Genomic DNA, 144179 nt, shown 5'->3' with positions numbered 1-144179 from the left:
GTATCCTGAAGTTTTCTGCCAAATTGTGACCCTGGAGCTGCTGAGCAAGTTGTAAAAGCCAATCTGTTGGTTATTTGGTATTCCCGTACCAGACTGACAATAATTCTTGTTTGGCCTTCTCATTTTTGAATGCTGTTATTTCTAAAGTCATTTGGAGTGTGGGGGCAGGGGGGAAATATCAAACAACTAGCTTCTCTAGTGTCGTGGAAAAACCCAATGAAAAAAACAAGAGACAGCAACATAAAGCAATACTTCTTACTTTAAGATACAGAGGTTAATTTGTTGTTGTTAGCTGCAAAGTCGTGTCTGACCCATCGCGACCCTATGGACAACGTTCCTCCAGGCCTTCCTGTCCTCTACCATCTTTTGGAGTCCATTTAAGCTCACGCCTACTGCTTCAGTGACTCCATTCAGCCACCTCATTCTCTGTCGTCCCTTTCTTCTCTTGCCCTCAACCTTTCCCAGCATTAGGCTCTTCTCCAGTGAGTCCTTCCTTCTCATTAGGTGGCCAAAGTATTTGAGTTTTAGCTTCAGGATCTGGCCTTCTAAAGAGCAGTCAGGATTGATCTCCTCTAGGACTGACCGGTTTGATCGCCTTGCAGTCCAAGGGACTCGCAGGAGTCTTCTCCAGCACCACAGTTCAAAGGCCTCAATTCTTTGGCGCTCAGCCTTTTTTATGGTCCAACTTTCACTGCCATACATTGCAACTGGGAAGACCATAGCCTTGACTATGCGCACTTTTGTTGACAGCCTACGGGATAGAACGCTTCAGCAGAGACTCTTTGCTAGGCCAAATTTAATGTTTTCTGAAGCACAAGATGAGGTGATGGCTGACGAAGCTGCCGGGGGCGCCATTCAAATAGTGCAGCCCACCAAATTGACAAAGTTTGAAGAAACGGTCCACCGTGAGGACGCCAAATGCACCGAAGAATTCTCCGAGGAGGAAGAACCTGAAATCAATCGATTCCAAAAGCAGCCCAACATGCAACACCGAAACAGCCAGTAGCGAGAGGACAATTACAAGGCAGTTCTCTTACCGAGATGTAAGGGGTGCAGTGGCAACCATTTTTGCGCCAACTGCAGATTTTGATCAGCCACGTGCAGTGCTTGCAGAACGACAGGCCACATCACAGTGGTTTGCAGAGCCCGCCAGAGAGACTGGCCACCCAAACACCAGTCGGAAGAACTGACTAGGAGAGGGTTCAGTTAGTGTGAGGTTTTTTCAGAAGCCATAGAAGCGTATGCTACGCCGGTGCTCGATGCCTCCTTAAACCCAAACTTAAGCTCATGATAGAGCTACAAGGAGTTCCATGTAAGATGGAATTGGACTCTGGCTCTGCAGTCTCAATTAGTTCTCAAGACACTTTTAACTTCATGTGTAGGCGCAGTAACAATTGGGCCAAACTAAGACCCTCAGATATAATCCTAACAGATTTTCGAAATGCTCACATTAAAGTTATGGGAGAAGCCACTTTGTTGGTAAACTTTAAAGGGTTTTGGGGGCACCTGGATGTAATAGTAGTAGTGGGCCAGAGAACGAGTCTCACTGGACTTGATTGGTTTGATGCCTTAGGTATTCAGATTACTGGCATAAACCGGATACAAATTGCAGACCTCGCGTCAGTATGCGAGGAATATGCAGATGTTTTTGATTCAACCCTAGGCACATACACAGGCCAGCCTATCTCATTTAAGCAGGCCTCAAATTAAAAAAGAACAAGTGTAGTATTGGGGTTTCTTCAACAGAATTCCTGGGTTTCTGAATTGATGCTAACGGCATTCTCCCTGCTGATTCTAACGTGAAGGCCATTAAAATGGCTCCTAGGCCCAAATCAAAAGGAGAGCTACAAGCATTCTTGGGCCTCCTAAACTTCTATCACACATTTCTACCTCATAAGGCAGCAATAGCAGAGCCCCTCCACAGGCTTCTAGATAAGAAAGCTCCATGGAAATGGACTAACTTACATGAAAAAAGTTTCCAGGACTTAAAAGCACTATTGTCAGAAAAGTCCACTGTAACTCACTACAAAGAATCTAAACCTGTATGTCTTACATGTGATGCATCTCCCTATGGGGTGGGGGCAGTTTTAAGTCACATAGAAAAAAATGGGAAACAGGTTCCTATAGCATTTTACTCAAGGACATTGTCCTCTGCTGAGCGCAACTATGCTCAGATTGACAAAGAGGCCCTGGCCATCGTTGCTGGAATAAAAAAATTCCATGACTACCATATTTTCCAGCGTATAAGACGACTGGGCGTATAAGATGACCCCCGACTTTTGAGAAGATTTTCAAGATTTTTCGTCTTATACGCCGGAAAATACTTACATGCCAGTTGCCAAGTGTCCGACACAAGCCCGATTCAGACCTCTCTGATGCAGATGGTACAAAGCCCTGCCGGTTCCCGCCTGATGCCGGATGGCTCCGCCAGTGCCACCTCGAGAGGGAAGAGTGTGAGGCACCTGCCACGGCTCCCCGAGGACTCCTTAGCAGCCGGGGAGCGTGCGCGTGCGCAGGACTGCCCTGCCGGCTCCCGCCCGACGCCAGCCTGCCCTGCTTCCTCCACAGTGAGAGGGGAGGGCATGCCTTCCCGGGCTCGTCGACTTTCAGCCACACCAGAGCCGAAAGGGGCCCTTTCAGGGACAGCTCTTCCTTATAGTAGTGGATAGCCACTCAAAATGACTGGAAGTAATTCCAGTTCCTAACATGACTACTGCTAGGACCATCCAGGTGCTGAGAAAACTCTTTGCCACACATGGGTTGTCAGATGTCTTAGTTTGAGACAATGGGGCCCAATTCACTGCTGCTGAATTTCAGGCCTTCCTTAAAGCTAATCTCATGAGACATGCAACGTCTGTGCCTTTTCATCCATCTTCTAATGGTCAAGCTGAATGCATGGTGAGGACAACAAAGGAAGCACTCAAGCGCATTGTCACAGGTGACTGGCATCACAGATTGGCAGATTTTTTACTCTGCCAGCATTCTACACCCTGCACTACTACAGGCAAAAGTCCTGCAGAACTACATTGGGAGAGGCGTTTGATTACTAAACTGGACAGGTTGCATCCAGATAGAGTGGCAGCAGAAGCCTCTCGACCAAAACCCCCAAGGGGGCTGCAAATGGGCGATTGGGTTTGGGCCAGGAACTATGGTCATGGGAATCTGTGGGTTCCTGGTCAAATTACCAAGGCATCCGGACCCCTATCTTATGAAGTGGGGTTGGAGGGAAGGCAAGTTGTCAGACGACACATTGATCAGCTCAGGAAACGGTTTCCAGAACGGCCACTAAGTGAGGACTGTGTCATAAGTCCCTCCCAAGGTTTTCAAACTTGCAGCCAAGCCAGTCCTCATATGGACTATCAGGACTTTTCCTTCTTAACTGAGGCAGAACCAGAGAGAGAACTGGGGAGCCCTGGAGTGCAACATGGGTCCCCTGAAGGAGCAAGCCAACCGAACTTCAGCAACCGCTGTGCCTACTCTCCCAAACAGTCTGACTCTGGGTTGGGCCAACCTGGAGAGGCCAACCAGAGTGCATTGAATCCCCTTGACTCAGGAGCACAAAGGGACACAAGTCTACCCAGCCCACTGGGTAAGCTGGTAGACCACAAAGTGATGGGAACTCCAAGACGTTCCTCTAGAGCACACAAGCCTCCTTCATATCTTGCAGATTATGTTGTAAAATAAAGAGTTATATATTGTTGTAATTCCTGTTGCCACTACACTACAGAAACTAGTGCTATGATGTAACTGTCTAAAAGTGCCATTTTTGAAGCCTATTCATTGAGACGTTGTTTAATAACATTGTAACCTACATTGTTTTTTTACTTTTTTATTATTATTATCACTTTTATTTTAGTGTGTTTGGATAACAAGTCTTGACAATTGTTGAGACTAATTGGTGTTATTATGGTCTGGTCTAAGAGGGGAGGGGTGTTATGTACTGGGCTCTTAAAGTATACCATGTGGGTTGCTGGAGCAGCTAACGGCTCTCCAGCAACCCAGACTACAAGTCTCCTGTGCTGCAATTGGCTATCTCCAGGCAGCAATGGTTGATTCAAAACCTATTGGCTGCCGTGTAGTGCAATATTTTGAGGATCAGTATCACCTGGCCCCTTTTATTTCGGAGCTACAGTTCTTGGTTAATGTTCAGCATGCTTCTTGTTATGTACTGGGTTTTGGTGATACACCATGTGGGTTGCTGGAGCAGCTAATGGCTCTCCAGCAATCCAGACTGTCTCCTGTCCTGCAATTGGCTAGCCCCAGGCGGCAAGAGTTGGTTCAAACCTATTGGCTGCCGCCTAGGAGCTAGACTATATATTGCGGCTAGTTGCAGCCTTTTCCCCAGTACAGTTTCTGCACAAAATAAACCATGAGTTACCTTGTACTCAGCTTCACGTCTTCATTCCTGCACCAAAGAACCCGCTATTTAACAGTCAGCAAACATTTTCTGCTGACTTTCTGCTGTCTTCCTGCTGACTCTCTGAGTCAGAACATAACTGTCTACATACTCGTGTACTTTGGAACCCGCATCTATCAGCTACTTTCAGTTCCTTATTTCTTACTGTTCTAGTCCTTATGTTCTAAATATATATGAAACAAGCAAGCTTAGCAAAATCATATTAAGTAAAGTACAATTGCAAACTGCAAAATTAAGCATAGCACAGACTTTGGTTCAATACTTTTCCCATGAGACCTGATTTAGTTCACCTGGGCCTAAACCTTGCATAGAAGAATAATAGCCAATATTTTCATTTTCCACATGACAGAAAAAAATTAAACAGAGTTTCAAGTAAACATCCTATAGAATTGTTGCTATAAAATTTTGCAAGAAATCACAAGGAATTGAGTTACAAAATGTATAGAACTTATTGCACATTAAATATGGCACAGAAATACTTCTTTCATGTTAAATTCTCAGGGGACTGGGAGGAACAGAAATAATAAGTTAAAAATTTTTAGAGCACTGGTGATTATGCAAACTAACGATGACTAACTCATTTTCTCATAAACTGTCAGAACTGGAGTGTTATAAGTAATATTGCTAAAGAATAATTATGTTATTAAGAATCACCAAAAACAGAGATTTTCCAATGATTTCAAATAGTCTTGGATGAGGTATTTGTTTGTAATATTTCCAGCTGACTGTTGGCAAACTGAATGATAATATAACCCCGAGCTTATGAGCTATGCTCTGAAAATAAAAGCTTAAAAAGAAAGGCATTTTTACAATTAAAACTTTAAAACATATTTGAATATATTGTTTTATTCATGAGGTTATAAGAGTAACAAGATAAATTATCAGCACAATAGGTTAACTTGTATTAATTGAACTACCTGCAATGTACGTAAGTCATAATTATTATATACTATATGATCTATTATCAGCTACAAAATACACAAAACTGGATTGCTGTCTGATTGTGTGAAACTTTATTTAGAATAAGTTCCAAAGACTTTGGTGGAGCATCATTTTCAGCTATAACTATGGTTGGGACCTTATGACAAAGTCCTAGGCAGATTACTCATAGTAAAGTCTTCCTAAATTCTGCACTATTTAGAGCTCTGCTAGATGGGATACAGTTTCATCAGTATTCTTCCCATCCTCTTATTTCTAATTTTATGCTACTGTACAGATAGTTCTTACAACGGTTCATTTAGTGACCATTCAAAGTTACAATGGCACTGGATAAAGTGACTTATGACCATTTTTCACAGTTGCAACCTTTTGCAGCATCTCTATAGTCATGTGATTAAAATTCAGATGTAGGGCATCTGGTTCATATTTATGACAGTTGCTGTGTCCCAGGTCATGTGATCACCTTTTGCAAACTTCTGACAAACAAAGTCAACGGGGAAGCCAGATTCATTTAACAACCAGGTTACTAACTTAACAACTTCAAGTGTTAAGTCCTTACATGGCATGGGTCCGGAATACCTCGGGGATCACCTGCTGCCGGCGTCAACTCCCCTCCGCCCTGTGCGTTCCCACAGAGAGGGCCTCCTCAGGGTGCCTCCGGTCAGAGAATGCCAGCTGGTGGCCCCCAGGGGGAGGGCCTTCTCTGTGGGCGCCCCGGCTTTGTGGAATCAACTGCCGGTTGAGCTCCGGATGGCACCGGATCTCCGCTCCTTCCGGCGCGGGTTAAAGACCCACCTATTTGAACAAGCTGGCCTGGCCTGATGGGGAGTTAATTTGGGTTTTAAATATGTATATTTTATTGTTTTATTTTGGGCATTGATTTAATTCTATTTTAACTTTTGTATTTTTGTATTTTTATTATATGCCCTGTTCACCGCCCTGAGTCCTTCGGGAGAAGGGCGGTATAAAAATTTAATTTAAAAAAAAAAAAGTGATTTAGTTAAAAATGTGATAGGAAAGGTTGTAAAATGAGGCAAAACTCACTTAACAAATGCCTCATTTAACAACAGAAATTTTGGGCTCAATTGTGGTCGTAGGTTGAGGAATACATGTAATTGTACTGGTTTTGTGTGACCATGTCATATTTTTCCTACCATATAATTGAAGCAAGAAGAATGACACACCTAAGAATGGCACAGGGAAAGGTATGTGTGTATGTGTGTTCATGCACATGTGTGTGCATGTGCTTCTCTTCATCATTGCTGAATCTATACGTCCATCCAAAACATGCTTTATGATGGTGGCATCAGTAACAAGTCAGAGCGACATCAAAATGACAATAAGTGCATTATGTTGTTATGCAACATTCTTGCATCACAAGGGGTGATACATGGATGCAAATTGTGGCATCATGCACGTCTTATATAAAAATAACAGAATACATGTTATGTATATTTGCAAAAAGATTCCCTGAGAATTATATAATATAGAAACTTGATAGGTATTTAGAGGAAGCTGCTGAAATAAACAGGATGTAAAATCACACAGAATGAAGTTACAGTCTGCTTATTGATGTTTGGAGATTCTTTGTAGCAGCTCTGTTTTCAGACTTGCTTCCGAAGGATGAGTAGCTTCTTCCAGCCTTTGAAATATTTTCTCTTCTGCTGTTTCTCAGTGAAAGAGAAACATGTTTTTTTTAAAAAAAAACACCACCAACAACAAAACCATTGGTCAGACAGACTTTTGTCTTCAGCTCCAATTTCAGTGGGCAGGCAGAACTCTACAAGAAACAATAATAAATAAGTTTTGAAACTGATTAATAATTCTTTTCATCTGTTACAAAGATGTTCTGCGTCAATCTGAATTTAATATTGGGGACCCTGAGATAGGAAAGATGATACATAATGACAATGCTCCAGGAAGAGTAAAATTCTAATCTGTTTGAATTGAGTAGATGTGATTTTGTGGTCAGGTTTACCACTTTCTTATAATGAGAAGCCAGAAAGCATTCAAGCATTTTGCAAACTGTTTAAAAAAGAGAACTGATCACATGATGTTTCTGTCAATATCTCTGTAATTTATGTAAATTACTGTTTTCCAAAATTCTGAGGCTTTGATGTTTGGTTTTCCTGGCAATGATAACTGCTTTAATAAGTATTTCTTATTCTCTTCTTTGACCATGATTATTTTGGAGAGGCTTCAAAAAGAGCTGACATTTAAAAAGTAAAATAAATTGTTGGTGGTGGGGGGAATGGCTCATACTAGATCTAACCAAATTGGAGTGGAGGTAGTGAACAACTATTTATCATTAAACTCAAAGGGGAGCTCTAATTTAGACACTTGCAATATTTTTTTTGTTTAACTTAACTCTTTGGAATCTATAGATCTTCCTTTTTGGCCTCTTCACTCATTTGCTATTGTATTTATGAGCTATGATGGTTTGTATTTGTATATGCTGATCTAATGAAGTCTTACTACTTACTGCTTCCATTTTGGGGGGCTTCTTTGCATAGATAATTTTTCCATATTGAGACCTGAGAGTTATTTTAAGGTTTGTTTTTTTCTTCATAGTGTAATGTTCAAATAAAGTGAGTATTTGGTCAAATTGATTGCATATGGATATAACTAGGCTAGGCATATCAAATCTGCAGCCACATGCAGCCCTGGATACTTAATACTGCAGCCCCACAAGATCATAATAAAAATATTTTTAAAATGTAGGAAGTTTGTTATTTAACTATAATATATATATTATATGTGCCCCAAGATTATTCATCTTCACTCAGTGCAGCTCAGGCAAATCAAATGGTTGGACACCACCTGATCTAGACAGCTTTGTGAGCTAAAAGGGATGTTTTTTCCAGGTTGTCCTTAAGATGCCATGGAGCCTGGTGAGTTCGGCGGCAGGAAGGCAGGGGGTGCCGTGAATTGTACCCCACGGTCGGAGATGATACGTCGTGGCACCCCGTGGAGACGGTAAATGTGTTGGACAAACAGCCAGGCCAGCCGACGGGCTGAAGGCAACCCCTTGCAGGGGATAAAGTGGGCTTGTTTCGAGAATAAGTCTACTACTGTTTAAATGGACTCCAGAAGATGGTAGAGGACAGGAAGGCCTGGAGGAATGTTGTTCATGGGGGTCACAGTGGGTCAGACACGACTTCGCAGCTAACAACAACAACAACATATATATATATATATATATATATATATATATATATATATATATATATATATATATATATTCAGAAAATTAGTCATATTTATTCATATACTTAGGGACACAAGTATGTCAGAGCTTTGACATATTGGCTTGTGTTTTTCTTATTTCATTAGCATATCACTAGGCAAAGAGGATCAAGCATCAAGAAAATTGATCAAATTCTGTGACCTCACTGTACATTTTAGCTAAAAGAACAAATGGACCAAATTCTTTTGCATTTTCAATCTGTATAACTTGGTTTTGACTTAACCTTTTATTTACCCTGGCTTTGTTATGTATGACCTAATGGAAGATACAGGGAGTAAGACTATTCTAACAGTCTGACCATCAGTTCATACTGGATGAATGAAGATAGGATGATTCTTAAACACTCTTGTGACACCATCAGTAGTTGCACGATTCAGGTAAGCAAAGTGATAGTCTTCTATCACATTGGATTATGCATGAATGATATTGCCCATGGTAAAAATGTAGAATACCTGAGTAATAATAAAATATAGCTAGAATCTTGTCATTGATTGGTCCCTGCATCACTGGCTATAATATCATGGCATTCTTGTGAAAGAGTTAAAACATTTCCCTAAATAATATTTAAACAAAATGCAATCAGTTCATAGGAGCATATGAAATAATAAAGCACAGAATTTATATTTTCAGATGGATGCCCTAGCCTAGATCAACATCACTCACCCATGAAAAGTCTTTAAGTCTTTAAAAAAGAAACTCTACACAACAGGAGTGCAGACATCCTATACAAACCATAGTGACATCATGTGCACCATGCCACCATTGCACAAACGATGAGAATTATGTGACCAATGCAAATTACATCATTTGCATAATAATATCATCATGAACAGAAAGTCACTTGCTCCCATTGGTCTCTGGACCCCAGGTACGTCCATAAGCAGGAGTTCTGAACTTCCTTATCCATTGTTCCTCAAGAAAAGAGTTAAGCTGTAGATATGTTTTTTATATATTCATGTTATGGAAAAGTCATTTCAATTACAATATTTTGAAACAAACAAACAAATCTCTATATGGTACACCAAGGGTGTCAAACTGGCAGCCCACGGGCCAGATGCATCACGTGCAGGCCACACCCACCCCAGCTCCGCAAAGGCAAAAAACATCATGATATATCATATGTCACATGACATGATCGGGTTTGACACCTGTGATGTACACTGATTGCATATTTTATAAAAATCAATCAATATTACTTAAGAAAATCTATGTTGATAACATACAATGGTCTGAGTGGGACATATCAATGGAATTTAAAAGTTGGGTTCTAGCCTAACATCAGAAAGCCTCCATTTAGCACGTTCTTTCCAATGAGATTTCCAAAGCGAACAATAGAAATTATCATTGAAATGTCTCTCCTTGACAGTTTTCCACTGTAGTTCAGATGGCAGAAAAACATGGAGAAGAATCTCTCATGAAGATCTTAAAACATGGGTAGACTCATAAGAGGAAAGCTACAATATGAAGGTACAACATATCTCATCTGCATTTGATTTAACAACATATGCTTTCTCTTGATGCTCCCTCAGACATAATATATGTGGTGAACTATAGAAATTTTTCCAATTAGAAATTTAAATTGCGAAGTTTTTCCTTGAAGAAACAAATGTATATTTTACTATCTGATGCTTAAACAGAAATCTAAAAACAAGACTTGTGTATTTGATTTGCAAATATATTTTTATTATCGATATCTGCAAGCTTTCCAGCATAATCCACAGTTTTGCTTGTTATTATTCATATTATGTTAGTACCACAGGGTGAGAGTTAGCTAAAATCCTTCCACAAGTACAACTGAAGTATAGAAAAGCCCAGGATATCAGTATCAAGGAATTAATAAAATCAATTAATATTATAAAGCTCATTAAAAATGTAACTCTCATTATTTTTCTTAAGTTTTTTTAAATTCTTGTAAACATGTTTATAAGAACCTTTCGTGGTAATGTTCAACAAAACAAAAATGCAACTTTTTTTACATTTGGGTGGATATAATTAATTTGTCAATTTCTCAAAAACCTATTTCAGTGTTTTGAGATTATAAAAAGTTGCTACCTATCTCTTATTTTTTAAAAAAAGTGTTTTAGAGACAGCTGTTCTTAGTTGAAACTCTCAGCAAGACCTGCCAGAATGGCCCTTAGTTGGCAATATAGGAAGTCATGGTTGCAGATTATACAAGGGGGATCAGGTTGGAGAAACCTATCTTAATGGTTTTGCAGCACCAGTTGTACTTGGATGCCAAGAGGATGGAGAGACAAGCTGTTAAGGAAATTCAGACATGTAACATGATAAAGGTACATAGAATTCCAGAAAGTATCTATGGGAATCCCATATCGTAATCCTTCTATTTTTTTTTTATATTCATTCTCACCAGCTTGCCAGCCTGGACTGAGGGTTTTTGGGTTAAGGTTTTAATTTTTAATTATTTAATTTAATTTAATTTAATTATTTAATTTAATTTTATTTTAACCTGTATATATATTGTATTGTTTTAATTTGCCCTGTAAACCACCCTGAGTCCCCCGGGAAAAAGGTGGTACGGTATGTAAGTCGAAATAAATTAAATTAAATTAAAATTACTAACTGATTAGATAAGATTGGTGAAATATCAGGCCCATCAGACCTTAGAAGTTGCCACAATTTCAGAATCTGTTGGTGGCCACATACAGAAATAAGACACCTGTTTTTCCAAAATTAAAAACATAATTATTAAGAGCAAGTAACTGGAACTTAATCAAATATTATGGTTTATCACTAGAATCTTTTTGATTACCTTAAAGTCTGACTAAATTTTGAATGTCTAAATACAGTATATGGTGGTCTTGCTTCTAGTTTTCTAGACATAGAAACTAGTCTACAATTTGCCTACCGTGCAAAGTTTGTTTACATTGACTTACATATGATTATTTAACCCACCTTAAAGCAGAAGCTTGCACTCTGTGTTTGTGCTTGGTATGCATATTTCTTTTTCAAGTAATGAAGGCCAGCATAAATGTAAAATAGTGAATGACATCCTAGCGTTACCTTCAAAGGCAAAAATATAATAATGAATAGGTATGTGAAGTGCCTTTTCATCATTTGCCTCTAATTGAGGGTTCATTGTATGTCAGATATAGCATAATCGTGAGAAGAAAAACCATGCAGAATTTGAGGTGGGGTAGGGAAGACTTAGCATTTCACTTGGTAAGCATACATAGATATAGCATATCATGCAATTGTTCAGCTGAGCGAGAAGAATTACTTCTGTCAGCAAAAGAGGCAGAACAACTCTTACAGTATATTGTACAGGCGTACAAATTCTTTGTAAATCTTCGTTGGATGATCCCCCAACATCTCAAGACAGAAGCAGGAAGCTGCAAATTGAGGGGCAATAACTCAGATGCAATTGTAAAAGCAATTCTATTACTGGAAAATGGAAGATCCCACTAAGATGTTAGGAGCAGGGCTTTTTTTGTCATAGAACACTCAGATGGAGTTCCGGCACCTTTTTTGGATGGAACTTTGTAGGGTAGGCAAGGCGGGTTGTATGACATGTGTGAGTTCCGGCACCTTTTTCTTTTACAAAAAAAGCACTGGTTAGGAGAAAAGAATAAAATGGAGGAACCTATACTTTATGAGCCGTGGTGGCACAGTGGTTAGAATGCAGTACTGTAGGCTATTTCTGTTAACAGCTGACAGCCTGCAGTTTGGCAGTTCGATTCCCACCGGCTCAAGGTTGACTCAGTCTTTCATCCTTCCAAGGTCAGTAAAACGAGGACCTAGATTGTTGGGGGCAATATGCTGACTCTGTAAACCGCTTAGCGAGGGCTATAAAGCACTGTAAAGCGGTATAGAAGTCTAAGTGCTATTGCTATTAATAGATGGTCACATTTCTGTCTCTAAGCCCACAGCAACAACACAACTGTGTACAACATTTTCCTGATATTTATTTATTTTTAAAAAAAGAATTATGCTTGGGAGAATTCAGAGAACTTAATTCTCAACAAGTATCAAAACAACTTAATGAATTCTTCATTCAAGAGGAAGCTCATCCTAAAATTTCTAACCAAGGAGGATTTTGATAATAAACCTATCCCACATTCTGACCCCTCCTTTGATTGATGAATTGCAGACTCCATTAGACCAGTTCCACTACTAATCACCACAAAGTAACATTTCCTTTCTCAGCATGCATTACAGCTGCTTTGTGCAAATTTGATTAAAACTGTGTTCATTCTGAGGGCCTAGCTTCATTTAACCTCCATAGCAGTTTGAAATTCTTCTTATTCAGAAAACACGAAGGGCATTCATGTTTAATCCATGGGATTAAAAAAAATTACATAGCCACTTCCTTGCTAATGACACCTAGCACAAAGGGTAGTCACGCTTATGAGGTTCTTAACATAACATAATTATTTCCTTTAGATTGTTTCTTCTCCTATTTCTTTCAAATCATTAAGCCCTGGCTATTGAAATATCTGCTTGAATTCAGCCATGTTCAGAGAACATCAGGAATCTAACTGTTACCCTCAAAAAAGTCTGGCAGAGTTTTGATTGTACCATTTTGGCCACCATCTTGATATTCTTGATCACCCACTGCAGACTGTCTCACTGCTATTAGGATTGTAGAAAAGCAGTGCCTTCAGCAGTACTAACAAACGCAATGTGGAAGAAATTATTTGTCGTCCAAGACACTAGTGAGGAGCTACAGTTCTTTTCTATTTAGATAATGTATTTGAAGTGTTCTGGTATGTCTGGGACATGTATTGATTTTATGTTATGTGTTTTAGAAATGTACGAAGCTTATTTCATGTATGGACTGGTCCTAAACTAACAAGAATCTCTAATTTTGCTGCATTTTTTCTACTGGAAACAACTTCTGTAAAACAGTACTAACTGTGAGCTCTGTTTATGGACTAAAGGTCTGCTCTGAATGCCACCCAAGAAGGAAGTCTAGGTACAATAACTAGAGCTACAGTCTTATCAGTTATGACACCAACAGTGGAATTCCTTCCCCTTTGAGATAACTTCATCTTCTTTGGCTGCTTTTAAAAAAAGTTGAAAATCACTTTTATAAACTATAAACAAGAAACAAAATTCTTCATTTATATTAACTCTACTTGATGGACACTTACCAATAGCACTTGCTAAATATGTGGTTTTATTAATTATTATTATCTTCTTTGGCTGCTTTTTAAAAAAGTTGACAATCACTTTTATAAACTATAAACAAGAAACAAAATTCTTCATTTATATTAACTCTACTTGATGGACACTTACCAATAGCACTTGCTAAATATGTGGTTTTATTGTTAATTATTATAAGTGGTATTGTAGGCACCTGATATAAAACCAAGAACTGAATGACACCCACAGTCAGTACAACAATGGACTTTCAGTGCCCCCTTTGTGCTATATTCTGTACTTCCAGACTGGGACTGCAGAGCTATCTTGGTGTCCAAAGATGAACTGCAGAACAGCATGTCTCCTTCAAACCTGGGTCTAGCATATATTGTAAATAGTTTTATATCATTTTATCAATTGTTTATTTTTAAATTTGTCATGTGTGGTAAGCTATTGCAGCTTGCCAGAAATGTGCATGTAGAATTGTGACACTGTCAATTGTTGTTTCTTTTTCTTTTTACGACTCTATAATCCCTTTATTCGGGGTGGGTAGAGGTGACTGAATCGAGCTGAGCGTTTATTGGTTGGATGCCCTTCCTGAAGCCTCTGCAGTGGTTGCATCTTGTGACACTCTGTCAATAAAGTATAGAGATACTATAAGAACCATGAAGTAAAATTATATGTTTTCTAGACCTGTACTTTAAAAATATGTGCAACTAACTCCAGGGGTACATTACTGTCAAGAGGAAGAGAATATATTGCCTAAAAACAAACTTTGGACTGAGAACTTCTGTAATGGCACCTCAGTTATTGGTGCTGGGAAACATGATGACTGTGTAATAAAATTCTGCACACATTATTTCAACAGGACGTGTATCACAACTTTTGATATGCAACTAGGATACCTCAAGGGTTCCATAAAATATTTGAATACCACTGTAAAATTGAAAACTATACTTCATTTTTGAAGACATTGCTGAAAGTATCTGGAACACGAATACATCAGACTTCCTTTGTTTGAACCTACAGGAGATAAGAAGTAATCCAGAATGTATTTTATTCTCTGTTATTTACTAAGGGTTTTCTTTGGCCTTCAATAGATTCAATGAACAAAGTATGTCATTTACTTCAATAATATTTTTGGTTTAGCTATTAAATTTTGTAATACTAAATTGTAAATTGATTAATTTGAACTTTTCACTTTTTGTGCAAAGGATTCATGAGCTGGTTTCAGGAGCAAAATTTCAAACTTAAACTTTTAGGATTCAGTGATGTCACAGGAAACTGGCTGTGCCATGAACAGATAATTAACTTCCCAGCTACCATTTTCACCAGATAACTGTCTTCTTCCTTTATGTAAATATAATTGGACTTGACTTGAAGAAAAAAAATATCTACAAATACTATACATTCCTTTGTTGTTAAAGGAGACTTTTGTTAGTTGATGTAGAAATTCTTAACTTACTTAAACAATTTTGTAGCGTGCAATAGGAAAGAATGCTTTTATCAACAGCTTTTATTATGTTATTCCAAATTATTGCGCACATGAGTCAATATTAAAAACACACATAAGAATGGGAATTATTCTCAATCAGGTGCTCTCCAGGTGTTCTGAAACTGCAGGCTTTGGAATGTTGGGAATTCACTGCACAAACTTTCCAAACAAACATCATAGCCAAACACTGACCAATTATGCAGGCAGTAAAAAGGAGAGGATTTTTGCAATTTGTACATTTAAAGCCATCATCCTTGCTGGAAAAATTGTTCACTTGATTAGAAAGTTGAAGATGAGTTTGTTCTAAGTATTCCTCATTTTTCCCCCTAATATGCTAAGTTTAGAATTATTCCAAAGTAGAGTATTTTTAACTGCTGTCTTATACACAGCTGGGTAAGAATGGACCTAAGGTTACAGATGATCCTTTAATCGTACTTGATGGCACTGAGAACACCAATTTTAGAGGTCATAAATGTATAGATGGCTAATTCCACAACGTGTGTACTATTCTTTGTTCTAGCCACTTCATGTAGACCTTGTGTTAATCCCAGACTATGGGATTTCCTGGGAATTTGGACAGAGATCACTCTTTGGAAAGGAGCCAAAATCTTATGCTTCAGCCAGCTTCACTAGGTAAGAAAGGTTTTAATTATTTTTACCAGATTTTAATTGCTTGTGAAATTTTGATTAGGCAGTCTGAATGCCCTGTGGCTAAGATATATATTTTCCAAATAAAACATTGCACATTCCCATGTAACTTTGTTACTGAATAAGCACCCATTCTCAGCTACTATTCCTAAATTATGTAATTAATATCCATGTTCTTATTTAATGGCATATTTATAGCTATTAAGAAACTGAAAATCCTATTATTGTAGTTATCTTAATTTTTTAAATTTATGTTCTATGTTGTGAAGTCCTCTGGGTATATACCATACAAATTGATACATGTATATGCAATTTATCTATATTACTAAATATTTCCAAATAAAACTTGCTATTAAAACCCTTTTTCTAAAAAGGCTACCAAATGATGTAAATCTTTCCTTTCAACTGATCATAGTTGCTATGTTCCACAAATACAATGGAATTTTTCAATAACTTTTGATTGGGGGGAGGGTAAACTACAATCTTCTAAAACTGGCAATATTATTACTCCATGTCAAGTCTGTGATTGTTTATTTGCAATTAGAAACACTGCTGGTGGTCAAAAGGACAAGTCAGCAAAATCAGCGTAGCAAGGAAATAGTTTAACCCCATGAAATGAGAATTCCTTAAATATCTCACCAAATTCATATTTATTAGATTTGCTTTATAGATTTTTGGACATTTTAAATACACTGTGGTTATTTTCTTTTCTTTCCAACAGCATTAGGAAGTAGGCTTCTAGAGTTTTATTTTGAAATAACAGTTTCTTTATCAACAATAAATTGACCCATATAAGAGATTTTCTTTAAAAAAATCAGCAGTTTCCAGAAAAAAAATACAATACTTAATTTTACTATGTAAACACATTTTCATAGTGGTATATACAGACTTGAAAGTGAAAACATCAAGAAAGGTTTTTGGCCCAATATACTGATTATATGGTATACATTTGGCCTTTGATAAAAGAGAAAAAATGCACTTTCAATTAACTTGCAGTATAATTTTCCCCATGTAGATAATAACAAAAAGTGTTAATAAAAGAGATAATAAGTATTGTTTACATTTTGCATACATGCATGATGCATCAAAAACAAACAAATAAATAAGGGAGCAATCAGTAATAGGAGAGCCAGAGCAATGCTCATATAAATATTTTATATGCTGAAGGCTGTCTCCCAAAAATATATAGGTGCAGGAAAAACAAAGTAGCAATGTTATCCCAAAAGTAAATGTATTTAATTAAAATTAAATTAAAATGAATTAAATGAAGTTTGTATGTATGTGTGTGTGTGTTTATTTCTCTCTGATGTTATGTTAAAAATCTAATTTTGTAGCAACTTTTGGAGACTCTCTTGATTATTCTTTTGATTCTGCACATTTTAAACATAATTTCATTGATTTGCTTTTTTTTATTGAAAAGTTTTAAAATACAGTTTTCCTTTAAAAAACCCCCTTCCCCCTCCCTACTCCCCCCCCTACCTCCCCCCAACCTCCCCCCCTCCCCCCCTCCCTCCACCCCCCCCTCCCCCCCGACTTCCCAGAGCTAAATACAATTGCGTCAAATTAATCCAATCGCTTATTCCTACTAATGCAGCAGCTTCATAATATAATTTAAAATTAGGCAATTTAAGGCCACCTCTCTCACGAGTATCCTGCATAATCTTAAGTTTAACTCGTGGCTTTTTCCCTACCCACACAAATTTATTGATACCACGCTGCCATTCCTCCAAATTAGAATCTTTCTTAAGAATCGGTATCATTTGAAATAAAAATAAAAATTTGGGCAGGACATTCATTTTCACTGCTGCAATCCGTCCCAACAAAGACAATTGCAATTTTTGCCAACTCTCCAATTCTTTTTGAATTTTCCCCCATAGTTTTTCATAATTATTTTTATATAGCTTTGTATTAGAGGGCAACAAAATCACCCCCAAATATTTAACCCTTTTAACAATCTCAAATCCAGTTAATCCTTCTAAGAGAGCCTTCTGTGAAACTGTCATATTTCTAGCCAAAATTTTAGTTTTCTGTGTATTTACTTTAAATCCAGAAACCTTCCCATATTGTGTTATTATCTCCATCAGGTCCACAACAGAGTTCTCTGGCTGGGTCACTGTAACAACCAGATCATCTGCAAATGCTCTCAATCTATAGTCCTGATCTCCAACTTGTATCCCCTTAATTTTTTCCGAGTTCCGAATCTTAACCAATAGTATCTCTAATGTTAACACAAATAACAAGGGCGATAACGGACACCCTTGCCTTGTGCCCTTCTCAATATTACATGCTGCTGTCAGGCTATTGTTAACTATGATTCGGGCAGTTTGTTTTTGATATAATGCCCTAATTGGTTGTAAAATTTTTTCCCCAAAATCCATTTTATCTAAAACTTTCAACAAAAATTGCCAATTCAATTGATCAAAGGCCTTTTCAGCATCTAAAAAGATTAGCGCTGCAGAGATCTGGTTGTGCCTTTCCAAAAACTCTAACACATCAACTATATGTCTCACATTATTTTTCATTTGCCTACCACTAATAAACCCCGTTTGATCCCCATGGATCACCTGTTGCAGAACCCTCATCAGTCTATTAGCCAAAACCTTAGCAAATATCTTATAATCTGTATTTAAAAGCGATATCGGTCTGTAATTTTTAACTTGAGTAGCATCCTGGTCTTCCTTCGGAATCAAAGAGATAAAAGCTGTTCTCCAAGACGGTGGCACCTTTCCCCCCCTCTGAATTGTCTGAAACAGTTCCTTTAACGGCTTTATCATCTCTAATTGTAGATTTTTATAATAGGCCGCAGTCAAGCCATCCATGCCTGGCGCTTTATCCACCTTCAGTTCCTTAATTGCTGTAAAAATTTCTTCTTCTGTAATCAATTGATTAATCCCCTCTTTTTGTACTTGCGTAAGAACCGGGATGCTAGCATTCTCCAAGTATATATCAATATCTTTTACATTAATTTCATTGATTTGCTTTAATTTGATTTAAATCCATCATATTCTTCAGCATTTCAAGGAAACCCTAAATTCTGGGCTCAAATGTGGTTGTAAATTGAGGGCTACCTATACAAGGATATTGCTGAGAGAATCTGTTATATCTTCGGTTCTTTAGGCATTAAGCGAGATGAAGTGTTGAAACAGCAAACTAGTTTATTAACTCAGAACAGAAGCAGCCCTAATGGCTGCTGCACAGCTATTTATACGGTTAGCCTCTAGGCAGCGACCAATAGGTTTAAAATAACAGTTTCCCGCCCAGAACCTAATTATCAGCCTGGAGACAGCTAGTCTGGCTTTTAGTAACAGCAACCATTACATAACACAGAAATCTAGGTCAGACATTAAGCAAGTGAACAGACATTAAGCAAGTGATTTAAAACAATTGCGACCAATACATTACAGAATAAATATTGGAAAATGAACAGATGAATGAACCTTTGATGTTGTGGCTGACATTATTAGGTTCTACCAAACATTTGTAATTATGTTGCCTAAATAGATTTGAGGACAAAATTGTTATGTGCTTCATCGCGCCTCTATTATATAGCTTGCAATGGCTGCTGTTAAATGGAAGAGGAGAATCAGTATAATAATATGAAATAATGATGTCTGTGAAGAAGGGAGGACTATTAAAGAACAGTGCCATTATCTTCTGAGATTAATTGCCACTTTAGAATCCACAGAAAATTTACAAAGTCTTAATCCCAATGCTGCTCAATAAAGGCTGTATCTTTTCTCAAAAACTTAAGTACTGACTAAATGAACTAAGACATAATTAGCATATATTGCCAATGTCTTCATAAGAGCTGCTGGGGATTTGAAGGTTGTCTCCAAGTCCAAAGTCTCGGAATTTGACTAAATCCACCACACCCAAAGCATTCCTAGCCAATTAGCTCATATAAGAAGTTAGAATGAGAATGTTGTGAGGAAGGATATACAAGACTCCTATTATAAATCAGTTCATACATTAAAAGGGCCAGTGTAGAAATGGTGTAGTGACTCCTCTTTAAGATGATATGTAAAATGATATGCCCTGCCTTATGCTTAATTGCTTTTGAGGGCAATGTGACTCAAAGCAAAGTGGTGAATTGCATAGGGGAAATGAATCCTAGCCAGTGAAAGTGAGACTCAGATTCATGCCATCCTTTCTTCTAGCATCCTCCTAATTGTCCTTTATTAGAAACACATGAGGACAGGCAAGGCATTCCTAAAACACAATCTGTTCTGAATTTTAACATGACATTGGGCAGAATTAGTAATGGGAATATTATGGCAGGGTTAATAGTTGGGTAGCTGTTTCTAAACACTGCCCTGAGCTATATACTTCATTCAAAGCAAAATTAAAAGCATGGAGGTTGGCACCACCATCCATATTTGAATCTAGAGGCTATTTTCTAAATCTCAAGTCAAGGGAGCTTTAATAACATGGCACAAGAGCCTGACTGGACATGCTGGTAAGTAGGAAAATGGACAGTAGCCTATTGGCCTAAAGACAATCTAGCATTAATTACAGTAAGTCACCTCCACATTTATTCTTTTTTTTAAAAAAAAATGTTTCTTTCCACTGAAACATGATTCTCAAAACAATGGCATCATGAAACAAATCTGAAAAGACCATATAATTTGAGAAATAAGTAAAACAGGATGAATAATGAAAGGTACTTTGTTGAGCCTACCAATACAAATGTGCAACATTCATCATGAAGATGTGCTGGGACTAGATACTAGTTTAAGTTGCAATGCCACTGTATTTGATTTTATTTTTTTTGAAAAAAAAAAAGACGCCACTGTTAGGTAGCATCCAAAACACTTTTTGTCAGAAGCTCCAACTTATATCAATTTTATCTGGGAAGAGAACATGGAACGTACAGAATAATAATAATAATACCTTGTGAACAGGTATTTAAGATATAAATGTCTCTCTGACCAAAATGTTCCACAGCCTTGATGACAAAGGAAAAACACCGTGCTTAAGATGTAAAATATATTAAAGCATTTTTGACTGACCTTGTAGCCCAGGATTTGTTAATTTGGTTCCAGAGATTCCACCTAAATCTTTGGGGGCAACGGAGTAGGGGCAATGAGGTGGAACTGCTAAGGTAACAATGCAAAGTATGGGAGGGCATATCACATATACTGTATATATTACTTTCCCTTTTTTCCAGTTGATGAAAGGTAGTGTAGTTCTTTCCAGTCCTTGTAGGAATGTTAAGAAGCAAATTATTGTTATTTTTTAATTTAATAGCTAACGAGAATTTGTTTTACTCTTTTCAGATGAATCCATATAAATGGCCGCTTCTTTCTTGCTTCTTTCTACTTTTTCAATTATACTTTGGGGAAATTAATCTTTTCTCGCTCAGCTATGTTTATATGTAAAAGCATCAAAGCATTATAAAATTATATAGGTATTATGATAGTGGCAATTCTAGAACTAACTATGTAAATAAAAACTGTTTTGAGTTATGTTTTATCTGGATTGTTTTTAAAATATTTTTTTTTTGCTACCCACATTCAATAGGTTATGTTTCTGAGCCCAATTTGTTATCACCATTGATGATGAGCAAAAGCCTAGACCTGGTGCATATTACTGAAACTGGCTAGGTAATTGGGAGGGGAATCCTCCCACCCCGTTGAGTAAAGATCAGACATACTACTCAAAGCACATAATACAAAAGTTCTGCCAAAAGGACCAAGATTATTTATATAATGATCCTGTTTACACACAAAAAAGCAGTAGCATCTTTTGGCCATGGACACCACCCTAAACCATATTCATAGGACCCCAGTATATTTAGTCTTTGGTTTGTTTAGTCAGCAAGTGAGTACTGTAATAGTCAAGGGCTAGTAGGTGCCTAGTAGTTGCAGAGGATTTACAGAGGGCATTTGGAGAATATCCTGATGATTTGACAGAAAGTTCCATTTTATAGAAGAGAATATATGCAGATCAGTGTTGCAAAAGATGTCTAGAATAATGATAGCTAAAAAACAGAACTGCACCAAACACTGGTAAGAGCTCATATTTCAGACCACAGTGATGATGAATGTTGGATATCTATCTACAGATTCCTGCCTGGTGGCACTATTCAGAATAACTTGGGCTTTTTGGAGAAAAGATGGGAGAAGGTATCATCAAAATGATGATGTGATATGCTTCTAGAGACACTGCTATCCTGGGGCTAGTTGTAAATGCTGTGGAAAACATGAAATATTGCCTATTTCTATGAGATTCTGAGGATCAGATTAAATTCTACCAGAATTAAATCCTAGATCAGGGGTGTCAAACTCAATTTCATTGAGGGCCACATCAGCATTGCGGTTGCCCTCAGGGGGGCCAGGTGGGTGTGGCCTGGGTGGGCATGGCCTACTGGGTGGGCGTGGCCAGCTCTACATCATTCGCATCAAGGATGCCTATGGGGGCCTGGGCAGGAGTGGGACAGATCTGAGGGTCTCTGGCAGAAGGAGGGTCTCTGGGCCAGGGCCAAGGCAGCGGGGGCCATTCCCTCACTGTTTCCAGGATGGCTTCGCGGGCCACATGAAACCACTTCGCGGGCCGGATCTGGCCCCCGGGCCTTGTGTTTGACATGTCTGTCCTAGATAGCCAGGCAATCAGCTGTGGCAGTTGTCTTGTTGGGATTGTGCTCTCGTCAGAATAAGTTGGTGCATGACTTTCAGATTCTCCTAGACTCTCAATTCCTATTTAAACATCAGGAGCAAACCATGGCCTTCATTCAAATCCAGTTTAAAGTGGTCGGGGAATGGTAACACATGCTTTTATCATCCTTTGGTTGGAATACTTGAATATAATCTATTTAGGACTATTTTTGAGGCAATCTGGAAACTGCAGCTGGTATAGAATGCATCAGCTAGATTCCTAACGGAATAATTATGCTAAAATAATAGCCATTCTGAGGTTCCTGCCCTAGTTGAGTCTAGTTCCAAAGTGCTGGTTATCCCATTAAAGAATTTAGAGCATACCAATAATATATATCACCCTATCAGTCTTGCCTATCCTTCTTGTTGTTATTATTAGTTGCAAAGTCGTGTCCGACCCATCGCGACCCCATGGACAACGTTCCTCCAGGCCTTCCTGTCTTCTACCATCTTCTGGAGTCCATTTAAACTCACGCCTACTGCTTCAGTGACTCCATCCAGCCACCTCATTCTCTGTCGTCCTCTTCTTCTCTTGCCTTCAATCTTTCCCAGCATTTGGTTCTTCTCCAGTGAGTCCTTCCTTCTCATTAGGTGGCCAAAGTATTTGAGTTTCAACTTCAGGATCTGGCCTTCTAAAGATCAGTCAGGGTTGATCTCCTCTAGGACTGACCGGTTTGATCGCCTTAAAGTCCAAGGGACTCGAAGGAGTCTTCTCCAGCACCATAGTTCAAAGGCCTCAATTCTTTGGCGCTCAGCTTTTCTTATGGTCCAACTTTCACAGCCATACATTGCAACTGGGAAGACCATAGCCTTGACTATATGCACTTTTGTTGGCAGCGTGATGTCTCTGCTTTTTAGTGTGCTGTCTAGATTTGCCATGGCTTTCCTCCCCAGGAGCAAACGTCTTTTAATTTCTTGGCTGCAGTCCCCATCTGTGGTGATCTTGGAGCCCAGGAAAATAAAATCTGCCACTACCTCCATTTCTTCCCCATCTATTTGGCAGGAATTGAGAGGGCCAGATGGCATGATCTTGGTTTTCTTAATGTTAAGTTTCAAGCCAACTTTTGTACTCTCCTTCTTCATCCGCAACAAGAGGCTCTTTACTTCCTCTTCACTTTCTGCCATTAGAGTGGTATCATCTGCATACCTTAGGTTGTTGATATTTCTCCTGGCAATTTTAATTCCAACTTTTGATTCATCTAGCCCTGCCTTTCTCATGATGTGCTCTGCATATAAGTTAAATAGGCAGTGTGACAGTATACAGCCTTGCCGGACTCCTTTTCCAATTTTGAACCAATCAGTGTTTCCATGTCCAGTTCTCACTGTTGCTTCTTGACCCGCATATAGGTTTCTCAAGAGACAAATAAGATGGTCTGGTACTCCCATCTCTAAGAACTTGCCACAGTTTGTTGTCATCCACACAATAAAAGGCTTTAGCATAGTCAATGAAGGAGAAGTAGATGTTTTTCTGGAACTCCCTAGCTTTCTCCATGATCCAGCGTATGTTGGCAATTTGATCTCTAGTTTAATTTAATTTAATTTAATTTAATTTAATAACATTTATATACCGCCCTTCTCCCTGAGGACTCAGGGCGGTTCACAGGGCAGAATAAAATAGCAAATACAAACATTAAAAAAAGATTAAACAATTGCCCTAGTTAAAAACAATGGAAATACAGCGCTAAAAACCCCAAGAAAAATTAAAAGACCAAAGATAAAACAACCCCAGCAATCCCCATCAGGCTAGGCCAGCTTGTACAAACAGAAATGTCTTAAGATCGCGACGAAAGGAGCGAAGATCGGGCGCCATCCGGAGCTCTACCGGAAGCTGATTCCACAGCTCCGGAGCGCCCACAGAGAAGGATCTCCCCCTGGGGGCCACCAATTGACATTCTCTGATCGGTGGCACCCTGAGGAGGCCCTCTCTGTGGGAACGCACAGGGCGCAGGGAGCTTGATGCCGGCAGCAGATGTTCCCTGAGGTACTCCGGCCCCATGCCATGGAGTGCTTTGAACACCGTTACCAGTACCTTGAATCTCACCCGGAAGACAACTGGCAACCAATGCAGCTCACGGAGCAGAGGTGTAACGTGGGAGTATCAGGAGACTCCCAACACCACTCTCGCGGCTGCATTCTGTACTAGTTGGAGCTTCCGGGTGGTCCTCAAGGGCAGCCCCATGTAGAGAGCGTTGCAGTAGTCCAGACGAGAGGACACGAGCGCATGAGTGACCGTGCATAGATCATCCCGGCTAAGATAGGGCCGCAACTGACGCACCAGGCGAACCTGTGCGAAGGCCCCCCTAGTCACAGCTCCTATATGGTCTTCCAAGGTGAGCCGTGAATCTAGGAGGACCCCCAAGTTGCGAGCCCTATCTACGGGGGGTAATAGTTCACCCCCCATAGCCAGAGATGGAATGTCCGAATAAACCCGGGATGAAGGTATGCAAAGCCACTCAGTCTTGTCGGGGTTGAGTTGGAGTCTGTTCCTCCCCATCCAGACCCGAACCGCCTCCAGGCAACGGGACATCACGTTGAGGGCATCACTGGGGTGGTTTGGGGTCGAAAAGAAAAGTTGGGTATCATCAGCATACTGATGATACCCAACTCCAAAGCCACGAATGATCTCACCCAGCGGCTTCATGTAGATGTTGAACAGGAGAGGCGAGAGGACCGACCCCTGAGGAACTCCACAAATGAGAGACCTCGCGGTCGACCTCTGCCCCCCTGCCAACACCGACTGCGAACGTCCCAAGAGATAGGAGGAGAACCACTGTAAAACTGTGCCTCCCACTCCCAGTCCCCTGAGACGCCGCAGCAAGATACCATGGTCGATGGTATCGAAAGCCGCCGAGAGGTCTAATAGGACTAGGACAGAGGAATGCCCCCTGTCCCGAGCCCTCCAGAGATCATTCACCAGCGCGACCAATGCCGTCTCCGTGCTGTGCCCGGGCCTGAAACCCGATTGGTACGGGTCTAGATAATCTGCTTCATCCAGGACCAGAGGGAGCTGATGCGCCACCACACTCTCAACAACCTTCGCAAGAAAGCGAAGGTTGGAGACAGGACGAAAGTTGTTCAATACAGCCGGGTCCAGGGCAGGCTTCTTGAGGAGAGGCCTCACCACCGCCTCCTTCAAGACGGCGGGGAAGATACCCTCACTCAAAGAAGCCGATATAACTGCCTGGAACCAGCTGCGTGTCCTCTCCCGGGCTGCATAGACCAGCCAGGAAGGGCACGGGTCCAATAAACATGTGGTGGTGCTCAGCCTCCCCATGATCCTGTCCACTTCCTCCGGAGTCACAGAATCAAACTCCTCCCAGGTGATATCGACAAGACCACCCGTGTCCTGATCGTCAGACTCTGCCCAGTCAGAGTCCAGACCGGTCCGAATCCGAGCGATTTTGTCCGACAGATGTTGGTTAAACTCCTCGGCACGTCCCTGCAAGGGATCCTCCCTCACCTCCTGATTTAGGAGGGAGCGAGTCACCCTAAACAGGGCAGCCGGGCGATTATCTGCGGACGCAATAAGGGTGGCGAAGTGGTTGGACCTCGCCTCCCTAATTGCAGCGAGATAAGACCTAATATAGGCTCTTAGTCGCAATCGGTCGGGTTCGGATCGGCTGGACCTCCAACCGCTCTCTAGGCCCCGTCTCCGACGCTTCATCTCCCGGAGCTCCGCAGAGAACCATGGAGCTCGACGGGATCTGCACCGGGTCAGGGGCCGCAGGGGTACAACTCGGTCAAGGGCCTCAGTGGCCGTCCTTTCCCAGGCTTCCACTAAGGCCTCGGCCGAGCTGTGAGCAAGGGAGGCAGGTGGGGACCCCAGCGCCGCCTGGAACCTCTGGGGATCCATTAAGCGTCTGGGGCGGTACCATTTGAGTGGTTCCAAACACCCACGGCGGGGGGTGGCAAAACGGAAGACCAGCCGCAGGAGATGATGATCGGTCCATGACAGGGGCATGATAATTGGAGAGCCCCCACCAAGATCATCTAACCACCATCCAGACAAGAAAACAAGGTCAAGGGTGTGGCCTCCCTCATGAGTCGGTCCCGAAATTACTTGCGTCAGGTCCATGGCCGTCATGGAAGCCATGAACTCCCGAGCCAACTCAGATGATCCTCCCAGAGATGGTAGGTTGAAGTCCCCCAAAACTATAAGTTTCGGGAACTCAACCACCAGCCCAGAGAGGGCATCGAGCAGCTCAGGCAGGGCTGCTGCTGCGTGACTAGGCGAAAGGTACACCAGCAGCAAGCCCAACTGCGCACCAGGGCCGCATCTCAAAAAGAGAGACTCACACCCGACTATCTGGGGAACGGTGGCCTCCCGCGGACACAAGGTCTCCCTCATAACAACAGCCACTCCCCCACCCCTACCCTGAGCCCGAGGCCGGTGCAGCACCCGGAAACCTGGTGGGCAAAGATCAACCAGAGGAACACCGCCCTCTGGGCCCAACCAGGTTTCCGTGATGCAAGCCAGGTCAGCCTGCTCCCCCTCGACCAAGTCTCGGACGAGAGGGGCCTTGTTAACGACCGACCTGGCATTCAAATACACCATCCGGAGTTCCTCTGCCTCTTCAAAATCCTGCCTGTACTTCTGGTAGTTCTCGATCCACATACTGCTGGAGTGTAGCTTGTAGGATTTTAAGCATAACTTTACTAGCATGTGAAATGAGTGCAATGGTGCGATAGTTTGAACATTCTTTGGTACTGTCTTTCTTTGGAATTGTAATGTAAACTGATCTTTTCCAATCCTGTGGCTACTGTTGAGTTTTCCAAATTTGCTGGCAAATTGAGTGTAGCACTTTTACTGCATCGTCTTTTAAGATTTTGAATAGCTCAGCTGGAATACTGTCACCTCCACTAGCTTTGTTGTTGCTCAGCTTTCCTAAGGCCCACTTCACTTCACATTCTAAGATGTCTGGCTCGAGGTCAGTGACCACCTCATCGTGGTTATCAGGGACATTAAGCTCGTTCTTGTATAGTTCTTCTGTGTAATTTTGCCACCTCTTCATAATCTCTTCTGCCTCTGTTAGATCCCTGCCATTTTGGTCCTTTATCATGCCCATCTTTGCATGAAACATTCCCTTCATCTCTCCAATTTTCTTGAAGAGGTCTCTGGTCCTCCCTATTCTATTGTTTTCTTCTATTTCTTTGCACTGTTCATTTAAGAAGGCATTCTTATCTCTTCTAGCTATTCTCTGGAATTCTGCATTCAATTGGGTGTATCTTTCTTTTTCTCCCTTGCCTTTCGCTTCCCTCCTTTCCTCAGCTATTTGCAAAACTTCCTCAGACAGCCATTTTGCTTTCTTGCATTTCTTTTTCTTTGGGATGTTTTTAGTTGCTACCTCTTGTACAATGTTGCGAACTTCCGTCCATAGTTTTCCAGGCACTCTGTCTATCAGATCTAATTCCTTAAATCTATTTGTCACCTTTACTGTATATTCGTCAGGGATATTATTTAGTTCATACCTTGAGTGGCCTAGTGCTTTTCCCTACTTTCTTCAGTTTAAGCCTAAAGTTTGCAATGAGAAGCTCATGGTCTGAGCCACAGTCAGCTCCTGGTCTTGTTTTTACTGGCTGTATAGAGCTTCTCCATCTTTGGCTGCAGAGCACATAGTCAATCTGATTTCTTTGTTGACCATCTGGTGATGTCCATGTGTAGAGCCGTCTCTTGGGTTGTTGGAAAAGAGTGTTTGCTATGATCAGTATATTCTGTCAGCCTGTGCCATGCTTCATTTTGTACTCCAAGGCCAAACTTGCCTGTTATTCTGGTTATCTTTTGGCTTCCTACTTTAGCATTCCAATCCCCCATGATGATAAGGACATCATTTTTGGTGTTAGTTCTATAAGGTGCTGTAGGGATTCATAGAACCAGACAATTTCATCCTCTTCAGCACCAGTGGTTGGGGCATAAACATGGATTATTGTGATATTGAATGGTTTGCCTTGGATTCGAACTGAGATCATTCTGTCAGTTTGGAGATTGTATCCCAGTATTGCTTTTCCTATTTTTTTTATTGACTATGTGTTGAGCCCCATGGGCCCGACATACAGCGGAGCGGGGAAAGCCTTGCGTTGGCCTGAAAATCCCCCTCCCTACCACCGGAAAGGCCACCGCCCCTGCTACAGGCCTTCCCCTGCCCATGCCGCCTCTTTACTGGCCTTCCAGCCACAAATGGAGAGTGTTGTTGTTGTTAGAGGCTGCCGCCAGGCCTCCATACACCTTGCCGCCTCCCAGCTCTCAGCCAGTTCCACCACCTCCCAGCTGACGCCCAAGCATCCAGATCGGCTGTTGCCACCGCTGCAGGCCTTCCAGAGCTCCAGAAGTACTGCCGGGGGCCGGGGGCAGTTGCAGCCTCACCCCCCCCCCTCATTCTTCCTTCCCGGTGCGGTCGTGGAGCTGCCAGCGACAAGGCCGGCCCTCAGGGCATCAAGGATGGGACATTACTCAGGTTGTTTTCCTGTTCAGCGATGGATTGCTGGACATGGGGAGGGGAGTCCTGCAGGACGCGTGGAGGACAGAGGCAGCGTAGGACAGCATGAGACGCATCGCTGGGGAAAGTTGCAAGGGGGGAGGAGGGAAAGTTGCAAGGGGGGAGGAGGGATTATAAAGGGTTGTGGCTGGATGCTGGTTTGTGGCCTGAGGGTGGGGTCTGTCTCCAGATGGCTATGTAAAGCGCTGGGAGCAATTCATTCCCAGCGCTGACTTTTTTTTCAGCTGAATAAACCCTTTTGTTGCACGTTCCTGCTTGGTGGTTCCTGCTCTCATCCCACGAAGGACGTGTTTGACACTATGAAGGCTACTCCATTTCTTCTGAGGGATTCTTGCCTGCAGTAGTATACCTGATGGTCATCTGAATTAAATTCACCCATTCCTGTCCATTTTAATTTGCTGATTCCTAAGATGTCGATGTTTAGTCTAGTCATCTCTTGTTTGACCATGTCCACCTTGCCTTGATTCATGGATCTTACATTCCAGGTTTCTATGGAGAAAAAATCTTTACAGCATCGGACTTTCCTTTCACCACCAGATACATCCACAGGTGAGCATCCTTTCGGCTTTCGCCCAGTCACTTCATTCTTTCTGGTGCTACTAGTACTAGCCCTCTGCTTTTCCCCAGTAGCATATTGGACGCCTTCCGACCTGAGGGTCTCATCTTCCAGCGTCATATCTTTTTGCCTTTTGGTACTATCCATGGAGTTTTCATGGCAAAGATACTGGAGTGGGTTGCCATTTCCTTCTCCAGTGGATCACATTTTGTCAGAACTCTCTGCTATGACCTGTCTGTCTTGAGTGGCCCTGCACGGCATAGCTCATAGCTTCATTGAATTACGCAAGCCCCTTCGCCATGACAAGGTAGTAATCCATGAAGGTAAATATAGTATATAATATTTATAAATAAATGCATGTGTCTAAACGTGGTATTTTGTACTGATATAGTTGTTGTATATCATGCATTGGTGGAGCCTTTCAAAATTAGCTCATTGAGATCCCTATAGAAAGAGATTTTAAAAGTATCTATTAAATTAGGATAAAACACATTACAATATTCTTTAATTAGAAAACACTAAATGTCCATTTTATATGTTAATTCATGTAGTTGGACTACAGGCTATTAAAAATTGTGATTCTGAATCTACTAACGTCACCTTAATACAGAAATGGAAAATTTTATTGGTATTTCTAGTCTTCTTATAACCTGGATAGTTATAATTAATTAAAGTCTTTGAATGGGCTGCCACTTTTGCTGAACTTCTTTTGAAGTGGCTTGTTCATGGTCTTCTCTCAGTAAGAATCACCCCTAAATATGGAAAAGAGTTAACTTGTTTTCTGGGCTTCTCATTCAAGTACCAGTTTTATATGATGCAGTTCTTGCCAAATACCATTATTGACCTAGCTTTATTAAATTATTATAATTAAAGGTTTAGATACAGTACGTAGTTTCTGCAGAGAACAGCAACAAAAGTGATTAGGGGGCTGGAGGTTAAAACATGATAAACAGTTGTATCAAGTAGGTATGTCTAGTCTAATGAAGGACTAGGGATGACAGCCCTCAAATATTGGCATGTCTTCCAATATTTGTGGGCTGTCAGAGAAAAGGGAGTCAACTTATTCTCCAAAGCAACTGAGGACAGGACAAAAGGTAATGGATGGAAACTTATCAAGGAGAGATCCAACATAGAACTAAGGAGAAATTTCCTGTGAGCGAGAACAATTAATTTTTGTAAGGGCTTGCCTCCAGGAGCTGTGGATGCTTCATCTTCGAAGGTTTTTAAGAAGGGATCGGACAGCCCTTTTTTTTTTATTAAAAAAGGAATGGTATAGGGCACAGGTCTGCAACCCGCGGCTCCGGAGCCGCATGCGGCTCTTTCAGTAAAAAAAAAGTGGGATAAAAAAGTTCAACCAATCAATTCAAATATGCAGGGTAGGTGCATATCTCGCCTTGGCTCCACTCTTCAGTCAAACCCTGTTCTGCACATGTGCGCATGTACGTGCATGCGGACACATTTTTTGCGGCTCCCAGTTTTTCCTTTTGTGAGGGAACCGGTTCCGAGTGGCTCTTTCACTTTTTCAGGTTCCTGACACCTGGTATAGGGTCTCCTACCTGAGCAGGAGGTAGAACTAGATCTGTAAGGTCTCTTCCAACTCTGTTATTCTGTTGTTTTCAAGCCTACTTCAGAATGTGCTGTTGAAAGAAATATCTTCTTCAGGGACCAGTCCAAGCTGGGAATAAACAAAATGGAGACTGCTTTATAAAGTTCTTGTTTATTTAGTAGCCACAAACTTCAGTGACACAGCATGTGTTTCTGGGGTATCAAAATGGAACTGGGAATGGTGGGTTTTTATACCTTCTTGGGCTTTTGTGTTTGGAGTTGTTCCTGTTTGAGGTTGTTCCTGTTCCTGTATAATGAACTTTGACCTGAGGTTGTGTGCTTTTTTGGTATTCTAATCGTGGTGGATTAATCCTATTATGTCCTAAAGATCACGTCTTTAGATTTTTGGGTGGGGGATGCAGATTTTAGGGGTCTTTTTCTTTCTAATCCCATCAGCTCAAAATTTCCTGGCCCAGTCTTCCTGAACAGGATTATCAAATCTGCATTTCTAAAAGCTGGTTTCTGCTTAGGGCAGAGAGACCTTGGGGGAGGGGGTTCTGCCTAAAATTTTCTATTATATCTTTGGGGAAATATAATATTCTGACTTTTTTAATATCCCCCAAATATTTCCTTCTCTAGGAGGGTGGGTGGGTGCTGACTTTCAACAGTGCCATCAAAAATATACCATATCCTGCATATAAAAGCATGTTAACAAATTTCCTAAATATCTTTAAGTATCCAAGGAGTGAAGAAATTCTGAGAAAGCATTTTACTTACTGAATGAACATTTGAATATAGAATACATGCTTGCCCGACAATTCAGAAGTATTTTCTATGTAAAAGAATTATTGATTTCAGTAGGGACTGTGGTACAAGTATCTGTATAAGTATCCAAGTTATAGTTGACCCAAAGATGTCTTTTTCAAAAGGCAACTGGACTTTCTTGGTTTTTTTTCTTTGAAAATGTTTCGCTTCTCATCCAAGAACCTTCTTCGCCTCTAACTCTGGCTTCCATGTTTAGCTCAGCTAGATTTTTCCACAATATATTTTATTTATGGAACCAAATGTTGCATGAAACTCTATGAAAGATGGCTATACATTGTAGAATGATATAGTGAAACAATCACTCATGGTGGATTACCTAGACCTAAATCTGACCTGTTCTTCTGTTAATAAATTCCTCTCAACACCCAGTCCTCTATTCTAACCAACTGATTTTTAGCATACTTCTTGACCACTGTATCTAGGAAGCTTAAAGGTCTATAGTTTTTGGAATGTCCCTTATTACCTTTTTTATAAACATGGGCTATGATGGAAAGTTCTCATTCTTTTGGAATGCAACCAGCATTATTTATGTAGAAGTACAGCTCCCCTTTGCAATGTATGGCAGTGAAAGCTGGACCATAAGAAAGGCCGAGCGCCAAAGAATTGAGGCCTTTGAGCTATGGTGCTGGAGAAGACTCCTGCGAGTCCCTTGGACTGCAAGGCGATCAAACCGGTCAGTCCTAGAGGAGATCAATCCTGACTGCTCTTTAGAAGGCCAGATCCTGAAGCTAAAACTCAAATACTTTGGCCACCTAATGAGAAGGAAGGACTCACTGGAGAAGAGCCTAATGCTGGGAAAGATTGAGGGCAATAGAAGAAGGGGACGACAGAGAATGAGGTGGCTGGATGGAATCACTGAAGCAGTAGGCGTGAGCTTAAATGGACTCCAGAAGATGGTAGAGAACAGGAAGGCCTGGAGGAACATTGTCCATAGGGTCGCGATGGGTCGGACACGACTTCGCAATTAACAACAACAACAACAGCTCCCCTGATGGTGAGGGCATAGTGGATAGGTAACTTAACAAGAGAACCTTAGGATGGCCACTAACACACTTCCCCTCCCTCCCATAAAGAGGAAAAATGTAACATAAAAAGGACAAAGAAGCAATATCCGAGTCAGGTCATGACACTGGTTTCTACTACTGTACTCTTCTTCTACATCATGTAAATAGCATCTTAATGACAAAAATATGCAATGGTGATACTGTGTCAGAAGATCAACTTCATGCATGTTCTCTAACAGCAATTAAAATGTCCCTGGCCCTGCCTATTTTTTTTTAAAATAGACTATAATTGATGCTTTGGTCTTAACGAGGACCAACGAGCTTTTAAATATTAGCTTAATCTATGTGTTGCGAGGAGGTAACAGTAAGTTTGTGAGCTTGCAATAAGCAGATGGAAACCGCACCTTTACGTTCTGGACCTGTAACAGTACCAATCACTTTAGAATTCAGCCGGGGGTTGGGAATTAAAATAGTTGAAAAGCAAGCAGCTGCCACAAATCTTTTAACTTGCAAATGCAATTAGCAACTGGGAATCAACTGGGATATTCTGGAAAACAATATCTCGACACTTTTGTTATTTTGGTTTGGGAAAAAAGGGGGGGGGCAAGTAAGACGCTTGCTTCCGGGTGAGATCTTTTCCATACTTCCTCCTCCTCCAATGTGGGATTGAAGAGGAAACACTCAAACTCTACTCACAACAGTAGTTCCACAACAGTGGAACCCGAAGGAATTGGAAGGGCAGCCAATAACAATCCAGGCTCGGGGCAAACGCACTCCTTGGCTTCCTCTCATTGGCTTATCGGAGGGTGGGCGGGGAACGCGCCAAGTCTAACGCTAGAATTTCGTTCCCGCCAAGAAAGGAGCGCGCTTCGCTCTGCTCGGTTACTTCGCAATGCCGGCTGAGCTGGACGTTCAAGAGACCCCCGCGCTGCCCCAGGAACAGCTCCTCGCCGCCTCTGGCTCTTCCCCATGTCACGGAGAGATTCAATATCTCCAGCAGGTCGAGCAGATCCTGCGCTTCGGACACAAAAAGGAGGATCGGACCGGGACAGGGACGCTGTCCATCTTCGGGATGCAAGCGCGGTACAACCTCCGAGGTGAGGTTCAGCCCCTCTCCTTCGGCTCCGCGTGCGTGCGTGCGTGTGTGTGTGTGTGTGTGTGTGTGTTTTTCTTTTGAGGAATTCGGTTGGGGGGGGTTTGGCGGGAAACCTCTGCCGTTTCTGCAGCCTTGGTCTTAACAGTCTCTCGTTCTCAAAACTCTTCAAGTGCCTTCTCGGGGCTTTCAGGGCAACGAATTCGACTCGGATGATAAAGAATAAAAGAATACTACGTATTAAAAAGGAAGTCCTGGCCGTTTTATAATCCGTGAGCAAGAAAGAAACGGAGATGATCAGAGCAGGCGTGATAGTGGGGAGACCGGAGAAGGCAGCAGAAGTCTTCCGAGACTGAGATCATCTCGGTCTCCCGATTCCGGTATCGATTTTCAATTCGCAGCTCCTTGCTCGGGTTCTGTGTGATTTGGCGCGAACCCATTAGGTCCGGGATTCTTTGCTTAGGAAAACTTAGGTGACTTTGTCTCAAGACAGGAGCTATGGGGAAAGAGCAATGATCCCCCAACTGACACTCCCAAAATTTGTTTAGTTATGTATTTTATCAGATTTATAGCCTGCCTTTTCTTTGGCAGAGGAAGTTTAAGGAAGTACTTCTTATACAGGCAGTCCTTGACACAACCACGGTTGAGTCCCAAATTTATGATGCTAAGCAAAAAATTTGTTAAGTGAGTTTTGCCCCATTTACGACCTTCCTTGCTTCACTTTGTTAAGCGTATCCCTGCAGTTGATGAGTTAGTAACATGGTTGTTAAGTGGATCTGATTTCCCCATTGACTTTGCTTGTCAGCAGGTCACAAAAGGGGACATTGCAACCGTTAATAAATATGAGTCGGTTGCCAAGCATCCGAATTTTGATTACGTGTCTGTAGGGATGCCGGAATGGTCGTAAGCGTGAAAAACAGTTATAAGTTCCTTTTTTCCCCAATGCTGTTGAAACTTTAAACATTCACTAAATGAATTGCTGTAAGTTGTGTATTTTCCTCACAGCAGCAGCTCTGTGAGGTAGCACAGCTGTGCTGGCTCAGGAATTCTGGGTGTTGAAGTCCACGAGTCATAAAAGAGCCAAGGTTGCCTACCCCTGGTCTCTAGGCTAAGAGATTGGCTGGCCCAGGGTCACTTGGTGCCCAAGGGCTCCAGCTTCCACAATGGTCAGCTTTTTGAGGTAACAGAGACAAGAAATCAAAGCCAGGAGTACTGAGAATACCTTTATTGTAAGGTTACAGCAACAGAATCTTGCAAGTCTGGAAGCACTTTTCCTCTCCTTTGATAAAAAAAATCCAAGTCTGAATTCTAAATTTTAATACTCCAATATGATGATCTGATTAAATATTTGTCTGAATTATGTTCAATAACTCTGAATTGTGTACTAAGTAACTTGTACTAAGAAAATGTTGAGTTAGCATATAACCCAATATCTCTAATATTTTTTTCAACTTCCTTTCAGATGGTTTTCCGTTGCTAACAACTAAAAGAGTATTCTGGAAGGGAGTACTTGAAGAACTACTTTGGTTTATCAAGGTATAATGCATAGTAAATAAGTTTGTCAAATTTTGATTAGGCCCATTGAAATCAATAGAAATTAAGATTAGGCTTTGGTTATATTAGTCATGATGTCTGTAGCTGGTCCAATGAAAAAATGTATAAAAGAGATGGTCTGCATTCATCCAAGAAAGGGACTGAGTTACTTAGCAATAAAATCAAAGCTTTTTTTGAGGAACATTTAAACTAAATAATGGGGATAGTGAGTTAATTGATACAAGTAGTATAAGTACATACAAACTTTTAATGGATCTTATCAGTAGTTTTGATCAGTGACGTCATCAAAGTAAACAAAGCCACGTGCTGATTACGTCACCAGGCCATGCCCATAAATGGAAGTGACATTCGCACCCCTCCTCCCCGGAAGTGACGTGCATAATCCACACCCCACCCCTCATGGTACAGGACTCACAAGGCCATAACCCTAGCCGGATATGACGTGTCTGCCCAACCCCATCAAAATAAGCATGGGTAACCCTAGCAGATAAGGTGTGATATAAGGTGATAGCCCTATTTCCAGATGGTGCTTGCCGAACCTAATCCCATCAACAAACATGTGGCGGTCAAGCTTCTGTGTACTTGATTACATTAACCCTAGACTAATTCCATGGACGTGCAAATCCAAAAGAAACACAGAGACCTGTGTTTTTGGGAAACAAAACCCTGCTTTTGGGGGGGGGGGGTAATTAAAAAAAAGCTTTTTATTTCTAATCATTCTAGCCTAATGATGCTTTTAATTTTTGTGGAGTTTTAAAAATCAATACCTCAAAAGCTGGGGGTGGGGGGGGAAAAGGATCACCTAAAAGGCGGCCAGGGTTTGCATTTAAACCAGGCAATTTTAAAAACATTTTCCCTGAATGTAGGGGGAAAAAACCACAGACCTTTTAAAGCCCACAGCTGGTTTTTTACCTTTGTAAAAATCTAAAGACTTATATTTTGGCATTTGCAACTCCCTCGAATTCATATGTACGCGTAACCGTTCATAGCAGAGATTTAATAAAATTTATTCTAACCTTACAGCAAAAGCGAAGCGTTTCTGAATGGCCAGAACAGATTGATGTATTAGGTATGTGTATTGTGAGCATGTCTGGACATGACCTGTAAGATCTTGCTATAGAGCATGCGCGTGGCCACAGACAACTCGGAAACTTTAAAGCGTAGATCTATTTTAACAGCGTCATGGGAACTTGTGAAGGAAATAATAAAAAGGGTGTAGAACCTGCTGCATCTTGGTTGGCGACACAATCTTTGGAAAGATTTCCATAAGATGAGCTGTGATGTTCGTGATGAAACCCCGGACTACTCCTGGTCTACCTTGTCTGAATGTCGCTTGCCCTGTTGTAACGTGCGGGAGATGGCGTGTCGTGAAGATGATGCCATACCGCGTAAGTAAAAACCTGTTATGTGTTCAAATGTGTAAAGCGCAATAACCCCACCGTTAACAATGTGATTGCTAATGGCTAAATACATTTTCCAGGTTTTGTTCCGGGGTATAGCTATAATGCCAGCGCCTCCTTAATAACAAACGTCTCAAGTGATGAAGAGGATGCAGAGGTCGATCTAGGTAAATGAATTGTCTTTTTACTATGCATGCTGCCGTTAATATTATATAATAAAAGGAGAGTTAAAGAGGGTTTTACTAATGGATTATTTTTGCGTTTTTAAACAGGTGGGTACCCCGGATATTACCTAGCCCCGTCTCTGTCTGATTGTCCATGCTGTCTACAGATTGATCTCAAAAGAGATACTCCAAATGACTGCTATATAGAATGTGATTGTGGCGCATCGAATTGTATATGTACAATGCCTACAGAGAATGAAGATACTGATGATACAGATGACCCCAGTAATGATAGTAATGATGAAGGATATTATTCTGTAAATGAACGTGATGATAATTGCGTCTAAATTACAAATAAAAGGTTTGTGCTAAAGCGCAGTGTGTTTATTGTAAGGTTTGAACGGTGCAGAATGAAGTGTGAAAATGTACTAAAGGAACTGTATTATACGCCGGAAGGTCCAGGTAGCTATGGTGGAGTAAAACCCCTATTTGAGGCTGGGAGGAAACGCTTTAAAAACTTAACCTTGAGGCAAGTCAAGACATGGCTTTCCGGTCAAGAAGCTTATACCCTGCATAAGCCTGCAAGAATAAAATTCTCCAGGAACGCTACAATAGTTTCCTGCATAGATTGCCAATGGCAGGCTGACCTTGTGGATTTATCAGGATTTGCCTCTGAAAACAGCGGCACAAAATTTATTTTAACGGTAATCGATGTACTTTCCAAATATGCTTGGGCAGTCTGTTTAACCGATAAGTCTGGGCGAGGGGTTGCCGGTGCTTTCCAAAGTATATTCCAATCAGGAAGGGCGCCCAGAAAGCTGCAGTCAGATGCCGGGAAAGAGTTTTTAAACAAGCCTGTAAAGAAGCTTTTTGAACGCTATGGCATACATCACTTTGTCACACATAGTGAAACTAAAGCAGCGGTTATAGAGAGGTTTAATAGAACTCTGAAAAACAAGCTGTGGAGATTTTTCACAGCTAAAAATACGCACAGGTATGTGGATGTATTACCAGCCCTCATGCGGAGTTACAATAGCGCTTACCATCGCAGTATCCGGACAGCCCCCAACATGGTGAAACACTCTAATGAAAAAGATGTGTGGATGCGTCTATATGGGAATATTTTAAAATCGGACAGAAAGGCAGAAAACTTTGTGGGGGATCACGTTAGGATATCCAGGCTAAAGGGGAAGTTTGAAAAGGGGTATCAGCAAACCTTTACAGATGAAATATTTATCGTCAAAGAAAGGGTTAGGCGGAGAGAAAGGGATGTATATAGATTAATGGATTATGCAGAAGAGCCGGTACAAGGGTCTTTTTACCCAGAAGAGCTGCAAAAAATTCCTAGTGATCAAGAACGCGTCTACAGAATTGAAAAAATATTACGGAAAAGAGGGAGGGGTAAACAAAGAGAATTCCTGGTTAAATGGCAGGGGTGGCCAGAAAAGTTCAACAGTTGGATTAAGGAGTCTGAAGTACAACATCTTTGATATGGAGGAGTTTTACATCACCCTACCCAGCAATGCATCAGCAGCAATTTCCCCCCAAAACAAAAATTCTAATTTTACCATACAATTAGCGAGAGCGCTGGATCTTCCAGGAGCGTGGGAAGTAGCGCTAGCAGAGATACAGTATCCGCATAGTTGGTACACATTAACTTCACCTGGATATTTTGAAATTGCTAACGAGAGAAAGAGATGGCATTTTTCTTTGAGAAGCGGGTACTACAACAGCATCCGTCACCTGTTAGAAAATATGAACAAGCTTATATCAAACGCCAAGGATGGACCTAAGACAACCCTACATTATGATTCGGTGGGACGAAAAATTAATCTTAAAGGAGACGAACCGCACACCATTCTAGTTAGCGGAGATCTCGGACATTTGTTAGGGATGTTCCCTGGATTCAGTACATTATATGTTTACACAGACATTGTAGAGCTCCAGATAGTGGGCGACTTCTATGTGCCGTTACTGCGCTGTGTGCCTGTGCGAGGGCAAGACAATGACGTCATCACAATTACCTATGACCGCCCGCATTATGTACCAGTCAGCAAACATCACATCGATACCATTACCATAGAAATCAAAACCGATCAGGACAAAAATGTGCATTTTTATCACGGGAAGGTGATTGTCAAGCTTCATTTTAGGCCTCGGAAAAGTGAAGGATGGTTGTAATCAAGGAGCACGGGAACCCTCAAGACTACGTGGCTTACTACAGGGCACAAGCTGGCGGGGGCCTTCCAGGCTTTCGAGGAGCCCCCATTATGTACGGGACAGGTTTAGGGGGCCTGTTCCGTGGGCTTTTTCGAAAAGCAATGCCGTTTTTGAGGCGAGGATTAGAAATCATTAAGCCGCATGTGAAATCTGCTGCCAAAAACATTGCCAGAGATGTCGCGGGTCATCTTGTATCCCGTGTTGTTGAGAGGGGGCAGGATGGATCAGGGATGATCATAACCAAGAAGAATTACGCATTGGGCCCGCCTATTCCGTTTAAAAAGAGAAGACTTGTGAAAAAGACCCGCCATACCAAGAGGAGACGTGCACAGAAGAGGAAGCCCTGTGACAAGGAAGACATATTCTAATGCGATATGGCATTTATTCATTCTGCTTCAGAGGAATGTGTTAAATCAGAACTGGATCTTTTTCAACTGGCACCTACACAGACCAGTATTGAAAGCAGTACTTATGTCGAGATCCCACCTTTATCAGCGCTGACACCCAATGCTCCCCTGGAATTTTTTATCACGGGGCATGGTGAACATTACACGGATTTAAACAACACCCTGTTGTATGTGAGTTGCAAGATTGTAAAGGCTGACGGTACGGATATTGATGACGGGGCTAGGGTGGCCCTGACCAACTACCCCATAGCATCACTGTTTAATCAGCTGGATGTTACCTTGGGAGATCGGCTCATTACACAGAGCCATCATTGCTATTCTTACCGGGCCATGATTGAACTGATTCTGAACTTTGGTGGTGATGCGCTGGGTACTCAATTTACAGCTGGCGGTTTTTACAAAGATGACTCGGACCTCATGGAGAGTACTCTACTGACAGCCGCTGGGAACTCCGGTTTCAAAGCGAGAGCAAGACAGACGGCCGGTAGCCGTAAATGGGACCTGCTAGGGCCTCTGCATAGCGATCTGTTTTTTCAAGACAGACTGCTAATTAACGGTGTCGATGTGAAAGTCAAACTCACAAGAAGCAGAAATGAATTTTGCGTGATGAAGGATGGCAACGAGAATTACAAAGTACAACTCTTGGAGGCATCTCTCTTTGTAAAGCGTGTAAAAGTAGCCCCGGGAGTGCGCCTCGGTCATGCAGAAGCTTTGCTCTCCTCCAATGCTAAATACCCCATTGATCGAGTGGGAATGAAGGTTTACAGCATTCCTGCAGGTAGCCTTGTGTGTAATCAGGAAAATCTATTTCTGGGCCAGCTACCTAAACAATTAGTCATTGGGTTTGTGGACAATGCATCTTTTAGTGGGGATTATGAAAGAAATAAAAAGGGACGCGGTGGCTCAGTGGGTTAGGACGCTGAGCCTGTCGATCAGAAGGTCAGAAGTTTGGCGGGTCGAATCCCGAGTGCCGCGTAACAGAGTGAGCGCCTGTTACTCGTCCCAGCTTCTGCCAACCTAGCAGTTCGAAAGCATGTAAAAATGCAAGTAGAAAAATAGGGACCACTACGGTGGGAAGGTAACAGCGCTCCGTGCGCCTTTGGCGTCTAGTCATGCCAGCCACATGACCATGGAGACGTCCTCGGACAAGCGCTGGCTCTTCGGCTTTGAAACGGAGATGAGCACCGGCCCCTAGAGTCGGAAACGACTAGCACTCATGTGCGGGGGAACCTTTACCTTTACTTATGAAAGAAATCCGTTCAATTTTCTACACTGCAATGTCAATTTTTGCGCCTTGCATTGTGATGGCGAGCAGATCCCTGCAAAGCCTCTTCAGCCTGATTATGAGCACGGTCTTTTTGTGAGAGAGTACATGCAGATGGTGCAGGCCACAGGCAAAGGCATGAAAGACAGACCGCTGTTAATCAGTAGGGAAGAGTTTAACCGAGGGTATACTTTGTATTGTTTTGACTTGAGTCCTGATCAGGGGTGCTCTGAGCACTATTCTTTGATCAGGAACGGTAACCTCAGAGCCGAAATTAGATTTGCGCAACCCCTCCCCAACACCGTCAACATGATTCTCTATGCAATCTTCGAAAACCTTATTGAAATAAGTCACACAAGGAATGTGCTCTTTGATTATATGTGAGTATGGACACACTGCAACTCCGCCACTTGTTCTCTGGAAATAAAGCCTTTCTAGGGGTCTACCCTTGCGACCTGTTACCCCAGAGACAGATCTCCAAAAGACCTTTTGGATTAATTGTAAATACCCACCCTCACACTCTGCCTGGTGAACACTGGCTGGCCCTCTACTTCCCATCTCCCGGATATGGCGAATTTTTTTATTCTTATGGAAGACCGCCGGATAGCCCTGACTTTCCTGGCTCCATAGCGACGTTTTTAGAGCAGCAAGCTGAGAAGTACACATTTCACCAACGCCAACTGCAGCACCCCAGCGCTGTGACCTGCGGGCAACACTGTGCATTTTTTCTACTGAACCGGACTAAAGGAGTAGACTATGAAAACATTTTAAAGATGTACTCCAATGTTGACATTAAAAATGATCAAATGGTAAAGCTGTTTGTAAAAACTATAAAGGTGGGAAGGGGGCTTGGAACCTGTAACCGTCACCAGTGCATGCAGACATGCCTGCCTTACTGTAAAATAAAGAAAAATACTTAAACGTTTTTACTTGTTTCACTGTGTTTTTATTCATTTTACAAATTGAGCCAGTCACCAAACCTGAACCTACTTCTAGGGTTTAATGTCCAAGGGCTAGAAGGGGCACTGGAAAACAGAGGCTTCTGAGCCCCAAAAGGGGCTGTCATAACAGAGTCGGGGCTAGTAGCAGTTTCATCCTTAACAACCAGAGAATCTTTCAACTTTTCTACTTGCTCTTTAACAGCTGTAGACCCCAACACAGAGGTCGGGACATTCACCTCAGCCATAGCATTCATAAAGTCATCCCAGCCTTTAGGTTTCCGCTTCTCAGTAGGGGCTCGGTGCTGCGAAGCTCCTTTCACCAAGTCTAAAATATTAGTCCCAGGAATAGGGACCCCTTTGTATAAAAAGGTACCGCGATCATCCCAGGTTGAGACGTCCTGATGCTGTTTCATTTTGTTCAGCAAAAGTTCCGCATTTTTCCTGTAACGGGTGCTCACACCGCTTAGGATTTCGTCCATCGCTGTGTCCTGCGGAGATGGCTGTGGTGGCTGCTCTGGTAATGTTGGAAGTGGTCGAGGTTCTTCCGGTGGGTAAATGAGATTCAGTCTGTCCTTTTCAGACTCATTTTGCCTGGTTAGTCTTAGATACCTCTGCAATGCAGAACTGTAGAGCTTAATCTTGTCATCCTCAGACAAATCAGCTCTCTGAAGAATGGAACGCATCTCAGCATCCAACCGGTTAGTGGCTGTAGCCCCCATAGTAGGGGGCCTGCCCTGTAGTTGCTCCATCTGATGACGCGATACCAGATACATTTTCTCAGCATGATCCATGGTTTATCCAGCTAACAGGCTAGTCAACAGCGGAATAGCTGCCCCTAGTAAGGGACCGATAAAACCACCCGACTGAAGTATGGCCTGCTTCTTCTTTTTGAGTGAGACCTTTCTATCGCTCAACTTTTTAATGACACCTTTCTTTCTCTTCAGAGACCGGAATTGTGAAGGTTTCAGAGGAAGGTTTCCTTTTAGGGTGTTCAAAGCTATTTCTGCTATAGCCCCCACCAGGTCATTATTAGCATTGCATAAGATGGCTTTTCTCTGTCTTGGTCCAGCCTTTACTAAGATTTTTAAAAGCCCCCAATTTCTACGTACCCTCTCTGACATCTTAAATGAACTAGTGCTAAGGCAGCCGGGCTACTGCTTTTTACACTTCTTTTTCATTGTGTAAACAGGCCAATCAGGTGGAAAGAGACCTGTTCTCAACCTGTAGGATTCTGGAGTGGTGGCTGCCAAATCTACCAAAAGGTACCCGTGTGGTTTGTGAGTGGCATCTTGGAATACTTCTAAAAAATACTTTGTGTTAGTGGGGTACATCTGCCTGGCCAGTGTGACAATTTGCATCTGATCACGGGGGTTGCTGAATAAAACCAAATATTTGGAATTCAGAGCTATTGTTCTCATTTTCTTGCCTTGAAAGAACAGGTTTTGTAGTATGAGAATAATGCTCAGGTTTCTGTGATGAACGTACTGTGTAAATGCCTTCTCTATTTGATCGCTCTCACTGGCCGATGTCATGAGATCATCTATCACAGCTAGAGTAATTTGATTTGGCGGAAACAAATCATCATCTTCAAAAGAAGACGGAAGCCCCTCCATAAACTTAATATAAGGGAATTTATTAAGCAGTTCTTTGTACAGAGGTTGCCAACAGCTATAAAACCATACAATATTTTGAGGCAATTGAGACAACACAACATCACCATGTTCTAACATTTGTTTGATAAAAAAAGATTTGCCAGAATTGGACGGACCGCTTATAATACACGAGAAAGGGTGTACAAATTGTGCAATATTTTCTGCCATCCTTAATAACCGTAAGGTAGCGTACAGTAATCTTCGCTCTTTAATAACCTTTTATTATACACTACTTTTAGAGTTTTTCGGAGGACCCGCGTTTCAAGGGACCACTGTTTCTTAACCCTAACAATCCCCAACTGTTCTACCCTGATCTCTTTTTTTCTCTCTGCACCAGACAGACAATAATCATCTACCAAATCTTTCAAGCTGTCAAAATTAACCTTTTTGCTGTTACCGCAGTTCAGTGTGATTCCCTTCACCTTTAGCACCGCTTCACCGTTGGACAAAGCATAGGCATACGTTTTGGGGCCAGCCGCAACAAACTGTTATCGTAGTGTTTGGAGGAATCTCACTTGTCAGCTGTCCTAAATAATCACCCAAAGGTGGAGTCCACGCCCCCTCTCTACTTACAAAAATGACTGAATCGGTGTCATGATACAGGCATCTATCGCCCAGCCCATCCAGCAGCCTGTATAATTCCAGTCGTGCATACGCTGTTGTAAAGCTGGCAATGAATACGTTAGTACATGAGGCTTTGGTGGGATGGTTCTTGGCAGTTTTCCACGTCACAACGGCTGTCTCACTATCCACAAACTCACAGGAGGAAACATCATAATAGGGCACAAAAAAGGTATTTGAATAATTCTTCAGGGTTTGTCACCACAGATGTTGTCAGGTGATTGGTGCTCTGACCAAACTTGCCCCACAGCGAGTTTAAAAAAAGTTTGGCAATTTGCCTTTTTGCAGGATTTACCTCAATGTGTTCACGGCGTAAGCGGACGCCTTCCATCTTTTCATAATCACGAATATATTGCTCTTTATCCTGTTCTGTTTTGCACCAGTCAGGGTAACCGCTGGCCTCCTGTTTCTGTCTGAGATGTGCGTTAATATAATCTGAAAATAGCCCCTTTGATGTACTTTCAAAATGCCAGATCTCATAGATTTCAACAATTCTGTAACCTTTTTCTAAAGCTACATTCAATTCAACAGTACACCATGTTCCAGTCAGAGCTCTTTCCTCATCACTGTGTTTACAGGGGGTAGTTTGCAGTTTTTCTGTGCAGGTTGCACACAAACTAAACATTAATTTTCCCCCTGATTTGTGGGGTAGTACAGGAAAATAGAGATTCCTTGGCGGGTACACTTTGACTTTGGCTAACCCAAAATATTGTTTTATGTCCCCAAAATCTTGGTAGATAATTTGTGGATGGCCAATTGGGTACTCCTTGGTCTTATTCACAAAGAGGTACAAACTGGTGAAATCATAATATAAGATTTGTTCACCAGGTTTTGGTTTGTAGTAAAGACATGTAGCATTTGTTCTACCACCAAAAAAGGCATCTCGAGGTATCAAAGGTATTGGGAGCTTATTCTCAACCAGAAACTGCTTCAAAGAGGTGTCAGCCTCCACCAAGGCCCTCCATTCGTGTTCCCAGATGCAGCGCACAGCATAACCGTGGCTCCTGAGGTCCTCTTCTTTAATCCTAGTACGGCTGTGCAGGGTGGCATATGTTGAACCAAGTAAGTTGTTGAAGTCTCCCCACCCCCAGCTTTTGAGGTGTTGATTTTTAAAACTCCACAAAATTAAAAGCATCATTAGGCTAGAATGATTAGAAATAAAAAGCTTTTTTTTATTATCACCCCCCCCCCCAAAAGCAGGGTTTTGTTTCCCAAAAACACAGGTCTCTGTGTTTCTTTTGGATTTGCACGTCCATGGAATTAGTCTAGGGCTAATGTAATCAAGTACACAGAAGCTTGACCGCCACATGTTTGTTGATGGGATTAGGTTTGGCAAGCACCATCTGGAAATAGGGCTATCACCTTATATCACACCTTATCTGCTAGGGTTACCCATGCTTATTTTGATGGGGTTGGGCAGACACGTCATATCTGGCTAGGGTTATGGCCTTGTGAGTCCTGTACCATGAGGGGTGGGGTGTGGATTATGCACGTCACTTCCGGGGAGGAGGGGTGCGAATGTCACTTCCATTTATGGGCATGGCCTGGTGACGTAATCAGCACGTGGCTTTGTTTACTTTGATGACGTCACTGATCAAAACTACTGATAAGATCCATTAAAAGTTTGTATGTACTTATACTACTGATACAGAACATCACTGTCCCTGGCAATCTAAGAAAATAGGGGAAGCCAGGCACCATACAAGTTATGCAGCAAGTAAACACAGGGTCAGTCATAAAGGACTCAAATGTCTATGCACTAATACACAGAGTATGAACAATAAGCAGGGTGAACTAGAAATTCAGGTAAATGAGGGCAGATATGGTATTGTTGCCATTACGGAAACATGGTGGGACGAAACCTACAAATGGAACACACAGCTAGAGGGATTTAAACTATTTAAAAGAAACAGACTAAACAAAAGAGGAGGTGGAGTTGCTCTCTATATAAGAAATAACTTTATCTCTACAGAAATAGAGCACAACAATGACGAAAACTGCAAACTTGAATGCATTTGGGTCAATATAAAAGGGGGGGGAATATGACATTGACATAGGTGTATACTATAGGCTGCCCAACCAAGCAGAGGAAATAGATGAACTTTTTGCTAGTCAGCTAACTAAGGTATGTAAGAAGCACATCACAATAGTAATGGGGGACTTTAATTACCCTGATATCAACTGGGAGACAAAATCTGCACCAAGTGGAAGATCAAACAGCTTCCTGTCAAACCTAGCAGACAACTTTCTCTCCCAAAAAGTAGAGAAGGGAACTAGGGGATTAGCCATATTGGATTTAATTCTCACAAACAGAGATGAAATGATAGAAGGTGTCGAAGCCACAGGAACCTTGGGGGGAAGTGATCATGCAATATTGGAATTCAACATTCTGGAGGCACAAGCAATAGAACACAGCCAAACTAGAGTCTTGGACTTTAAAAGAGCTAATTTCAATAAACTTAGAGAGACCATGGGAAGAATTCCATGGATGAAAATCCTAAAGGGGAAAACAATTCAAGTAGCTTGAGAAATTTTAAAAAGTGAGATAATAAAGGCCCAGTCTAGTACAATACCAACAAAGAAGAAAAATAACAGCTCTCAAAAGAAACCATCATGGCTGCATAAAGAACTCTCTGATAAATTGAAAGATAAAAAGGACAAGTATAAGAATTGGAAAGAGGGGCACATAACTAAGTCAGAATATCAGCAAATAGCCCATGCCTGCAAAGATGAAGTGAGGAAAGCTAAGGCTCAAAATGAACTAAGGCTTGCGACCAAAGTCAAAAATAACAAAAAATACTTCTTTCAACATATAAAAAACAAGAAAAAAATTAAGGAAATGATTGGTCTATTAGTGGGGGAAAGTGGCAAGAAGGTGACAAGCAATAAGGAGAAAGCAGAACTATTTAACTCGTTTTTTGCATCTGTCTTTACACAAAGGGAAAAAACAGTCCAACCTACCAAAACCAGTGCCATAAAAAACAGAATAGAAATGCAAGTTAAGATAGGCAAAAAAATGGTAAGTGAACACCTGTCCAGCCTAGACGAGTTCAAATCACCAGAACCATATGGATTACACCCCAAAGTTCTCAAGGAACTGGCAGACGTGATCTCAGAACCACTGATTTATATTTTTCATAGATCCTGGAGCACTGGGGAACTACCAGAGGACTGGAAGAGAGCTGATGCAGTTCCCATCTTCAAAAAAGGGAAAAAAATAGATCCAGGAAACTACAGACCTATCAGCCTGACCTCAATACCTGGGAAGATTCTGGAAAAGATAATCAAACAACAAATCAGTGAACACCTTGATGCAAACAAAGTCATCACTAAAAGTCAACATGGGTTTGTCAAAAACAGATCATGCCAGACAAATCTTATTACATTCTTTGTCCAAGTGACAAAATTAGTGGATCAGAGGAATGCTGTAGATATAATTTACTTGGACTTCAGTAAGGCATTTGGTAAAGTAGATCACAATCTACTACTTGATAAGATAGAAAAATGTGGGTTAGATAGCATCACCACCAGATGGATTCGTAGCTGGCTGACAGGCCGTACTCAGCGTGTGGTCCTCAATGGAACTGCATCTACATGGAAGGAAGTGTGTAGTGGGGTGCCCCAGGGCTCTGTTCTGGGCCCAGTGCTCTTCAATATCTTCATTAACGATTTGGATGAGGGGATAGATGGGGAACGCGGCACTTGTTTCCACGGACAGCTGGGGAGCGTGCGCATGCGCAGGGTGGCCCAGCCGGTTCCGCTCGGTACCGGCAGGCTCCGCGGCCTCGTTGGGGGATGGGTCTGAGCCTGCCGCGAGGCCTGCAACCGGGACGACACCGGAGCAGGTGGAAGGACCCGGCCTTGGCAGGCCTGCGGGGGACTGCTTCCTGCCTCCTACCCTCCTTCATGCAGGACGAGGGACTGTGGCTTGTGAACCGGCTAGCACGGCTGAGAACCCGACAGGCCTACGAACCCGACGGTGTGGGGGTCCGTGGCGGGGTGGGGAGGTGTCTGGGGATTGGGGACGGGTGGCGCTGGCCCAGGGGTGGGGTGTGAGGGTGGCACACGATGGTGGTGGGTCGGGGTATCGGGTGGGGGCTTACCTGGGTGATGGAGGGTGCCGGGTGCCAGGGCAGGGATCGAAAGGAGCTTCCGGGGAGGAGCGGTCTTTAAATATGGGATGGGCGGATACGGGTGCGGTTGTGTGGGGTGTGGGCATTTTCGTTCGACAAGTATTTAGCAGCGTTGGTTGCGGGTAGCGACCAACGCTGACTTTGTTTTCCTTGGATTTGCTGTCTGTCGACAATAAACCTTTCCTTGAGGACTTGGCGCTCGTTTCGGTTGCATTTTTTCCTGCTCTCCAGACGAGGGCTGAGAATAGGCTTAAGATACAGGAGGATCTGGACAGACTCGAACACTGGGCGCTATCTAACAAAATGAAATTCAATGGTGAAAAAAGTAAGGTTCTACATTTAGGCAGGAAAAATCAAATGCACAGGTATAGTATAGGTGGTACTTTGCTCAATAACTGTGACTGTGAGAGGGATCTCGGAGTCTTAGTAGACAATCACTTCAATATGAGCCAGCAGTGTGCTGCAGCTGCCAAAAAAGCCAACACAGTGCTAGGCTGCATTAACAGAGGGATAGAATCAAGATCAAGTGAAGTACTAATACCACTTTACAATGCTTTGGTAAGGCCACACCTGGAATACTGCATCCAGTTTTGGTCACCACGATGTAAAAAAGATGTCGAGACTCTAGAAAGGGTACAGAGAAGAGCAACAAAGATGATTGGGGGACTGGAGGCTAAAACATATAGGGAACGGTTGCTGGAATTGGGTATGTGTAGTTTAACGAAGAGAAGGGTGAGGGGTGACATGATAGCAGTGTTCCAATATCTCAGGGGCTGCCACAAAGAAGAGGGAGTCAAGCTATTCTCCAAAGCACCTGAAAGCAGGACAAGAAGCAACGGATGGAAACTAGTCAAGGAGAGAAGCAACCTAGAACTAAGGAGAAACTTCCTGACAACAATTAACCAGTGGAACAACCTGCCTCCAGAGGTGGTGAATGCTCCAACACTAGGATAAGAAGAGACTGGACAGCCATTTGCCTGAAATGGTATAAGGTTTCCTGCCTGAGCAGGGGGTTGGACTAGATGACCTCCAAGATCCCTTCCAACTTATTATTATTATTTCTTATAAGTTCAAACAATAGGGCTGTATTAATTCAGCAATAAATTATTTGGACAGGATACAGATGAGGTACGTTATTCTACTGGAAGGCAGCAGAATTCTGGATAGAAGAGTCCTAGGCGATAAGTGTCAGTCTACAAACTACAAAAGAGGTGGTCCAAAGGTGAAGCTAATTATTCAACATCAGTAACGAATCTTTTTTACAGCCTTTAGACAAAAAAATCCACTATATAGCAGAACACGTATCTAAAATTGTAAGGCTAAAACATACACAGAAAACAATATTAGTCTGAGTATTGAAACTGGTATTCTGAATATTTGCCGTTTTACTGGCCGCAATTAGAATTCTATCACTTAATGTTGAGAGATATTTTCTTCCCAAAGTATTAGGCTTCATATTGACCTCTACAAATTTTTAAAAATTACATTAACTAGTTTATTCTGAATGCTGATAAATGATTTTTTTTCCTCATTACAACAGGGTTCTACAAATGCAAAAGAGCTTTCTGCTAAGGGAGTTAAGATTTGGGATGCCAATGGTTCTCGGCAATTCTTAGACAAACAGGGATTTTTCTCTAGAGAGGAAGGAGACTTAGGTCCTATTTATGGCTTCCAGTGGCGACATTTTGGAGCCGAGTACAAAGATATGAATACAGGTAAACATGGCTAAATATTTGCTTGCGTTTTTAGGTATCCCTAAAAAGTCACTCTAGGATACTAAAAATGTAGTTGTTAAAATTGGCTTGATTTCAAAAATGTACAGGTAATCTTCATTTAAAAAAAAATAAAAATAAAAATTTAACTATCCTAATGGGAATACGATTGTTAGCAGCGGAACCTGGAACCGTGGGTATGTTACACAAACAGCTTTCTTTCTTTCAAACCTTTTATTTCCAATCAATATACTTTGCAAGGGTGGGGGATGACAAAGCACAGGTCAGACTCATACAACACATACTGACTAAAGTGACTGATGCTGTGCAGGTCATAAGTAGACTAGTTATTTTTTCAATATTATAACTGAACAGTTGCTGAACAAATGGTCAGCAAATGAGGACTACCATAATTAAAGTACATGGAGGCATGAAAAGACACAACTGCTTTAAACAGTTGCTGAGAGGTGTTTCCTATTTATTCCCTGTGTCTCAGACTTCTGTTTAGAACGAACTCTTATTTAAAATAATTATAAAATATTGTCTTCATGTTATGCACTAAGCAGGTTTCTGTTTCAAGAAGATTCAAATAATTTGTTATTGGAAGTAAATAATTTTTAAAAGATATTTTTTCTAATTTCAGTAGTTACGCAAAACATATATGTATTGCTGGTCCCATTTAACCTAGAGGAAACTACTATTTACATTTACTGTTAATAAGTACTTTGATCACTATAGAGTAGGTGATTGTAATTGATAGTTCAAATTTTCCCTAGAATTAAAGTGGATTTATACCATCACCAGTTATTAAATTGCTTACATGTCTGCCCTTTCAATCAGATGACATCATAAAAATACATTTTGTATTCTGTCTTCCAGACTAACTAAACACATTTGTGCTGATTGGCCGTGACTGATGCTTCCTGGGTGGTTTATTTAGTTGACATTTCCAGAAGTAACTTGCAATTCTTAAATAATGTTGTCTTTAGTGGAACAATCTCATAATAAATAAGCTAAACACCTATTAAGAATGAGATAGTTCTTGTATTGAAAAGTATTATAAATAAGCTTGGCTTCGCTTTTTGTAGATTATACAGGACAAGGAGTAGACCAACTGCAGCAAGTAATTGATACAATCAGAAACAAACCAGATGACAGAAGAATTATAATGTGTGCTTGGAATCCTAAAGGTATATTATGACAATTAATACTGACTCATTGAAGTTTGTAGTTATCTATAACTTTTGTTAGAAAAAAATGATATCTTAGAAAACAAAGATATTCAGGATAATTGCATGAGCAGAATTCTTCTCTTGGGCAATTAGTATTCTTTTTCAAAATGTGTTTTTTTTGCTTTTCAGATCTCTCTGCAATGGCTCTCCCTCCATGCCATGCTCTCTGCCAGTTTTACATTTTAAATGGGGAACTCTCTTGTCAGTTATATCAGCGTTCTGGAGACATGGGACTGGGCGTACCGTTCAACATAGCTAGTTATTCACTTCTTACTTCAATGATTGCCCATGTTACAGGCTTGAAGGTATCTATCTTTTAAACTAATTCTTTGGGAAATAAGGAAAAACAAACAAATCTCAGGGTGAAGCCAGTTTGGCAAGGTGTGGAACTCTTACCAATATTTTCAGAAACAGTGGGAAAGAGGTAAATTCTGGCAGCACTCCACTACTATGAAGAGTGAGAACTTACAGTACTTAACAGCATTAGCGAATTTCTACTTAAAAAACAGCCAGCATAAGAAACTTACATAGCTATTGGAACTCAATTTCCTATGCTTACTATAAGAGATATTTGGAATAGGTATAGTTTTGTACCGTGTATTTATGGATAATTGAGTACAGAACACCTTCCATTCTTTATGGAAAATAGCTTGTGATGTGACAGGTTCTATTTACTTAACAGTGCTGCCTAAGGTTTGGCACTTGCCTCAGTTGGAAGAATTTATATACCGAGGCTTAAGTACTGGTGAGATGCAGAAGGAATTTGGTTCTACTTCATGGACATGTATAAAGATGGGTGGTATTGGAGGGAAAAGCCTTATTGGCAGTATTGAAACATCTATATAACAGGACAAAATTACCTCATATATCTTATAAACTTTTTTGCTTATCTGCAAAATTCATTGCTGTAGTGCAATGACTGAAGTAGCAGTAATAACTACATGACAAAGATTGATGGTTTGTGGAAGCGTGAAAAATGAAATTTTATGGGTTCATCTTGTTCCAAACACACACAAATGCATACATTTAAACTTGATTCAGAATAAGGAAGATACAGTCATACTAGGAATGTGTAGTACTTAAGACGTTGGACCTTGTTGGTGCAAGATGAAGCCCCCTTAAATGGTGACTTAAGACATTGTATGAACAAAATAGGGATTGAATTAGACTTCTTTTTTCCCCAAACAGGTGAGATCCATTTAGGAAAGCTATACTTGAATTTAACAAAACATGAGCCCAGTTCTATTTCTACTTGGAGAGAGAATTGCATCACCCTATGTGTCCGATAAATACTTGGAAGGGAATTCTCTCTTAGCCCAATGTACCTCACCTGGTTAATACTGTGTAGAATAAAATAAGGGAAGACTCTAAGCAACCTAGGTTCTCAGGAAAACCAGGACCTAGATGTAAAGAAATACTTTTGGAGTATGAACAAACCAATGTATAGAAGAAGAAGAATCAGTACATTCAGGAAACAAAACTTGTCTAACAGTATGCTTATTTTTCTGTTTATTCTTAATTCATACACTAAATGATGATCTTTTTTTATATAGCCTGGTGAATTCATACATACATTAGGGGATGCTCATATATATTTAAACCATATTGAACCCTTGAAAATACAGGTAATTATATCAATTACTTCCATGTTGTTTTAATATCATAACCATTGTATGTACTGGATACTCCTCATTTCCGGCAGGATCTGGATGAAGTATAATTTTTAAATCTTAGGAGTTATCAAGTCTTCCTGAATTGATAGTTTTGTCAGTATTGGGCAGAAATGTTGAGCTGGAGTACTGCAGAATTTGATGCATTTTCCTATCTTATTTAACACAGCACAATTGGAGGAGATAACACATGGGCATAATCGTTACATAGATAATAGTTTTATATTTCCAGCCTAGATTGGTCAGTAGATGTATGAGTATGGATGGGTCAAAATAAGCAAAAGTTGATTCCCAAGAAGACTAAACACTTGCCCAGAAATCTTTAGGTTCTCTGGTGACCTCTTCTAGTTCTGGAAAGATTTGTGCTACCTTGGAAGAAGCTTGTTTGTGATTTTCAGTAGCTTTGTGGGTATCCTGGATTAATGGCTACTGCTAGAAAAACAGGTGGAGTGGATGGCTTCATTTATGTCCACATTACTTTGTGATTGCATTATTACAATGTGCTGTCAAGGGGCTTACCTTTGAAGGCCACTTGACATCTTCAATTGTTGCAAAATGCAGCGGCTTACATACTAACAGATGAAAGCCAGTTTAATAGGGTAGCATTTTTACAGCTGTTGAATTGCTACTGGTACATCTTCAGATACAATTATATATTATATCATCCTATGAAATAGATTGTCTACTGTTTAAAATCAAAACTTACATAATTTACTAATAAAAAGTATCTTCAATAAGCAGTTTAGCACTTAATTGAGCTCTATACCATGTAACACACATATATTTAAATTTCAGCTTCAGAGGCAACCAAGACCTTTCCCTAAGCTCAAAATTCTTCGTAAAGTTGAAAACATCAATGACTTCAGAGCAGATGACTTTGAGATAGAAGACTATCAACCACACCCACCTATTAAAATGGAAATGGCTGTCTAATGAACTTTTTGTGTGACTGTTTTAATGTTCGGCCTGGAGTTAATGCATTTAAGCAATATTTGTATTCAAATTCAAAAGGTCAAAACCCTTTTTTAAAAAAAAAAGTGTTTTCATATGACGCTTGAATCTGAAGTAAACTGTTATATATGCATCATGCACAGGTCATATAAAGGGTTTCTATAGTTTGGAATTATCCAATAAATCATATATGTTGTAATAAATGTTAGTTGAAATCTTAGAAAGATGTACTGGATCACTCATTTTTCAAGTTAAACCTGGCAAAGTTCCAGTAGGAAAACTGTAGAATAGAAAAATACAACAAATATAGCTTGGGGAAGTAGATAGCAACTTTAAAATGAAATAGACTAATTTTACGACTGAAGCTATGATAAAAAAAAATTTATAGAACTATCCAGATTCCAATAAAGGAGAATATTTGTAGCTCAGGGTTGACATGAGGGGTCCTTGGTGCTCTCTGAGTTTCCGTGCATCAGTAAGATTTTAGCTTGTATATTTCTTAATCTCCTTTACGTGACCTTTACACACAAATCAATATTAAAATTTAACAGTAATTATACTTATAAATTTTATATGACCAAAATTTATCTCAATTCATAACATCTTATTGAAAATACACATCTTATCTATTTAAATGTATTCTATTTAAATTCCCATACGTAGATCAAAACCCCATTCTTCAGTCTTATTCTAGCTTTCTTTGCCAAATCGTCTTCCATGTCCGTGCTTTTGAGTCATCAAGTGAATCTCCTTGTATTGTTATATCATTTGACGTTGAGCAAGCCATCCAGTTGCCTTTTTTTTTTGAAAGGACTGATAGATCCAGCAGGTCGTCTCTGTTTTTCTGTCTCACCGTAGTTGTCTTAAACTGTTTTTCTTTTCTTCCATCTGTTTTTCATTTTGATCCTCAGGTTGCTTCTGATTTGTACAGGAAGTCTTTTCCTTCTTCCATATTGTCAGTTTCTTTTTTGGATTTTCCATTGTATTTGTTGAGCAGTTAAATCTGTCATTGTCTTTAATTGTTCCACTTTTTCTGTTGTATTTTGTATAGATGATTTTTTAGTTATAGTCAGTTTGAGTTTGCATATCCAGGCTGTCTTGTTTTTCTCTGTAGCTTCTTATTTCTTCACCAGCTGTAAGATATTTTGAAGAATTGCTTTCAACATAACCAGAGTTTGTTCCTGCTTTTCTTCCTTAGAAAAAAAAAATCTGTTGCTGGTTTTCTTCCATACTGGTATATTAGACTAAGACTTTACAGTCAGGAAATCCACTAAATAGGAAGCACAGCTGGGCTTTTCACAGCTGAAGTTTCAAGGTTGCATATATCATCTATTTTCTGGGCTGTCAGCTAAGTCTCTTTTAAAGAATAGCAGGCTGAAGTATCAGGTTTAGCCACAAGATGTCGCCCCAGAGTTATTTTGTTCTTTTTTTTTTTAGATTTATATACTGCCCTTTTCCTGTAGGACTCAGGGCGGTTTACAAGGTGTTTAAAACATCAATACAAAAATTAAAAAACAATTAAAATGATTAAATTCAGTCCCTGAAATAGAAATATAAAAACCCCAATTAAAACTCAGCCTGGGCCGGAAAGCTCAAAGAGCCAGGTCTTCAGGTCCCAGCGAAATGAGCGAAGGTCGGGGGCAGTCTTAAGCTCCATCAGCTGGTTCCAAAGGGCAGGCGCACCCACAGAGAAGGCCCTCCCCCTGGGTGTTATCCGCTGGCAGTCTTTTACTGGTGGCACCCTGAGAAGGCCCTCCCTGTGGGAGCGCACAGGACGAAGGGAACTTGATGCTTCAATTTTAAAAGGGAAAACCCAGATCTTCAATAAAAATAGAAAGTAAAAAATAAAAAATAGAGTCTTTTAATCCACAAATTTTAGGAAATAGAATTCCGATTAGGATCCAGTTATTTTTTCAACGTTTCAAACTCCCCTGGATAGGTTGCCGCTGTTTCTAGAGGGAGGCTGAAATCTCCGTTCCCTCTCCACAGAGGGGAAAGTATCTAAGCAGCTTATGCAGGTACAAAAGAGAATTAGGATTTAAGAGAGGTAGATTTCACCCAGACTCTTCTGTGCTGCTTTAAAGTTGCCTGATGGAAAGTGTGACTTCGGTTGTCTGCAGCCTAGTGACGAGCCATATTTCTATGGCTGGTCTTTTGTTTGCCATTTGGAGGATTTCGCCAGCTCTAGTGAGAGAGCTACCATCTCCCATAATCCAGTGAGGGTCCCTCCTTGCTGGTCGCCCATACAGGGCGACTTGACCCTTTTCAGGTGCCCCAGTGATGCGAAACTGGACGAGGAAGATTGAGCTCGTCTTCCAGGTGACCATGGCGGCCGTGGGGCAAACCAGAAGCCCCCTAATTTTGTGTTCATTTTAACTACTGTGTTTCCACGAAAATAAGAACCGGTCTTATATTTTTTTTGCCTTCAAAAGAGGCACCAGATCTTATTTTTGGAGGGTGTCTTACCTTAGGACCACCACAGCCAGGCCTCCCACACCCTGACACTGCCATTGCTGCTGCTCGTGGCAGGACGCTACATAGTACTTTGGGTTGCTTTTGCTGCTAGTGGCAAGAAGCCACACAACGCTTTGGGCCACTGCTGATTGCAGCAGGAGTCCACGTAGCTCTTTGGGCTGTTTCTGCTGCTTGCGACAGGAGCAGTGGAAATGACTAGAAACACCACATTGCCTCCTGCCATGAGCAGCAGAAGCGCCCCGAAGCACCATGTGGCGTCCTGCCATGAGCAGCGGCAATGGCACAATGCGCCACATGACATCCAGCTGCAGAAGTCAAGCGGCAGCGCAACAGGTGTAATGTCTTGACATTAATATCCTAATGCCTTTCCTTGCTACCTACCAGGCTGTTTTTTTATGTTTGGTACTTAAAAGCAATGTAGAAATCGGGCATACTACAAAGCCCCAGATTCTAGCATTTTTTATTTATAGGAATGAGTGTGATTCAACTTCAAATACAGTAAGTTTATAAAGTAAGAATAATGGGATTCAAAGAGCTCTACTTCTGTACTCTTCTGGAGCATAGAAATATTCTGTATTAAGAACTCTGGCCTGGAACAGACAGATTTGGGTGATAAGATAGAAAGAGCAACAGCTGTGGGGAAAAGTCCAATCTCTGGTACTGATCATCCCACTAAGAATATGCCTTTCCACCAGAGCTTCTTCTGTGAAAGAATTCAAGCTATAAGTGTTGCCCTTAGCTCAAAATCTAGCTAATTCCATCTATTGCTGATACCCTATTAAAGACTCAAAAGAACTATTTTCTGGCTAGCAGAATAGATTTGTTTTCACTGTTGTCTTCAAAAACCTGATGTATGATTTAATATCTACAATCTGCCATCACTGTCATGTGCCCAAACCTGGCCCTATTGCTATTCTATGTTAAATGTTCACCAGAATTTAAATACCTAGAGTCAGGGTTTCAACTCTTATTTTCTATAAGGAATAGCCACCTTAGAAAATGTTGCATCACAACATGCAGTTAAATTTTACTTGGAACATTTAATCTTGGCACATACATTTTAAAAAAGTGCAATCTTCCATTACATAATCCTGTAGTTATGGAATAGCTTGAAGACAGATGAATCATCTAACTTCTTTAAACTTAGCTATTAAAAGCCTCCTATTTTTAAACTGATCAAGAACATTCATTGGCAATACAATCTATTTTTGTTTTGTGTGAACAGAAGAAGCTTTCTAAAAGCACTCTTGCATCTTAACATAACATCAATGCAAAAATAGCTGAATTTTATCTTCATTTGGAAAAAAATGGAATTTGAACTGATTTAAATTGCATTAGGAAGACAAGGATTTCTGCCAGACTTCTCCTTGTGGAAAAAGGTATTTCTTTACAGAATCTTCTTTCATTTCAGAGGAATATCCAGCCTCCTAAAAGAAAGATTTCATAGTTATATAAAAATAGATGTCTTACTAGCAAGTGCTCCAGATGGTTAGTTTAATTTGGTACATATTTTAATAATATGAACTAAATAAATGCACTGTTGATTAAGATTTGGCAACAATTCTTGTAAGCAATAAAGAAGGGAATATTTAGTACAGTGAGAGAGAAAAGTAATTGATCCCCTGCTGGTTTTGTACATTTGCTCACTGACAAAGAAATGATCAGTCTATAATTTTATTGGTAGGGTTATTTTAACAGCGATAGAATAACAACAAAAAATCCAGAAAAATGTATTTCAAAAATTTTAAATGATAAATTGATTTGCATTTTAATGAGTGAAATAAGTATTTGACCCCTTCGCAAAACATGACTTAGTACTTGTTGGCAATCACAGAGGTCAGACATTTCTTGTAGATGGCCACCAGGTTTGCACACATCTCAGGAGGGATTTTGTCCCTCTCCTTGCAGATCCTCTCCAAGTCATTGGCAGCTCTAACCTTCAGCTCTCTCCACAGATTTTCTATGGGATTAAGGTCTGGAGACTGGCTAGGCACCTCCAGGACTAATGTGCTTCTTGAGCCACTCCTTTGTTTCCTTGGCCATGTGTTTTGGGTCATTGCCATGTTGAAATACCCATCCATGACCCATTTTCAATGCCCTGGCTGAGGGAAGAAGGTTCTCACCCAATATTTAATGGTACACGGCCCCATCCATCATCCTTCTGATGCGGTGAAGTTGTCCTTTTCCCTTAGCAGAAAAACACCCCCAAAACATGTTTCCACCTCCATGTTTGATGGTGGGGATGGTGTTCTTGGGGTCCTAGGCAGCATTCCTTCTCCAAACACAGCAAGTTGAGTTGATGCCAAAGAGCTCGATTTTGGTCTCATCTGACCACAACACTTTCACCCAGTTCTCAGAATCATTCAGATGTTCATTGGCAAACTTCAGATGGGCATGTTCTTGAGCAAAGGGACTTTGTGGGTGCTACAGGATTTCAGTCCTTCACAGCATAGTGTGTTACCAATTGTTTCCTTGGTGACTATGGCCCCAGCTGCCTTGAGATAATTGACAAGATCCTCCCGTGTAGAGTTGGGCTGATTCCTCACCGTTCTCATGATCATTGAAACTCAACAAGGTGAGATCTTGCATGGAGCCCCAAACCAAGGGAGACTGACAGTTATTTTGTGTTTCTTTCATTTGCGAATAATCGCACCAACTGTTGACACCTTCTCACCAAGCTGCTTGGTGATAGTCTTGTAGCCCATTCCAGTCTTGTGTAGGTCTACAATCTTGTCCCTGACATCCTTAGACAGCTCTTTGGAGCTGGCCATGGTGGAGAGTTTGGAATCTGATTAATTGCTTCTCTGAACAGGTGTCCTTTATACAGGTAACAAACTGAGATTAGGAGCACTCTCTTTAAGGGAGTGCTCCTAATCTCAGCTCGTTACCTGTATAAAATCTTGCTGATAGGGGATCAAATACTTATTTCACTCATTAAAATGCAAAACAATTTATCACTTTTTTGAAATGCATTTTTCTGGATTTTTTTGTTGTTATTCTATCTCTCAGTGTTAAATAAACCTACCATTAAAATTATAGACTGATTATTTCTTTGTCAGTGGGCAAACATAAACAATCAGCAGGGGATCAAATATTTTCCCTCTCACTGTATATTTGTATTTTTGCTTCAAAAACAAGCACGGAAATGCTCTTTTCTTGTAAAACCGTTGCCCCACACTAGGCTAGGCTAAGAGTGAGTGAGTAGCTGAAATCACCCACTGTATTTGGTGCTGAGGTGAAGGGCTTCAACTTCCCACTTGCTTCAAGGTACTTGAAAATGTTTCAGTAACTAATCTATAGGAAGAGGGACGCGGTGGCTCAGTGGGTTAGGATGATGAGCTTGTCGATCAGAAGGTCAGCAGTTTGGCGGGTCGAATCCCGAGTGCTGCGTAACAGAGTGAGCGCCTGTTACTCGTCCTAGCTTCTGCCAACCTAGCAGTTCGAAAGCACGTAAAAATGCAAGTAGAAAAATACGGACCACTACGGTGGGAAGGTAACAGCGTTCCGTGCGCCTTTGGCGTCTAGTCATGCCAGCCACATGACCACGGAGACATCCTCGGACAAGTGCTGGCTCTTCGGCTTTGAAACGGAGATGAGCACTGGCCCCTAGAGTCGGAAACGACTAGCACGCATGTGCGGGGGAACCTTTACCTTTTAATCTATAGGAGGCCAAATATCATAGATGCACAAAGCCCTTAGGAACACTCTTTAGGAAAAAGCCTGACACAAAAATTGATAGTATCAAACATTGTGGAATAGCAGAATTGGAATGCTAAGAAATCTTTGGTCTGAATTTTGTTGCCTTTAGCTTTCCATATAAAAATTCTTGGTGAAATCTCTGAAAATATTTTGAATATTGAACGCAAGCAGTACCTGGGGTGGCACATAAGATGCATTTGTGATTACTACAGGATACTTGAAGTGTTCGTGCAAGTGGTCTACATATTCGCACATCCTAAAAACAAACAGATGAAATACCATATTTATGATTCAAACTATCTTGCACTTATTAAGGGTTTCTATTCCACCTATAAAAATATACAGGTTGCTTATAACTATAACTGGAAATGGATGTTCGGTTGAAGGCTGTTTTGGTTGCACATTGTTACAGTTGTGGAGGCATGACTTTGTAACAAAAATGAAGTTAAGCAAATCAGTCATTAAGTGAACACTGCGATCGTAAGTGCAAACTCATTTTTCCCTTCTTCACAAATTGTGATCACATGATCATGGAACGCTGCAACCAGTCATACAGAAGAATAAAGCACTTGTAATTTCAAATGGTTGTTTAAACTACCGGTTGTAAGTTGAGGACTACCCATAGATACCAGTCAGATGAACAATGGAACTTGTCAAGGTTAGTGAGATTTAATTCTGTTTCCATTTTAAAGACATTTTCAAAGTTATACAAAGAAAGGGTTTTATTCTTATTAATCTCTTCTAATCGGAGATTAATTTTTGTTTCATAGCTATAAACAAGTATTGCTTCAAGTGTTCCAAAATAAAAACAAAATCTCTTACCTATTTTCAAGGCTACCAGACACTGAAATGTAGTCAAATATTATCAAGTGCTGGACCAACTCACAAAGTCCGACTCCTCCTGCATGAGGACATACTGGAACTGGGGGTGGGGGAGGGGAAAACAGATGTAAAATTTACTGGTATTTTTTCCACCTCAAAAATTCCTTCCCAGACTTGATAATCCTTTCCAACTGGCCCTCCATAAATGGGAATGCAATTTTTCATTTGTTATCTGCGCTTACACTATCTAGATTGGAGGTGGAGCTCAGCATCTGGAAAGACAGGTGCTGTTCATTACTGTTATAGAAACAGGTAATTTATTTTGACACATATTTCACACCTCTGAGCCTGCTTTTAAGCTAGGCTTCTAGGTGAAGCCAAACCCTTAAAATAACTATCTCAGCTGCAAAGAATTATAAAATGTAAGTGTCAAGTTTCCTACTATGGGCTTTTCAAGTGACTCTGAGGCATTGTTTACCTTAAAAGTCCTTTATTAGTCTAATACACCGGCAAATGCTTGCTCGAAGGAAGCTGGAATCTGAAATCTCCGCCCCTTGCACAATATAATTAAACACAATTCTCCACCTTTCTAATTTTGCCATTAATCATATTCTCCAATTAATTTAAAGAATCAGTTTCCCTTCCGTTAGAAGAACCGCCAAAGTCTTATCTTCTTTAGAGAGACAAATGGCCTTCAAAGTGCATTCCTACTCTCCCCTCCCACCAATTTTAAACTAATACACAAGCCTTAAAGCAATACACAAATTTAACATATGAAATAGCTACTCCTTCATCTGTTGTCAAGCAATAACATTCGATGTTAGCAGCGTTGACAGTAAGGCTTTATGTGTGTCACTATTTTTATCATTTCTGTTCTCTCTGTTTTTCGGTGTTATTGCAGCATTTCCAGGAGTCTTACTTTGAAACTTCTTGGCCATCAGCAATACAGACAAGTTTTCATTGACACTTCCAAGCCTACAACTGTCCACCTGGAGGTAGCTTAGGGCCTGAGCCTGCAGGAACTGTTTGAACATCACTCTGTTATGGCACTGCAGATAGTGAAAACAAACATTCTCTAACTCAAAATATTGCATGATTAGAAAACGCTTATAAAAATGTCTGAAAGATCCAAGTAATTTAGAGCATTTTATTCTAGATATTTTTCCCTTTATGCTCCAAAAACCTACAACCACTGCTTATCTCCTCAATATCTGGAATCTAAATGGGACGGAAAGTGATAGTTTCCACTCTCTAAAAGTGTATTATTCCATAAAACCAGTTAGTTATAGAATAGCATGGAGATATGCTGGTGTAAAAAGAGTAATTTTGAGCTATAATTAACCCTGTTTTAAGCACATGAAAATTAACATGTTTACTAAATATGAATCCTAAGATAAACTAAAATAGCTTACTGAAGGACAATTTTATTGCTACTTCCTCTTCTTCTACATTCTACATTGCAAGACGTACCCAGAAGGTAGACGGAGGAAAATTTAAGTCATGAATTTAATACAATTCTGAGTACATACCTACTCAGAAGCAACATGGAGTCCAGCCAAGCTTACTCCTGTGTAAATAGATTAAATACTGATGCCATCACATACATACACTGTGTGGTCTTGTATGAAAAAGTATGTCATAAAAAATGCACTATCATGATTGCAAAAGTAGTGTCTCCTGCTGGAGCTTTATTTTCAGTGACTATGTAAATACTTCTGTGTTTTATTGGTCACAAAATTTGTTACAAAATTTGTAATTTGCTACTGTTGTCTTCTGCATTCTTTCTAAACTCTTAATCTAGTCTATAATCGTAAAATTTCCCAGCCAAGAACTAGACTCCCAATTTAGTCTATAATCCTAAAATTTCCCATCTAGAGTCCTCTCAGCATTTGAGATCAGCCAAGGTTGGTGAAGTGCTGCCCCCTACTGTAGTCAATTGTCATTGTGCAACCTTACACTATTCCTGTACTAGTCTTACACTAGTTGTTGAAATTAAGTTAGTGTGGGAACTGATGGGATATAAAGCTACTCAAATTAGCTGGGTCTGGAATGGGATTCTTTGAAATCATGGGGATCAACTCTTTCTCTCAAGGAAATATTTCAGCCATCCCCATCTGTCAGACTTCTTATGGCAGATCTAGCCAGTCAATGATGGATATGGATCAAATATACGATAGTAATCTCATTTCTGAGAAACTTATCCACATTTTAAGCTTAAATTAACTGAATGGTATTGAAAACATGCACACATACATGACTGCACCAAGGAGTAGAAATCATCTGATTTTAACTATCAGAACAAAATTTCCCAAATGGAATTCAACAGAAATGTAGGTAAAGAAAACTATGGTGAGGTTTCATAAAATTATCTCGGCAACATTCAAAATATGCAATTAAGCATTAGTAAATAAACTTACTTGTTCTCCTGTTGCAACTCCAATCCCTAATGGTGCTAATGCCTAAAAAAATATTTCGTGATATACCATAGGTTTTTAAGCATGTGCAAACGTAGTTACAACAAATAAACAAAATGCAGTTTCTGCAGTTTGTCCATATTATACAATTAGAAGAAATTTGAAAACATCAGTACAACTGCTATTTTTTGCTTTGAAATTAATCAATTAGTTGATTACCTAAGAATTATATATAAGAAAGCATGTGACCATAAAGAATGTGCTTAATAAATGGTACAGTTATGTACATTAAATCAGCATATCAATAGATCTTATCCAGTACTGTATTTCTACTATGGTGCACATATAAGTCCCCTAATGAAGTTTGATTATAGGTATCTTTTGTATATAATTGGGACATTAGGCACAAATATATTAAAAATACATGATTCAAAGAGTAGTGCTGATTAATCAGCTCATACACAAAAATACATTTCAATCTTTTAATGTATTATAATCTAAAATTATGAAAGTCATTTAAATTTAACGGAATATATGTTGAGTATGTGAAAGGATCTCTTACCAGGCATATGTTAACAACTTTTACTAGAATCCTGAAGTTCCCATGTAGCTGTCCAGCCAATAAATCAACATGGCTTTCTGGTCGATAGCAACTCTATTAATTGAAACAATGTCCCTTACCTTAGCAATTTTTGCATGTCCAAGAATATCATCAGGAGAAGTTGGCTCCTCAATCCATAGTGGTTTGAACTCAGCTAGTTTAGTGACCCAGTCTATGGCTTCTTCCACCTCCCATCTTTGGTTGGCATCCAACAACTATGAATAAATACAGTCTAAATTCAGTATGATGCTGTTGATTGTTCCTGTAACTATATTAAAACAGATGTAAAGTGACATAGGCTTAAGACAAGCCTACTGCTAAGATGGTCAATGCCCTAAATGACATGATATCTGCTGGTTAATATTACTGAAAATTTATTTTGAAAAATGGTACTGTTATTTTTATTTCATTTTTAAAAAAAACAACAAAAAACAAAAAAACATTTAGCATGTCGAGATAAAAATCAAATTCTTCTGTATCCTGCTTTAGGAATAATTCAGGCAGGGCTTTTTTTCTCATAGAACGCTCAGAACGGAGTTCCGGCACCTTTTTTGGATGGAACCTTGTAGGATAGACAAGGCGGGTTGTATGACATGTGTGAGTTCGGCACCTTTTTCTTTTACAAAAAAAGCAATGAATTCAGGGCACTGATAAGAAGACTTGACTAATCTGTTTAGTAAGTTTTTCTCTATTTTTCAAATTCTAAAATATAATTTATTTGGCATCATACAAATGTACATACTTACCAGTATATTTTCAGCACCAATCATTTCTCTAACAAGTTTGCATCTCCGAATGTCATCCTGGAGATCTTTTCCAACTTTCACCTTGAACCTAGGCACACATTTGCAATGAAATATGAACTATTCCTCAATTATTGACAAACCTTTGACAATTTTACTGTAGAAAGAGATTATATCATTCCATATTATATCATTCCATATTATTAATATTATCAGAAAAAAATGATGGAAAAGTTCCATTGAGATTGGGCTCAAATAAGAGGAGGCTTCCTAAAATTCAAGGAATTTGACATTACACCAGGATTAGTTTATTTTAAACTTGGGCATTTTGAACTTCTGCAAATCATTTCCCAATCTATTCAGACAATGCAAAATATGCCTACTAAAATTATTCTCCACAGGTGAATAATTCCTGATGACTATGTGGCTATTGGCAGCACCACAGAAGTATTTACTTTTTCTTTTCTCTAACATTTCTTCACCCTACAGCAGTGTTTCTGAACTTTAAGTCAAGGTTCAAGTTCTATTGTTTTTTCTGCCTGCCTATGCAATGCAGTGCATTAGATCAGTGTTTCTCAACTTCAGCAACTTTAAGATGTGTGGACTTCAATTTCCAGAATTCCCCAGCCACTAGCTTGCGAATTCTGGGGATTAAAAGTCCACACATCTTAAAGAAACACTGATCTAATTTGAAGAGAACAGTGTATCTGCTGCCAAAAAGGGGAATGGAATAAAGAGGTATCGCTTGTGATACACCATTTTCAAAAAGCAGAGTTTCTGCAGTTCATTGTAAAAGTATTCCTGCATTGTTGTATATCTTATCAAATTCAGAAAGTGAGCTTGTTCAATATAGTGTAGCGTTTACAGCAGGGGTCTTCAAACTTGGCCCTTTTATGACTCGTGGACTTCAACTCCCAGAATTCCTCAGCCAGGCATGCTGGCTGAGGAATTCTGGGAGTTGAAGTCCACGAGTCATAAAAGGGCCAAGTTTGAAGACCCCTGGTTTACAGTGTTGGACTGACAATGGTAAGACCCAGGATCAGCCAGCTGCATGAAGGAGGTCACTGAGTGACTTAGCCCAGCATATCTCTCAACATCTACTATTGTGTGTAGAAGCATGCACAAGAAAAACACGACTGTACCTGGTCCATCCATCCTTCAGAGCTTCAGTGCATAGCTGCCAAGCAAATTACATTAGTCAGACCTCTAGAAAGTATAAACTTATATATATATGTATGTGTGTGTGTGTGTGTGTGTACATACTGTATATGTATGTATATGTATATATATTATATATTTAGGTTTTTTTTAAACAAAGCTGTATAGTTTCTGCAGAAGAATATTTCATAAGTGAACAGTGTGTTAATGCTTCCTTTAATATTGGCTTTTAAGATTCATTGGTCTCTTGGCCTTTTCTAACCAGCTACTTTCCAGTAGCACCTACCCCAACCAGCAAGACTAAGTCATCTGAAGGACAACCATTAGAGAAGTCTTGATAAGAGCTCTTGTTTAAAAAAACAAGAGGTGTGGGTGGAAGCAACAGCTACAACCCAAGAGTAGGGAGGGTAATATCTTCACCCCTGTTGCAAGCAGAAACAGGATGTATACATAAAACTGTAAAAAGAATGTAATTTATTTCACAAACTCTGCCTATCATAAACAAGGTAGTCAAAATGGGACAAATAAACAGGATTAATTAAGCTTCTCTTGGCGGATGCTAGAACTGAAAGTGGCTAAGGCAGGATTTGCAATGTAGATTTCTGATAACTAACCTTACTACAATAGCTAATTAAGCTGCTTTGAAAGAATTTTAGCCATTCCTATGTGTCAAAGCAAGTCCCAATAGAGCTAGTCTTCAGCTTATGACTATTTATTTAACAACGATCCAGAATTATGAGGGTCTTGGAAAGTGTAAAGTAGTTCTGGCCATTACAAAACATTGCACCACCACTCCTGCAGTCACATGATTGCAATCTGGGTGCTTGGTAATGTATTTGCACTTACAACCAAGCACCCATGACTGCCATTTGCAATCTTTTTTGCAAGCTTCCCCAGAAAATCAACGTGAGGTTGGCAGAGAAGTTTGCAAATTGCTGCTGCCTGCCAAAAGGACTCCCTCTTTTCTCTGGGGACTGGCTGAGATGACTGCCAATGGAAGCTGAATTCCTCTGGTGGGATGAAGAAATGGAGCTCAGATACTTGAAGAGCCAAAATACAAACAGAGGGTGGAGAGGCAGCACAGTAAGGTAAGGAACAAAGGGTGTTTCAGGCAGGTTCAGAGACCCTGGGAGGGCTAGTGGAGGTTGCATGCAAATCTCTCTTCAATTGGGCTAAAAATGCTGCTTGGATTTCTGTAGGGGATTTTCAGCTCCTGAATGGAGCCTCTCAGGCTGTTCCCCAATCTCTCCCTGCACGCCTTACCTGGGATTACATCTGCTTAATGACCAGCAAGATTGCTTAACCACAACTGGGATTGCTGGGATTACGGTTGTTGATTAAAGCAGTCACATGACATCTTAACTATGGAAATTCCAGTCCCAACTATAGTTGTAAGTTGGGGACTACCTGTAGCGGGGATCAAATTCTACTGCTTTTTCTTTTTTCCTATGCAATGCAGTGGATTATAGGATTCTCTTTTAGTGGGAAGATCGATTGCCCCACAGGGTAACAGACTAGCCTGGTTTTGGGCTATTTGCTTCTTACCTTGCCAGAACTAATTCATGTAATCTATTTCTTAGGTGGACATTCTGCTCCAAAGATGTCATGCCATGCACAATAGTAGGGCAGAGGTAAACCATTTCAAACACATCCATACCAAAGGGTACATGTGACCATTTAGAATAGAGCTTGCTTTCAAACCTTCCCCTGCAAAATGCTAATTTACCGGTAGTTATTCGTGCATCTCAAAACTGAAATGAGAATAATGTGGAAAAAACAAACCTGCTTTAGGCAGTGGTCTGGATAACCTAGCCAGGCACAAGATGTGGTATAAGCTGGGTAGCCATATTTTAACATTTGTTCTTCTACAAATATATAAAATGAGGCAAGCATTTAAATGTGATTTTCTTGCAACAGATTTCATACCTTGGAAAACCCTTATTCCCCAGAATGTGATATGGTAATAATTTTGAATAAAACAAACCCTTGATTGTCACAAAAAAAGGAGGGCTGCAAAAAAAGTATCATTGCTTTCCCTGCAGGTGGATGTTATTTTTTAACATCCTAAGACCATCATAACATACATAATAATCCATTAATTAATTACTGATTTGACAAGGAAATAAATACTTTGTTGCTTACCCCGTTCTTTTTTTCCTGCTAAACCACTTTGAAGAATCGCTAGTGAAATGAAAAGATAAAGTGTAAATCAGATCCAAAACAGATAATTAATTATGTTTTGTTTTTAAATATGTCCTATTAGAGAAAAAATTATACAGATCATTTTTGCACATGGATAGACTTGCACAGAGAAAAAGCCTGTGAAATTCCCTGAAGCACTAAGAAAGGCTATCATTTCCAGGTTGCAAATATCCAAATGACCGCTAGATGGCAGCAAGTAGTTACAAAAAACAATTATTCTCTATTACCATCTGATAGTTATTTGAAGGTTGACATTTCATGTACAGCAGGCATAGCAATCAACTTAAGAATGCTTAGCCTATGAAACAGAGTTCCCATGCAAAAAGTCATCAGTTTTAAGTCCACTAAAGCAGGGGTCCCCCAACCCGTGGGCCATGGCCCAGAACTGGTCCATGTCCTATTTGCAACCAGACTGTGTGAGTGGCTGGCTAGTGTACGCACGTACTTGTGCACACACAGCCCCACTTGTGTGAGTGCTTGGGGCCTCACGTGAGTGTTACAGGTAATCTCGGCATCAATCGCACAATGGGTGCTTAGGCCCATGCATGCACGCACTCCTGCCCTTCCTACGAACCATCCTCTCTTTCTCCCCTCCTCCCCAGGCCAGCAATTCAGAAAGGTTGGGGAATTCTGCACCAAAGCATTATTTTGGAACTTCATCCCTTCACTTGCAATACATAAATAATACAGAAAACCATTCTACAAGGGCTGTAAAGGTTGCTGAGTTACAATATCATTATTGATTGGAATACTTTAGGTGTTGTTTGATACACAAACAGACCCCAAAGTGTAAAGACAGCAAGTATCATCTCTCAACGCGTACAACTGAACTGGAATATTTAAGGGGACCAAAGGAGAATATGATAAAATATATAGAGTAAAAACTGCATACTTAGTTAATCAATTTAAAAGTTCAAAAATATCAGCGGAGTAAGATAAAACATATTGAATTTTGAGCCTATTAAAAAGCAACTTACAAAAAGCTTCTTCTTCTGTTAGTGAATTAGTAATGTATCTGAAATCTATGCAAGATAACAATTGCATGGGGTCCTATAAGGAAAAAAGAGAGAAACCATGCTACAATTAACTAGAGAAATGACACAACGATATACTCAGTCCAACTTCACTTACTCTATTACAGCAGAGGGATACAGTTGTCATAAGATTTTATATGACTTCAACTTCCAATAGCGGGTCTGAAACCCATACAATAAAATCTTTCTATCCATAGCTGAAGAATCCCAATGTAGGATGACTCCAGGCATGTGTCTCCTAGCTATAAAATACTACAGATGAGGGCTCAAAAAATTTGGAGAGCAAAATGGATATTGCCAAAGAATTCAGGGAGTTAGGGTATGCTGAGGAAGGCGCTGACATTTTCAGTCTGCCTGATCTGTGTTTCCTCGTAAAATACATGGGAAAATCCAATTGGAAAAAGAAAACCCTTGGGGTAGGATTAGGTCTCCATGAATTTGGATATGAAAATGGACACGGCCAATAAATTCGAGGTGCAGGGGTATGCTTAGGAGGGCACTGACTTTTCCATGTAGCCTTATCTAGATTACCTGGGAAGACACATGGGAGAATCACATTTGAAAAAAACCTATTTAGGGTTAGGGTTAGGTCTCGATGAATTGGGACAGCAAAATGGACATCGCCAATGAATTCGGGGTGCTGGGGTATGCTTAGGAGGTCACTGACTTTTAAATCTTACCTTATCTACATTTCCTGGTAAAATACATAGGAAAAAGACATTGCAAAAAACCCACTGAGGGTTAGGGTTAGGTCTCCATGAATTCGGACAGAAAAATTGACATCGCCAATGAATTCAGGGCGCTGTGGTATGCTTAGGAGGGCACTAGGTTTTTGAGTCTGCCTTTCCTACGTTTCCTGGTAAAATACATGGGAAAATCCCACTGAAGGAAAAACCCACTTAGGGTTAGGTCTCCATGAATTCGGAAAGCAAAATGGACATTGCTAATGAATTCCGGGCACATCGGTGTGATTAGGAGGGCACTGACTTTTTGAGCCTGCATTATTTAGTTTTCCTCGCAAAATAAATGGGTGCAGAAATTTGGTGCAGGATACACTATGTGCAAATAGAGAAATGCTCCCCCTTTAAGAGGCGGTGTTGTAGTGATAGAAAACCGTGTGTTGAGTACCTGTACATGGGGGATTCTAATATTTGACAATGCTTCCTGGTGTTCAGTGAAGGTATTAAGACTAAATACAATGCGTGTGTAGGAGACAAAATCCATGTGCAAAAATTAGGCTAAATAGGTAAGTATTTCCTTAATTTGAAGTGATTTGCTCATCCCCTTTAAAATATAATGACTTGGTCACACACGAAGTAACCCAGAAGAACAGATACAACTACTCTTCCTGTATAACATGGTCATTTTTCTCTACAGTATCTTATTTATATACTGCTAAAGCTCTCATGTTTCTCTGTTTGTAATGTTCAGTTGGGTAAAATGATGCATCATATTGTAATGAATTCTCTCTCTCTCTACATATCTCTCTCTCTCTCTCTCTCTAGATAGATACTATCTAGACCAGAGGTCTTCAAACTTGGCCCTTTTATGACTTGTGGACTTCAACTCCCAGAATTCCTCAGCCAGCGTGCCTGGCTGAGGAATTCTGGGAGTTGAAGTCCTCAAGTCATAAAAGGGCCAAGATTGAAGACCCCTGATCTAGACTATAGTATTTAGTATACAAAAGCATACTTATTAAATATATAAAGTCATGTCTATAATAGAACGAAAGAACAGCCATGTTAATCTTATTCATGAACCCTTCAGGAAACTCACATTGCTGGAATGCATGGCATGACAAGTTACAGAGTGCTGCCACATTGCCATGGTCAGTTAGAGTCAAGTCATCTTCATTTCCAAGGTTCTCTGCCAGCTTTCCAGAAGTCGATGGGGGAACTGGCATGAAATTTAAACTCAGACATGACTGCTGATGGTCCCTGCCAGCTTTCCACAAGCCAAATCAATGGGGAAGTTATTAGGCAGCTGCAAATTGAAGGCCAGTAGGCAGGTAAGTGGCTGTTGCTAGCTGAAGGAGGTAGTAAGTGAATGACTAAGAAAGTGGTGAGAGTTGGGGATGTGCGATTGACATGGTACAGAACACGGAGGGTGCGTGAGGCTGCCTGAGTGGTACAAGGAGGGTCAGGGAGGACGTGCATGTAGGCTGTGCAGGTCATGGAGAGTGCAGGTTGCAGACAGTGTGCAAGGGTTCACGGGTATCTGACATGGCATGAGCACAGAGGGAATAGGGGAAGGTATGCAGATTGGGGAGACTTACCTGAGCAACTTGTACCTTCCCTGACAGCTTGCCCATTGACTTTCTCCCTGTAACTTCCCACAAGCAAAGTCAATGGGGAAGCTGGCAGTAAGTCAGAAATCGCTCCTACTCTCATGCTTTGCCCAAAGTCCTTCTGTTAATTTGTTTAGGTAAATAAATATCTCTGAAATGATGACACAACTGAAACAACGACGCAACAAGTCATGGGTTATCTAGTTACAATTATTTTCAAAATTGCATCACAAAAGCATTAAATTAATCACTTTGAGATTCCAAGATCAGAAAATAAATAAATAAATCAGAAATATAAAATTTCATGGATGATTGTTTCAGGCAGAAAAAAAGTTTTGAACAGAAATCCAAAAATAAACCAGTGCACAAGATTATCTACCTTCAAATCTAAATTTAAACATTTTTTAAAAATCTAGAATATTGACAGTTTAGTTAGTTATGATGCTTAGTCTGACTGTTCTCAATATATTTGAACATGCTAAGTCAGCATCCAATGCTCTGAAAGAAATATATTATTTTTTAATAATGGCTTTATCTTTTATTTTTTTTCTTACCATGTCCACCAGCAGTTTCCAGAGAGGCTTTTAAAAAAAGGGGGTAGGGGAGACAGAAAGAAACATTCTGAAATTCTTAGACATAGAAATAACATTTTAGAACACAAAAATCATTACACACCCACACCCACACACACCCACACCCCTCTGCAGATTACAGTACCCTCCCTGCAAGGATCCAGACTGTTAAATGCACATGTTGGGATTTATGAACTACTTCAAAGATGATCACAGCAATAAAAGACTTTGCACTTGCTGTGTTCCCAAAAACTAGATGTGGGAAAGCCAGTACTAACTCTTTGTGAGTGGAGGTAGTCTAGCCACAATTATTCATGATCTGGAAATACCCAGCAACCTCTTAGGCACATTATGTAGCAGTATCTCTGAATTTCTGTCAGAACTTTCAAACCACTGGACAGGCACTGCCATACATTACATGGGCAATATCTCAGCAGATTCCAAGCAGCGTCTCTAGATCTTGTAAGGCTCTTTCTATCACTAGGCTGTCTATCCAACTAGTAAAGCTGAGGGTAAGCAGTCATCATCTTTCACTGGAACTTGCTCCTACTACTTTCTTTTATCTAGTCAGGATTATAGGAGCAAGAACGGAAGGAATTAAAAGGCTTCTTTTACTTGCAAAATACCAGGGTACTGTAAGCCACTATCTGGGACAGAATATGGGGAGAATTTCTGAGACATGTAACTAGATTATAAAAATCGCAAGATGTCATCTAACACATCTGTTTAAAATGCTGTTTTGTTCACTTTGAACACTCCAAAGGAAACAACAATGAGTATTAGGGTTTGAGGAAAAAACTATTAGGATTCAAAAGCAAATGTAAAAGAAATGGAAAGGTTTATCCAAAATAGGGACTAATCCTGGCAAGAAAACAGCTTTGAAAGAAATCAAGCGAACACTACCAAAATAAAATCAAAATTCTAATGCACTGTCTGATTAATTATTACATCTAGGAAGTCTGGGTTCACATTATTTTTTGAGTCCTGGAACATTTAAGCCCACAATCTGGAATGTATTTGTTCCTTTTTAGAGTCAACAAACAAAGAGCAAAATTCTCCAACAAATACTTCTTCAATATTGGACTGCAAGGGAAGATATTCACCATATTAGACATAAAGCAGGCCAATCCACAAGCCAGCTATGGATACATTGTTGATCCAATCTCTAGGGCTTGCATAGTAAACTGTGCCCAATAAAGCGTCCACTACACATTCAAGGTGCCACCTTTGAACTACAAAGTACAAATTTACTTTAAGTTTATCCTGTAACGTTCCTGTACATGTTTCCTTGCCTGCAAATATTTGGCAGGTTGAAAGAGCTATCCCTCTGACACCATTTCATTTCTGGAACAAACATTTTACTTCTACAGACTTGGCACACATGTTTATAAATTTGGGATGATGAGTAAGTATGGTGTGATTCACTCATTTAGTTTATGTGTTTGAGGGTTGCTACTTCGAATTCTATTTTGTTCGTTTTTACTTCATCATATTATCCTATGATGAAATCCTACCCAATATATGGGAAGAGGGCAACTTGTGGCTTGCCAGAAGTTGTTGAACTATTATTTCTGCCACCACAAGTCAATAGAGACAAATGCCAGATTTGCAATTCAGAGACAGTCTCTTAAGAGTGCTCTGTTCCTTGTCCCTGGTCTAATCAATTAAGTACCCTACAAAATACGATAATGTTCTACAGTGATATTATGAGGAGGCTTCTAGATCTTCACAACGTTCTGGAAATTATAGGAGTTCTATCTACTCAACCAGCCATCACATTTTTACTAGGTTGATAAATGAAAGACAGTTTTTTTTAAATCTATTTTTATTTTTAAAAAAACTTATTACAGCAAAACTAAATGATAAATGAAAGACAATTTGGAAGGGAAGAAGAGTTGGATTTTTATTCCAGGTTGAGTATATGTTCCAAGGCATTCTTGCCTTCCGACTATGATTTGAAGCCCCAAGACAGAAGCGAAACAATATACAAAAGTTCTAAAACCTTGAAGCTTGATATAGTTTTATTTCCAGATAAAATGATCACATTATTGTAACTTACTATGAAGGTGGTGACAGTGTAAAAATAGCACTGTGAAGAGAAGACCTGAATGACTCAAGACTACATTCCTACACTATTTGTAATAGTTGACCGATATGTAATTTTTACAATTTACAAAAATATTGGTTCAAAACCACAGAGAAGCAGAATATATAAACAATTTAAATCCACAACATACAAAATACTACTTAAAATACTTTTTAATGTTTATCTATGAAAAACAGAGACACTGCAGGAGAGGATAGAGGAGAGCAGTGTTTGTTCAGGGATAAAGAGTGATATTTTTGTTTACTTGTTCTAAATCTTTACCTTTCCTTCTTGTTTGGCCCAGAGGTCCCAGACAGCGTTCAAAATGGCAGCTGTGGCCAAATGTACAGCTCCTTTCTCAGGACCAATCTATTAGCAAAAAGAAAGAAAGAAAGAAACCTATGTTATTAAATTATTATGACAGCCAAGCACAAGTATGTGTAAGGTTTCTATCTTTGCTATCATTTGTGGATTGCTGAACTGGACACTTTCAAGAAAAAGTTCGATTTTAAAACTGCTAGGGACACATTAGGTGCACAAGATCTTGCCTTACAGAATTAAAAACTATTTGATTCCTCATAGCTTTCCAAGTCTGTCATCCTTCTTTAGGAGACATCTTGCAAACGTTTATTCATTAAGAAAGCACTCAGTGAGACTTAAATAAATTAAATACTATACTATTTACAGTGGTAGTCTATAACTATACAGAATTTTTGTTTTGCTGCCCTTGAGTCAGTGTTGACTTTTGATGAATGCCTGGTCTAGACTCAATTTTTCTGACAATGGACATCATGTACAGCAGACATGTCAAACACAAGGCCCGGGGGCCGGATCTGGCCCGCGAAGTGGTTTCATGCGGCCCACGAAGCCATCCTGGAAACAGTGAGGGAATGGCCCCCACTGCCTTGGCCCTGGCCCAGAGACCCTTCTCCTGCCAGAGACCCTCAGATCTGTCCCACTCCTGCCCAGGCCCCCATAGGCACCCTTGATGTGAACGATGTAGAGCTGGCCACGCCCACCCAGTAGGCCATATGCACTCCAGCCACACCCACCCAGTAGGCCACGCCCACCCTGGCCATACCCACTCGGCCCCCTGACGGCAACCGCAATGCTGATGCGGCCTTCAATGAAATTGAGTTTGACACCCCTGATGTACGGTGTGTTTTTTGCAAAAGTGAACAAGCCCAAAACGTGTCTGCACAAATCGATGTGTCTTAGAGTGAGTGAGTTTTGGATAAGGATGTTCTTCCTATATGCACCTTTGTTTTGAGAATAAGGAATTGAATAGGAGGAGGGAAAGAGTGATTGAAAAGCCAGTTTATAAGTAATAAATACATTGGGTCGGAAAAAGAACTAGAAAGAAAGGGAAATGGCCTGGATGACCAACTGTATCTTTAGGCTGTATGTTTTTGGTTCTCAAGAACTGGTTCTAATTCTTCAGAAGTTCACAGAAGGAAGGGAAAAAAAGATGGAAGTCTGCATCAACAATTATTTATCAGTGCCTGTTGTCTGGGTGATCTCAGTGCATTCTTTGTCTTCCAAAAGCCAAGTTTCTTCTGGAGCTGGGTATTCAAACCAGTTCAGAGAGTGGCACTGGTATATTTAGCTCCTTTGTTTGATCTTCACCCAGGTGACATGGCTACAGAGCCTTCCAGGTTCTGAAAGCTAACTCAACAGATGTAGTCCATGGATGCAAGAATGTCTAAGGCAGAGTCCTGGAAAAGCAAAGCTCAGGTCCTAAAAAGTATCACAGCCACTGCAGAGCAGTAACTACAGCACAATATCTTAGCAGGCCTATGCCTGTATCAAGATGGTGCTACTGATCTGAGGCCAGGTCTGTTAGGGAAACCAAACTTCAGATGCCTCAAAGAGGATTCTCTTAAACAAAAGTTTGCAAGGAGAGGAAAAGTTCAGAGTTGACTGCCCAACTTCACTATTTCCATTGAGGGACTCCTCAATGATGGAAAAATGCTCAAAATGAGCTTTTGCCCCCATTCTCTTTCTGGTTTGGCCAAAATATATCAGCATTTAATACTATGTTTGCCCAATGAGGATTACTCAGAGGAACTCCTAATTTATCCCCTAACCCAGGGGTAGGCCACCTTGGCTCTTTTATAACTCATGGACTTCAACTCCCAGAATTCCTGAGCCAGCCATGCTGAGGGGAAAGGGAGAGGTTTCCAAGCTTAGCCATACTGGCTTAGGAATTCTGGGAGTTGAAGTCCACGAGTCATAAAAGAGCCTAGGTTGCCTACCCCTGCCCTAACCCAAGGCAAATTTACAAAGTTTAGCCCTTCCTGAAAAGTTCAAGGTGATCAGCACTGTTTATGTGTTATCCAATCAATATTCCAATAGGATGCTATATATGTGCTCTATTTCCACATAATGGGAATTTTACTCCTATAAGATTCATTGGCATTATCACATATGGGGTGATGGGGAAGGAGAATCCTTATAAATATTTGTTTCTAGTAATTCCTCTTCTCCTCAAACACCTACCATGTTATCAAGGCCTTCTTTTAGGCTTTTAGGAAGAAATGGTGCCATATTGGGATTTTAGGAGTATGAATGTCTCAAGAATAAGGGATTACTGATCAAATTTAGGGTTTCATCACAATATGCAGACCAATCCCTTTCAGATATTCATCAGATCAATGGGATTTTCTTTCAGTTTTGACCTTGATGTTAACATTTTTCATATATGCTCAGAAGCTGATGGGAAAATAGGAAGGGAGTTCAAAAGTGCCAAAATTGGAGATGAGGAAAGTCACAAAATTCTATGACTTAAAAATGTAAATGAGTAAATAAGAGGTTGGGTGACAAAAATACAAGAATTCAAGTAATATTTCTATTTTAGGTCATACTAATGCACCATTTTCTTTGATAGTCCTATTTTATGTAGCATTTTGAATAAAGCAACTATATAAAATCAAATTATTTTCTCTTATTATGTTCTTAAAGAACACTTTCACCCATATTTTAGCATTGTTTAAAAAACTGTAAGTTATCTTACCCATCGGAGCTGCCCATCACTAGTGAGCTGCCTGTAGAAGCCTCGAAAATCACTGATTATGTCATCCAAATCTTTATTAATTATGTGAATTGACAGTGCATGGACTGCACTGATAACTGAAAGAAATAATCACCATCTAGAGGTTACTACAAATAAAAATACTACCACATCTATTCATTTAGAATATGGTGAACAATGGAAAAAAACTCTAAAATATAGAAAAAACAATCTAATTGTAATTGTTATATAAGAAACTTTTGTTATTGGGTATATTAAAGTAACACACGTAGACACACAAGATTGGTCCCAGAATCTGTCTCTCTTTCTATAAAAATAGAAATTCCAGTACTGACATAGTGAAGTCTAGAAATGTTTTTCTAGGCACACACAATTCAATTTCAATAAACTTCAGATGTGGGGGTGGGGGGGAAAAGGTGGCAGCTTGTTTTAAGGACTGCAATATTAGTATTGTAGGTATGTTGTAATGGAGAGAAGGTAAGCAACAAGCAGAGCAAGTCAAACTCAACTATTACATTTTTAAGGCACACATCTACAAATATTGATCACGTACACAAGTCAGAAGATGATTTATGATATTTATTGACAAACCAAAATGGGATTATCATACTGTCAATTTAAGTTTCTTAAATTGTGACATAATGTGTTGTCTTTTAACATGTATTGCCCTGTTCACCGCCCTGAGTCCTTCGGGAGAAGGGCGGTATACAAATAAAATTAATAATAATTAAACTGGCCTTTGAAGCTGAAATAGCAACGTGTAAGAAATGTCTGTCCTGAAGGGGATATTTTCCAAAAGGAAGCAAGGTGTTATTTATCGAAAATAACTTCTCGTGGTTTGGGAAGCCAACCCTGGGAATAGCACAAGGACTTACCCACTTCTGTGCCTTTTCCCAGAGTGAAGGTAAAGCCACAACCTTTCAAGCCATCGGGAGCGTCCGTTTCAATTACAACGTAGGCTGCGGAATAGTCTGGATCTGGATGCTAAACAAGAAACATAAAGAAACCTGGGAAAGCAGCGCAAGACGAACAGCGCCGACTTACTACGCGGGACACAACCGAAAACTGACGTGGCGTCTATAATCCAAATTGCCTTAAATCGAGATCGCGGGAGTCCAACAAACGGAACTTGCCCCGGATTAACTTCCTCGGGGAAGCAGGCCTCCAGTCTTGAGAAAAGGCAGCCGGAGCTCCGTTTTAACTTGGAGAAAGAGCCCCCCAAAACCTCCCCGGACGAGAAGGAACAGGGCGGAGTAACGCTCTTGCAAGTTGCCGCAGAACTGGGTCACAGAACAGTTCGGCCCCCTGGCACCTGAGGCCGGCGCTGCTTGCCCTCCCGCCGTCCCCGCCCTGCCGAGCACCGCTCCGCTTACCATGGCATCTGAGCCGTGGTGGGCCAGAGACGTGGGGAAGCGGACGTCGCTCACAGCCAGAGCCCGGATCCTCCCTCTCCCCATCCCGCAAGCAGCGCTTCGGCACTCGAGGAAGCAGGGCAGCTGGAGTTTTCCTCTTAGACCAGGGGTAGGCAACCTCGGCTCTTTTATGACTCGTGGACTTCAACTCCCAGAATTCCTGAGCCAGCTATGCTGGCTCAGGAATTCTGGGAGTTGAAGTCCACGAGTCATAAAAGAGCCGAGGTTGCCGACCCCTGTCTTAGACGCTGATTGGCGCGCAGGAAGGGCGTGGCGGCCCGGGAGAGGGGAGGGCGCTGGAGGAAGGGGCGACCTGCTTGTTTCCTGCGCGTCGGGTTCTTCCTGTCAACCAGGGTTCTTCTCTGTCAAACAGAAGTTTGAGTTTTTGGTCCCAAACCTCTGCAATTGGTTGTCAGGTCAAAAGCGTGTGTCTGTATCTGGGCATGCGGTCTGTGAGAATCTTTATAAATGGGCAACCTTAATCCTTTGGAAAGGTGTAGAGCCGCTTACCACTTCCAGTAACCAAAGAAATACGACCAGTGGTTTGGAGAAGGGGAGGCGTTCGGCAGCAATTCAAAAGTGGGTGGTTGTTGTTGTTGCTGTTGCTGTTTGAAAGTATTTTCCAATTTTGGGATTTCCATGGCGTGTCATCCAAGCCCTAGCCACATCCAACCCTGATTAGCTTTTGCAAGTTTAGATAATTAAGAATACAGATCCTAGATGTAGTTCGCCATCCACGCATCTGAAAAAAAGCTTTAAAGTGACGTCCAGAACGTCAAACCATCCCCCACCTCCTCTCCTTTCCCCTTCCTTCCTTATAAGGTCCATCACGGGTTTATCAGAAAGGGCATCACCAAAAGGAGGTTCTTACTGTTATTAATCCTTTTTCTGAGGATTTTGCTGATGGTAAAGGTTCCCCCGCACATGCGTGCTAGTTGTTTCCGACTGTAGGGGCCGGTGCTCATCTCCATTTCAAAGCCGAAGAGCCAGCGCTTGTCCGAGGACGTCTCTGTGGTCATGTGGCCGGCATGACTAGATGCCAAAGGCGCACGGAACGCTGTTACCTTTTCACCGTAGTGGTCCCTATTTTTCTACTTGCATTTTTTACGTGCTTTCCGAACTGCTAGGTTGGCAGAAGCTGGGATGAGTAACAGGCACTCACTCTGTTACGCGGCACTCGGGATTCGACCCACCAAATTGCCGACCATCTGATCGACAGGCTCAGCGTCCTAACCCACTGAGCCACTGTGTCCCTGATACAAACTTACAGGATGTTAACTCCAAGTTACTTTTTGGCTTAATTTTATTGCATAACAATAGTATGCATAGTGGCATACCACCACTCTTCTCAATTAAAAATGTTACTGTAGAAGTGATTCCATGCGTAAGGTGCATATAACTTAACTTTGTCTATCCACGGGTGTCAAACTCGCCACATCACGTGACATATCGCGACTCTTTTTTGCACTGCCGGCAGTGGGGTGGGGGCGGCTTTGGTATGATGAAACTGGCCCTCGGGCAGGTAGTTTGACACCCCTTTAGGCTTAATTTTATTGCATAATAATATACACGATAGCGTAAGCACTCTGTCAATTAATGTTGTAAATTATATTTTAGAATTTTAAATTGTTGAAACTTTTAAAAGGGTAAGTGTCCGCAGTACCAGTTTCTATTTCACAGCTGATAAATACTATTTTGGGCTCCATAACAAATGTAGAGGAATGTAAGAATTTTAACATGTATCATGCTAAAAACATAATGTTGGGGACGCACTTACATAAAAAGAGTTGCTGAAGAAAAGTTAATCTGTTTAAATTTCCATACAATATTAATCCATTTTCCTGCTTTAGTAACAGAAGATGCACTAATTTATTAAGCTTTGGGAAGTTTAATTATGCAAAAGTAATAAAATATTAAAAATATTTAAGCTTGTCAATATAGTATGATAGGAAAACCAAACAAAATAAAAGATTACCACACAAAGGTAGCTTCAACAAAACTGATACACAAGGCTTGCAATACAGTTTCTATCAGAAATATTACACAATATTTTTCAATACAATATAAAAATCATTCTTAACTGGTTAACAATGATTACAGTACAGGAAGTGCTGAAAATGCAATAAACATACAAATTGAAAATGTAATAAATTTGCATTTTTTTATTCTGGAAATTGTTTAGTAATTCTACTTTTTTAAAATACAGTGTTACTGGAGATGCTGGGTCATGCTGTACAGTATTGACAAAAGAATAAGATTGTGCAGGAGGCATGGAATAAAATTCACAAAAATAATTTGAGGTTATATTGGACTTTCCCAAAAGGTCCAATGAAACTAGGAGCCGTATCAGAAAATTGTGGCACCCTTTATTTCTAACTGAAAATGTGTAGAAATTGTGCTTATTGCTCCCTATCCAATGAAGGACAATTTAGTAGGAAAGTTACCACCCAGACAAAACGGGGTACAGTACTTTCTTAACTGTTAGCCACCAAATCACATAGAGGAAGAGGAAATTCCAAGATCTGTACTTGGAATTACTATAACATTGGTATAGGTAGCTCCTTCCCATCCCTAGCCTTCACTTGTCTTCAAGATTGTGGAAACATACTTCATGATTTTTATTTTTTTGATGAGGGCCCATCGTACAGTATCCACCAAAATGTCTAAACAAACACTTCATCCCAAAGACCATGAGATGTATGCATATCTATTGTGTTTATAAAGTAACAAAGTGCTTTATGCACACATTTACAATATTAGCAAATATAAGAAAGTGCCTTATGCACATGTAATGGTTAGTGTTTTCCAATATTTAATGGAAGATGACAGTGCATTTTAAAGAAATAGCATTCCAGTTTCATACAGTGGAAAGAGACTTCCTGTGAAAGAACAAGTGTGCTCATGCACACTTGTCTGGCTTAGCTCCTTCTGCTATTAGATACCAGTTAAACAAATCAAGAAAAATTAAAATTAAAAATGCAAATCAGGAATAATGTCTGAGTTCAATTTCTTGATTTGGGATCCCACGCTTGTATCAATAATAGAAGTTTCTTGATTTGCTTAGCTTATACTGTCAGAAGCATAAGTATCATGCAATAATAAAGTATGCTTGCTTTGGCTTATTTTGATATGCAAACCTATCCAGAGAAAGGACTAAAACAATTTCTAATATTTTAAGGGACGAGAAAAAAATCTTGTAAGTGAATCATGGCTCTGCAAGATGATGTATTCTGTATTCTGTTGAAATCTACTAACAAATAGAAAATAAAATAACATAGTTCGGATTATCCTCTAAAGATCAAGAAATATAAAAAGAAATAGAGCAGTGCTATGCATGTCAACTTGTAAGCCTCACTGAATCAATTACATTTAGTCAATTAAACTTAGTAGATATAGGATTGTTTCATTTCAAAGCAACTTGGAACTTATCAGGTTATTTTCTTAAAAATAATTTTGTAATTAGAACTTTAAAAGCAATCTTGTGAAACAAATTCAACATCATATTTTATAAAAATAATCACACTTTTACATGTATTACTATATATAGAAAAAGTGTTGTGCTGAATTATTTGCTCACATTAAAGTCTTGAGGTAATACACTAAAAATAAGGAAAAACAATCATGGAAGGTATAACGCTTAAAAATACATATTTTTCTTCAATAAACTCATTAAATTACTGTTTTTTAATTTCAGTACTATACATTTGTTACAATGATTTGTTGCATTTTAATTAAAATCCAAATAACACCAGACTAGTTTTCTGGCATATGCATTATTACACAAACACAACTGCACTACACATTTCAGAATATAAAAGAAAATACAATCCTGTATTATTTGCTACATAGCCCTTTCAAAATTTCATAGTTTTGGGATGTATACATGAGAAAATGCCACTTGACTGCACAATTTTATAAGTTTATATAAAATCTGTGTGGTTTTTCTGATAGCAGTAATGATCATTCACAGAAAAGCTTTGAAGTGCAACATTTGTTTTGAGTGGAAAATTCTAAAATGTCAAGAGGATTTTATTGCTTGATATGATAAGAGGTTATAATAGCTCCTGCTCCCCAGTATACTTGCAAGTAGTGTATGTGTGCAGTTTTAATATCATTAGCTGAATTTGGCTTAGTTGCTCAGTTTGTTCGTATAGCTTAAAGCTATACATAATGGTTATGAAAAGTTTAACTCCTCTCAAGAAATTAAAGGAGATGGATGCAGCTCACTCTAATTTTTGATCTGATGCTTTTGTAAAGAGTTTTAGGAATCATTATACAACCATTTATGTCTAGTTGACTGTGAATCACTATGTATTATTAGAAAGATGGGCTACTGTCCATTATCATTATCCTAACACTTACTATGTTGGGCTAAATTCAGAATTCTGACAACTCTGTGAACTGCAGAAATGGGAAAACAATTCACATCAATCCCTCCACTCTTTACCTTTATCAGAGTATGCTGTAGAGGTTGGAAGATGTTCCAGAATAGTATGCGGGGCTATGTCTCCCCACATAGAAGTTCATTTCATTCACTGAGGTCCAATTTATTGATGGGCTCTCAGATCTTAAACAGTATTTTTCATAAATGCTTTGACAGAGATACATAACAAAAAGAAGCTGTGCAATCTAGTGAATCCCTGAACATTTTAATTGGTGAGCTTTCATAAGCATTTGCCACTTTACTTCCTTTTTCAGATGTGTCTTCTAAAAAATATATATAAAAAACTGGGATATGTTTCACTAGAAATTGGAACTTTGAAACACTGTATCTTGAAGGTTAAGATGTTATCTTTTCCCTCTGATTGCATTTTGCAGTTTCAGGTTTAACATTGTACTCTAGTAACTTAATTACAAAATGAGCTAATGGTTTATGAAGTTAACTTCATTCTTAATTGTACTATTTAGGAAATAAAATATGCTACTTTCCAGTTATGATATATTAATATAAAGTTTCAGCACAGTGCAACATGCTTTTCAGTTCCATTATTGAGGTCTAGTATTTAATCAAGTTTATCATAAATTGCTTGCTTTAAAATTAAATTTTCTTTTGAGTTGAGGTTGACTCCTGGTGACTTCACATACATGTAGTTTTCTTGGGAACAATACAGAATTAATTTTCTTTCCATTTCCTTCATCCGTATTTTTCCCGTTTTCCAACCTAGTCTACAGCTACAATATTCCTGAAACTTTTCCAAGAACTAACCGTGTCTAACTTCTGAAATCAGAGAAGGTTGGTCAGGTGCTGCCTTCTGCCGAGAGCTACCCTAACTAGATCAATAGGAAATGAGCCTCTAGAAGAAAACCTTGCATTTAAAGCCCTCTTCATACTAACATAGAATTGTTGGTCCCATAAACTTATTTTGTTATCCTTTGACCATTTCCATTCAGAAGTTTATTTAAATAGCTGATGTTGCCTTTAATAATGACCTAAAAGTTCGAAGAAAAATAAACCAGCAGCTCCACTGTTATAGCAATGCTAATTTTACCACCCATTTTTTCAGTGTATTTCTTTTGGACCCTGATATAATATGGGAGAAAAATGTCTCACTGATACATTTATATACAGGTATAACACTTTAAAAAGTGGTTTTGTGCAACCATATTTCAGAATTCCAGTTTGCCAGCTAACAAGAGCATGCAAATTGCAATTTGCTTTGAGTTCTTCCAATTAGCAAGGAATTTTTTTTTAAAAAAAGTACTCTACATTTGGCATATTTGTGCATGGGATGTAAGCCATCAATTTATAAATTGTCTCCAGGCTGGTACTGTGGTTCCGTGGCAGTAAAATAATCTTCTAAGAAAGACTGAATATATTCAAATGTTGGCCTTTCATCGGGATCTTTCTTCCAACACAGTTTCATTAATTCATGAAGAGATTCTGGGCATCCCTGAGGACAAGGCATTCTATATCCACGTTCCACTTGTTCTAAAACTTCCCGATTGACCATTCCTAAAATTAAAAGAATAGCTTCAATATTTATATTTTATTAAGATGGAAGAGGGTTTCAAAAATCTGTCACTGTTTACTTGGAATGGGTATTTATAAATTGTATTCACACATAACATTAAAGAATTTTTAAATTTTGAACTATTCCAAACTATAGCTTGTTTAGGGAAAGGCCAATTTTGGCTTGAAACTAGAGTTTATATTTGGATTATTTAACACAATAGTGGCTTAATGTAATATGTCCATATTTTGTTTCCCAGTTTATTCCCAATGTATTTTTCTGCCTCTGAGACACTCCAAAGAGATGCAAGAGAACAGTAGAAAGAAAAAAAAGAAAAAGAAAAAACTAGGAAGAAACTGGTTGTATAAATAACACAATTATTCTGCTCATCAAAGGTTAGCTTTGGCTTCTTTAAAAACCTATGGTAAAAATGATCTGGCATACTGTCTGTTATTTATGAACACAGTGAATTAGATTTTCTAAAATAGTGTCTCTACATTTTTTAAACACTGAATTGCAGCTTCCGTATCATAGCTAGTTTGCATTTACTGTAGTATTTTCTCAAGTATGGTACTAGCTAACATAATTTATTTCATTAGCATAACTGACTGTAAAAAAAAACCCTAACATAAATAACAGATTATGCAATGATATAACACACACATTAGTAATGATTTTTCTTTTACCTGGGTATGGCACACGTCCCTTTGTTACAAGTTCTGTCAGCAAAATTCCAAATGACCAGACATCAGATTTAATTGTAAACCGACCATATAGTGCAGCCTCAGGTGCTGTCCATTTAATTGGGAATTTGGCCCCTAAACATAGAAAATAATGCCTTTTAATATTATAATTTATAATTATTTTAAAAATTATTTTGGTGGTAAAATATACATATATGATTCTTAGGGGAAAGGATAATTTGATAATATCTTCTATTGTTATGATAGCATTCATTCTATTAAACATAAGAACTAATCTAGAGATTGGAACTCTTTCTGCTGGAAAAGAACTGCAAAGGTATCTTTGCTGTACTCAAAGAGAAAAGTCTAACTGAGAATACATGTGGGAGTAGAGTGTGGGTGACAACAAAGTGAATAATACTGTCAAATTAATATATGGTTAATGGTACTCCTGTCAAGGCTGAGGTTGTTCTACACAGATAATGGAGAAAATCTATGCATTTTAGAATGAAGTTTGGTAACTACTGTAAAAACGTTGCCATGTAAATTTGTGTATGTGGAAAACTAGCACATAATTATTCTTTCTATTATACAAATGACTTGCATGGTGTACATAACATGTACATAAACAACAGTAGCTTTCAGGATCTGACTATAATCTGAAGTTCAGATCGTACTGTTCCTTTATAAACTTCTTCACAAATAACCTTGAATATTAATCATGGTATGTTGCAAGGTTTGATAATAAAACAAATCTCTATTCAAGAACAATTTTACTTTTGGAGAGATAAGAATTGATTTTGGCAATTTATATTGTTGATAAATAATTCAACAAATTCAAAAAATTGTTTTAGAAAACATAGAAGTATATTGAATAATCCACTTTAGAGAATGTCCAGTTTCTATTGCTAATGACTATAGTAAATGGGAAAAAAAATAAAGAACATACATCTATCTCAGAAAGTATTAAAATATTAGTAAAGCACTTAGTCAAACTGGAACACAGAGGATATAATCATCTGGGTTGGAAGAGACCTTCAGGTCTTCTAGTCCAGGGGTCCCCAACCTCCGGTCCATGGACCAGTATCGGGCTGTGGTATACCAGCAAACGGTCTGCACAAACAAGCAAAGACCCATCCGCGAGATGCAGGCAGCACACAAAACCTATGGTCCGCAGAAAAACCTCTCTCCACGGAACGAGTCCCTGGTGCCCAAAAGATTGGGGACCTCTGTTCTAGTCCAATCCCCTGCTCAAGCAGGAGACCCTATATTTCGGACATAAACTAACTTGAACTGATCAAGAATTCACATATTATACATATTAATAAAACAATATTTACCATATTAGACAGTACACAGAGAGGGCCTCCTCAGGGTGCCACCGGTCAGAGAATGTCGGCTGGTGACCCCCAGGGGGAGAGCATTCTCGGTGGGTGCGCCAATCCTTTGGAACCGCTTACAAGCTGAAATCCGGATGGCCCCCGACCTTCGCTCCTTCCGGTGTGATCTAAAAACTTATCTATTCCAACAAGCCGGCCTGGCCTGATGGATTTGATGGATTTGGGTTTTAAAATTTTCTCACTTTATTGCTTTATTGTATTCTTACTTTATTGCTCTGTACACCGCCCTGAGTCCTCCGGGAGAAGGGCGGTATATAAAACAAATAAATAAATAAATAAATAAATATTGTAAATACCTTGTCTAGCAGTGTACTCATTGTCTTCTATTAATCTTGCTAATCCAAAATCAGCAATTTTGCACACCAGATTATCCCCTACAAGAATATTAGCTGCTCGAAGATCTCTATGAATGTAATTCATTCTTTCAATGTACGCCATGCCATCAGCAATCTTATAAAAAAAATGTATCCTATTAACAAAGCAGTATTCAATCAATGAAATACTTAACACAAATCATGAAAATGATTCACTGGGTACATGTTACAAATGCAATAGCAAATTTACAATGTTTAGATTCCATAATATGTAGCAATATTACTTTTCAACAGAATTAAATAATCTTAAATTTAAAAAGTCTATATTCTTTTTGTACTCTGAGTATTACATACGTACATTGTACTTGTGCAAAGCAATTTTCTAGAACAGGGGTGTCAAACTCAATTTCATTGAGGGCCGCATCAGCATTGCGGTTGCCCTCAGGGGGCCGGGTGGGTATGGCCAGGGTGGGCGTGGCCTACTGGGTGGGCGTGGCCAGCTCTACATTGTTCGCATCAAGGGTGCCTATGGGGACCCGGGCAGGAGTGGGACAGATCTGAGGGTCTCTGGCAGAAGGAGGGTCTCTGGGCCAGGGCCAAGGCAGTGGGGGCCGTTCCCTCACTGTTTCCAGGATGGCTTCGTGGGCCACATGAAACCACTTTGCGGGCCAGATCTGGCCCCTGGGCCTTGTGTTTGACATGTCTGTTCTAGAACATTCTCTAGCTGACTTTTTTGGGTGGAAGCTCATGCTTAAAGTGTCTGTTATTGCCCAGAATTCTTTTTATGGTTATCACTTTCTTTGGCCACTTTCTTTGGCATTTATGTAGATGTTATTCGTATGCTTCAGCTTCCTTCTTTTTTATAAAGTGTGTGTTGCATTACTGGCTTCCATCTCAGAATATGAAACTTATTTATTTGCATTTCTTCTTTAGAGATTGGGGGATTGCAACATATTCTTCCAGATGCCACTTCAATCTGAAATGAATATTCATTGAATGAGGACTAACTGCAGTAATTATTTAAAGAGTTGTTGAGCCTTCTGTCCGAATCGCAGAGAGCTCAATTCTACTTGGCCAATTCTTTTTAAAGTGACCTCACACACCACTTCAACCTAACCTAAATCTTTGTGTCTTTAAGGGTAAAATCTTCCCTTTGTCTGATGCAAATAGTGTGGTATATATGGGTGAGCCTTGGTTCAAGTTGGAGGTTATTTGCATTCAATCAAGTGGAAGAATTCATGGATCTTGCCATGTTTCTTTCCTATTATTGACTAGTCAAAGTTGAATATTGTATTTCATTTATTTGATTTTGAAACAGCCGAATTCCTCAGCAACTCTGGGCAGTTTGTAATTAAAAGGAATAAAATAAGAAATATATAGGTAGTCTTTGTTTAACAACTGCCTCATTTAGAGACTTTTGTAGTTATGAAAGTGATGGTAAAAGCAACTTTATGATCATTCTTCACATTTATAACCTTCACAGGTCTATAAACACAAAGGATCTACTGTTGCATTCCAGCCTAGCCCTGAGAAACTCCCATGAGTGCATTCTACCCTAGCACTGGTATATTTCAAATCACATTTTTATAATTCATCCCCTTAAAGATGAATTATTGTAGCAGATATGCTCAGCTATATTTGGACTGCGGCACAGGACTTCAAATTGTGATCCTGTTTCTTTGACTGAATTTTTCATGGTTTAGGAATGATCGTTTTATGACTATTCAAAACTGCTAATATACAGTACAGTATATTACATTGCAGTAATTCTCAAAAGCATCCTGCTTCTCTCTCAGATGCATTCTTTTTCCAAACTGGACAGGCATCCTATTGTAAGTGTATCCTCTGCTAACAAGGGTAATCATGAAGCTTTGTTGGGACAGGATCGTCTCCACAGACCTATTGCATTTAGCTAACAGCAAGTTTCAACACAATCTCTTGGTCAAGAATCTCCTACAGTGTTCTCATGTGGAGGCCAGATGCACCATCCAAGATTCCAAATGCTATGACTGATGATTTGGAAAAATCAGCCAGTTACAGATGATTACCTCTGTACAAATGATACCTTTCTTTGGAAACAATCCGCTATACTTTTTTACAGGGCAGAGTGGGCTGTCTGAATTACCTAGAAGCTGAATCGTGTCAGTCCCTGTGTTTTGCTCTGTGGAATTAATTTCACAATTTCTTTGTTCTTAAAAAAACCTTTCATATTCACTAAAAATTATTTGGTTGTTATCAGTCTTTCACAGACATGATGGTGGATTTTTCGCATTCTATACTTTTTTGATCCTCAAATTATAGGTCAGGTTGTCATCTCTATCTTCTGATATCACCCCAATGGAGAAACTATTTGCTACTGTCTCAACTTTTCTCCACCATTCAACTCTTTAACTATCACTTCATTCCATAGGTTACCCTTTAAAGTAACATTTTGAAGAGTTGTTACATTTGCAAAATATGCCACTATTCTTAAGAAGCAAACTATTTGCTTCTAAAGAATTGCCTCATTGTACATTGTGTAGCTAAGAACAAAGTTACTTTGTGCCCTAATTCTACCTTCCTTCTGAAAATATTTTCTAACGTCTTTGTGAGAACACTGGGTTTTTTTTCAGCTTTCTTCCCTTATCCTATTGAAATAACTATTTAGATATGAAAAGGAGTTTTGTCTTTTACCTTGACAGCATGAAATCATTTCATTTGAATTCAAACTTCCTTCATTTGCTGCCTAACAAAAGTTTTCCCACTACTGAAATGATTTTGTTTGACAAACTACAACATCTGCCTGTGCCATCTGTTGTTTTTGGGCAATTCCCCCAGGGCAGTTACTGCAATGTCTGAATCACATATTTAGGACTTCAATTAAGTCTATACCATCTGCATTTGTGAAGCCTAGATTACAGCAGATACCAGTTTTCAACCTGCCATTATTTCCCTCATTTTGATGTGATCACTGATATGACAGCTTTTCTTCCATATATTGCGCTCATAGTAGGTTCTGACAAGTTTAGAAGTGAATAGCATGAAATGAATGAGATTATTATATTATCATGATAAGGAATATGTAGAAACTATGTTATTTTCCCCAAAGAGAGAATTTTTAGGCCATTGCACTGTGCACACAAGACACAAAACTTTGAATGTTGATTTCATTATAAATAGGATTTGCATCCGACACATAGTAGACACTGGAATTCTTTCATATTGGCGTTATTAGGTTTGCAGTAGAGACATTCATTGAAAACCTACATTCTTGAATGCTTTCTGCTCATGCCACTACTTATAAGTGTTTCTGAAAAAGGCCCAACAGATATAGTCCATAAAACCCCCACAAATGATAACAAAAGATTGCTTACATGTCACCTGTCATGTGACACCACCCTCTGCAGGGATTTTTTTTCTTTCTTTCTTTGAGCATATTAACAGTCTGAGAGGTTCGGTGGGCAAATACTTTAGAAAAGGCTTTTCCAAGGTGTAGCTCCCTTGGGGAGGTGCAGACAAAGTCCAGGAGAGGTGTGAAGAACGTTTTAGTTATATTGTTGGAACAAATTATCCTTTCCCAAAGTTTCATTGTATATTTTCATTTGTATTCATGTTGGTGTTTGGATTTTTAGGGAAGTTGTATATGTTAAACTTATATTAAGGGAGAGATGCAGGGCTTTTTTTCTCATAGAACGCTCAGAACGGAGTTCCGGCACCTTTTTTGGATGGAACCTTGTAGGGTAGGCAAGGTGGGTTGTATGACATGTGTCAGTTCCGGCACCTTTTTCTTTTACAAAAAAAGCACTGGGGAGGTGTAATGGCAAAAAGTTAAGAAATTCCTGCTTTAGAGAATCTTCTCACAAAAAAAACTGAACTAGAGAATGTTCCAGAATGCCGTACTATGTAGGCACAAACCTATGCAGATGGCCACCTGAAGATCTATAGTTATTATCAGACTGTTGACAGAATGGGCAACTACTTTAGTCTATTACTCAATGGCTGTAATATTGGAATGTTTTACTAATCAAAAAATATATATTTTAATAAGTACCTGGGCAGCCATATCCACCAGCTGGGGAAGCTTTAAATATTTCCCTTCTCCTTCCTTAAGAAAATCTAGTAAGCTTCCTACAGAAAGATACAAAAACAGCAGTTTCCTTTAATTCAATTATAGTAATGGTATCACAATTTTAGTTACATTTCAGTTTCAAACTCTATATATACTTCAGGCATAGATAAAAATAAAATTCTATTAATGTTAATATAAAGCTAACCGATTATGCAATACATATGTTATTATGTAGTATTTTGGAATGAGTAGTGATTTTGCGCATGCATAAAATAAAACATATTTAACCAAATCCTTTCGATATATCATAGTTTTAACAGACATTTGCAACAATTTAAATGTTAATGGCTGTATATGTGAGGCCCCCTCATCCCCCAAACGCAGATATGCAGTTTTGTGAGCCAGGAGTTTGTTATAATTTGTATGGTTTATTTGTTTTTATTTATTGATTTATACCACACATTTATTTATTCAGAAGTGTCCTATGCAAATAAATATGAATTCAATATTGTATTTATTTTCTATGTCATGGGCAGAAGTCAAGTAATGTTACTTCAGGACATATAAAACAGTACCTGGATTAGTGATAAGCATCTATTCAGGGCTTGGGGGGGATATTAAGATTTCTCTGAATGTGTAAGCAGTCTTCACAATATGGCTGCCATAGGAGTATCGCCTATTCACATTAAGTCTGCAGTGGAAGGAATTAGTCAGTGACAAAAAACTGATGAGAATAGTCTCTGTTTCACTTTCTCAATGCCAGGATACTGTTTTCAGCCCCAGTTTTGTTTTTATTTCTGGCAGCAGGTACACATTGTTTGATTGTATTAAGAATACTTTGGGGCCTATATAAAGCTCAGAAGCATCCTTGTAAACAAAGATGACACTAGAGACTGATTTTGCTGTATTCTAGCTTCTCACATAATTATTTCAATTAAATGACTCTTCAAGAAGCCTGTCTCATCCAGTTAGAAGATGTTGCTGCTTTACTTCTGGGTCCCCCCCCAAATCATGTAACACTATAATGGGTCAGAATTTCGAAAGAATAAGCAAATGCAAAAGATTTCTGGATTTACTAAAATATATGTCTACCGATTTCCTGAAACTGCAAAAAATGGCAATAATTCTTTGTTATCTGTCGTATATGTAAGAGCAGTTAATGCAGCAAGAACTGGAGAAAAGACAGACCAATGGTATTTTTTATCACAGTTAATATCAAAATAGGCAAGCTTTTGGTGCCCAGAAGCTTCACTTAACATTTTTTAGAAAATAGCAATAGCAAAAGCACTTAGACTTATATACCACTTCAGAGTGCCCTCTCTAACAGGTCTAGGATTGGAAAAGTTAGAATGACGAAGAACTAGGTAATGTCATGTCAACTAGATTGATTTTCCTGGATTTGGAGAAGAACAAATATTATGGAATCTATTTACACTATGGTTTTACATATTTGCTGTTTCAAAGTATCAGGAAATTGTGCCTCTAATTTGTTAACTGAATGGGTATAGGAATTATATAAAAGGGCTCTGCAACCATATGTACCAAGTTATAAACCATAGTTTGCAAACCACAATGATTGTGAACTTAAAACAAAATGACTTGGTATGATGTATGTTCCTAGCCAGAATGTCATACACTCAAATACAATAAACCTGACTTTTTATAATTCAAATGTAAAAAGTTCCATAAAGTTAGACAATATTGGATATGCTTACATCAACAAAACATAAACTACAACATTGCTTGTAATAGTGCAGGTTGCCCTTGACTTACGACCTGAATTGAGTCAAAAAATTTTATTGTTAAATGAGACATGTGTTAACTGAGTTTTGCTCTATTTTACAATCTTTCTTGCCACAGGTGTTAAGTGAATAACTATAGTGGTTAAGTTAGTGTCATGGTTGTTAAGCGAATCTTGGCTTCCCCACTGATTTTGCTTCTTAGAAGGTCACAAAAGGGTATCACATGACTTTGGGACACTGCAGCTGTCATAAACATGATCAGTTGCCAAGTGTCTGAATTTTGATAATGTGACTGTGCGGATGCTGTAACCATCACTAAGTGTGAAAAATGGTCATAAGGCACTTTTTTCAGTGCTGTTATAGATTTGAACAGTCACTAAATAAACTGTTGTAAATCGAGGATTACCTGTGTTTTTAGTCTTTCATATGTTAAGTCCCATCAATTAATCTGTCAGACCCTACAAAAACACGCCTCTTTTTCATTTATATAACAACAGGCATTCATTTCTTACAGCTCTTGTTTAGGATAAATTTTGAAGAGGTGGTGCCATCTTCTAGGCAACTTCTGAATTATATCTGTGCTATCTGTAACACTGGTTGAGAACCAATGACTCACAGAAACATTGAGCTTTTGTGGTTTCTTTCCTCTTCTGTTTACCACAAAAGATGACTAAAAGCATTTGCTTTCATTTTCACGTAATGAAATTGTGGTTTAATATACAACTGAGAACTATAAGTAATATTAACTATATTGAACTTTGTTCAAACAAGTTATAATGCAGCAATTGCTTAAGTAATGCTTCATAACATCTATGGTTTCTTACCTGGACAATACAAACTCCAGGTATTTGAAAACAAAAGCAAACATTTCCAGTTTCCCATTGTGACTGCTGCAGTGCTCAGAATACAGTATAGTGCTACATTTGCTCATGGGCATAATTTAGGGATCTGATCTGAGACACTTTAAAAAAGCATCAGTTTCCTTTATGGGACAGAAGAAATAATCTTACGTATGGCTGTTTCCACAAACAGCTCCTTTTTTACAGAAGCAAAATCCTTTTCCACAGAGCTATGTCCTTTTATTCATATAAGAAACTCTACAATCCCAAACAAAACATTCTGATCTTCATAAGAAGTACTGGGAAATAATATCCTTATATGACTCTTAATATGAGAATAATACTAAGAAAAAAATAAAAATAAGCAAATATTTTTTTTATTTCACATAATTTAAATATTAATTCATGTAACTATCTGATTCTTGCAAATATTAATGCCTTTTATATACACCTGGCAAATGTCTCCTGAATATGTTTCCTGCTGACTGCCAGCAACATTATTAAGAAAAAAATAATATGAAATGATAGTTTTGTCTTTTTTAAAAGGGGGCAAATTTATTTATTTACTTATTTAATTAAAAAAACCCTGATTGCCACCCATCTTAGAACCATAATTCTGGGTGTCTCACAACAATTAGATAAAACCAATATTATACAAAAATGAAACAACCCCACACCCAATAAAAACAAAAGAAAGAAACCTGGTGCCATAACTAAACTTCCTTGATGCAGCCCACAACACTGTGGTCTAACTCTAACTTACCTGTTTCAGTGGGAAAGAACCAAAATGCCTCTTTAAGTAACACCAGCTGCCTGCAATTAGTGCAGGTTTGCATCCCACCAGGCTCAAGGTTGACTCAGCCTTCCATCCTTCCGAGGTAGGTAAAATGAGGACCCAGATTGTTGGGGGCAATTAAGCTGACTTTGTAATAATGCCGCTTGTGTGTGTGTGTGAAAGCCCTAATAAGCAGGCATATACATAGAATGAAGGCTACTGCTAAGCTTGTAAGCCGCCCTGAGTCTTCGGAGAAGGGCGGGATATAAATGGAATTAAAATAAAATAAAAATAAATAAAATAAAATCTGCAGTGAAAGTCCTGGCAGACACTTCTAGGAATCTATCATGATAAAATACTTTTCTGTCTATTCTGCCCTAATAATTCCATAGTAAATTCATACAATACTCTTGCTTTCCTATTTGATTTCAATATAGAGGTAAAATGTACCTTTTGTCATGAATTCAGTGACAATGTAGATAGGCTCCTCAGACACCACAGCATAAAGTGGAACAAGTTTATCATGCCTTAATTTCTTCATGATCTGAGCTTCTTGTAAGAAAGCTTCTGGCATCATTGTACCAGGTTTTAGAGTTTTGATTGCAACTTTTGTTGTTCCGTTCCATGTACCTATGTAATAAACGCATTATACTATCAGTTACAATACAAAGATTTTCAGTGTAATATAAATATTGCAGCTGGGTCAGGTATGTTTAAAATAACCAATTTTAAAAAATGTTGAACAATTTTCCAGCGCCTTTAGTCTATGAAATAAGTCTGGAAAGTCCAGTATTGTCTATAATGATTTAAAGTGATTCTCTAAGTATTATAAAGATGTTTTCCATTTCAGTAATCTAAGATCCTTTTTTAAAATTTGGAGATAGTAAGGTCTGGAACTAACCTATTATGCACATAACCCTTGGATTTAATGATATATGGTTCTCCTCATATACCGGTAACACTTACCCATCCAAACTTCACCAAAGCATCCTTGGCCCAACTTAACTTCTAGCCGCAAGGATTCTCTAGGGATTTCCCAGGCATCCTTTGATAAACCCTGTGTCTGAGGTTTCACAGTTGGACACACAGTTGTTAATTTATGACACAGGCCATCAGCATGATCTAGCAATCAGAGAAATATTTCTTATGCAGTCATATATTTCAGAAATATATTGATCAGGCTATGATTTACATCTAGAATCAGCTGTAGCATTTAGAACCTACCTGTGTAGTGTTTGACCAGCTTTTGTAAAGATTCAAATTGTGCTCTTGTTGTTATATAATATCCACCATTGTCAAGTTTTCTAATTTTGTAGTGTTTCACATTATCACCTCTAATCTCATCCCAGTCACGTATAGAAAGGGAATAAGCACCTAGAAAAAACAATTTAATATTTGCTTCTGTAAACACACTTATAAACAACTATAAATTCATTATAATTTTTTTTATTTAGTTCTAAAGTTAAAGACAGATACCTTTTGTAGTTTCACTCTCTCGGACTAAAAAGATACCACGCTGATTCCCAGGATTTAAAAGTAATCTTTCTGCATCTTTCCTGCCCATTTTACCAAAATACCATCTAAAAAGTTCAAAGAGAAATATGTTCAAGAAAATATTTAGTTGTAATATTGGATTAACATAGCAATGGAACAATATTACATTACAAAGATGAGACTGCAGAATAATCATTATAACAGGGTCTTTCCATATAATTTCATCTCTGTACTTTTAAAATAGATTAGAAATCAAAGTTGTTTTGTCCTTGACATTATTCTTAAATAAGTGTGGGAACACCTGGCACTGAAAACAACTCTTTTGGAGGTGGATAATCCTTGATTCTTATCAAAATAGCCTCCATGGAAGATTTAGCTGCAAACAATAACGAAATGGATGAATATATCCCACCACTTGACTATAAACTGATACTGGACACGATTTGGGCAATGACAGAACAAATCAAAGCCAAACTGCAAGAAAAATCTGACAACTCAAAACCACCAAATCAAATTCTGACTTTAAATGAGGAAAAGATAACACAAAACCAAATAGAAGAAGTGGAAACTAACACTAAAATAGGAGATTTCAAAGAACAACAAAAGCAACCTACAGAAAACCTTAAAGTACAAACTTTAATGGCAACTACAAAACTTACAACTCAAAAAGCAACAGCACTTGAAGAAAACAATACTAAGACACTAAAGGCCTTCAAATACACCATATTGAGAATTCAACTAATCAAATGACAACCACAACAACAGCTACTACTTTCTACCTAACCCAGATAGAATTGGAAGAACAAAAAGACTTGACTGATCTAATGACAACTATATTACATCAATCATCAAAAACTGAACTATCAAAGCAAAACTACAATGGCTACAAAGGGGACATTTTCCTTGCAAAATTGACATTTGGATACGTTCCCTGGATTCAAATAAGGGCTATAGGAAGAAAGGAAGATACATTTGAGAATTCAAAGATGCCAAGAGGGAAGCCTGATTGGCACAAAAGGAAGGCAAGAATTAGATTTAAAAAACTGAACTTGTTTCTTTTTTTTGGGATTCCTAAAGATACAGTATAAAAATATCTTTCAATGGATTAAGGGGAATCTCTAAAAATATAACTGATTCTACATTTAGCTTTTAGATTTGTAAGGGAAAACAAAAGTAAGCTCTTAGAATATAATTCTGAACTATATTATAGAATTTGGAATGATATATCAAAAGACAGTATTTTAACAATTGATGTACGGTTAAGATGACTTATAGAATATATTAGTTGTTACTTTTGAACTATATTATAGAATCTAGAATTTTATATATAAAAGATAGTATTTTAATAATTGTTGAACGGTTAAGATAAAAATATACTTCTAATAATTGGTGATTTGTTAAGATGAAAACTAGACTTTAATGGTAAAACACAAGAATGTTTTGTAACGAACAATGTAAGTTTTGTAGATAAGAGAATTATTCTTTATTGAAATAGGGAATTGTGGGTTACCCAAAAATTAAGCTTTTTTTGTATACTATAGGCTATTCTAGAATATTCTATTGCAATTAGATAAAACTTAAAAACAGGATATTGATATGTATTAGTGAAAATATATTGAAAATTTTGTTAATTGACTAGGTTACAACTAGAAATGTATTAACTTGACTATTCTGAATGTGTGATAATTAAGGGAATCAGAGAGGGAATCCCTGTTGATGTGACCTGAACTATTTACAACTTGTTATTTGTTATTTTGACTACCCAACCACCATATTGCTTCACAAATACATGTATATGTAAATATTAAAAATTCAATAAAACTTGTATAAAAAAGAAATCAAAGTTGTTTTTAAATGTGATATGATCACAAATACATAAGCCAAGATATGATCTAAACTTTTATTCCCCCCAAAAAACAAAAAAAACCACAAGACCACGTTTCATTCCTTCCATTCAAGATTCAGTAACAAACTAATTTTAAATACATGGAGAGTTTCAAAATCAAATATTCCAGAATACTAGTTTAAACTTTTGAAGAAAAACAAGACAAGTCAGCTGGACTAAAGCAATTACCGGTACAGGTGAAACCAGAAAATATTGTTTGTCATTTTGTTGTTCCTGTATGCTTTCTGCTTTAAATGCTTTTAAAATTACCAAACATGTTAGGCATTGTGTCAGAGGGAGGTAGTAAATCACTTTTCAGTGACAATAATGCCATATAAGCAAGCAATAAAAGAAAGCTGCATAGCCAAACCTGCTGAGTTACAAAGGAGATTTATCTGTCTATCTTTTTCCTGCCTTTATTATCTTTACAAATAATTCAAGGCAGCAAATATACCCAACATACCTTCCTCCTCCTATTTTCCCCACAACAACAACCCTGTGAGGTAGGTTGGGCTGAGAAAGAGTGATTATCCCAAGGTTGCCGAGCTAGCTTTCAACCCTGTGAGGTGGGTTGGGCTGAGAAAGAGTGATTATCCCAAGGTTGCCAAGCTAGCTTTCATGGCTAAGGAAGGACTTGAACTCATGGTCTCTTGCTTTGTAGATTGGTACCTTAACCACTAGACCAGAGGTCCCCAACCGTCAGTGGACTGTACTGGGCCGCAGCATGCCAGCAACCGGTCTGCACAAACAAGCAAAGCCCCATCCGTGGAATGCAGGCAGCACACAAAACCACATACTCTCCAGTCCGCAGAAAAAACTTTCTCCACGGAACCAGTCCCTGGTGCCCAAAAGGTTGGGGGACCTCTGCACTAGACCAAAGTGACTCTCTCCTCTTCTCTCTCTGTTGTTGTTATATGGAACTATAAACAAATTTAAAACAGGCTTAACTGTTAGTGCTTTTTTTTCCCCTTCTTCTTCTGCAGAGAAAATAAAAGTGTGTCTCTCCCCCACTTTCTTTTGTTTCTTATTGTATTGGCTAATAATGCATTGGAGCTGAAGCTCTGAGGGATCCTAGGTGGGTGACATCTGGATTCCAAAAATAACTATAACCATTATTCCCATGAGGACAATACTCCCACTTTAGGTTTTCATGCATGCAAGGACAAGTGAGAAAGAACCTTGCAAAGTTTATCAGCAATTCTGGGTCAAAGGAACTTTAACAATATGCTCAGAAATTCCATGTATTTCTAAGCTCAGAAACTAGCCAGAAGATTTAAGGAAGCAGATGAGCTTGTTTCAATGTAAGGACTAACTAGCCAGTATGCTGATGTTCATAGATTATATTTACATCTTTGCAAAAAGTATACCAAGCTTTAGAGGTTGTCCATCTTATGCACACCATACACACACAATACAGATTTGGAATGTCTTTAACAGAAATCGGTTCCATCAGAATAGACTGTGAAGTCTCTATGATGAGGAGGTGAGACCTTGTCATCTGAAATGTGGATCTATATCTTTTTCTTGTTAAATAAGAATGACAAAGTTTATAACTATTTGTAGACCATGTAAGGAGAGGAGAATTTATCAGGTTTATTTTTTTCCAGCATTCTGCTATCATGTATTTTTTTATATTTAATGTTGGATGTTGGGTCTTTTTTTCTTTTTTGTACACACTTTTTTTTGTTATTGTCACTGTTGGATGTATGTTTTTTTCCTATTTTTTTTTCTGTTTTGTATTTTATTCCCATTGATAAAACGTAACATATTTTTTTTTAAAAAAGAAGAGATTGTGAAGTGTCAATAATTGTACCTGCATCAGCTCATATTAACACATGTGAAATTGAATCATTTATTCTAAAAATAATCTAAAAATACTTTTTAAGAAAGTCAGTCTCCTCTATATAAAACATATTTTAAGAGATTAATTTTAATTCATGCAAATGCTGTAAGCGAAGGCCTCTTGTATCTAATACGTCTTCTCAGTAATTAAATTCTACTGAACGCCACAGAATTATTACAGATAAAAATGATTAAGGACATTATAAAGTCTTACTCTTCTGCTTGTATGGAATCTGCAGGAGCCACATAATTGCTAGGAATGTAGCCACTCTTTCCTGTGGCAATAGATCTTGCTTCCCACCAATCTCCTTCCCTAGGGGGAAGGGAGGACAGGAAAAAATGTAATTAAAGTGAACAACAATAATAAAATCATTTTCAATTATGAAATACTGTGAACTGATACATCATCATCTTAGCTGTCTATTTACATCTACGAAATAACACACTAGCTAGATCTTAGTATAAATGATGTTTTTTTCCCCTATATAGGGAAATACCATGCAGTAGGAAGAAACATTTGTTTTATCCTCTAATAAATATGTGATAAATAAAAAACAGAATAACACAGTTGGAAGGGATTTTGGAGATTGTCTAGTGTCCAATCCCTTGCTTAAATAGGAAGCCCTATACCATTTCAGACAAATGGTTGTTCAATCTCTTCTTAAAAATTCCAGTGTTGGAGCACCTACAACTTCTGGAGGCAAGTCGTTCCAATGATTAACTGTTCTAATTGTCAGGAGATTTCTCCTTAGTTTTAGGTAGGTTCTCTTCTTGATTAGTTTCCATCCGTTGCTTCTAGTTCTGCCTAAAAGTGCTTTGGAGAATAATTTACCTCCTCTTCTTTGTGGCAGCCCTTCAAATATTGGAACACTGCTATCATGTCACCTCTAGTCCTTCTTTTCACTAGGCTAGACATACCCAATTCCTGAAACTGCTCTTCATATGTTTTAGCCTCCAGTACCCTAATCATTTTTGTTGCTCTTCTCTGCACTCTTTCTAGAGTTTCATCATTTTTTTATACCACGGTGACCAAAATAAACAGGGATTTTAAAAAAATTCTCAAAACTTTTAATCTTCTTCAAATCTTACTATTGTGAATAAAAATGGACATTTTACAGAAGAATAACTGCAAAAATAACATTCTCTTAATGAGGAGATGAAAAATGATCATATTCAGAGAATACAGTTTCATCTTTAATATACTGGAATCTCTGCTACTAAAATTTAAATGAATTGGTATTAATTAATTAAATCTACTTCTGAAAGTGCCTTATTGCAAATTGCCATATAAAAAGTACATTTATGGTTGCATGTATTTGGTTGCATGTCATTTGTTTAGTTTGAAGTTACAAGAGCACTGAAAAAGGGACTTACAACAGTTTTTCACACTCATGATCATTGCAACATCCCCATGGTCATGTGATCAAAATTTGGACATTTGACAACTGCCACGTATTTATGATGACATCCCGGGATCATGTGATCACCTTTTTGCAATCTTCTGGCAAGCAAAGTCAATGAGAAAGCCAGATTCACTTAACAGCTCTGTTATTAACTTAACAACTGCAGCAATTCACTTAACAATTGTGACAAGAAAGGTTATAAAATCGGGAAAAATTCACTTAACAGCTGTCAATTTTGGGGTTGATTGTGATAATAAGTCCAGATCAACCTGTATATACTTGTCTTAGAAATAAAGATAAAAACATTATATTAAAAGCATATGGTATAATCCAATTTACCATTATAGTTTCTAGACTGATCTGTTCTGTAGAAAGATGACGACTTTGATAGAGATATGCAAACTCTTTTGCTAAAGCAACAAGAGTAAAACATTTTTAAAGACCAGAATGTCGAGACAGCAGCTCATATAGACATTTCTCTAATTCACTGAATTATAAGAAGATAGAACAGATACAACACAATAAAACTTGTAAGATTGATATCAGCCATATTAGGTATATGAGAGGGGAAAAACAACTCCACTGAAAGGCTAAAACTATTTTATTTTATTGAGATTGGCTATAATCATAGAATCTTGCAAGTCCAATTTTGTTATATCTCTTCTTCTTCCTCCTCCTCCTCCTCCTTATAGGGTCATTTTTCTTACTCTCTTATTCTCTTACGACTGAAGACTTTTCCCTATCAGCAATAATACTATTAACATAGGTAGAGGAATGTGAATGGCTAACAGTGTGTAATTAAGTCCATGTTAACTCAATACTTACGTATTATTGATTATCTGAAAGCGTTCCCCCTTCTTGAATGAAAGATCATCTCTAGTTCTTGCTTCATAATCGTACAAGGCCACAAAAACAGTAACTCCCCCTTAGGAAAACCCAAAAATATGGCATTAATATTTTTTCCTAGACAAAGGAAATACATACAAATCAGATTACACACATACTATACAAAAGCATTTCACCAATTTTATTTTGAAGAAAATAGATATTCTTACTAAAAAGTGAGCAATGTTTATAGTTATAAAGTAAAAACATTGCCTGAACTCATTTATTGATTTCATAATGGCCTAAGTCTACAACCTCAGTTGAGGCAATCTATTCATTTGATTAAATACATTAATATTACTAAGAAAAACTTATTTAATATTTCCATGGTTAAAAGAATTTCAAACTACAAAAGTTGCTTTTCACGTTAAAGTTTTGAGACTGCCTTTCTCTGTATGTTTGTAGAAAACATATGAATAGGATACTGGGATATGTTCACATTCTTATCGTCAGTGCTTTTTTTGTAAAAGAAAAAGGTGCCGGAACTCACACATGTCATACAAGAGCCTTGGTGGAGCAGTGGGCTAATGCCTCCTTAAGTAACACCAGCTGCCTGCAATTAGTGCAGGTTCGCATCCCACCAGGCTCAAGGTTGACTCAGCCTTCCATCCTTCCCAGGTAGGTAAAATGAGGACCCAGATTGTTGGGGGCAATTAAGCTGACTTTGTAATAATGCCGCTTGGGGGGTGTATGAAAGCCCTAACAAGCAGGCATATACATAGAATGAAGGCTACTGCTAAGCTTGTAAGCCGCCCTGAGTCTTCGGAGAAGGGCGGGATATAAATGGAATATAAATAAATAAATAAATAAATAAACCTGCCTTGCCTACCCTACAAGGTTCCATCCAAAAAAGGTGCCGGAACTCTGTTCTGAGCGTTCAATGACAAGAAAAGCCCTGCTTATCGTAGACCCTCCAAACTGCTATATGTTAACCAGAAAGATATACAGCAGTGTTTTTCAAATTTAGTAAAAAGGTTGGAAATCACTTTGAATTACTTTATAGGAAACTCAAAGCAGCGAACATACATAATGATCTTTCTTCCTCTTAATCTCACAACAATCCTGTGAGGTGAGTTGGGCTGAGTGTGTGTAACTGGCCCAAAGTCACCCAGCCTAAAGCAGGACTAGAACTTAACATCTCTTGGTTTCTAGGCCAGCATGTTAACCACTCCACCACACTGGGTCCTAGCAACTAGATCTCGTGAAGAATTTGGCATATTTTAGACAACATTAGTACTATGAAAGATTCTCAATTCTTCCTCAGTAGCATGCCACCTGACTTGGGAGACCCATCTTCTGGCACTGTAATCAACAATCACTTTATCTTGCCCAACATTCTGATTTACTTGGAAAAATAAAAGGAATAGTTTACTACTGCTTTCTCAATGCAATATGAATTGATGCTTTTGCTCTTGATACTAAAATGATCATCTACCTCAGGCATCTTCCTATACTGTATTGCTGCTGTCCAATATAGGTGCGTTTGCTTTAGCTGGGTTGCTGGGATGATCTTCATGCTGAGGATGACCTTGCTAGAATTTATGCTTGGTGTACAAGCATGGCATCCTTCATTCACCCCTCCCAGGAACTTCCCCATGCAGCAAAGCAGACCTGAGGGAGTGTACTTCCATTAATTGAAAGAGATGGAATAGCTCATAGCATTTCCATCCCTAAGGACTGATGGAAAACCGGGTTCTGAATTATTAGAAATTCAACATACACTACAAACATTCCCATTTAGGAATCTTTTTGGCTGCACTTAAACCAAGACATTCATATGGAAAGAGTTAATTATCTAATTTGACTTTTCCTTAAAAGCATTTTTAGTGTTTGGGTTTGCAAAAACCAAAACATTTCACCATATTTATTTTTTTCTAAACACTTACGTCGATTATAGATGATCATTTCTGTAAATGGACTTCTTATTACTGCTACCATAGCAAAATTCCAAACCAGCTAATGTAGGGTCCAAATATAATGTGTGAGAGTATGTGTGTGTGTTGTTTGGCGTGTGTGCGGAATAGTGGTGATGTTGGGAAGTTTGCCACAGAAAAGTTTTCGGAAGCTTTGCAGTTTAGTAAAAAGATTAATTAGAGGCTGATAGAGGTTTCTCAAATTATGAGGTAATTCCTTGAGCACAAATGCATATTAGGCTGTTACAAGAGATGTTCATAAATTCAAGTCTGAAGAAATCTAGAACACTGAGCTCCCTGCATTCTATTCCATGCTTGAGATTAGTTTACTGCATGCTGGCTTCATTATGACATAAATCATGATTATTAGGTACCAAAATGTTTCATTTTCAGATTTTTTCCTCAGTAACTAGCATGTTTAATCCATGCATATTTTTTTTTGTACAATCAGGCTGTGGCATAGCAGCAACCGGGCTGCGCAAACAAGTGAAGCCCCATCTGCTGGATACAAGCAAAACCACGCCACGCCCCCTCTGGTCCACGTAAAAATCTTACTCCACAGAACCGGTCCCTGGTGCTCAAAAGGTTGGGGGCCTCTGATCTAGAAATAGTCAAGTCTATCAATATTTGTACATTTTTGGAAAAAAATGATTTCTTACACACATTTGTATAAAATAAATTAGCTGCAGACTAAATCAAAGAATGCAACTCAAAATAGGGAAATTTTAAGATTATTGTTAACATTTTTTAAATGACTTTCGATGATTTTAAGATGAAATAAATAAATTTCAGTTATCTATATTACTGAAAATTATGTTGTGTTACAAAATACAAGCATGACAAAATAAAATGATAAAATACACTAGGCTTTTATTTACAAAGAAAAACCTGAGGTATTTTAAAGGTGTGAACACTTGTTTTTGACTTTTCCATTCAAATGTGTGGAACTTCTGTGAATAGTGTTTTGTAAAAAAACCTGATTAAAAATGCAATACCTGCTGGATATAACAGCGAGTGATGGCAAAATCATCAGTCTTTCATCACAATACTTCTGTGCCAAAGGTATGTTGAAAAATTGCCTCAACATTACATATTTTATTCAATGCTATCCTTTAACTTTTGGGCTTGGAGAGCTGCAACATTTAGTAGAGCAGGGGTGTCAAACTGCCAGCCCACGGACTGGTTTCATCATACTGAAGCTGCACCCACCCCATTGCTGGCAATGCAAAAAGAGTTGCAATATGTCACAACATGGCGAGTTTGACACCTGTGTAGTAGAGTGACCCATTCTTATGTCTTATGTATGAATATCATCCCCTGCTCAAGATAACAAGGTGGCTAACCAACCATCACTTTGAATCACATAGGACATCATTATTTATTTAGTGTATGGCTGGTTACACACAATATTAAAAACATTTCATATTTACAAGTTAAAACAGTTAAAACAATTTTTAAAAAGCAGTAATAAAACCTAAGAGGAAAACAGAAATAACATTTCAGAGTTTGATGTCGAGTTCGGAAATCCAGTCAGTAGCTACCATTGTTACGCAGAGGAAGTCCTTAAAATCTCCTGGGTATTTTCTATTAGTGCATTCCCTCACTATATGTTGGATAGTCTGTCAGGGAGCCCTGCAATCACATTGCGCTGAAGATGTCTTTCCCCATTTATACAAAGAGTCGGCACACACCCCATGAGTCGTTCTAATTCTATTGTATATCACCCATATGTGTCGGGGTAAATTGAACCCTGGAGGTATATTATTAGGATTAATATGCTCGAAAATATCTTGGGAGGTATAGCTATTCCATGCTTCCATCCACTTTTGTGTGGTGCTCTGATGTTCATCCAGCAGCTTAAGCACTGTGAAGAGTGGTGGATTTCTTGACTTTAATCGGCATCTTAAGAGAACAGAGGTATAACCATGAATGGGGAGGGAGGAGTTTAGCAGGACCTTACTATACTCCCGAATGAGAGCTTCTTGTCGTCGTTAAGTGCGGGGGGGTGTATATGGCTAAGAACTGATAGCCAGTGAATAGGTGTAGATTTTATGCACCCAGTAATTAATCATCATCTTTATTTATTGATTAGCCCTTGGGCCATATCAAAGTGCCACGTTCCAAAAACAAAATATCACTAAAACTTGATAAAAACAATTCAAATAAAACTGGATAAAATACAATTTAAAATGAAACTGAAACAAAATACAATCGAAATAAAATCAGGATAGAATACAATGATTTAAGATACAGGCTAAATATGCTTAAAATTATATTACAATGTCACCCCTGCGTCTGTCCCAAACAGTCTTAAAACTACTTTTAAAATCACATTTTTAAATCAAGTGATCTTTCCTACAATCTACCACACTCTGCTGCACTAACTTTGTTCTTATTTCCGTCAACTTTACAGCATATTTGGCAATCCATTTCACCAACTGCAAATTAGAGCCTAACAGGCAATGATGCAAGAAGCGCTCTTTAGACAGAGGGGTACAAGTATAAAAGATCCTGCCCTACTGATGTTCCCTCAAATCTGAATACAGGGGGCAATCAAAAATTACATGGGACATGAACTTCCCCTGTCCCACATAAACAGACTCTTTCACTTACAGGAATCCCCCTATATCTGCCCCAAAGCATGTTTGTTTGAAGTTGGTCCAATCTCAATTTTGTAAAAAATCTCCTTATGATGGGAGATAAAGGCAAGGTTAAATATTTTTCTATTTTAAAAATGTGTTTATTAGTCGATAACCAGGGGCAAACTTTTGCTACTGTCACCTGTGCATTGTCTGATTGTGCACTTATGTCTTTAAATCTCTGTGCAATCCAAAATTGAATCTGCCTATGATCATACTGCTGCCAATTTAACAGAATACCAAAACTAAATACCTGCTTCAAAACTCTTGATAACCAATTATTTTTGTTACTTGAAACAATCTGATCCATTAGCGCTAGCTTAGGTAACCTCCCTTCCTCCATCTCGGATATTCTTAGCCAATAATAAACGGTCTTCAGCATGGCTCTAGTGCCGATCGCATGGACTCCCGTTTCTGCCCTTATTACGCATTGTGGGGTTCCAGGGGACATTGCCAAAATTCTCCTCAAGAACTTATTTTGAGGAATTTCCTGCCCAGGCAGCTTAACTGATCCCCATATTTCTGCCCCATAGGTAAGTATTGGTTCAATTTTCGCTTGAAAGACCTTTAGCACTGGGGTTAATGAAGATGGAGTTTTCTCTAAAATACGTTTGTTTAATTGGGCCATCCGAGCCACGGCCTTCTGAGCTCCGGCTTTTACATGCTTATGCCATTTACCATTTGTCTGGAATACTAGCCCTAAATAGGTAAATGACTGAACTTGTTCTATTCTGCCATTTAAAACCCATCTCCTCATCTTTTGTTGCCTGATAAATATCATTACCTTTGATTTCTCTATGTTAATTGTCAAACGATTTTTTATACAATATGCTGCCTACCTTCCTAGTGACCTTCGTAGCCCCAACTGTGAGGCCAACAGCAAAATTATATTATTGGCATATAAGGTAAAGGTAAAGGTTCCCCCGCACATGCGTGCTAGTCGTTTCCGACTCTAGGGGCCGGTGCTCATCTCCGTTTCAAAGCCGAAGAGCCAGCGCTTGTCCGAGGACGTCTCCGTGGTCATGTGGCCGGCATGACTGGACGCCAAAGGCGCACGGAACGCTGTTACCTTCCCCACCGTAGTGGTCCCTATTTTTCTACTTGCATTTTTACATGCTTTCGAACTGCTAGGTTGGCAGAAGCTGGGACGAGTACCAGGCGCTCACTCTGCTACGCGGCACTCGGGATTCGACCCGCCAAACTGCCGACCTTCTGATCGACAAGCTCAGCGTCCTAACCCACTGAGCCACCGCGTCCCTTTTATTATTGGCATATAACAAGCAATTTACCTGTCTTGTTCCTATACTAGGCCCATGAAGTGATAAGTCTTCCAGACATTTTGGAAAATTGTTTAAATATAAATTGAAAAGTGTTGGGACTAAAATGCAACCTTGTCTTATGCCCTTCTTAATTGGAATTGCATTTCCATTTATAACAATCTAATTAAATATAGCAGTTTCTTTTCTATTCCAATGGCCTCTAATTTATCCCATAGAATTGATCAATCAATTGTATCAAAGGCTGCCTTCAGGTCTATAAATGCCACGTACAATGGTTTTTTCCAAAACTTAAACTTTGTTATTAGATGGTCCAACACAAAACAGTTGTCCATTGTAGATCTTCCGCTCCTGAAGCCAGACTGTTCTTCAGCTAGAATGTTGTTTCTCTTTATCCAGTCTTCTAATTTATGAAGCAAATACTTAGCATAAATTTTTGCTGAAATATCAATTAGACTAATTAACCAGAAATTATCCGGATTGTCTCTAGAGCCTTTTTTATGTAATGGAACAATAATTGATGTATGCCAACTGGCAGGAATTTGCCCTGTTCTATTAATAAAAGTAAGGAGACCCGCCAGGACAGGTGCCTAAAAGGCTATGTTTTCTTTAAATAGCGATGCTGGGAGCGCATCCTGTCCTGGAGCTTTGTTTGTCTTCAAGGAAGAAATTAAATGCCTCACCTCTGTGATTGACACTTCTGCCCACTGGGGTAAGGCTTCATATCCCTGTATCAAGCTCAGAGAGGATATCACTTCATCAGAGCTTTCTGCAACTGCTGGAGTGACCAAATGCCTCTCCCAACTTTCTGCAGTAATATTTGGGTCACTTATTGGTTTTCTATCTTTAATAATTTTTGAGACCCCCAACCAGAAGATTGTGGGTGAGGCCAGCTTTGCCGCCTGTTCTAAGCCAGCCAATAAGTCGTCAATATAAGAAGCCTTTTTCCTCTTCAGTAGCTGTTTATATTTCTGCCTCATGATAATATACTTCTTCTGTAATTCCATATTCGGGCTCATTAAGTATCTCCTCAGTGATTTCCTAAGTTGTTTTTTCCCTTCCTTGCAGTCTTTATCAAACCATGTTGAGTAACTAGAATCAAACTGGCCCATTGACTTAGTAGTCATGAAAAAATGCTTCAATTTCTGACATATTTCCACAAAATATACTACAAGCTCTTGTTCACCCGTACTATTTGAACATATATGCGCTAGGGCTTCCATTCGTGATGAATTAATAAATTCTGTCACTGCTTTCCCATCAACCCTCTTCCATGTTAACCTTCTCTCCTGGGCTATATCCAAGTTGAAGCCTATTTGTTGAATTATTTGGTTCCTTTTCCTTAAATCAGAGGGGAGTGCCAGGGACATCTCAATCGAAAGATGATCACTTTCTGGCCTTGGTGACGTCAAGACTGAAGTAGCCCCTGCCACTAAACTGTGAGAAACACAGAAGTAATCAATAGAGCTACATGCCTTGGGACCAAACAAAGGTTATGGGGTACCTTCTAACCTCTGTGTACTGGCCTACTATTTGAAGGTTACAGTTGTATACCATTGTTAGAAATTTCCCCCCATCGTTATTCTTTTTCTTGGGAGTCCCATAATTGTTGGTTATGTAAATAACCATCTGGAATTGTACCATTTTCAACAAAAGGCTCCAATGAAGGACCCACACGGGCATTAAAGTCTCCTGCCAAAATTAAAGGTATTTTTATAAATTTTTTACGTATATCTAATATCTTTACTTCTAGTGCCTCCCACAGATCGCCCATTGCTGGATTGACATACACATTTATAAATACCATTGACTTCCCTCCATATGCCAAATGGATTGCTTGAAAAAATAAAGGGCTGGCACACGAGCATATCTCATTTCCCTTCCAACCTAATTTGGCTTTTACCAAAATGCACAACCCTCCTGAAGCTCTTCCTTTTATAGCTACCCTCTTTGCTGGCAGCTGCCAAATATTAAACCCAGAGAGCTCAATTGGGGCCTCATCACCACTAACCCAGGTCTCCTGCAAGGCAATTACATAATACCTGTTTAAAAATTTAATACAATCATCTGTACACCAACTCCCTCTCCATCCTGCCACATTCCATGAGAGGAAGTGATTGTTTCCTAGTCAGGCTTCTTGAATAATCTCTTCCACCCGTCCTCCCCAGTTTACGCTCACGCACCCATTTAATTGCCTGGGCTCCATAGAAGACTGTTTAGGCATCATTTCTTTGCCTGTTGCTTTTAGGCTTGCAGATCGATAAGTTCTATTAATCTCTGCCTCCACAATAAATGATTTTACTTGAGGCTCTGCGCTTGCGTCGTTTCTTGGTATCATTTTTGCCACTGAGGAGGAGTGGGAGATTCCTTCCTGGGTACCTTCCATCTCCGGTGTTCGTCCCACAGCATTTTGCACTGTCAGGTCAGCTGTCTCTGGCACTTTATGCTGCATAGACGCAGATATGCGGCTTCCCGAACTTATAAGCTGCTGACTCTCCGGAACTGCGTCATGACGTAATGGGGACAGAACCATCGGCACCAAAGGGGTGGCAGAGGAAATGGTCTGCTTCAGCAACTTCCTCGTCTCTTTAAGTTTTTTAAGTACTTCTTGCTGCTCCGTTAATGAAAGTAAAGAAAAAGTTTCTAAGCAGGCAGAGTCAAATATCTCATCTTACATTAAGCCAATTGAAGGAAATTTCACAGTAGCTGGAACCAAAACCTCAGCCAACGTTTCCTTTGTAATGCTAGATCTCCTCCCTGTTTCAGTTACGGTAACTTACTTTCCCTATTTCGTTTACTTTTCAAGTCAGCTGTCCCATGCACTGCACCACTCTCCCTAGGGGCTCTTTGGATCAATGGGATGACTTCGCTACTAGAAAAAACTCGGGTTGGTAAAATCTGGTAAAAAGCCAAGAATCCTCTCATTCGCGTGAGCAGACTTGGAAAGAGCTGTTGTTTGAACTTAAGAAGAATTCTGGAATAATTATCACATTGTGGAAGATATTCATATGCTACCAGATCTATTGCCCCCTTGTTACTCCGAGTAAGCTGTGACAAGGAGGTCACTATCCGTCTTTTTGAAGTCCATCTACCCGCATTTGTCTCAGAATTATATATGTTCAATACAATCTGCTCCTTCAACAATCGCCTGCTTCCCCGCACACACCTGTGCCGTGGGATTTCAGGCCCATCCAGCTCACCATCTTTTTTCCCGCCATTACAGCCAATATGCTGTCTACTTACTCCTTCCCTCGTTCGCACCATTGATGATATCTGACCAGGTCGTTCTGTCTGGCAACCAGTTGAAATTACCTGCGGCTTTTCCATCTGTACCGCAACAACAAGATTGATCACAGAGTCCAACTTTAAACGCACCTCTGCAAACTGGACAAAAATGGCCCAGACTGTCTGAGAAGTGAGCATGCTGTGCCGGCTGATAAAATCCATTATGCTATCACTTAGCTGGTTTTCAAGCCCTAAAGCTGATCCACTATGATTGTCAAACTCCAACTCTAGTCCCTTATCCTGGCTTGGAGCTGACTCACTTAAAACCGCTGAGTCATTTGTCATCCAATTACGCGGAGGGATTATCGAGCCTCTCAACTGGCTTCTCAACTGGCTCTCCTCAGCCTGCGCCCGCAGATCCCACTCCAGGGAAGAATCCCCAAACAATGCCAAAGCCTCGCAGCTATCCGGCAGGAGAAGTGGGGAGAATGCATGACCCACTGCAGATGGTATAGGCTGACAGAAACCGTCAATTTTCTGTTGTTTTTGTATATTGATTCTATCTTCCTTACTGTTTGGTGAACACTGTGCCGTCTTTCTTTTCTTCCCCTTGGGAGAGGCCATTGGTGTCCTCCATTTTCTATTTCCCTCTGCCCTTTCGCCGAAACGCCGAGACCACCAGAGCTTGCTCTCTCGCGTGCTAGTCATTTCCAACTCTAGGGGCTGGTCCTCAATTTCCTCTAATTCACCCTGTGAGAGCGTCTGGAGACTATCAGCTTCATGCTGTCACAACAAAGTGCTCTGTGCTGAAGTGAGTTATTACATCAGGTGCCATACAAACACCATAAATAAAAATAGCAAAAAAAAGGTTCATAAGGTAAACACAGCAGGGAAAGAAGAGTTTAAGTGGGATTAATTATATAGCCATATCTACTGACTCATTGGTGCACAGCCACACCAGCACAGCTGGAGGGAGAAAGTTCAGTACAGGCAGCCATGACCCAGCCAGTAATTAATCTCATCGTATGGTTAAGTTGAACATCGACAAGTCTTGTATGTGGGCTGTTTATCCATACAGGTGCGCAATATTCCGCTACAGAGTAGCAAAGCCCAAGGGCTGCGCATTGAAGAGTTGGAGCTGAAGCTCCCCAAGTTGTTCTGCATAGTTTTTGCAGAATGTTGTTTCTGCTGTTAACCTTGGCAGCCAAATTCTGACATCATGAAAATTATTCATAACTGAGGTTCTTTAGATGGTCAAGTGACCTTGGTTTTTTCCCCTTATAATTAAAGGAATCATTGGTTTCATCTTAGTGGCGATTATCATTAATGGAATCTACACCCAGACATGCATGATATTCACAGAGGACATGGTTCTGCTGAAAAACTTTAAATTCTATGAATTTTCAAGTTTGCACCAATGTAAAACCTGTATGAATTCATGGATAATCCTGAAGAATTTTTCATGTAAGTAACTAAGCATCAGTCTTACATAAAACCTGGGAAGTTGATAAATGTACTAAAGACAAGTCAACCATCAGTACAACTGTTGGTGCAGAAAATTGTTTTGTACAATTTATGTATTTATTTTTTAATCATCTTTTGCACATTGCTTGGAGCACAGGATACTCATTCCTGTTTGCAGCAAATCAAGCTTTTCTCTAGTACTGCTTGACCTTTGTACAAACTTACACATTTTTTAATAACATAACACATTTTAGACTAAATCACGTACAACTCTTACTTCAGTACTACTGAAGGTTTTTTTTGTATCTAATGGTAACTATCTGACTATGCTTACCTGTTAGACTACTAGGATATGGACATGGCACTGGAGAAAATGAAGAAGATGCTCCTCCGAAAGGTGTCATACCAGATGACCCACCAAAAGGAGTCATGGAATGGCTATTAAAATTAACCGATGATCCTTTTACTGCAGGTGACTGATTAGCTTGGGTTGAATCGGATCCATAATTGCTGGCATGGGAGGTAATTGTCTCCGGAGTATTCTCAGTTCTATATTTCATGGTAAGAGTTTTATCTTCCTTGCTCTTAATGCACCCCATGGTCTTTTCTGTAGAGAAAACAAAGGATAGTATTGCAGGTGAATATTTCATTATTATTGAAACTGTTAACTAAATATTTAGAATAATTTGGAGACATATTAGATTGAGACATTTTTACTCTTTAAAACAAAGATTTTAAACATCTCTGTCTACAATTAGTAGATAATCCACATGCCATTAGAGTTTGTTGTACGCAGTAATATTATTCCAGCTTGATGGAAAATAATCACCCAATATTATTAGAAGTAAACCTGAGAGAAAAAAACCTGAAGCTTTAGTCAGTAGTTTAACATCAGCCTCCATGCCTTGCTTTCAACTTTAGGCATTCATGTTTCTAACCAAAGAAAAGCATTAGCTGTTACTCTGGGTCTAATGAGTAAAGACCTTAGAAATTTGGTCTGCTTTATTTCAAAACATTCTTTCCAACATAGAGACACACCTCAATTCTGCACAATACTTGGGCCAAGGTTTCAGTTTGGGGGAAAAATAAGACTTCCAATAATAGCTGGTTCCTTTAATAATAAATAATAATTGCTTTATAGCTGTTGAAGATTTTGATCCTAGTAGGCCCTCCAGATTCCCTTGGACAGAAAACCACCCCCAAGAATTTAAAGGTATGAACCTGTTTAGTGGAATTCTCTATATTACATCCTTGTACTTTGTCCTTGCTGGAAAAGTCCACTTGATATTTTAATCAATTGAAATTAGAATACTTTTGGTGACCTCTTTTTGCTCTCTAAACAATGAAATGATATATGGTTTGATAATGCCACGTTACTAGACTAATGCTGAAAATGACATGCCTGATGGTAATTAAACTGAATCCAAGCACTGATTTGAATTATATGCTAAATTAGAATTATATGCTTACAATCCAATTAGCATTTGTGAGTCAAGCTCTTATAATTCAACAGGAGAAACATTGCATCTATGAAAATTGGGAAAAAAACAGCTTGCATTAAAACTGATAAAACACAAAACCTAAAAGATTCCTATAGGGTACCTTTATGGATTATCACCAATATGTACACTGATATAGAACAGATACATTTTAAATGATATTTTAAAAAGCACTGCATTTCCAAAAAGATAACCTATAAGAGTTACCTTTATCTAGCAGCTAGAACTCTGTCAAGCACCTATGAATTTTTCTCATTATTTTAAAAACAAATACAATTTACAAAATACACTATGGACTATGCAAATCCTTATAAAGGGAAGTTTCTTACTCCCACACATGCTTCTTTTCAATATAAAGAATATATCAGAAGTAAGTTTTCTTAAAAAGCAAAGGGATACATACACATTAGAATTCTATCAAAGACTGAAAGTTTTTAGTAGAAGGAATATTGCCTTCAACCCTCCCAAACTATAGGGACAATTTATTTATATATACAGATGTATGCACATTTGTGCAATTTGCACGATCATCAACTTATAAATTGTGACTGATAGCTAACGTAAGATCAAAAACATTGAAAAACCCTTTGAAGAACATAAAACCCCCAAAACCATAATATTGAATGAAACTAAACCACTGGAGGTATGCTGTTCCAAAGGATAGGTGCTGAAATCAAAATGATAGGTCTCCTGCACATCACTCAATGACCCTGATTCATAGAGTGGACTTTAAGTATGCCCACTCTGTTGTATCTTGAGAAACAGGCAGGAACAATAAGAAATAAGTAGTCCTGTAAATAACTCTGCTTAATGTAATGAAGAGCTATACAATGGTAATTAGCACCCTGAATAGTACCCGAAGGCCTATAATGAGCCAGTGCAGCTTGCAGAGTAATGGTGTTGATGGTGTAGTATAATTATAACGGTACATAATACTGCATCTGGACCAACTGTAACTTCAAGTAGTCTTCAAGGGCAACCCATATAGGACCCATTGCAATACAGGTAGTCCTTACAACCACAATTGCGACCAAAATTGCCATTGCTAAGTAAAACAGTTGTTAAATGAGTTTTGCCCATTTTATGATATTGTTTTACCACAGTTAAGTGGCAACCACACTGCAGTTGTTAATGAATCATGTGGTCATTAGGACAATCTGGCTTCCCCTATTGACTTTGCTTGTACGAAGGGACACAGCAGCACAGAGGCTTAATGATGCTGGATGTGCTGAGCAATTGCCAGAACTCTGTTGGTTTGAGTCCAGCTCCCTGAGATAGGGTAAGTTCCCATCACTTTTCCTTAGCTCTTGCCGACCTAGCAGTTCGAAATCATTATTTGCAGATAGATAGATAAGTACACCATTTCAATGGTGGGAAACTGCTGGCTGCATTCTGTGTTGGGAGCTGGAATCAGTGCTGGATCTGTCCAGATGCAATAGGCGAGAAACAGTGGAGGAAAGCCCTGGATAAGTCAAGTTCCTTTGACAATCCTGCAGGGCAGTTGGTATGAAGCTAGTTCGCCTTCTTGTGGTGCAGTGGTGCAACAAATGGACTAGCAACTGTCAGCTGCCAAAAGGTCTATCACATGTATAACATAGTAGCCTCCCTGGACTTGTATGTCGTATGCTAAATAAATCTGCTTGTTGGAAGGCACTGGGAAGATTGCAAATGGTGATCCCATGACCCTGGCACAATGTAACTGTTGTAAATATAAGCCTGTTGCCAAATGCCTGAATTTTGATTACATGACCATGAGGATTCTGCAATAATTATAAGTGTGAAAGTATTTTTTTCTGCACTGTAACTTTGAAAAGTCTCTAAACAAATAGTTATAAGTCAACAACTACCTATAGTCCAAGCAGGATATAACAAGGAATTAGTGGGTATGAACAGGTCTTCCTGATCCAAGAATATTTACAACAAACTCTCTTGGTCGTCACTGCCACCTGGTTTTAAACACCACAGAGAGTTCAAGAGGACTTCTCAAACTGCATACCAGTTCTATCTGGGAGTGCAACCAAAGCAAAAGTAAAGATGGACATCTTCAGATCAAGGAATCCCCAAATCCCTCAGCCACTCAGGCTTGGCAGGGTTAAACCAAAGTTTATTTTTCTCTATCCAAACCACCATAGCCTCCAGACACCAAGAAATGGTCTTAACAGCTTGGTTGGCCAAGGATAGAGATGCATTTCTAAGTATTAACAGTAAAGTGATGATTTTTAATCCCAAGATAATGATCTAACCCAGTGGCGTCATGTAGATATTAAACATAAAAGGAGAGGATGTAGAACTCTAAGAAGATTCAAGAAGGAGGGATCTATGGCTAGACACCTTTCTCCCCATCTACACTGACTGGAATCAACACAAAAGGATAGAGAAACATTTCACACCTAACTCAGAAGCCAATCAAAAATGATACGGTACCATGATTGATGGTATTAAAACCTGTTGAGCAATCAAGGAAGATCAGAATGGATGCATCACCCCCATCCAGTTGCAACGAAGGCTATCTACAAGTATAATCTATGCCATCCACGTACTAGGGTCCAGCTAATGTTTTCTCCAGAATTTTCTGGATCTGCAAAGCAACCATCTTCTCAATCACTTTCCCTAAAAGAAAAGTTGGGGGCTGTATGAACATAATCCAGCATTGTTGAATTGAAGGATGATTTCTTTCGCTTTCCTCAAGGATGCATTAAACACTGCCCTGAAATCCTGCCCATTTCTCTCTGTCCCCTTATGTCAAACAAAATTAAGGCAGAGTTATTTTGAGTTTCTTTCTCAAATTTGCTTCAATCTGTGTAATATTGCTGTAAATCACTCCTTAACTGTTCTTTCATACCTTCCCCAAGGTCATCTCTAATTTCATTTTACACCAACACTGAGGTTCCTCTGAGTCTAACTGTAGGGTGCAAGTCTTATGACAGCTGCTGAATGCAGCCAGCCCTCCTCCAGCCAGTTCACTCCTGGTCCCACTAAGCACTGTCTCCTGGGTCACCATCACCACCACTGTTCAGGTGGAGATTGAGAATTAGACCTGAAACCCACTGCTGTCATCACCATCTGAGTGAGCATCACAACCAGCTCTGTGGCCATCACCAGGGCAGTGCTACCAGATATTCCTCAACCAAAGGTGGTACCCCATTACCATGTGCTTCAGCTGCTGTCACTCCACTTTTAAATCACCACACAATTCAGATATCCAGATTCAATTCAGATATTCAGATATACGCCTAGATAAAATGTCAGCTACTGAGCAGATTATTTGGCCATCCAAAAGGCAGTGTCTGTTAAAAACAGCCATGACATTCAAATTTTTCTGATCTAATTATGAGCAATCTATGATATCCAAGTACAGTTATTTAGTCCAAAAGAGAACTGTATCAATTACATTGTTATGCATCTCCTTTTGTGTATAATAGCCTGTTATTGCAGTATAAATACAATTATCAAGAGATACAACATAATTCTGTAGTCAGAACTGGTCAGCCTGAGGAACTTTAGAATTTGGCAGAAGGATTTAATCTATGATATCATCCAAACTGTAGAAACCAATATTTCAGCCACATTTGCACAACACTACATTGATTTGAATGTTTAGTTATGTTCTGTTTTAAGTTTTTCCAAATCTTTAGACACTTTCAACACTTTTTGGGCAACGTTCTTGTTCTTTCTCTGGGAGAAATTGACATGGCTGGTCTTCCGTTTTGCCACCCCCCGCCGTGGGTGTTTGGAACCAATTAAATGGTACCGCCCCAGACGCTTAATGGATCCCCAGAGGTTCCAGGCAGCTCTGGGGTCCCCACCTGCCTCCCTTGCTCACAGCTCGGCAGATGCCTTAGTGGAAGCCTGGGAAAGGACGGCCACTGAGGCTCTTGACCGAGTTGTACCCCTGCGGCCCCTGACCCGGTGCAGATCCCGTCGAGCTCCATGGTTCTCTGCAAAGCTTCGGGAGATGAAGCGTCGGAGACGGGGCCTAGAGAGCGGTTGGAGGTCCAGCCGATCCGAATCCGACCGATTGCGACTAAGAGCCTACATTAGGTCTTATCTCGCTGCGATAAGGGAGGCGAGGTCTAACCACTTCGCCACCCTTATCGCGTCCGCAGATAATCGCCCGGCCGCCCTGTTTAGGGTGACTCGCTCCCTCCTAAATCAGGAGGTGAGGGAGGATCCCTTGCAGGGCCGTGCCGAGGAGTTTAACCAACATCTGTCGGACAAAATCGCTCGGATTCGGACCGGTCTGGACTCTGACTGGGCAGAGTCTGACGATCAGGACACGGGTGGTCTTGTCGATATCACCTGGGAGGAGTTTGATTCTGTGACTCCGGAGGAAGTGGACAGGATCATGGGGAGGCTGAGCACCACCACATGTTTATTGAACCCGTGCCCTTCCTGGCTGGTCTATGCAGCCCGGGAGAGGACACGCAGCTGGTTCCAGGCAGTTATATCGGCTTCTTTGAGTGAGGGTATCTTCCCCGCCGTCTTGAAGGAGGCGGTGGTGAGGCCTCTCCTCAAGAAGCCTGCCCTGGACCCAGCTGTATTGAACAACTTTCGTCCTGTCTCCAACCTCCGCTTTCTTGCGAAGGTTGTTGAGAGTGTGGTGGCGTATCAGCTCCCTCTGGTCCTGGATGAAGCGGATTATCTAGACCCTTACCAATCGGGTTTCAGGCCCGGGCACAGCACGGAGACGGCATTGGTCGCGCTGGTGAATGATCTCTGGAGGGCTCGGGACAGAGGACATTCCTCTGTTCTAGTCCTATTAGACCTCTCGGCGGCTTTCGATACCATCGACCATGGTATCTTGCTGCGGCGTCTCAGGGGATTGGGAGTGGGAGGCACAGTTTTACAGTGGTTCTCCTCCTATCTCTTGGGACGTTCGCAGTCGGTGTTGGCAGGGGGGCAGAGGTCGACCGCGAGGTCTCTCATTTGTGGAGTTCCTCAGGGGTCGGTCCTCTCGCCTCTCCTGTTCAACATCTACATGAAGCCGCTGGGTGAGATCATTCGTGGCTTTGGAGTTGGGTATCATCAGTACGCTGATGATACCCAACTTTTCTTTTCGACCCCAAACCACCCCAGTGATGCCCTCAACGTGATGTCCCGTTGCCTGGAGGCGGTTCGGGTCTGGATGGGGAGGAACAGACTTCAACTCAACCCCGACAAGACTGAGTGGCTTTGCATACCTTCATCCCGGGTCTATTCGGACATTCCACCTCTGGCTATGGGGGGTGAACTATTACCCCCCGTAGATAGGGCTCGCAACTTGGGTGTCCTCCTAGATTCACGGCTCACCTTAGAAGACCACATAGGAGCTGTGACTAGGGGGGCCTTCGCCCAGGTTCGCCTGGTGCGCCAGTTGCGGCCCTATCTTAGCCGGGATGATTTGTGCACGGTCACTCATGCGCTCGTGTCCTCTCGTCTGGACTACTGCAACGCTCTCTACATGGGGCTGCCCTTGAGGACCACCCGGAAGCTCCAACTGGTACAGAATGCAGCCGCGAGAGTGGTGTTGGGAGTCTCCCGATACTCCCACGTTACACCTCTGCTCCGTGAGCTGCATTGGTTGCCAGTTGTCTTCCGGGTGAGATTCAAGGTACTGGTAACGGTGTTTAAAGCCCTCCATGGCATGGGGCCGGAGTACCTCAGGGAACATCTGCTGCCGGCATCAAGCTCCCTGCGCCCTGTGCGTTCCCACAGAGAGGGCCTCCTCAGGGTGCCACCGATCAGAGAATGTCGATTGGTGGCCCCCAGGGGGAGATCCTTCTCTGTGGGCGCTCCGGAGCTGTGGAATCAGCTACCGGCAGAGCTCCGGATGGCGCCCGATCTTCGCTCCTTTCGTCGCGATCTCAAGACATTTTTGTTTGTACAAGCTGGCCTAGCCTGATGGGGATCGGTGGGGTTGTTTTATTTTTGGTCTTTTAATTTTATCTCGGGGTTTTTTAGAACTGTACTTCTATTGTTTTTAATTAGGGCAATTGTTTAATCATCTCTTAATGTTTGTATTTGCTATTTTATTCTGCCCTGTGAACCGCCCTGAGTCCTCAGGGAGAAGGGCGGTATATAAATGTTATTAAATTAAATTAAATTAAATGTTATAATGTAATACTTTATTTGACAATAAGTGCAATAGCAAGACAAAGATGAGCATGTCTTTAAATATTGAAAAGGTACATAACCGCATGGCACATAAAAATATTTTATTCATATTTTAGAATATGTTTTAAAACTTAACAATTGACTAGGAAGAATGTGAATAAGAAAACGTGAATCACAACTATTTTAAAACATGTAAAATTGTTCTGAATCATAGCTCAGTCCATAGTTTAAACATTTCTATCCACAGGTGTTACTTCTCCCTATAAACCTTCAGCAATCATTTTGAAAGTGTACATAGTAACAATTTGGAAAGTAGATACAGGTTAGTGACATGAATCATATTAGTATAAGAACTCTTTGTTACAAAGCACATGCTTAAACCTCTCACTAAAAGTTAATGGTAACATAAACTAACCCTCCTGCACTTTTCCTTGGAGGCAAATTCTACTGAATTAAATGGGAATTGATATACCGTGAATGCAAAAGCTTTCAATCACAAATGCTTACTTTTGCCTGAATTGTATAAAATGAACTGTTTTGCTTTTGTCCTTGAAAATGACTTTTCTGAAAACAATACAATAAACTCACTAATTTTAGGGATTACTATCAGAATACAAGCAATGGGAATTTACAAAGAATGTGAACAGGAAACATAAAAAGAAAAAAGGATGCTTCCATTTATAATATTCCCACTTCCTATCCTGAACATTCATTCTTCCCCTCTGCATGTCAGCATTTCCACCTTTTCTCTTGTTTCATTATCTCCCATGTAGTACGAAAGCAAATAAAAAGCAAATGACAACCACAGTAAGTTATATACAGGAACACAGGCAGTTTAATGGTTTGTCACTTCCCTTTCCCAGCTAAAAAGCAGGTAAAAGAAACTCCTTCATGCATATTAAGAAAAGCAAAACATCATGTTTTCATCTTTGATTGACAGTTACATGCAGACTTCGATTTGTGGTTTTTTCCTTCCATTCTGGGTTCAGTATAGACAATTAAAGGTAAAGATAAAGGTTCCCCCGCACATGCGTGCTAGTCATTTCCGACTCTAGGGGCCGGTGCTCATCTCCGTTTCAAAGCTGAAGAGCCAGCGCTTGTCCGAGGACGTCTCCGTGGTCATGTGGCCGGCATGACTAGACGCCAAAGGCGCACGGAACGCTGTTACCTTCCCACCATAGTGGTCCCTATTTTTCTACTTGCATTTTTACGTGCTTTCGAACTGCTAGGTTGGCAGAAGCTGGGACGAGTAACAGGCGCTCACTCTGTTAGGCGGCACTTGGGATTTGACCCGCCAAACTGCCGACCTTCTGATCGACAAGCTCAGCGTCCTAACCCACTGCATTATCTTTTCTCTGCTATACTTGGCTTGGTGTAATAAAAAAAACCCTAGTAATGGTCTGTTATTTTAATGCTATTAAAAAGAAGCACTACTTTTTGACAAAGCGAGGGCAGGCAAGACAGGAGAGGTTCAATGTTTAGCTCATTTACCATGTCTAATCACATCCCAGTACTATTCATTTTCTGCATGTGAACAACTGGTGAGATGCATGTAGTGGCTTAAATGCAGAAATCATTTCTGAAGGAGAATGGATCAAATTACATTTTTTAAAAACAAACAAACACTATTTTAAAAGATGTAAACATAATGTAATGAAATTATTCTATTCATATTTGGTTGAATAGGGGTATTTATCAATTTAGAACAGCCCAAAATTATGCCAACACTAGCTGACAGTGTCTTTTTACAACTTCTTTCACACTCATGCAAAGTTAAATCAATTTGGCACTCTTTCTGCTAACCAATTGTGTCCTTCAAGTCTAAGAACTATTCACTGAATTGAATTGCTCTATTAAGGACTGTTAGCTGGCATGGGGAATACTGAGTCGACTGACAATGTGCTTCAGTCACAAAGAAGTTGCAGCAAGATTTTCTAAAAAACACTGTTTTTTCTAAAAAACACAATCTCTATTTAAATGAAGCTAACTAAATAGGATACAAATAAAGAATGTTTCCGGAAAAGACTAAAGGTTCGGCGGCCTTATGGCTTAAGCCATATTTGACAGCAAAACCAAACATGTGCATATTTCATTAAAAAGGTACACACTAATTAAATACTGTATTTTCAGTTACCCTTTTGCCTGTTTTTTTTAAATGAAACATATTTTGTATATTACCAATTATAAAGAAATCTTTACAAAAAAAACTTCTGGATTGTTAAGATTCAAATACTTCCACAATAGTGCAATGCCCATCAACTCAGAAATAAATCTCACAGAATCAAATGGGGCTACTCTTAATGTAAATAGATTAATTCTTATAGAATTTATGATTTAATCAACATGTGCAGTGTTGCAGAAATATGCAACATTAAATAAACACACACAAGGTATATACGATACAGGCAAATTAGAGAGCTCTTTATTAATCATTTCACTTCACACAGGCACCATATGCACTATGCAAATATAACATATTTGCTAGTTCAATATTTGCATATTGAAAGAGCTAGTTGTATGATCCATTTCTGGGAAAGACATCTTAAATCCAAAAGAACTTTGTGATTACTGAGTAAGAATGTATTGCCCCTACTGAATAACCAGTTTAACAGAAGCTACTCTACATTGCAGTCAACCCTGAATTAAACTGATTATTGAGAGGTGAGTTGTACAATTACTGACAAATTATATATAGTGTGACAGAAAACTATTCCCTGGAATAACCCTATTAAGTGCTTTATTTGAATTAATTTTAATTATAAATCTACACTGAATTAAATAATTTAATTTTTCTCCTACCCCTAGTTATTAGAGTGTAATCCCTGATAACTTACTCAAAAGCCAAGTACACGTGTTAGATGAAAATGATTACATGCTCTTGCACTGAACTAAGTCGTTTTAATGTGGTTTTCCATTAAATTTTAAAACTGAAAGTGACTAACCTAACGGATTTTAATTGCCCTAACAATTTTAAATATCATATTTTAGTTAATTTTTCTCAGCCAAACATTACTCACTGGATTGTTGCGATGATAAAAAATTGAAAAACAATCCTCACATAAACTGCTTTGAGCTCCCGAAGAAAAAGCGAGATATAAATAAATGTAAAATCACGAAACTGTGTCTCACTTACTTTGGCCGTGTCACGCAGGGCTGAAGAAAACAATTATGTTTAGAAGAATTTGTGGTAAAAGGAAACCAGGCCATGAAAGAACAAATTGGCTGGACACTATCTAAGAGCTGACAACAGACAGAGCATAGAGAAACTCAAAGAAATAGTGCAAGATGAGAAGATGTGGAGAGACTTGTCCCATAGAATCACCAAGAGTTGGACCAACGGAACGTATATTATCAGCAGCAGCAGCACCATGGAAATTAAAGTTTGGTTGTTTGATTGCTTTTTTACTGATACACTGATTCAAGAAAACAGCAATATTAGACATTTTTCTGTCTTATATCGCTAATTTGAATTTCTAAAGGGTTCAGACAACATACGGTGCTCAATCAACATAGTCTTGTAGTGCTTTAAACATAAAGTAACAGTCTTGTAGTTTTTCCTGTAGCAGAACAGATTTGCTGTTTTGCCACATAGATACATTTCTAGGGTAGTTAAACTTAATCACATTTCTTGTATGATCTGCAACTTGTTTTTAACTGTATGAAGAATTACCATAAATATCTATTTATAGATCATGATGAGAGGAGAAGGATACTACATTCTATCATTGAGGTTATCTCTGATGAAAGAGTCAGAAAAGCAAAAATCATATATAATAGTAAATGCATGAAACTTTGAAATCCCCCCAGAATTCTTGTGGGTTTTTACTTTATTTTTGCTGCAGCTAACATGACTACTACATTATAAAAACCTGCTTAACAGTATACAAAAACATTAGTTAGTTTACATTTAATAATAAATCTAGAGATTGACATCCAATCTTCTCAATAAATTCAGAGATATTACAAATATTTTAGAATATTTAGTGCCAATAAACTGAAGCTCAAGAAAGGCTAAGTTGTTATTAATTTATAAGAAATGTGGATCATGTGGGGCAAATTCCCTGGACTGGTTCACAGAAACATTTGGCAAACATTTAGAAAATGTAACCACATGACCAACATCTTTAACAAGGACATGATGGATCATCTCCGTTCAGCAGGAGCTAATGAATGTACATCCTATTCCTGATCCAGAATAATGCCCTGCTTATAATTTCTGAGACACACACTCAACAAATTGACCCAAGTGAGTGGGCATATTGTACCTAAATTCTAGAATATTCATCAATTCAGGATCCTACACTGGCAAAATCCTGAAAAGAGATTGACATTTTAAATGCTTCTATACAGAGATGGAAAAGGGTGAGACCTTCCTGATCTGAAGGTGAACGACCAGATGAAGATTTGAATGGCTACTTGACAATGTTATTCTGGGCGTCATGCGGAACAGAAAAATAAAGGAAAATGCCATGCCAAGAAACTCAGTCCATCTGTCCTATAGCTGGCTGAATACTTATTATCTATCTCTCTTGCATGAGCACAATCTGAGAACATTGCACTATGTATACACAAAAAAAACAATACCTGTTGGAGGAAAAGAAGCAATCACTGCACAAGGCCTAAGGTATAAAAGAGCACCAAGCAAAACCACTCTTAATCCTGTCCTCACAAGTAAACATATTGATCTTTAGTTCCTATGCAGTATTTAAGTACTGTATGTAACTACTTATATTCCAAAAAGTGCAAATAACAAAACTTTCCTCAAATCTTTTTTTCATGTAAATCACAAAGTCCATTGTATGACCAGCAGTAGTAACCAGAACATTTTTAACTGTTCCTCCAAGGGGGCTTTCAATGTATATTTTCCATCAGAGTTAACTTTAATAAGCAATGACATAGGAGCATCAAACTATGGGTCACCATACTTCATTTGCTATTTCCTGATAGTAATGTACAGGCAAAGAGCATACTGCTTTTATTTTTTATCTCTACTGTGCTTCCCTGAAAATAAGACCGGGTCTTATACTAATTTTTGCTCGAAAAGACGCATTAGGGCTTATTTTCTGGTTAGGGCTTATATTCAGTGAAATATGGTACTAAATGTATCCGTCTCTGATAATCTTAACTGGAGCTTATTTTGGGGGGTGGGGCTTATATTAAGAGTGTCCTGAAGAATTATGCTCTTATTTGCGGCGAAACACGGTAATACAGTTCAGCAAAATCTATTTGGGTATTTCTATTTATATGCCCTGTTCACCGCCCTGAGTCCTTCGGGAGAAGGGCGGTATAAAAATTCAATAAAAAATATAATAATAATAATAATAATAATAATAATAATAATAATAATAATAATAATAATAATAAAAAAATAAATGGCTTAAATTTAATTCTGATGAATTCTTCTGTTATCAGGACTCTGAATTCTTAAACCGCTGGTCTGGTCAGAGAATATAGAAATGGAATTACATTAAGTTTTACTGGAAACAGGTTAGCCCATAAACATTTTGTTGGTTGATTGGAACATCATCTCTTTAAAGAGTTTGTGTGGTCGATTCACCAAATTGGCATAAGATTTTTCTGCATGCAAGTCCTCTTTTGTTGCATAGGACAAGTCATCTTAATTAACAGGTATAATGGTCCTGCTTTTAAATTGTGTGTGTATGTGTGTGTGTGTGTGTGTATGAGGGGTGTTCAGTGATGATCAGAAGCATAGTAAAAGCCCAGTGACATTTTTCCACTTGGGTGAATAGATAGGGAGCTCCCTCATACTACAGGCTTGACTTTTGCCAACAATTTCCTCTCTTTTGATTCTGCCATAATTGTACTTGGCCAGGTATGCAAAAATGATTTGGGACTTGTTCCATGATCACTAAACTTGTATAATGAGCTATTAGGAGTTACCACCGTGCAAGGGCAGTTATTATTTTTGTATTGTTTCTTCTAGTTGCTGAATTCCTGGTTAGCAGAAGGTTCCTATTCTCCTCAACTAATTTCCTGATGTAGCCTATCTGAGTATCTGTCTCCTTTGCACTGTGTAGGCAAAAAATAAAATAAAATGAGAAGTTGTAGAATGTAGTAATATAAGAGGATTTAAATCTGTGTGTGCAAAAATTACTGCCCCCTTTGATGATTTTACTATGTGCCATGAAAAGATATACTATACAATAGAGGATACTATTGTGTCAGTGAAGCAATATACTGAATGAGTTCTTTTCCTGCCACTACACACAATGGATTTAATCTATATTTAATTGACATGGGTGTTATTAACTTGCCATACTATGACTTAAGAGGGTCAGCATTGTTGCCTTGGCTCTATCTATTATAAATATTGCCTTCTATATCTTGTGCTATAATTTCCTCTTAAAACGTAATCATGCAACAGCCTTTATATTGGCTATGACTCACAGTATGGCAGACATATTGGATTGCTAATTAGATTTATAAGCCTATCGCTTTGACTTGTTAATTGGGGAGAGTGTGATTATGTATTTTTAATTCAAGTGAAATAGTTCTATCTTCAGAAATTCCATCTACCAAGATAACAAGTAGTTCTTGGTTTATTAGCACAATTGGAACCAGAATTTTCATTACCAAGTGATGTGGTCATATAGTATAGTATCACATAACCACATCATTGATGGCAATCCTGGTTGCCACTCTTAACTCCAGGCACATGGGTTCTTAAGTGGGCAGTGGAGGGAGTCCCAGATAAGAAGCGCAGGTGGGGAGTGCGGGAGGCCCTGGGAAACTTGGCACAAGATGTGCCTGATTTCTGAGGGTGCTGCAATTTGGTGCAACCTCAGGGAGGCTAGAGAAAGAAGATGTGAGGTGTGTGCATGCATGTGTGTAAGCTCAGAAGGCCAGGAAAATAATATGTTGTGGCTCAAGGGCTTCATGGTGTGCCACAGCCCCAAGACGTCAAGAAACCTCCGAGCTGTAATGCAGTGCCCCTGGAAGTCTCGGCTGCCCGTCCGTGCAGCATAAAGCTGCTACACCCCAAGAAGCCCAAGCAATATGATGCAAAGCTGCCAGACCTCAGGAAGCACAAAGGGGCTTCTTGGCATATTAGGATTCTGGAACTGCAAGAAGGACTTGAGCTGCAGTCGAGCATCAAAAGGGGTGCTGGAACAGCAATAAATTAGGAGACCAATTGTCACTTCATTCAGGACCGTTGTAACTTCGAACAGTCACTGAATGGTTGTAAGTTGGGCATTACCTATACTACCATTCACAATCTCGTATTCTCCAGTTGTATTGAAGCTTATGCTGGCAGAGGATAATAGATGCTGTACAACACTTCAGTGGGTACAGGGTCAGAAGGGGTTTGGAATATGATCCTTCTGCTTGTCTTTGGAATGATGCAAGAATAAGTATTTTTCTTAAGGTGATTTTTTTTAGATAAGAAATATTTCATTGCTCTTAAAGTTGATTTTGGTAAGTAATACAATAAAACAATTTATTCTGTAATAAAAACAAATAAACAACTCTATTAAAAATATATAATTCTATATGTAAACATGGGGACATGCTGTGCTCCCAAATACAGACAGAAGCATAGGAGAAAACTCATCCATACTTATAGGGAGATTTCTAGCTTTTCAGAAGTGTTCTAGTCTTTGGTTTCCCCCATTTCCTTGTCTTGGACTTAAATGATACTGTTACATTCTTTAGACACTGGAGTGCACAGTTGTGAAGTTTTGGTGATTGGATTTGGAAGTTAGCATAGCTTCTGAGAAAGAGAAAATGAAGCCTAAAAATTATGCCATCACCCATACCCCAAAGCTGATTTCTCTCACAAAGTATTTTTTAAGGGAAAGGGAATTGCTCTTTAACTATTTAAAATTAGCTGAAGAAAAGATGGTCTTCTCTGAGCCCAATTCCTCTACCAAACTAAGATCCTCCAAATGAAAAAGGAAATAAAAACAAACTCTTTGTATTTAACTGGACATAATGACTCCTGCCATACAAATTATTAAAATGTACATAGCAGATTCTATCATAATGAGGGAGCAATTTCAAAGTTATTTATAAAATGACTATATCATAGGTTATCACCAGTACTGAGATGAATAAACACTCTGTTGTCGTATCAATTAATCACCCATTAGATGTATTTTACGGTTATAAACCAGAAGCTGAAAAGCAACCTGACAGTAGGACAGGCTACTGACACTATCAAGACACTTGACAAATTAGGCATATTTCTAGGATACCTATTTCTGATTACGGATTCACCTATAGAGGAAATTGTGGCAGTCCTATCTCAGAATCTATAGGAATGCCCAAAGAAAGAAGGAAAATATAATTCTCCAAGGCACATATTGGATGGAGAATGAATTACAGGTGAGAATACGTGATTTATATGTAGATGATTCAAATATAGATTATTCAAATGTAGCTAACTAAATGTTGCTGGCTTGGAACATAACAGAGCATATTTGTCACTGCATATCTAGAATTGTCAATGCAAGTATCAAATCATCTAAATTCTCAGATAAAGTGAGAGTAGGTAGGAGCTGTGTTTCCAAGACAACATATTGCCAGAAATATGCAGCAAGGTTGAAGCACTTTAATCAACACAGTATATTTCTCAGATTAAACAAAAGATCCCCTATATTAAAATAAAACAATGAAATTGTTAAATATTGCATGGATTTAGGCACAAATGAAAGAAACGAATAGACAAAATCTGATGTTTAATTTTTTATGTTTGGGAGTTTATTAGATATTGCATTAAAATAAATGGAAATGCTTTCAAATACATGCACTTAGTCAGTATAGATTCTCCAATCTATAACAGTATTAAAATTATTGTGCTGTGTCAGTGATTCTTAAGCAATAACTCAGCCTAGAATGCTTACCAAACTTCATAAGTACTGTTTGTTTCTTCTGCCTTGCTTTTAAATGAACAGACTTTGTTAACGTGTTATGTCATTATAGAACATAAAAAAATGAAAACTTTCCAAATGTCTAAAAGTTTGGAATTTATGCAAGAAATGAATACTTAAAATTCATTGTTCTTATTATGATGTTCTTTTATCAATATAAAATTGTAATTATTATAACAACTGGGAACACACTGGCCTTGTTCACATGACACACACTGGAGGCAAACAGGTCACATGAACTTGAAAAGTGGTTAGCATCCCAAACAATGAATTCTAATGGAATTCAATGTGGCCCAAAACAGAACCAGTTTTAGGCTAAATTGCTCCTGCCTTTAGATCATGTTCTCCTGACATCATGCTAAGCGGTGTAATGCATACTTTGTAGATTCTCTTTGACTTTGTTTATTTATATAACAGAATTGGTCTGGACTGGTTGTTGCAGTGAGCTATATTCTGGCTTAGCAACAACAAGTAATCATATTCTTGGCTTATGATTCTGATTTGCAAGGAGAATCAGAAGTTCTGATTCAGACCTTAACACAAAACAAGCTAAGAGTGGAAATTTTGCTTGTTAGCTGCTATCATTGGTAGCAATGCAGGTGTAATATTTTCTTGTTCTTTAACAGGCTGAATTTCTAAATAATTCATACTGTATGTCCAAATCAATGCATTAACTGAACAAATTTTAACAGTAGATATTTCACAAGATTATTATAATCAGAAGTATGTGTATAGTGCTTAACCAGTTTAAAATATCACACCCAACTTCACAACTGATTAAAAAGTTTTAAATTGTGAAAGAATTTATATAAATGGCATGATTTATAGCACTTGGTACACAATTCTATCTTTTTTATACATACCTATTTTAAAAAGGATCCTGCCTTGCATTCTGGCAGTAGATTAGACTTTTTTTTCTTTAGAAACATTTAGAAACATGCAAATGCATATTAAACAGTGATTTTTCAGACTATTGTGTTAACTGTGGGACTAAAAGACATATTTTAACATGTCTTTACAATATGAAAGGTTTACAGGTTTAATTTGAAATCCCCTTACATCAGACATGTCAAACTCGCGATGTCACATGACATCGCACCACGTATCGGGACGGTTTTGCCATTGTCGGCAATGGGGTGGGCGTGGCTTCCAGATGACGCAGAGAAAAGGACCCTTTATTTCAGTATTTCCTACACCAAGCAGAAACATCTCCAGGGTTTGTGTGTATGCAAATGGTGAACTCTAGCAAGGTGCCAAAACACTGTTTTAGGAATACAGATATTCTAAACAAATTTGAGCTTTTAGAATACTGATGGGTTTTGTTAGGCACAAAGAACTCTCCTCCTTGAATTTATTTTAGGTCTGGTTTATATCACATTAATGAAACATTTTCTCTACTGCTTTACAAAGCATAATGTATTAACTTGTTTTGACTCAATTCATTCCAAGTTACTTTAACTAATAATTTAACTTGTAATATTTTATTAGACAGTATGCCTTATTTAATATAACTTGAAGTAGTGCCAACAAAAGGTTCTCCCTTTTAAGATATGCAATGGGATTCTCTTACAAAATGTACATGAATTCCCAATACATATATTAATTGTAATGAGGCTAAAGCCAAATCCCATAATTTAAAATCTAAATATACATACGATATGGAATGGGATGTTCATTCACTTTCTTGGGTAGACAAATGCTTACTACTTTTTTCAAATAAAATATAAAGTTTGTCAAAATTGTTTTAATTGTAATTAGGTGAAATTGATCAAAATGTACAATTAGAAATTCATACTTAGAAATTAACAGAAATCTATGAAAATCCTGTATACGCTGTATTGCAGATTGTCTTTCCAACTTAAAGTACAGCATTTCCCTAATTGTCTATTTTACTATTTTCTTTGCATTATCATACAATATATACCATTTTACCGCAACAGAGGAAAAAAGAGCAGGGCTTGAAGGAAGCCCAAACTTTTTTTAAAAAAAAAAAAAAAATCATATGAAAATTTAATGATTCTTAAAACCTGGCTCAAGTTTCTCACTTAATAGGTTGGCAAATAAGCTACATCTCCATTGGGATCGAAATTAAGAAATCAATGCTCAGTTATCTCGATTGCCACACCACTTTGCTACTTTGGTTGCAGCCATACCCTACTTAAAACGATGCTATGCTATAAGGCAGTGTTTCCCAACCTTAGGAACTTGAAGATGCGTGGACTTCAACTCCCAGAATTCCCCAGCCAGCATAGCTGGCTGGGGAATTCTGGGAGTTGAAGTCCACGCATCTTCAAGTTCCTAAGGTTGGGAAACGCTGCTATAAGGAACGACCTTTGTATACTCAGCAGCACAGACACACATTGGAGACTCTCTACGTACACTTACGGGCAGGAACTTTTTCCTGGTGTTAAGGAAACTGAAAACGAAGGAGAGCGACGAACAGTTTGAAAGGGGACACCTGAAGTTCCTATTTCCTCCTTTTCTTTTTCAAAGGAAAAAAAAAGGGGGGGAGGAGGGGGAACCCGAGTGCAACAACCTGCCCTGGAAATCGATCATAACGACCCCCCCCTTCCTTTCCAGTTGGCATCAGACTGGCAAGAACAAGCTAAGCAAACAAAATAGAAAACGAACAGGCTACTGCAGGGGTCTTCAAACTTGGCCCTTTTATGACTTGTGGACTTCAACTCCCAGAATTCCTCAGCCAGCTTTGCTGGCTGAGGAATTCTGGGAGTTGAAGTCCACAAGTCATAAAAGGGCCAAGTTTGAAGACCCCCTGGGCTACCGGAAGGGAAAGGGGGAAGAAAAGAGCATTGCAGGGTTGTTTTTTTTTTAGGACGAAGCACTTGAAAGGGACCCTTTGAAGCCTTTCCACACCCGCGCGAGGCCGGTAGGCGCAACCGCGTCACGAAAAAAGCACCCTGCCGGGTAGAAAGGAGGAGGAACTTCCAGTAAAAAAAAACTTTTTTGGGGGGAAACGGAGGGGGGAAACCACCCCCACCCCTCCCCCGAGCGCCTCCCAAACCTGCTACTCGCAGGCGCGGGGCTGCTACGAAGCGGACCCACGAAGCTTCCCCCGCTCCTGAAAAATGGGCAGGATCTTGCGGGGCCTAGCGCTCTCCAGGCGCCACCGCCTCCGCGCAACGAGAGTGGAGAAGGGGAAAAGGCTCGGGGGGGGGGCGGGAGGAGGAGGAGGAGGAGGAGGAGGAAGAGGAAGAACTGGAAACTCTCCTCACCTGGTGCCCGCGGGCCACTCCGGGGGAAACCGCCAAGCCCTCCCCTCCCCTCCCGCCCTCCTCTTTGCAGGGGAGAGGGCGCTCTCGCTTCAGCTTCAGGACGAGAGGAGCCGGTCCGGCGCCGAGTCTCGCTGCTGGGGAGACCCGCGTCGCTGCTGCTGCTGCTGCTCCTCCTCCGCTCAGGTACAGTCCGCCGTGCTCAGCCCTGCCACGACCGCCCCATAGCCTCCGGCCAGGGACTCCCAGGGAAACGGCGAGCCCAACCGTCGCTTCCAGAGGCCGTACCTCAAGCCCAGGCCGAGAGGAGAGGGAGGAGCCGGGATGCTTCGCCTTTCCACACGCACCAGGAGGCGGGCGACGAGGCGTTGGGTCCCCTTCAGTGCAGCCCCAGTTCATCGTCCCGACCTAACATGGCGGCCGCCGGAGACCCGAGGAGGGGAGAGGGAGAGGGAGAGAGAGAGAGAGAGGAGCGGGAGGCGGCCGTGGCGGCAGCAGCTGTTGCTGAGAAGCAACTCCGGCTCTCTCCCGGCGCGGCGGAGGCAGCTCCTACTTTCCTAGCTTCAGTTCGGCGGATCTCGCCAACGACCGAGAGCGCCCCCTTCCTCTGGGAGCCGTCAGCCCTGACCTCCCGCTGCCGGGGGTGGGTGGAGGTCAGGGCCGGCCGGCTGAGAAGGGAACTTGGAATTGCTTTAAAAGGAAAACGCGGGGAAGGGAGCCGGCGGTTCTGAGTGAAACCGGGATCCCGGGAAGTTTCTAGTGCAAGTTTTGTTCCTAATAGCAGCAGTGTTAAAAACTTTTCATGCGCAAAATGCTGCCTGGGTTAGTCCACCCGAGCAGCTTCGCTTTACGCGGAGCTGTAAATCCTTATTTCCACCGACTGAGGGTGAGGGATTGACTCGTCTTACGTCTGGTTCGACAGCCCTCCCGAAATTTGTTGAGCAGTCCCTTCCAGGGCAACTTGTTTTCATCTAAAATTAGTCAGTAGAATAGAATGGATTCCAACATTTTAAACGATCTACTAAATAAAACAACTCCTCCCCTTCCTTCTACCAGAGTTGTCTTGCTTAACGATTGAACAATCACTTACAACCCGAGACTTTCCAGCAATGATCCTGAAGAAGGTTCTTCCATATACCTTTCGAATAGTAAAAAAAAAACTATTCAGTTTGAAGCAATATCATCTACTAACTTATGAGCAGTATTGGAAACAGTCTCTTAATGTGTAATTAGCACACTTCTAGACAAAGCTGTTACAGTGATGTGCATTCATTCTTCATCTGAAGAATGGTGTGCATTCGTTCTTCATCTCAAGAATGTTATGCACAGTAGTTGTTTTCCATCCAGTTATGATATAGTTTTTCACCACAAGAAGTCTTAAGAGAAGAACATTAGTATGTTGGATAGCAGTGTAAAGACCTACTAGTGTGGGGGGAGCCTAACATTTTCTACAGACTGAAAATCTGTTACAGATCAATATAATTATACTAGCTTTGAAAAAGACTGAGATTCAAAGGTGTCAGAAGGGTTTGTGTGTGCTTCCATTTTTGTGGCTATGATTGTGTGATCAACACTCTGCCTTTTTACAAAGCTCCCAAATTAAAACAAAAAAAGTTGGCTTTGTTCAGCAGTCACAGCTGCTATCTTGACCTGTTTTGCTTCATCTCCCCCCCCCCTCCAGATGCCCTGTTGGGATTTTTTAATTAAGGCATTTTAAGTCACAGATGCTCAGAGATGTAACTCATTTCATATAATTTATTATAGACATTTGAACCTTACCAATTGCTGAGAAAGAAAACATGATTAGCTTTTGACAGTGAAAGTGTATTACTAATAAAACAAGCTGCTAGACTGATGAGACACATTAATTGAAATGACATTTTTTTTAGAAAAGTAAGTTGGCAGATTTATGTTGAAATTTTAATGAGATACAATTGTGCTTAAGAGTTTGTGAAGCCTTTTGAATTTTCAGTACTTCTGCATTAATAGGATCTAAAATGTGTTCTGTTCTTCATACAAGTCCTAAAACTAGATACAGATAATCCTCAATTTAATCATAATGAAACCTGCCCATTATGGTTGGAAGGCCCAGTAGTGGGCCATGGCCCACAGGTTGGAGACCCCTGCCTTACATGACCTCTCAGTGGCTTTCAATACCATCAACCATGGTATCCTTCTGGACTGACAAAGGATTGGGGGTGGGTGGCACCATTTTGGGTTGGTTCACCTTTTTTCTATGGGGCCAGTTGGGGAGAATAGATCTTGCCCTTGACTCTCTGCTATGTGGGGTGCTGCATATCTGTCACCAAGGTTTGAGGTATCAGTATGTGTACCACCACTATCCCTGGTGAATTAAGCGATGCTGTGTACATCTTATTCAAATGTTGGGGGCTGTGAGGGACTGGATGGAGAACAACAGGTTTCAGCTGAACCCTGGCAAGATTGAGCAGCTTTGGGTTTTGAGATACTGGAGTTGCACTGCCCAAACAGGCCCTTTGCACAATCTGAGGGTTGTTGTGGACTCACAATTCCTGCTTGAGGAGCACGTGGCAATTGTGGCTAGGAGGACCTTTGCAAAATCTCAAATTGTGTGGCAGTGACACCTGTTCCTGGATCAAGGGGCCCTACATAAGTAGGTCATGCCCTGGCCACTTCCCAATAGGACTGCTGCAATGTGCTCAATATGAGGCTGCCCTTGAACAATATTCAGAAACTTCTGCGGTTTCAAAATGCATTGATGAGAGCAGATATGTTTGTCTCTGATAGTGCATATGTTACACCTCAGTTGTGTGAGCTGCATTGGTTACCAATGTGTTTCTGGATCCAATTCAAGAGGCGGATGTTTGAATTACTTTATTAAAACATGGAAATTGATGTCTCATGAAAAGAGCTTTGGTTCTATTGAATCTGGGTCACAGTAAAGAAAATAATTCTACAAAACTGGAAAGAAACTTATTCTAAGTTTAAGGAACAGAGTTAAGATATGATTTTATTATCTATTTTGGAAAAGCCATAAAAGCTATTAATACTGATATTTTTCATTTCATTTATATAGCATTTATATAGTTACCCATCTCATAGAAATGGGTAAGTTGTATAGGTGGTGTACAAAGATTAACAAAAGCCAAAAAATGAATAAGATTCAACAGAAAAAAAAGAAGTAACAGAGCAGTGTTTCTCAACCTCAGCAACTTTAAGATGCATGGACTTCAATTCCATATTCAATTCTGTTTTTTTGGTGTGTTTTTTTTTACAAAATAAAATATCTCCTCAATCCTTGTAGGAGATACCAAAAAAAACACCTGTCTGGGTCAAGGGCTTTTGTGTCTCTCTTGTGTCTGGGTCAATCTAATGGGGTACAGAAAAAAAAGATGTATCTTCATATGACAGTAGCACACTTGTGTCAGTACTATTTAAGATCAGTTTTGTGGCATCATATACTTATTTATGTCTTGTTGAGTTTAACTAAACTTATTCCAGATGCAGATTATTCTTTAGAACCCCTTTGTTATTATTTGAAATGAAAGTTAACATCACAGTTATGTCTAATATATTTTATAACAATTCTTCTATAACTTGACTGGGGAAAAATAATTAATATGCTTTCTTTGATCCCTGGCAGCCTCTGTTTCAGAATATTTCTCCTTAAGTAAATAAAGTTTCTGTGTGCTCTTCTAAGACAGCATTTTTAAATGAAAAAAACCAAACTATTTTTAACCATAATATACACATGAAAAGCATTTGTGCACCCTTGGTTATTAATTCTCTACCTTTGTCTTTCACATTTGTTTCATAAATAGTTACAGCAGTAAAACCGGATTAAATTATATAAAGCAAATTTATTGCTGTTTGCTAATCTTTATCTCTTCATATCCCGTCTCCGTTTGTTGGCGTAAAAGTGTTGCTTATGGTAACTTAAAATAATTGTTCCTTTGTTTGACTTGTTTCTTGTCTTTCAGGGGCAGTAATATGATTGTCTTGCAGTTCTGTTAGGAATTGTATTCTATATCTTGTTCATCTGAAATACATTTGTTTCCAAACAATTTAAATAATAGAAATGAAATATTTGAAATTGTACATCTTCACGTTTCAGTGATTTATAGTCAAATGTGCTAAAATAATTTTTGACTAAAAAATTCTGTTGAATGTAAATTATGAAAAAGGTAATAATTATAGTGAGTTAAATACATTTCATGTTATTGATAAGTTTTGAATTTTTACTATGTGAACAATTGCTATTAACATTAAAGAAAAGAAATGGAAGTAAGTTGAAATTCCTCTTCCCATACTTTGATTCATGAGGTTATTTGGGTCATGAGAAGGTTTGAAAAATTCATTTGCTTCTTGGGATAGATTTGATTCCCTGTCACTTCTTTCTTTAAAAAAAGTGAGCAAATGAGACATTTAAACAGAGTTCTACTGAATTTGTTAAGCTAAAATGTTATTAAAGTTCTTAAGAAAGTCACTTGAAGGACAGAATTCATTTTCCTATTGGAGTCCCTTATCATATGAAGTGTAGTGTCAAATTATTTTTTAATCCAAATTCAGAGTAGTAACCTTTGCTAATATAAGCATGGATATGAATGCTGTGCTTCAAGCATATATGTCAAAAAGTTTCAAATAAACATCTATCACACCATTGCACTCATTTCTCATGCTAGTAAAGTTATGTTTAAAATCCTACAAGCTAGACTCCAGCAGTATGTGGATAGAGAACTACCAGAAGTACAGGCAAGATTTCGAAGAGGCAGAGGAACTAGAGATCAAATTGCCAACATATGCTGGATCATGGAGAAAGCTAGAGAGTTCCAGAAAAACATCTACTTCTGCTTCATTGACTATGCTAAAGCCTTTGATTGTGTGGATCATAACAAACTGTGGCAAGTTCTTAAAGAGATGGGCGTACCAGACCATCTTATTTGTCTCTTGAGAAACCTATATGTTGGCCAAGAAGCAACAGTGAGAACTAGACACAGAACCACTGATTGGTTCAAATTTGGGAAAGGAGTCCGGCAAGGCTGTATATTGTCACCCTGCCTATTTAACTTATATGCAGAGCACTGTTGTGATTCAGGGTCAGCCTGTGGGTTTGGCATTTGGGTCGGATGATTCAGAGGAGGAGGGGGGTGTTGGAGAGGTTGCTGAGGGGGTTGGAGAGCTTGCTGATGAGAGCCCTCAGCCAGGCCCCTCCCACCTGGTCATGACGCAGACCCAGCTGTGTGAGCCTGACAGCGTGGATGAAGATGACCTACAGCTGGCCCTGTTCAAGGACGCCCGACGCAGGAGGCAGTCAATCAGGAGTAAACAGAGGAAGGCAATGGGGCACCTCGGAAGGAGGCAGAGAGAAGCCTCGCCCTGAACTGTATAAAAGGGGAATGCATGGGAGGGCTGGTTTGCTGAAGGCAACCGTTTGAATAGTTCCTGTTACATGGTTCGTGTTTGCTCTCTTTGCTCTCTTTGCTCTGTTTATGTTTTTATGTTAATAAATTTGGCAGGCTTAGTTCCAGCCTCTTGCCTTCTTGTAAAAGGGGTTGTTCCTGCCTTATCTGCAGGGCCGGTAGCAGGCTGGTACAGAACAAGCACATCATGAGAAAGACAGGGTTAGATGAATCAAAAGTTGGAATTAAGATTGCCGGAAGAAATATTAACAACCTAAGATATGCAGATGATACCACTCTAATGGCAGAAAGTGAAGAAGAACTAAAGAGCCTCTTGTTGCGGGTGAAGAAGGAGAGTGCAAAACTTGGGTTGAAACTTAACATTAAGAAAACCAAGATCATGGCATCCGGCCCTCTCAATTCCTGGCAAATAGATGGGGAAGAAATGGAGGTAGTGACAGATTTTATTTTCCTGGGCTCCAAGATCACTGCAGATGGGGACTGTAGCCAAGAAATTAAAAGACGCTTGCTCCTGGTGAGGAAAGCCATGGCAAATCTAGACAGCACACTAAAAAGCAGAGACATCACCCTGTCAACAAAAGTTCGTATAGTCAAGGCTATGGTCTTCCCAGTTGCAATGTATGGCAGTGAAAGCTGGACCATAAAAAAGGCTGAGCGCCAAAGAATTGAGGCCTTTGAACTGTGGTGCTGGAAAAGACTCCTGCGAGTCTCTTGGACTGCAAGGTGATCAAACCGGTCAGTCCTAGAGGAGATCAATCCTGACTGCTCTTTAGAAGGCCAGATCCTGAAACTAAAACTCAAATACTTTGGCCACCTAATGAGAAGGAAGGACTCACTGGAGAAGAGCCTAATACTGGGAAAGATTGAGGACCACAGAAGAAGGGGACGACAGAGAATGAGGTGGCTGAATGGAGTCACTGAAGCAGTAGGCGTGAGCTTAAATGGACTCCAGAAGATGGTAGAGCACAGGAAGGCGTGGAGGAACGTCCATAGGGTCGTGATGGGTCGGACACGACTTTGCAGATAACAACAACAACAAGTATACAAAAAAGTGTCTATCTGGAAACAGTGTCAATATGGAAACAAAACATGCAGTAATAAAAATAATTTTGTAGTTTTTACAAAAAATGATAAATGAAGAGTCGGGTAAAAAGAAGATACTTCTTAAATTTAAAAATCTATACTTCTCTACCAGTTGTAAACAATGAATATTTCTTTTTGGAGTTAACCTTAGCCTTGGCCGTAACAAATTCATGTATGAAAATCTGTCTTTTAAAATTAATTTTAAGAGGCACCATAAAAATAGGGTGTTTGCCTTTTGATCCTTCAGTAATTTGATCGGATTGTTCATAGATCCAGGTGAGTACTGCTTGGCTAGATTCACATCTAAACAGGGATAGCATGATTTGATGTACATAAAACCAGAAACTTTCAGTGTCTGACTGCATATTTAACCTGCCCATAGCCTTCAGAATATTATTAGTGTTATGTTGATTAAACATCTGCACTGTGTAGTTGGAAACAAGATGAGAACCAGAGCAGTGTTCATAGATGTTTAGCCCTCCTTGAGTAGGAATGCAACCACTGAGACAATTTGGGCTTCTCCAGGTTTTCCATATGCTCAAAATACTCAGGATTTGGGGTTTCTATGTTTTAAAGCAGTGATACACACTGCTTTTAGATCAACATCCGACTAGGAACCAATAAGCTAAAAGGCATACCTCAACAGCTTATCTGCAAAAATATTCAGACAATCTGTTGTTTCTTTTGTGACTGCTGTACTGTCTTTATGGTCTATTATAAATGTGCACTGTGCTTTCTTACACGTTTGGGTTTCATTGTGTTCATATTAATTTCTCCATCATCACTCAATGTTACTGCTACCACAGCCTCTTGTACCATCTAAGTCTTACAAGTTTAGAAGTGTTTATTTTATTTATTAAATTTATTTGCTGCCCATCTCACTTTGAAGTGACCCCTAACAACTTACATTAAAGTATCACCACATCCAATTATAATTTATATACATTAAAATTGTACTGAATTTTGAATTGTACAGTTTCAGCTAAATTGGCTATTTTTTTTAAATTTCAAGAGGGTTTTTTTTAAGACTCTCTTCAGTTTCCCCCAAAATCTCTGAAATAGTCTGTTCTATCCTATGTCTTTGTTCATCACTAAGACAGCTACCTGAAAATGAATAGAACTGAATCAAACTGAACTGGCACTGAGGGAGAATCAAGCAAAAGAAGACTGAATTTTAAAATAGTCTGGATTTAGCTTAGAGCTGTGGAGAAAAATGTTCCACAAAATTTTGCCTAGTGTATCCATGCAGGAGAAGTTGAACAGCAGCTAAGAATGCTACTAACTCCTCCATTCTAAGACTTCTCACATTCCTTCCTGGTTATGTGGCCCAGATCAGAGTTATTACTGGGCTGGAAAAAAATCCAAGAGTTATGCTTTGCATTCTTTTCCTACATTGTTTATTGTAGTGTTCTTAATTAATGGTTAATTCCAGATTATATCTTGCCATATTTGTACTGCACTCTCTTCCACATGGATAGATGCTTCTGTCTAACCTGCTTCTGGTTGGACAAAGGCAGCTAAGGAAAAGTCTAGCTTGTCAAAGAGATTAGGATACAAAGAGCTTTCTTTAACCACTTGTAGTTAGATTTTTATTATTTTACTCCAGGTCCTCTGTATATAAGGACTATATGTATGGGAAGCAAACAGAATAGCAGAAAAGCCTATTTCTTTAATGATATCCTTTGGACTTGGATGAAGTCATTGTTTGGTCTACCAGAAGAAGAAAATAATGAGCAAAACACACCACATGCTTAATAGAAGCTTCTCTTCTGTATTAGTGCAAAGTACTATCAGATTCCAGTCTAATGCCTTTTTAAGGAAAACACTTGCAATAGTTAATAGCACACATTTATCTACAAATAGGTTTCATGTGCTAGTTGATTTATGGAAATGCTATGTATTTATTAAGGTAAGGTGATTTCATCTGCCACAGCTATTTTCATACCTGTTCCTTGATTATGCTGAATTTAGATGGTAGAAGAACAAGAAATGGTTCGGTTACGTGATGGAGAAGGAAACAATACAAAGGAACAGAAAGGAAAGAAATAATATTCTCAATAGAGGAATCCCTATAATCAGAGAGAGAGAGAGAGAGAGAGAGAGAGAGAGAGAGAATTAATTTGTGTAAATTATAATAAACTTTGGTGTAAATATTGTAATTTGCAAATAGGAAATAGGTGAAATCATTCTGTCTATATTCAGTATTTTTAGATGTAAATATGATTGGCTGCAATCTGGAACAGTCTGGATTGCAGGATTAATAAAATGAGATAGATGCTTTGCACTCCATTTGATATTGTTTTGTTGTTGTTGTTAGTTGCGAAGTCGTGTCCGACCCATCGCGACCCTATGGACAATGTTCCTCCAGGCCTTCCTGTCCTCTACCATCTTCTGGAGTCCATTTAAGCTCACGCCTACTGCTTCAGTGACTCCATCCAGCCACCTCATTCTCTGTCGTCCCCTTCTTCTATTGCCCTCAATCTTTCCCAGCATTAAGCTCTTCTCCAGTGAGTCCTTCCTTCTCATTAGGTGGCCAAAGTATTTGAGTTTTAGTTTCAGGATCTGGCCTTCTAAAGAGCAGTCAGGATTGATCTCCTCTAGGACTGACCGGTTTGATCGCCTTGCAGTCCAAGGGACTCGCAGGAGTCTTTTCCAGCACCATAGTTCAAAGGCTTCAATTCTTTGGCGCTCAGCCTTTCTTATGGTCCAACTTTCACTGCCATACATTGAAACTGGAAAGACCATAGCCTTGACTATATGCACTTTTGTTGACAGGGTGATGTCTCTGCTTTTTAGTGTGCTGTCTAGATTTGCCATGGCTTTCCTCCCAAGGAGCAAGCGTCTTTTAATTTCTTGACTACAGTCCCCATCTGCAGTGATCTTGGAGCCCAGGAAAATAAAATCTGTCACTACCTCCATCTCTTCCCCATCTATTTGCCAGGAATTGAGAGGGCCAGATGCCATGATCTTGGTTTTCTTAATGTTGAGTTTCAACCCAAGTTTTGCACTCTCCTTCTTTACCTGCAACAAGAGGCTCTTTAGTTCTTCTTCACTTTCTGCCATTAGAGTGGTATCATCTGCGTATCTTAGGTTGTTGATATTTCTTTCTAATAATCAGCTACTATACAGCTTTATCAGAAGCGAAAGTCAGTTTTTATAGGTTGCTCTTGTGACCATCTGTCACTGTATGGAGTCCAAGTTACTACAACAAATAACGAGAAATGAGCTTTTCATTAGGACTTTAATAAACAGCTTTACTGAGAATAACTGGCTTTTTGTGATTCCTGAGAAACATACCACATTATTCTTCCTCCCTAAGAGGCTTTTCGTTCAATGCCTGATATTTATTAATTTTATCCCAGCAAGAAAATTGGGTTTTGATTCCTTAAGGGCTTTTTCTACAAATACATACAATTTCTATTTTCAATTTGTGGTGATTTTATTTGATAAATGGTTATCTTCACCTCTTCATTTTGAAAAAACAAAATTATGCTGCTGTCAAGATTTTTGTTCCAGATCTTTCTCCACATTTTCATCCATCCAATACTAATTTGCCATTAAAGTTGCATTCTCTCAGAAATAGCTATATCAAAACAAACACAGCAATAAACAAAGTGAGCTTGGTTGTTTTCTTGCAAACATTTCATTACTCAGCTAGGTATCTCAGACATCACTAAAGTCTCCACAGTTCAACCTTGAGCTACATTATCTTCTATTAATAAACCTTATTTTGACAGTTTGTTTTTTCTGTTCCATCTAAATTTTGTCCTTCTCATAGAATAATAGGCAATACGTTCATCTTACCCAAGTAATTTAGTTTTTGTGGCAAAAATTAATGCCGCATTTCCCAGAATGTTAGTTTTAAATTTCAGCCCCAATACTTATCTGTAATGAAAAATATTTAAATATGTTAACTTATATTCAGCGCACTTTCTCTATTTTTTCCTAGTGTTGCCATGCACATTGTAACCTCCTAAAAATAAGTATGCTTTATTTATGATAAAAAAAACCAATAGCAAATTACAAATGTAATCTAAAATTTGGCATTAGATAAAGTTTTCTTCTTTCCCTTTGACCAAAATGTGTGGGAACACATCTCCTTTAAAATCCTAGGTCAGGGGTGTCAAACTCAATTTCATTGAGGGCCGCATCAGCATTGCAGTTGCCCTCAAGGGGCCGGGTGGGTATGGCCAGGGTGGGCGTGGCCTACTGGGTGGGCGTGGCTAGAGCGCGTATGGCCTACTGGGTGGGCATGGCCAGCTCTACATCGTTCGCATCAAGGGTGCCTATGGGGGCCTGGGCAGGAGTGGGACAGATCTGAGGGTCTCTGGCAGAAGGAGGGTCTCTGGGCCAGGGCCAAGGCAGTGGGGGCCATTCCCTCACTGTTTCCAGGATGGCTTCGCGGGCCACATGAAACCACTTCGCGGGCCGGATCTGGCCCCCGGGCCTTGTGTTTGACATGTCTGTCCTAGGTGTTTTGAAGCCTGGCTAGCTTCGAGGTCATGTTCTCCCTATATAATGTCCATGCCCAAGGCACAATGTTGACCATTTCTACTGAAAGCTCCCATTCTGTGAGAAGTGCAGTGATAGGAGCTTTGGGGGCAAACATTCTCTTCAGGAGATGTAGAATGCCTTCTCACCAGACAGAAGAATTGCATTCCTACTCCAAGGTTTCAGGAAGTTTTTAAACATATAGATTGTACTGTGGTGTACCTGGGGACTAAGGAAAGAATGTGAAGGTACCTGAGTTGGGAGGAATGTGGTTATAGCAGTAATAAGATGCCAAAGAAGGAGATTAATAAGATCTTTTCATTTTATAAAACAAGACTACATTGAATTTATGATAATAATTATGGTTCCCGTTTGATTGATTTGATAATATTGACAATTTTTGATTTATTATAGAGAAACATTATTGCTGTCAAACTTTTTCAGGCTGCAAAGTTCATAAAAAAAATCCTGGAGCTTGCAACTTTTTGATTTTAAGCCATGATACATGAGCAGCGAAATGTGGTTGATTTGGTTGCAATACAGCAGGACCTTTTCCTGCAACCTTTGAGAGGGGCATAGATCAGAGGAATTAATTCATCTGCGGTTTAGAACATTAAACATTAAAACATAAAGAAAGGGAAAACACATTTTTACAAGTGATAAAAATACAAATTTGCTATTTTTTCAATAGGTTTTTGTAAAGATCTAGAGCAGATAATCTAACATTTTATAATCATACTAAAAAAGGGGGGGGCGGCCTTTAAATCAGCAATGACATAGCACCACCTGCTGAATGGAAATGAAAATTAAATTCATTCTTAGAGGGATCTGATCTTCAAACATGTCTCTTTCTGTTTAAAATTGCAGTATTAAAATGCACTTATAACAGTTGTAGATATATTGGGGTGAAAAAAATTAAAAGGACAAATAAAACTATCCTAAAATAGCAAATTAAAAAAGGAGATTTCTCATTAAAAACAACAAACCTAAATTAGCATCATGAAGCATAAAAGCTAGACAACATATGGACAGAAGACAAATAGAGACCCTTAGCCTGCCAGATGGCCATTAAGCTAAAAACAAAAAAGTGGTTCAACATTTGTTTCACATTTGTCAAGAGTCAAATAAAAGGTGATACACATACTTTGATCTCAGCTTCCTCTTCCTGCCACAGATCTTAAAACTACAAGGGCAGGGATGGACAGAATTTTGATGGCTGCAAGTAATACTTAACATTATTT

The 144179-nt window shown here is 39.4% G+C and overlaps 3 protein-coding genes across 4 annotated transcripts; 1 reads left to right on the top strand and 2 right to left on the bottom strand.

Annotated features, from left to right (window-relative positions):
* Window positions 1–33791: 33791 nt before the first annotated feature.
* On the top strand, window positions 33792–55383 carry TYMS (thymidylate synthetase). The gene is made up of 7 exons (XM_083357688.1): window positions 33792–34020; window positions 35479–35552; window positions 49913–50087; window positions 51173–51274; window positions 51446–51621; window positions 52870–52941; window positions 53782–55383. The coding sequence occupies exons 1-7, from the start codon at window positions 33816–33818 to the stop codon at window positions 53917–53919; spliced, it is 942 nt and encodes a 313-aa protein (XP_083213814.1). The 5' UTR covers window positions 33792–33815; the 3' UTR covers window positions 53920–55383.
* Window positions 55384–55432: 49 nt separating this feature from the next.
* On the bottom strand, window positions 55433–78577 carry ENOSF1 (enolase superfamily member 1). Its single transcript, XM_083359151.1, has 16 exons — window positions 78435–78577; window positions 77937–78045; window positions 77044–77159; window positions 74313–74399; window positions 71927–71953; window positions 69029–69101; window positions 67992–68030; window positions 67632–67714; window positions 65834–65868; window positions 64695–64782; window positions 64029–64163; window positions 63351–63392; window positions 61853–61982; window positions 60934–61033; window positions 60286–60367; window positions 55433–57839 (listed from the first exon to the last, which is right to left on the bottom strand). The coding sequence occupies exons 1-16, from the start codon at window positions 78516–78518 to the stop codon at window positions 57747–57749; spliced, it is 1323 nt and encodes a 440-aa protein (XP_083215277.1). The 5' UTR covers window positions 78519–78577; the 3' UTR covers window positions 55433–57746.
* Window positions 78578–80360: 1783 nt separating this feature from the next.
* Window positions 80361–132606, bottom strand: YES1 (YES proto-oncogene 1, Src family tyrosine kinase). 2 transcript variants are annotated; one of them, XM_083359368.1, is made up of 12 exons: window positions 131969–132606; window positions 112587–112859; window positions 101675–101774; window positions 99661–99759; window positions 95702–95805; window positions 95450–95599; window positions 95192–95347; window positions 94676–94855; window positions 90852–90928; window positions 86804–86957; window positions 85111–85242; window positions 80361–81723 (listed from the first exon to the last, which is right to left on the bottom strand). In XM_083359368.1, exons 2-12 carry the CDS (start codon window positions 112849–112851, stop codon window positions 81647–81649), a joined length of 1494 nt encoding a protein of 497 aa, XP_083215494.1. In that variant the 5' UTR covers window positions 112852–112859; window positions 131969–132606; the 3' UTR covers window positions 80361–81646. The 2 variants fall into 2 exon arrangements, with proteins under 2 accessions (XP_083215494.1, XP_083215493.1); XM_083359367.1 differs by lacking the exon at window positions 80361–81723 and adding an exon at window positions 82728–84426.
* Between the last annotated feature and the right edge of the window lie 11573 nt (window positions 132607–144179).

This window comes from Vipera ursinii (genome assembly GCF_947247035.1).
Source record: "Vipera ursinii genome assembly, chromosome: 3".
Taxonomy (NCBI): domain Eukaryota; kingdom Metazoa; phylum Chordata; class Lepidosauria; order Squamata; family Viperidae; genus Vipera; species Vipera ursinii.
This window is presented reverse-complemented; position numbering and strand designations above follow the sequence as displayed.

Bases quoted from the DNA above. Each gene is read 5' to 3' on its own strand.
- ENOSF1 (XM_083359151.1), bottom strand. From the start codon at position 78,518: ATGGGGAGAGGGAGGATCCGGGCTCTGGCTGTGAGCGACGTCCGCTTC. The intron at 78,046-78,434 runs GTAAGCGGAGCG...TTTCTTGTTTAG, and splicing joins ACCACGGCTCAGATGCCATG to CATCCAGATCCAGACTATTC. The intron at 69,102-71,926 runs GTAAGAAAAAAA...TTTTCCTTATAG, and splicing joins GGAAACTGCTGGTGGACATG to GACCCCATGCAATTGTTATC.
- YES1 (XM_083359367.1), bottom strand. From the start codon at position 112,851: ATGGGGTGCATTAAGAGCAAGGAAGATAAAACTCTTACCATGAAATAT. The intron at 94,856-95,191 runs GTAAGTGTTACC...TTTATTACATAG, and splicing joins CTTTGGTGAAGTTTGGATGG to GTACATGGAACGGAACAACA. The intron at 84,427-85,110 runs GTAAAAGAAAAA...TTTTAATTTTAG, and splicing joins GGGACGTGTGCCATACCCAG to GAATGGTCAATCGGGAAGTT.
- TYMS (XM_083357688.1), top strand. From the start codon at position 33,816: ATGCCGGCTGAGCTGGACGTTCAAGAGACCCCCGCGCTGCCCCAGGAA. The intron at 50,088-51,172 runs GTAAACATGGCT...CGCTTTTTGTAG, and splicing joins GTACAAAGATATGAATACAG to ATTATACAGGACAAGGAGTA. The intron at 51,275-51,445 runs GTATATTATGAC...TTTGCTTTTCAG, and splicing joins GTGTGCTTGGAATCCTAAAG to ATCTCTCTGCAATGGCTCTC.